At 50.2% G+C, this 140768-nt stretch overlaps 5 protein-coding genes, 1 long non-coding RNA gene and 1 pseudogene across 19 annotated transcripts in view; 2 read left to right on the top strand and 5 right to left on the bottom strand.

The window, feature by feature from the left end:
- The window catches only part of TNFRSF13B (TNF receptor superfamily member 13B), a gene marked incomplete at its 3' end in the record, with an annotated part of 17428 nt that extends 1831 nt beyond the window's left edge, over positions 1-15597 (top strand). Inside the window, exons 2-5 of the mRNA XM_055579631.1 lie at positions 5862-5999; positions 8352-8597; positions 14914-15099; positions 15482-15597. Coding sequence (XP_055435606.1) covers positions 5862-5999; positions 8352-8597; positions 14914-15099; positions 15482-15597 — 686 coding nt within the window. The remainder of the gene's footprint in view (positions 1-5861; positions 6000-8351; positions 8598-14913; positions 15100-15481) is intronic.
- A 6329-nt stretch (positions 15598-21926) lies between these two features.
- On the bottom strand, positions 21927-42149 carry USP22 (ubiquitin specific peptidase 22). The gene is made up of 13 exons (XM_055576279.1): positions 41861-42149; positions 33562-33694; positions 31369-31482; positions 30790-30891; positions 30249-30418; positions 28556-28703; positions 27923-28028; positions 27670-27828; positions 26905-27031; positions 26055-26146; positions 25319-25381; positions 24684-24833; positions 21927-24366 (listed from the first exon to the last, which is right to left on the bottom strand). Exons 1-13 carry the CDS (start codon positions 41996-41998, stop codon positions 24324-24326), a joined length of 1545 nt encoding a protein of 514 aa, XP_055432254.1. The 5' UTR covers positions 41999-42149; the 3' UTR covers positions 21927-24323.
- An 11336-nt stretch (positions 42150-53485) lies between these two features.
- Positions 53486-64497, bottom strand: LOC129649171 (uncharacterized). Its single transcript, XR_008713005.1, has 3 exons — positions 64374-64497; positions 59575-59677; positions 53486-54495 (listed from the first exon to the last, which is right to left on the bottom strand). It is a non-coding gene; the product is annotated as an uncharacterized LOC129649171 (long non-coding RNA).
- DHRS7B (dehydrogenase/reductase 7B) lies at positions 64482-109032 on the top strand. Of its 6 annotated transcripts, none has more exons than XM_055576263.1 (7): positions 64482-64592; positions 95329-95507; positions 99742-99851; positions 104386-104602; positions 104930-105022; positions 107078-107230; positions 108581-109032. In XM_055576263.1, exons 1-7 carry the CDS (start codon positions 64573-64575, stop codon positions 108784-108786), a joined length of 978 nt encoding a protein of 325 aa, XP_055432238.1. In that variant the 5' UTR covers positions 64482-64572; the 3' UTR covers positions 108787-109032. The 6 variants fall into 6 exon arrangements, with proteins under 6 accessions (XP_055432238.1, XP_055432241.1, XP_055432240.1 ...); XM_055576266.1 differs by lacking the exon at positions 64482-64592 and adding an exon at positions 68254-68274; XM_055576265.1 differs by lacking the exon at positions 64482-64592 and adding an exon at positions 84139-84382.
- LOC129649169 (60S ribosomal protein L17-like) lies at positions 87885-88616 on the bottom strand (annotated as a pseudogene).
- Positions 109033-110054: 1022 nt separating the features above from the next.
- Positions 110055-121945, bottom strand: TMEM11 (transmembrane protein 11). Of its 8 annotated transcripts, none has more exons than XM_055576268.1 (4): positions 119310-121943; positions 112835-112870; positions 110969-111141; positions 110728-110866 (listed from the first exon to the last, which is right to left on the bottom strand). In XM_055576268.1, the coding sequence occupies exons 1-4, from the start codon at positions 120052-120054 to the stop codon at positions 110792-110794; spliced, it is 1029 nt and encodes a 342-aa protein (XP_055432243.1). In that variant the 5' UTR covers positions 120055-121943; the 3' UTR covers positions 110728-110791. The 8 variants fall into 8 exon arrangements, with proteins under 8 accessions (XP_055432251.1, XP_055432243.1, XP_055432245.1 ...); XM_055576270.1 differs by having other exon boundaries at positions 110969-111081; positions 119310-121942; XM_055576269.1 differs by lacking the exon at positions 112835-112870 and having other exon boundaries at positions 119310-121937.
- Positions 121946-122726: 781 nt separating this feature from the next.
- NATD1 (N-acetyltransferase domain containing 1) lies at positions 122727-132691 on the bottom strand. 2 transcript variants are annotated; one of them, XM_055576277.1, is made up of 3 exons: positions 132259-132691; positions 128377-128495; positions 122727-124632 (listed from the first exon to the last, which is right to left on the bottom strand). In XM_055576277.1, exons 1-3 carry the CDS (start codon positions 132362-132364, stop codon positions 124504-124506), a joined length of 354 nt encoding a protein of 117 aa, XP_055432252.1. In that variant the 5' UTR covers positions 132365-132691; the 3' UTR covers positions 122727-124503. The 2 variants fall into 2 exon arrangements, with proteins under 2 accessions (XP_055432252.1, XP_055432253.1); XM_055576278.1 differs by lacking the exon at positions 122727-124632 and adding an exon at positions 124802-127478 and having other exon boundaries at positions 132259-132640.
- Between the last annotated feature and the right edge of the window lie 8077 nt (positions 132692-140768).

Below are 140768 nucleotides of genomic sequence, written 5' to 3'. Positions count from 1 at the left end.
TTAGGGATTATATTGCATCTGTGATCACTTTGGGTGGTACTGACATTTTGACATTAACTCTCCTAACCCATGAACATGGGATGTCTTTTTTTGGATCGTCTGTAATTTCAGCAGTGTTTTCTGGTTCTCAGGGTATACTTCTTTCGTCACCTTGGTTAAATTCACTCCTAAGTATGTTTTACCTGTTTATTTATATATGTATTTGGCTGTGCCAGGTCTTAGTTGCAGCATCTGGGATCTAGTTCCCTGACCAAGGATCAAACCTGGGTCCCCTGCATTGGGAACACGGAGTCTTAGCCACTGGACCACTAGGGAAGTCCTTCCTACTCCTAAGTATTTAACTCATTCTCAGGCTTCTGTATATAGATTTGTTTTCTTAATTTCCTTTTAGGATCATTCACTGCAAATATATGTATATGCAACTGATTTTTGTGTGTTGATTTGTATTTGCAACCTTGCTGAGCTTTCATCTTTAACAGTTTTCAGTGTTTGAAATTATTAGAGATTTTATATATAAGATCATGTCATCTATGAACAGATAATTTTACTTTCTCCTCTCCAATTTGAATACATTTATTTCTTTTTCTTGCCTAATTGCTCTAGCTGAAACTTCCAGTACTATGTTGAATTGATGTAATAAGAGTAGGCATTCTTATTTTGTTAACAGTCATAGGAGAGAAGCTTTCCATCTTTCATCATTGAGTGTGATGTCAACTATGGGTCTGTCATATATGGCTGTTATCATGTAGAGGAGGTTCTCATCTATTCACACTTTAATGAATGCTTTCATCGTGAAAAGGTGCTGAATTTTGTTAAATGGTTTTTCTGCATCGAGATGTCCCTGTAGTTTTTTCCTTCATTCTTGTAAATGTAGTAATGTACATCAATTGATTTTCATATGTTGAACATAGCACTGCATTCTGGGAAGGAATAAGTCCTACTTGGTAATAATGTATAATTTTTTTTAACATGCTGTTGGATTTGACTGGCTAATATTTTGTTGAGAATTTTTACATCTATATTCATAAGGCATATTGGTCTGCAATTTTCTTTTCTGACAATGTCTTTATTAGACTTTGTCATCAGTATAATGCTGGCCTATTCACTGGTCCCTCATTCTCGGGAAGTGCTCTCTCTTCAACTTTTTTGCAAGAGTACAGGAAGGATTAGTTTTAACTCTTCTTTAAGTGTTTGGTAGAATTCTCCAGCGAAGCCGTCTAGTCCTGCGCTTTTTGCCGGAAGGTTTCTGATCACTGATTCACCCTGCTTACTTGTTATAGGTCTATTCAGATCTATACATCTATACATTCAGATCTAAACATGCATGTTTCTAGGAATTGTCTACTTACTTAGATTACCCAATCAGTTGGTGCACAACGGTTCATGGTACTCTCTTAAAATCTAGAAAATGTATACCAATGTCCCACTTTCATTTCTGATTTTGGTAATTTGGGTTTCCTCTATTTCTTTCTTAGTCAATCCAGCTAAGGTTTCCTTAAATGTCTGACTCCTTGAATAAGGGAGGAGGAATTGGTTTCTTTGCTGTTGTTTTCATAGTTCACAATTCTCTCCTTGTCTTTGGATCTCCACGATTTCATTACAGTGTGTCTCAATGTGGGTCTCTAAGTTTATCCTGTTTGGAGTCCACTGAGATTCTCAAACATGTATATACGTGTCTTTCCTAAGTTTTGGGAAGTCTCAAGCCATTATTTCTTCCCTCTGGGGTTTGGAATTCCAAATGATTCCATACAGTGGTATATTTGATGGACCCCACTGGCGACCTACTCCAGTACTCTTGCCTGGAAACTCGCATGGATGGAGGAGCCTGGTAGGCTGCAGTCCATGGGGTCACTAAGAGTCGGACACGACTGAGCGACTTCTCTTTCACTTTCCACTTTCAGGCATTGGAGAAGGACATGGCAACCCACTCCAGTGTTCTTGCCTGGAGAATCCCAGGGACGGGGGAGCCTGGTGGGCTGCCGTCTCTGGGGTCGCACAGAGTCAGACACGACTGAAGTGACTTAGCAGCAGCATCATGAGTCCCTCAGGTTCTGTTTACTTTTCATCATTCTTTGTTTCTGCTTCTCATTCTAAATAGTTCAATAGTCTTATCTCTAGGCTCACTGATCCTTTCTTCTGGCTGATCTGCTACTGAACCTCTCTGGGGAGTCTTTACATTTCAGGTATTGGACTTCCCAATTCCAGAATTCATTTCCATCTTTTAATGGAATGTTGAGAATGGTTTGGGGTTCACAGGAAAGTTGAGTGGAAATTACAGAGAAGTCCCATATACTCCTTACCCCCACACAAGCACAGCCTCCCTCACTACCAGCATCCTGCACTACAGTGGCACATGGCTACATTAACACATCGTTTTCACCCAAACTCCACAGTTTACATCAGAGTTCACTCTCGGTGCTGCTGACCAATGTATAAGGAAGGACTTGCACCCACCATGACAGTATCACCCAGAAGAGTCTCACGGCTCTGTATAGACCCTCTGCTCCAACTTTCTCTCTCCCTCCCTCAACCCCTGACAATCACTGATTTGTCTTCTGTTTCCAGGATGTAATATGGCTGAATCACAGTGTGTAGACTTTTTAGCTTGGCTTTTCTCACTTAGTCATATTCATTTAAGGTTCCTCCATGTCTTTTCATAGCTTGAGAGCTCACTTCTTACTAGTGCTGAATAAATTCCATTGTTTGGATGAGCCACAGTTTATCTATCAGGTCATCTACTGAAGGGCATTTTGGTTCCTTTTTTACAATTGCTATGTTTATTCATATCCTCATTTTGTTCATACATCCTTTTGCTGATTTCCTTAAGTTCTCTGTCCATAGTTTCCTTTAGCTCATGGAACACGTTTAAGACAGTGGATCTAAGATCTTTGAATAGTATTTACAATGTCTAGGTTTTCCCAGGGATGGTTTCTGTCAAATCCTTTTTTTTTTTTTCTCCTCTGTGAATGTGCTATATTTTCCGGTTTCTTTGCATGTTCTGTACTTTTTTGGAGAACTGAATATGTTGAGCATTATGTTGTGGTAACTCTGGAAATTTAATTCCCTCATTCCTCAGGGATTGCTGATTTTGCTGTTGTTGTTGAGAGCTGGAGTCTGTGACTTTTCCAAACTATTTTTGTAAAGTATGTATTCCTTGTGTGTGGTCACCAAAGTTTCTGTTCATCTCTGCAGTCAGCCAGTGACCCGACAAAGATTTTCCCCAAGTCTCTGTTGCTCCTGAATTTCATGATGATGGGTCTCGGTTTGAGAGAACTTATTGTGCAGGAGACCTGATTGGTTCTTTGAATCTGGAGGCTAATGTCTTTCAAACATGTCTCTGAAACTGCCATTGGTCAACATTTATATCTCCTGAAATAATTCCATATTTTCATATCTTTTCTCTATTTTCTGGGATGTTTCTTTAATTACATCTTATAACACTTCTATAGATGTTTTGATTTTAGCTATTATATTTTTAAACTTCTAGTCATTCTTATTTGTTCTATGCATATTATTCTTTAAAAGTAGCACATTATTGAGAACTCCTTGGCATCCATGGTTAGGAGTCCGTGTTTTCACTCCCAAGGGCCTGGGTTTGATTCCTGGTCAGGGAACTAAGATCCTAACTAAAATAAAAGTAGCACATTATCTTTTTCATGGATGCATAAGTTCTCTTTCTGAGGATGTCTGCTGATCGTCTCTTAGTTTTCCTCTGTTCCCTGCATTGTCTCTATTGGCTTGGGGTGGGTTTCTTGTGCTTGCTTTGTCCCAGGTCTCTTTCATGTAGAGTTGGTTTTCCAGTATTGGCTGACTCCTGGCTGTGGTTTACAATTCAGACTGTGGTACTGACAGCTGATTGGAAGTTGTAGGTAAACAGACGGGGTTTTTATGTAGACGTTTTGCTCCAAATGGTCAGGCAGCAGCATGGTCATTTTCTTGAGAGAATCTCGAGGCAGTGCCTCCAGGCCTTTTCCTTTGGGTCAGTTTTTCCAGAGCCAAGTCTGCTGGTTTCCTGCCACTTGCAGAATGGGGAAGGATGCATTTTTACAGGCCTAGCCATGACACTTCTAAGGTATGGCTAGGGGAAGAGTGGACCTCAAATCTACCCTCAGTTGTGTCTGAGGTGACCCCCAACCTCCTGCTTGGGTGGGTGAGGGGCCATCACCTGCCTGGGGTCAAGCCCTCTTTGTGTAAATTTCCCCCAACCCTATTCCATGGTTCTGCACTCCATCCCCGCTGTCAGAGGCACCAGAGCCTCCAGCTCTAAGAGCTTCCTAAGGTTCGGTGACCCAGTTCTGCTTCCTCCCCTGTGAACTTCAAAAGAGAGAGACATCACCTGAAGCCAGTCACCCCAGGCCACCTGCTTTCCGTCTTCCAAGATGTTGCTGTCATTTGTCCCCTGCTGCAGCTACTTCTTCATTCTACTCTTGAGGATGACTATATTAAAAAAAATTATTTATTTATTTTTTTATTTGGCTGTGCTGGGTCTTCATTGCTGTATAGCCTTTTCTCTAGTTGCGTTGAGCGGGGGCTACTTCCTAGTTGTGGTGCTTGGGCTTCTCATCATGGAGAATGAGCTCAAGTGGAGCACAGGCTCAAAGACACTCGGGCTTCGGCAGTTGTGGCTCCCGGACTCTACAGCGCAGGCTCAATAGTTGTGGTGCATGGGCTTAGCTACTCCGCAGCATGTAGGACCCTCCTGGATCAGGGATCGAACCTCTATTGCGTTGGCAAGTGGATTCTTTACCACAGTCACCAGGGAAGAGCCCGAGGACAACTCTCTTTCCCTGTCCTTTCAGTTTGGTTTCAGGAGGGAAGGAAGATAAGCCCACGTGCTTAAGCTGCAAAGTCAAGTGGGAGCCATTGGTCTTTTCTTGGCGGTTTTTCATTAAAGAATAAGCAAAAACCTCACGACATGTTTAAGAGAAGTTGTTGGCGATGCAAATGCCATGAAATCAGACAGAAATTTAGAAAAGACTCAGCAACACAGGACCAGCTGGGATAAGTCCCAGGCGCCTTGTGGAGCCAAAGAACCAGACACAGAAGTTCAAGACTGGGCAGTGCCAGCATCCTGCGGGCCTGTAGTTCTCAAGCTCAGACCAGGAGTCACCACTGGGAGCAGGTGTTGGGTGGGGGGGCCCACGAGAGTCACCAGGGGGCAAGAAACATTCACCACCTTGACACGGTGGCTGTGGCATAGGTGTGCACACATGGATAGGTTTGTCAGGCTGTGCTTTTCAGATGTGTCACCGTGTGTCTCAGCAGAAGGGACACAAAAGGACATTTATTGAGTGCCTGCTGTTTGCTAGGCACTGGCTCGGTCTGCTTTTCTTTCTAATTCATTCATTTAATGAGCACCTAGTGATGTACGAGGCACCACTGAGATCCTGGGGACCCAGCAGCAAACAAGTAGCGCCTGTGCCTGCCAGGCACTGCTGGTTACCCGGAAGACATCAGGGAGGTGAGGTCAGTGACGGGAGTACATGCAGAGGGGGGGCGAGGACAGGGTGTCAGAAAGGCTTCCCCGTGGGAACGAAGTTGAAACAGATCCGACGGGTCAGGAGGAAGTGAGCAGCCGCGGAGCAGGAAGAGCATCGCGGAGGGACCAGCGCACGCAAGGACCCCGTGAAGGCGCGCGCCCGCAAGCGCACTGAACAGGGCCTAGCAGGGCGCACTGTCTCGGGAGGGGCCTCCGAACCAGCGAGTCCCGGCTGGGAAACCGAGGCTCAGTGTGGCGGGTCCCGGCTGCCCAGCGAGCGTTGCTGGGGAGGAGGCCAGCTTTGTCTGTTCCCCCTCCACTCACAGAGTGGGAGGCCGCCTGGGCTCTGGCCTCCAGCTGCCCTCACGCTTCCGCCTCTCAGCCCCACAGGGCCCGCGGCGGGGGGTGGCCATGGAGCCCTGCCCAGAAGAGCAGTACTGGGACTCGCTGCTGAACACCTGCGTCTCCTGCAAACCCATCTGCAGCAGCCAGATTCCGCGCACCTGTGCGGCCTTCTGCAGTGAGTTCTGGGGCCCAGGCCCTCGCTGCAGGCGAGCAGCCTCTACTCCTCACACATGGGGCCTGGGGGGGTGGAGGAGGACAGACAGTGTGGGACCCTCTGCCTCTCGACCCTCCTGCCAGCTTGCAGCTTCCCCGGGATGCCCTGTTCCTTCCTGCCTCAGGGCCTTTGCACAGGGATATTTAACCAGGGCTTCCTCCTGCCTGACCTTGAGGTCTCAGCACCAAGTCAGAGCTCTTCTCTGACTGCCAGATGGAGAGTGGGCCCTCCTTTTCCGTTCTCTGCTTGCACTTCTTTCTGAGTCTTTTTACTATAGAAGTTATCAAACTGAGAGAGAACAGTGTAACAAACCCGTCTACCCATCAGCAGCTTTAGAAATACTGCTTTTTCGGTCCTCAATCATTGTTTTAACTTGTGTATTTTAAAGTAAATCCAAGAACTTGTATTGTTTTACCTGTGAATAGTGAATCATGAATCCTTAATACATAGGCCTTCAAAATACAAACTCAACATTTTATCACTCCCAGAAGTAATTCTTTAACATCGTCTATACTCATGCCATATTCTGATTGTCTTGACAAGTGTATTTTGCTTGCCTGATGGAACTCATCATGACTTGTATCATGTTCTTTCCTGTGGGTTTGTTTTACATGTGTCTCAAGCACTAGACTGTGGGCTCAATTCCTTTCTTAAGCCTAGCACAGTGCCTGACACACAGGGCTTCATATAAATACTGGCAGAGTGGGGATCAGAGAGGCTAAGTGACTTGCCCAAGAACACACAGCGTAACAGTGGAAGAGATAGGATTTGGAAAATGACTCTCTGACACCAACACCATGACTCTGGGCCACTATCCTTTAGTGAGGTGGTCATTCATTATGTCGACCGACAAACCGTGGAAAGAGAAATGGAAATGACTACATTTCATGGGTAAAAGATGAACCATAAAGCACCGTGGCTGATGGGCTGAGGAGCGTGGAGGTTTCCTTGCAGGACGCACCACCTGAGATTGATCACTGAAGGCTGAGGATGTGGAGGCCGGATGAGGGGCAAGGGCGCCCCCTGAGAAGGGACCAGTGTGGACAAAAGCACGAGACCTGGAAAATACAGCAGAAGCGCTGAGGCCCAGTGGGGAGTCTGTGAGGTCTGGCAGTGAGGGTGGTAGCCTGCGGAGCTGTCATCTACACAGGCATATGGGGGACCCGAGGAGGCTAGGAGGTCATGGCAACCCTGAGCCAAGGCCACCACTAGGCTAACTCCCCCTGTGCTGGGGTTGGGGGGCCAGGGCCAGGACAGGGGAACGGGAGGTCCCAGATCTATGCCTCCCTGGTCTTGTTCTCTACTTTGAAAAGGACACAAGGGCTGGCATGTCTGCATTGCAAAGAGGCGTGTTGAATATTCTACTTAAACCTTGAGCATTATTCACTATGTGTCAGGCACTGTGTTGGGGACTTCAAATCCTCATAGCAACTGTAAGAAATGACCATATTATATTGTGATTATCCCTCTCCTGGAAAACAGGAGACTGAGTCACAGAGAGGCCCAGGTGCCACGTGAAGTGGGGATGAGGGTGCCCCAAGCCTGAGTAGCTTCAAAGTCTGGCTTCTGGGCCTCTGTCGTGTGCTGCCTGCAAACCTGCGTCCAGGTCACAGTTCCATAGGAACAGAATCCTCCTTAGAGACAAAGGAGACCCGCCCTGCAAAAAGGCAGGTCTGTAATGCACTCAGAACCGCTCTCTGAGCAAGTGTGGATGGCCTTCGTTTTGCTTCGCTTCTGCCCCTGATAGTGAGCCATGTTTGAGCTCCTGTGACTCTCATTTATTATTAGGACAGGAAGAACACTGTCGTTCAAGCTTTCCCACCTCCTGTCCAGGCCCCTCCCCAACTCACCAAAGGGTATGCTGGCTTCCTTCTCCATTCCTAGTATTTATAAGAGATATGCTTCTCTTTTATGAGATTTGAAAAATCCAACCAAGAACTCCTGTGACAATGTAATAACGTAGATATCAATGGTAAAATATAACCAGAAAATCCTTATATGGTTAGTACTAGGAAATGCACTTTTAAATAATATGTAGAGCAAAGAACAAATACTAATGAAAAATAAGAACATTTTAAACTAGATATAGAAAAAAATACTACACATCAAAACACATGCAGTGCAGCTTAACAGTACACAGTGGACAAGGTACCATCTAGTGTTTGCATCATGGAAAAGGACTGGGATTACTCTGGAATTGCTTTTGGGGAACTGGACTAGGAGTTTTTTTTCACTGGGATGCCCTTTGAGGCCAGACCTTCAGGTCCTGTGTGTGTCTGTCCCCCAGTAACATCATTGATCTCTGTCTCCCAGAGTCACTCAGTTGCCGCCAAGAGCAAGGCAGGTACTATGACCTGCTCCTGAGGGACTGCGTCAGCTGTGCCTCCATCTGTGGGCGTCACCCCAAGCAGTGCACACACTACTGTGAGAAGACGCTGAGGAGCCAAGTGAGCCTCCTACCAGAGGTCAGGAGACAGCGGGCCGGAGAGGCCCCGACCCGAGCAGACACCCTGGGGAGGCACCAGGTGCCAGAGCACAGAGGCTTGGATGCAGGTCCAGGTAAGCCACCTGCTGTGTTTGGCCTGTGCTTTGTTTAAGGTCCAAGTGGGTGGAAGGCAGGCACCAGGCCTCAGTAAGGAGGGGCTGCGAAGCAGGAGTCCAGTCCATGCAAATAATTAGAAGCCAGACTGTGGGGTGGTCATCACAGGAAGAAAAACTAGGCAAAGTTTACAGAAGGCTGTGGGCAAGAAGAAAGAAGCAGAAGAAAAAAAGACCAGACAGTTGGGAGTCTCCTGACAGCCCTGAATGAGCTCTCAGAACACAGGGCCACGAGTGACCAGCATAGCCAACTTGTGAGCAAGACCCCCAGTCCCATTCAGAGAAACGAAGACTCATCAGGGCCTACAGGCCATGTCTGCCCTACACCATGTCTCTCCGGAGGTCTGGGACTTACACGTGTCCCACTGTGTCACGACACGTGTGTGTGTAGGTGAGGCCAGAGCTGGGCGTGGCAAGGACTGTAAACAGAAGGTGCTGAGTCCAGGCCCCGGGTCCTGAGGGTGGGGGTGGGGCGTGGAGGATGGTCACACAGCGGAGCTGACCTCTTTCCATCCCCTCCTGCTCCCCACATCCTGCCCCCCAACTCACTCCGCACCCTGCCAACCGCCACCTCAGCCCATTCCACATCTCTGGGAAAAGCCTTTCCTTTGTTTGATGGGAACAGTACAAGCTTAGCTGGGCTGGGTCTCCAGGCGTCCACACCTTTGGCCACTTCCCTCCTGTCTCTGTCTTCACGGGGCTTCTCTGTGGGTCTGTCTTCCTCTTTCTAAGGACACTTGTCATTGAATTCAGGACCACCCTCATCCAAGGTGGCCTCACCTCCAGATCCTTACATTTTTTAAAAAAAAGTTTTGTTTTGGCTGCATCGGGTCTCACTTGTGGCACACGGGATCTTCCCTGCCTCATGCAGGCTCTTTCAGGGCTCAGTAGCTGCAGCTCTCAGGCTTAACAGCTCTGTGGCACGTGGGATCTTAGTTCCTCAAACAGGGACTGAACCCCCGCCCCCTGCATTATAAGATGGATTCTTTTTTCCCCGACTTTATTTATTTATTTTCAGCTGCACTAGGTCTCTGCTGCTGCCAGCAGGTTTTCTCTCGTGGTGACTTGTGGGTGGCTCTCTAGCTGTGGTGCACGGGCTTCAGTAGTTGTGGCACATGGGCTTAGGCGCTCCATGGCATGTGAGAACTTCCCGGCCCAGGGATCGAACCCCTGTCCCCTGCACTGCAAAGCAGATTCTTAACCACTGGACCAGCAGGGAAGTTCCCCAGACCCTTAACTTGGTCACATCCACAAAGGCTCCTTTCTCACAAATCAGGTCACATGTGTGTGGGGGGTGCCCGCCTAGGGGGCTCCTTGGGGGCACACTGGCATGGTAGCCTGGTGGTCGGTCTTGTCCCTGGCTTTTTGCTTATCTTGGGGCATGGAGTTTTCTCTTCCTATCCCCGCCACTGCCACATGCGATGTCACCACTGTGAGGGCTGCCCCCAGGCCTGAGCCAGGGAAGAGGTGCAGACAGCCTTGTGCACCTACCTCACTCCTCCCCAGCCTGCCTGCTTGCTGGGCCAGGGCCGCAGGGATGCTGGCCAAACATTCCACTGGGTCCGGCGGCAGCCAATAGCATGGAGGCGAAGTGTCTGCTCCATTCCCCCAGAAGGCAGACCTGATCATGAGCACCAGTGGCCGTGGGCCCAGGCTCAAATCCTGTCCTCCCTTGGCCACCAGCCGGCGAGCCAAAGCCACTAGGGCCCTCAGGATGGCCACAGCGCTGCCAGTCTAGCCGGCCAGAGTTCCAGCCCAGCAGCAGCAGTTTCCAGGCGAGACTGGATCTGAAAACAGTGTAAAGGGTTGAACAAATCAAATGGAAAGTTCAGTTCAGTTGCGTTCGACTCTTGGCAATCCCATGGACTGCAGCACGCCAGGCTTCCCTGTCCATCACCAACTCCTGGAACCTACAGAAACTCATGTCCATTGCGTCAGTGATGCCATCCAACCGTCTCATCCTCTGTTGTCCCCTTCTCCTCCCGCCTTCAATCTTTCTCAGCATCAGGGTCTTTTCCAGTGAGTCGGTTCTTTGCATCAGGTGGCCAAAGTATTGGAGTTTCAGCTTTAGCATCAGTCCTTCCAATGAATATCCAGGACTGATTTCCTTTAGGACTGACTGGTTTGATCTCCTTGCAGTCCAAGGGACTCTCAAGAGTCTTCTCCAATACCACAGTTCAAAAGCATCAATTCTGCGCTCAGCTTTCCTTATAGTCCAACTCTCACATCCATACATGACTACTGGAAAAACCAGAGCTTTGACTATGGACCTTTGTTGGTAAAGTAATGTCTCTGCTTTTTAATATGCTGTTTAGGTTGGTCATAGCTTTTCTTCCAAGGAGCAAGCATCTTTTAATTCCATGGCTGCAGTCACCATCTGCAGTGATTTTGGAGCCCCAAAAATAAAGTCTCTCACTGTTTCCATTGTTTCCCCATCTATTTGCCATGAAGTGATGGGACCGGATGCCATGATCTTAGTTTTCTGAATGTTGAGTTTTAAGCCAACTTTTTCACCTCTTTCACTTTCATCAAGAGGTTCTTTAGTTCTGCTTTGCTTTCTGCCACAAGGGTGGTGTCACCCGCATATCTGAGGTTATTGATATTTCTCCCAACAATCTTGATTCCAACCTGGCAATTCACATGAGGTACTCTGCATATAAGTTAAATAAGCAGGGTGACAATATGCAACCTTAATGTACTCCTTTCCCTATTTGGAACCAGTCTGTTGTTCCATGTCCATTTCTAACTGTTGCTTCTTGACTTGCATACAGATTTCTCAGGAGATAGGTCAAGTGGTCTGGTATTCCCACCTCTTTAAGAATTTTCCACAGTTTGTTGTAATCCATACAGTCAAAGGCTTTGGCGTAGTCAATAAAGCAGATGTTTTTCTAGAATTCTCTTGCCTTTTCGATGATCTAACGGATGTTGGCAATTTTATCTCTGGTTCCTCTGCCTTTTCTAAATCCAGATTGAACATCTGAAATTTCTTGGTTCACGTGCTGTTGAAGCCTAGCCTGGAGCATTTTGAGCATTACTTTGCTAGCGTGTGAGATGAGTGCAATTGTGTGGTAGTTTGAACATTCTTTGGCATTGCTTTTCTTTGGGACTGGAATGAAAACTGACCTTTTCCAGTCCTGTGGCCACTGCTGAGTTTTCCAAGTTTGCTGAGTTTTCCAAATTTGCATATTGAGTGCAGCACTTTCACAGCATCATATTTTAAGATCTGAAATTGCTCAGCTGGAATTTCATCACCTCCACTAACTTTGTTCATAGTGATGCTTCCTAAGGCCCACTTGACTTCACACTCCAGGATGTCTGGCTCTAGGTGAGTGATCACACCATCATGGTTGTCTGGGTCATTAAGATTTTTTTGTATAGTTCTGTGTATTCTTGCCACCTCTTATTATCTTTTGCTTCTGTTACATCTATACTGTTTCTGTCTTTTATTGTGCCCATCTTTGCATGAAATATTCCCGTGGTATCTCTAATTTTCTTGAAGAGATCTCTAGTCTTTCCCATTCTATTGTTTTCCTCTATTTCTTTGCATTGATTCCTGGAAAACCTGCTTGGAAATGAACCCAGCACTGCCCCTGGTGGCAGTGCTCAGAACTGCGCCTGCCGGCCTGGTTCTCAGGCAAGCACGGAGGTCACGTCCTTTCCAGACAGAAGTCCCTGGGCCTGGCGTCAGCAGACAGCCAGGCACCGGGCCAGACCGCTCCATCCCAGGGCCAGGTCACTAGGGCCGAGACAGGGCAGCAACCAAGCTGCAGACCTGAATGGTTTGGTGACTGAGCACAGGAAGCAGAGCAGAGGCAGGGACCCTGTCCTCCTATCTGGCAGCCAGCAGGCTCCCCCCTCTTTCCTGTCTGGAAGGGGTGACATGCATGAGTTGTAATGGGAGAGAAAAGGCATTAAGACTGAGGTTTAGGGCACTCTCCCCAGAAGCAACGCCTGCTGGAGGCGGGGTTGTCAATTCCCACGTGTTCCCATCCAAGCACATGTCGTCCCAGGCTGTACCCCAAGTGCCCGCATTCCCCTCCCTCCTCACTCCCTGCCCCTGAGGTCCGGCCCTTCTCCGTATCCATCATGCAGCTGGTCCTCAGTCAAGGACTGCATCCACGTCACCGGAAGTGATAGTGCAGAGTCTGGGAGACTCTGAAAGCATGCCCGCGCCTCCAGCCTGGGTGCAGCTGGAAGGTGACATGTTCTGCGGTTTTAACTGCACTTCTTCTTCGGGCCAGGGCCTCTGAGAGGCATGTGCAGGGGCCAGGGGGGCCAGGCAGGAACTAGTTCCATTTCCCTGGGAAGCCCCAGATCTCGGTCTGGGCCAAGGGACAGAGAGAAGGCCGAACCTGCCTTTCAGAAGCAGAGTCCCTGCTCAGGTTGTCTAGTGTGGCACCTGAAAGGAGCTGAACTCTCAGATAGCAGGAGACCACCCCTGTTCTCACTTCTGGTTCTGGGGGTGTGGGCAGGGAGAGGAAGGGGCTCGGGGAGCTCGGGGGGCAGGTCCCTGCTGATGGCGCTGAGGGTCACATGGCAAGTGGACGGTGCTGTGGATGGAGTCAGTCACCTAGAGGCTTGGCCCTGATGCTGCGGTGACTGAACCACACTCCTCGTTCTAGTTCAAGGGGGACACTCTCTATGGGGCTTCTTCAGCTGGCTTCTCACGTGGAGGCTCAGGGCACACAAGAAAGCAGAGCAGCAGATGACAGGCCTCCTCGGGGCACAAGCCAGGCCCTGTGTCACCCTGGCTATGTTCTGCTGGGTGCAACGGGGGGCCCAGCCCAGCCTGACCTGAGGGCGGAAATCAGGAACCATCTCTGAATGCCAGCAGCCAGTCTCCAGTCAGTCTGAGTGTTGGAATTCACGCTGAAAACACCTGAAATATGCAGACGTGTGGTTGTGAATTGACCTGGCGGTCCTGTGTACTGAGCAGCGTCAGAGAATAGACGCTGGTGGCTGGTAATTCTGCCTCTGACGGGAAGGCTTGTCCAGCTGGCCTGATGGTTTCCCTTTATCCTGGGGTGCGTAGGAGCAGACGGGGAGACCTGGGAGCTGGGAAACATGGTGTCACCTGGTTCTGCACACCCTGTGACCTCTCCCTGGATCCTCTCACCTCTCAGGATCTCGGCCTCCAGATCTGTAGCCTCACTCAGGGTCTTTGCTTTCCCTTCCCCACCCACGGCCTCTCTGAGCTCTGGTCAGCACCGCTGGCCTGAGGTGGCGACACCAGCCCGCTCAGAGCTCTGTAAACATCAAGGCAGCACAGGCCAGCAGTCACTTTATACAGCTCTCGGGAGTGTGTGTAAGGAAGAGGACCAGTGTCCACGCTCATCATGTATGTGTGTGGCTGGCCCGGCCCTGGCCTGGCATCCATCAGGCCTGTCACTGACTGCAGCTCTGCAATTGGGATTCTGAGGCTCAGTTTTGTTTCCTGCAAGATGGACCGTAAGACGGTGCAACCACTGTTGAAAACCGTTAGGCTCCTCAAACAGCTCAACACAGAGCTGCCATCTGCCCCACACTCCACCCCCGGGATGCGTCCATGAGAGTGAACACAAGGTCCACATGGAAACCTGCAAGCCTGACACCATGTCAGTGTTCCCTGTGGACAGACAAATGACACAGGTGACCACAGGCCTGAGCTTTGGAAACACACTGAGGGGCTGACACAAAGGCCCCATGCTGCAACGGTCTGTCGGTGGCCAGAACTGGTGCAGAGACAGCCTAGTGGAGCCTGGGAGAGGGGGGTCACCACGATGGGTGCGGTGCTGGGCCCACCCCCAGGCACACAGGCAGCGGCTGCACAACCCTGCGAACACACTGAACCTCTGCCTCCTCCACTTTACAGCTATGTAGCCATGGACTACCCCTGAGTCTCCCAGCTCAGGGAGGGCCCCTGGCTTTACCCCTGCCCCCCAAACTCAGAAGCAATTGCACTGTCTCTCTCTCGAAGCTTGTGCCCCCAGATCAGACAGACACACACCCTCCCTGGATAGCTATCTCCCTGTTCACCCAGCCACCTCTGGTACTGCTGCAAGTCACACGCCAAAGGAGACGAGACAACAAAAACGGTGTCCAGCTCCACCATCTCAGAGGCTGCTCCAGGCCGGGGTGGGAGCAGGCTGAGCCTGACCCTCCAAGGGGGTGAAGGGTAACCACAGAGCTTGCGTTGGGCAGACAGGGCAAGAGCGAGCATGGAGGAGGAGGGGCTGCTCCCTGAGGAGAGCTGCCTCAGGGAGGCCCTTCTCATTCTCACCCTGGCCTTGTCCGGCAGCGCCTGCAGGGCTGAAGCTGAGCGCTGACCAGCTGGCCCTGGTCTACAGCACGCTGGGCCTATGTCTCTGTGCCATCGTCTGTTGCTTCCTGCTGGCCGTGGCCTGCTTCCTCAAGAGGAGGGGGGTCCAGGTCTCCTTCCCGACCCGCCCAGGGCCGTGTCCCACGCAGGCCAAGACTTCCAAGGGTGAGTGTTCACTGGGGTCCCAGGCATCTCTCTGTCCTGGCCCTGCCCCGTTTCTAAGTGGACAGCGCCAGGCAGCTCCTCCTGGGGAGGCCTGGGGCTGGTCGGTGCAGCACCCACTCAGACTAGATGAACCAGGTCAAACATCAAGGTGAGAAGAGCAGGGGCTTGAGGAAGGGTGGGTGGACGCATGGGGTGGGGTTGGGGGTGCGGGGCCCACAGCGCTAAAACTGGAGGTGGTGGGTCCCCTGGCGCTTTGGGACTGTAAGGCCCGCACCTGCACATCCGCCCCTGCGGAAGGGGAGGGAGTGGCCGGGCTGTCTGTGGGAGAGGGTGGAGGAGGAGGGGTCCGCGCCGAGGCCAACGCCCTCTCCTCCCTGCACAGATCATTGGATGGAAGCCGGCTGCGTGGCAGGGACGCCGCCCGAGCCGGTGGAGACATGTAGCTTCTGCTTCCCGGAGTGCAGGGCGCCCACCCAGGAGAGCGCAGGCGCGCCCCCGACACCTGGGTCCGAGTGCACAGGGAGGAGGGCGCCCCAGGGCCAGAGCGTAACCGGGCAACCCTGCGTGCGCGCTGTGAACGGCGGGATCGAGGTGGTGTACACGCCCGCGCAGGAAGGAGGCCTGGCCACGTGAACCTGGGGGAATGGTGAGGGGGGAGAGGGAGAGAAGTGGGGGACGGGGGTGGGCAGAAGGGGAAGAAGAGGTGATGGGGGCGGAGGGGAGAAGAGCTGGGGAAAAGGGCCAGGGACCCCGTTCTTGACCCCAGGTCTCCACTGTAGGTCACCGTCACCTCAACGCACCTGCGGTAAAGGCACCGCCCCTGCTGGACTCAGCCCCGGGGCCCCTTCGCGGAAATAAAACCTCCCACACTGCCCGTTCCTCACTGTCCTGGTTTGGGTCGTGTCTCCCTGTGGTGACCACCCAGTTTCACGGCTCCTGCTGCCCCAGGGTTCCAAGCCTGGTCTCCGCGGATCTGAGATCACATGTGGACAGAGGTGGCGGGCTCTGCACGTGGCCGACACATGGGGCACTAGGGCTGTGCCAGCTTGCATCAGTCTCACAAAACCCATTTCCTTCCGTGTCTCCTCGGGAAGGCATGAAGCAGCGTGCCTGTGTGTGCCCTGTACGTGTGTATGTGCAGCGCTGCTCCCACCAGTCAGGGCCGTGGGGTGGACAGAAGCTTCAGCCCAGGCATCAAGCCGCTTGGAAAGCCTGGGACCATGCCATGGGTTCACAGGCAGGAGTGTGCTCATTTAGACACCAACCTGCACTACTGTTTAATATTTTTCTTTACATCAACTTTTCTTTCAGACCTACTTGGTAAATTTTATGGATTTTGACTGGTAACACTGTATCTGAGCATTCACAAATTTTTGATGTTACATGTATTTTATGTGTGTGCGTAGTCGCTCAGTCATGTCCGACTCTTTGTGAGTCCATGGACTGTAGCCCACCAGGCTCCTCTGTTCATGGGGATTCTCCAGGCAAGAATACTGGGGTGGGTAGCCTTTCCCTTCTCCAGGAGATCATTCCAACCCAGGGATCGAACCCAGGTCTCCTGCACTGCAGGCTGATTCTTTACCCTCTGAACCACCGGGGAAGCCCATATATTTATACCAATATCTATATGATATATATATTCTTTGTATATTTATATATATTATACATGTATTTTATATCCATATCTATATGAGCAACAAAACCTATATTTTAGTAGCATTTAAACCTGAAAATACAAAACTATTCCAAGCAGCTACATAGATAAACACAAGATTATGCAAACCATTCATCCTGTATCTCCCCAAACTGCCTGGCACACCTACATGCACCAAAGGTTCACACACCCATTCCTGGAGGTGCAGACAGGCAAGACATTCCCTCTTTCCCCATCCCTTTAACAGGCCTTGTCTGCTTCCCAGACTGGGCGGTTTCAGCTCTGGACCCTCCTGCCTCCCCACCTAGGTATTGCAGGGCTGTTCCTGCCACAGCAGTGATGGGAGGGGCTGCCCCGCCCTCATCCTGGGGTACAAACAGCCAATGTGTGTCTCTGTCCAAATTTCCCTTTATAAGGCCACCAGTCACCCTCATGACCTCACTTGAACTTGATCATGTCTGTCAACCTGCAAATAGTGTCGCGCTTAGAGGTTCTCAGGGTTGGACCTCAACCCTTGAGAGTGGGGGATCAATACATCCTGCCCAAAACATGGTTCTTCCAGAGCCCGGCTCTGCTTCAGCTGTCTGAAGGCAGAGCTCTGACCTGCTGTTCAGGGGGCCCCCTGTGGCAATGGGGACGGCCTGGTGCAGCATCTCTGGGCAGCCCTGCTGGATGCCGGCAGAGTCCTGGCACAGCTCTGAGCTGCACCAATGTGCTCGTGACATGAAGGTAGGCTTGTTCCAAAGATATGCAGACTCTCCTTCCCTCTGCAGCTCTCTGAACCCCGTCTGAAGCAGGGGGTAGGGGAGGAGTGGGAGCTGCTGAAAACACAGGGACATGCATGCCTCACCTGACTATATAGCTTTCCACAGACAAAAATAATCTTTTGGTCATTTTTTCTACTGGTCTTTTGTATAAGTTTACGTGGGGTTTTTTGGCATCCTCTCCCCCTCGCCTTTTTAAGACTGAGTTTCCTTGCTGGAAAGAAAATCTGAAACTTTAAGTACCATTTTATCCATGTTTTCTGTTGGATGGATCTGATTCCTGCTGCTTGCTGCAGCTCCAGCCCAGTTCCCGGGATACCAGTCCCCACTGGCCTCCCTGAGGCCACCCTGCCTCCCAGGCCCAGAGGTCAGCAAGCGCTTCTGAGAAGGTAGGGATGACAGAGTCTGCAGCGACTACTCAGCACTCACCCACTGTGGCTATACCCAGCAGGCCAGGATGAGGCAGTGGGTCAGCCTGGGCTCCAGGGATCCAGCTCTGCCTGCCTGCCCCATTTCACTGTCTTTAGGTCCACCATCTTTTTACTGAGATGTAACTAACAGGTAACACTGTGCAAGTTGATACATGACACATTTATACATTGGGATATGCTCTACATGGCGTCAGGAACACCTGGACCCCCGACCACAACCCTCCCAACCCCTGAGATGATCTCTCGTGATACAGCGTCACAGCGTGTCAGTCTCACCTGAGAGTTCATGCCTTTAGCCAGCATCACCCCCTTCCCCAATTCCAGCCCCAGGTGACCACCACTCTGTACTTTCTCTAAACACTGGTCTCTATGCTTACCCCTCTCTACATTTTTGCAAGAGCTATTTGCAACACACACCTTTACTTGATGTCAGTTAACCCACAGACTCACTTCATTTGGCTGCCCCATCTTCGTGTCGCTGTCCTGAAGCCCATGATCCATCAGTATTATTTTTGCTTTAGAAACTCAGTACCTTAACAGTGATTAAAAATAAGAAAAACGACACCATGTATATTTACCTTCAAGTCTAGAAATCATTTTCTGTGTGCAGACCCAGGTCTGTCAGAAGAGCTTCCTTCAGCACTTCTTGTGCGAGTCTGTAGGTGATGAATTTATTCAGTTTGAAAGTCTCTTTCATTTCTGAGATTTCTTCTGGGTAGATTCTGGGAAGCCAGTTTCTTCCTTTGAGCACCTCAGAGACATTGCTCCACTCTCTCTGGTTCCCAGTTTCTGATGAGACAGCTGCTAGAATTCCCACTTTTGTTTCTTTGCAATGTGTGCCTATAAATTCTTTTGTTTTTTAGCAGTTTGAAAATGTGTTCTGGAGTTTTCTGCTGTGGGCAGGTTTGTTACTTACCCTGCTTGGGGTTCTCTGAGAAAGCTTGCATCTGCAGTTTTTTTGTTTTTCATTATACTGTCATCCCTTCAAACTGCTGGGTGCTGCCCCACACCGCAGGTACCCTGTTCTTTGGGTTTTTGCCCCATCCCTCTCTCTGGGTGGTCCCAGCGCCGCCTCCCTCGGCTGAGGCCCTTGTCACGCAGTGCCGTCACGTTTGTCAAGGGTGTCCTTGTCACCATGATCGGGTCTCCTAGACGGTCCTTCCAAGCAGCTCGCCCCACTCCACTGAGGGCCCATCTGTTCCACACAGTTTCCGAGGGCCTTCAACACATAAACCCTAATGACTCAGAATCTCCGCCTGACAGTTTCAACATTCAGGTCATCGGACTCTGGCTCTGCTGCTCTGTCTCTTGGCAGGAAGCTGTTTTTACTTGCTCTTTTGTGAGTCCTGTGCTTTTCTTACCAAACACCAGGTCTATATACAACGCCAGAGACTGAGATATGAAGTTTCCATGCCTGGAACTGGCCAGCCTTTCTCTGCCCGGCCCTCGGGGAGGGGCCGAGTCGCTGAGTCACTGGCTGAGCTGGCCGGGTGGTTGCTGCTGTGATCACCCTGGGGCCCCTGGCTTCACCCGCCCTCGGGGTCACGCCCTCGGGGGGAGCGGCTCCCCAGGTGCTGTGCCCCTTCCGGCCTCCCTCAACAGCACACACTGTCACTCAGCGCTTCCCCCTGTGGGGTCCTGTCTCGGCTGCTCGCCACCCCACACCCCCAGAGCAGGAGCCCTCAGCGTCCCGCCTGCTGGAGCCTCAGGGCCACACTGACCCCCAAGCTGACAACGTTCTGCAGACTGGTTTTGACTAGTTGCTACTTGAGTAACAATGAACTAAATAAAGCACGATGTTGGAAAAAATGTACAAGTGAACTTATTTACAAAACAGAAATGAGAGTCACAGATGTAGAAAACAAGGATAAACTAGGAGACTGGGACTGACATACACACTCCTAGACAACTGATAAGGACCTACTGTGAATACAGCACAGGGAACTCTACTCAATACTCTGCAATGGCCTACATGGAAAGGTAATCTAAGAAGAGTGGGTATATGTGTATGTATAACTGATTCATTTTGCTGTACAGGAGAAACCAGCATGACCCTGTAAATCAGCCATATTCCAATAAAACAGCAAATAAGAATTTAAGCAATTATAAACACATGAGAAACCCCCAGACTCACAGGCCCCCCAATTTGGTGGCATTTCTGGGGCTTCCACAGTCTGAAGCAGGAAGACAAGGTGCCGCACCCCCACACCTCCCGTGTGAACCGGCAGCCCTACTGACACGTTCGGGCGTTAAGTCCACCTGTCTACACTGGCAGCACATGGCTCCCAGTGAAAGCAGGACCTGCAGGAGCACAAGCGTGCTGCACCACCACTGAGCCTGAGGACGCATCAGGAGTCCAGCAGGGACCCTGGGGCACCAGCACGGGCGCCGTGAGCACACTGACCTCATCCCACTGAGGGTCCATCCTCCGCCACAGGAAGACCGCTGCTCGGGCCAAGCGCCTGACACGGACACAGAACCACATGGCCCGAGCGCCCTGCACACACGAGGGTGTGTGCACGGCAGTGGACACGCACGGGCAGCGGGCGTGGTGGCTCCAGCATCCACACACACCCTGTGACCAGGGACTGAGGGGCATCCCGAAAGACAGCAACAAAGGGAAGTCCTCGCTCCAAGCAGAACTCTGAGTACTGTACCTGGTTACCCACCTTGTCAGGAACGAGACTGGCCACAAGTACTGACCTATGTGGACTCCTGGGGCAGCGCCAACAGCTCGCTGGACAGTTAAAGACTCAGAAGGAACAGGATTAGAAGGCCAGTGACAGAAGATGTGGGTGGGGACAGACCTCTCAGGTCAGGAACAGGTTGTGCTCACCAAGAAGCCTGACCGAGGACGCTCACCAGGTGGATGAAGCCGCCTGTTCTGGGTGCCAATGGTTCACTGCCCCCACGCCATTGCTCCAAGGGCCCACAGACAAAGGGGCCATCAAAATGGGGTAGCGGGGAGATACTGCAACAGGGTCCACGTCAGGCCCCGGGCCCAGCTCACCAGTCACTCCTGTGGGATGCCTGCCCAGCCCAGCTCCCAAACCAGCTCTGAAGCCTGGAGGTCACTTCCCATATCACAGCAGCAGGTGGCCACCTGCTGGCTGGCTGACTACATGGGGGGTCAGCATCTATCTTCGTGGGATGGACCCATCTTCTGGACTCGGCTCCACCTGCCCTGCCTGTCCACACTCCCCAGGTCACGATGCTCCACGAGTCCGACCGCTGAAGGCACAACTTCCAGGACAACTTAACACTTTTAACCAGACCATGGTCAGAGCGCACAGGTCCTGGGACGGAGAGCGAAAGCTGGGGCAGGACTGGGACACTACAGCTTTGTACCAACCACCCCATTGTAGGTCTTCATTCCCGGCCTGGACAACGCTGGATTGAAGGTCTAAGACCCTGGGGGCAGTTTGGGGTGGGGGGTGCCTTTCTGCAGGGATACAGCAGTGGTCCTGGTTAACGTGGAAAGATTGTGGGTAAGGCCAGACGGCTACTCTGGAGCCCCGCGGACTTGCTGGCACTTCCTGCTATTTCTGCGTGAGGGAACTCAAGAAGACTGCACCTCAGGCATCTTGAAAGGGACGCTTCAGAAATGAAGGGTGGACGGGCTGGAGGGGCCAGAGCCCATGACAAGCGCAGAGTCAAACAGCGCTGACCAGGCTAGGGCCCTTCTCTGCTGACTCACACCTGCCCCCTGCTCAACAGCAGGGCGGCCTTCCCCACATCCCAGGTCCTGTGCTCAAAGTCTCCAAGGATTCCTGCATTTAAAGCCCCTCAGGTGACATTAAATTCAAAATCTGACAGACCACACGGCCCTGAGCCCCAGGCTCCTCAAGTCATCATCATGGCCAGGATGAGGAGATGCAAACGACACGGGCTTCCTGGCCCAAAGCAGGTTGGGGCTGGAGCAAAGGGGCTCAGGAGGGGCTCAGGAGGGCCTCGGCTGCAGAAACGGGAGACCACCAGTTTTCAGAATAAAATGTAGCTTTATTACGACACAGGAAAGACTACAAGCCATTAGGGAGGAGAGGAGCCTAACAGTCCCTCAGAACGGCAAGGAAAGGGACATGGAGACATCCCCATGATAAAATCCACAGCACAATCACTGGCATCTTATGATTTTGTTGTCAAAGTTATAGTAAATCAGTTACCTGAACTGTCAAAAGAACGGCAATTTGATACGATGGGAGCATCTACACCGAGCAAGCTACGACAGCATGAGTGTACACACTGCAGAAGGGCGAGTCCCAGGCGCTCTGGTGCAGGCAGGAGGGCCCCCACTCCCCAACTCAGGACACCCCAGAGAGCGAGCCACCGCCTCCCCGCAACGTGTTGACACAGCAGCCGATGTCTCAGAGACACAGTCACTTTGATACACGAGTGCAGGGGGAGGGGTCGCCCAGGAGTCCTCCGTGGTCAGGACATCGACACGAGTGGTTTTAAGAAACGGGAAACTGTTTCCAGCAGCTGCATCGGGAGCTGAGAGAAAGGACTCCCAAACGCAGCCTCTGTTCCTGACATCCCGGCAGGACCTCGGCACAGCCGAAGCGCCACACCCACCCTGCCTCCACCCCACGTGGCTCTAACAGTCAGAGGGCGATCTCATCAGCAGACACAGAGCTAAGTGCTCAGAACAGCAGGCCAGAGGGAGTAAAGAGCATTAATCCGGATATAAAAATTCAAAAATAACATTTAGAAAAGAGAAACCTGGCTTCACTGTCTCCCCATCCAGGAGCTATGGATGTGAGTGCAGGGCCCAGAAAGGGTGCAGGGAGGGACAGAGTGACCCAACAGAAACCCAAAGCCAGAACATCCACTCTGCCCCCACTTAACACAGAGGCCCTGGGCCCAGAGCTCCACAGTCACCTCCAGCCCAGGGCCCGGCCCGCGAGGCCTCTGCCCAGAGCCCTCAGAGGAGGCACAGTGCACGGGCCATGCAGGGTAGTTTCTGAGAGCGGGCGCCCACCTGCATGTCTGATGATGCTCACGGCTGTTTCAAAATAAGCTTAACAACTTGTGTTCCTGAAACACAGAAACACAACTGAGTGCCCCTGGCAGGCGCTTGGGCTGTATCCACCAGGTATGATGACCCGGCCTAGGAACCCCAGCCATCACCTTCCACCTTGCACAGCAACCACGCCGCTCCTGGACCTAAGCAGCTGATGAGCTGGACCCAGTCCACTGCCCGTTGGCTGAGAACTATGCGCACACCTTTACAGAGTGAAAAAAGTTAACACCCTGTAACATGGGAAAAGTATGTGATACTCATATTTCCATGCTCCTATAAAGTTCTCCAGAACACAGCTACATCCGTCTATGTGTCAGCTGTGAAAGAAACCACAGGGCCTACAAGCTGGGAGCACCGACCACCTGGCCCTCTGCGGAAAGTCCGTGGACCTAGCTGCAGGGGGATGTGTTCCTCTCCAGGAAGTAGCCCTCACAGTTCAGGACAGATGGGCTTGTCCCCGTCTCCAGGTTGGACTCTCTCAGAATGGACAATCTAAGTCAGGGTGTGGATAGACGGGTGCATCTGCTCCTTCAGCCCGTCCCACTGGCTCTGTCCCGGCAGTCTTTCCTGCTGCAACAGAAACAAGCAGAATGGAAAGCAGAGACCCCCAGCGTAGAACGCAGCAACACCCCCCAAACCCTGCAAGGCCCCCCCAACGCCATCCAACACGTCCACTGCCCAGCAGCGACTGGGAGAGCTCGTGGGCCAGATGGCCAGGAAGGAGACACAGGAGAGAAGCAGTGAAACCACTAGACACACTTGAGTTACTTAAAGACAGAGACCGTACCCTGCCCAGCCCGCTCATCACCCGCGGCTCTGACACAGACACGGAGGTCCCTGGGGACGAGGGGTGGGGGCAACAAGAGCAGCACCAGTGAAGAAGCAAGACCCACTCTCCAGAATCAAGGGAAAACGATCTAAGGTTCAGTCTGAACTCGGTAATTCATTCACATTACTATCACTGCATTCATGAAATTCACGATCATGGAGAAGAGAGAAAGAGAGAGAATAAGAAAACACCTATTTCTAGAAAACGGGGAGGTCCTTCCGCATGCAGGACAACGCTGGCGTCTGCAGGACAGACAAGCTGGAGGCCGCGCAGGGCTGTCAGCTCCGCAGGCTCCGGGCCCTGGATCCACGCTACGCGCACTCAAGACCCCAAATTCACCAAGAAAGAGATCGCGAGGCCCGCGTCTCCTCTCGGCCCGCTCTGGAGCCTCCAGCCTGGAGCCGCTGGCACTCCAAGGGGCATGGGAGACACGCGGGCACTGTCTCCTTTGCCCCCAAGCCCTGGGCCCACCTCCTGCCAAGCGTCTGCACAGCGTGGCCCCGGGCGTGCGGGGGCTCCCGCGGGGCTACTCGTACTCCAGGAACTGCTTGTGGTAGAACAGCAAGTACCTGTGGAGGAGAAGGCAAGCTCACCTCCCACCCAGGGTGGCTGTGGGGCACCTGTCCCCGCAGAGCCGAGGCCCCCAGCCCATGCCCCAGCCTGAGACCGCCCTCCCTTAGCTGGGGGTCCCTCTCTGAAGGATGCCTGCCCCAGGTTCCACCCACCCAGCCCTCTCAGGGCCACCACAGAATCTCAAGGCTGCCCCGCTGCCTGGAACTCCAAGCCCAAACGCTGTCAGGGTCACAGCAGGTCATCTGGGGCAGGAGCCTCCCAGATGCGCACAGGGGGAGCTGCAGTCAGGGGACCTTGGCCCTGCGGGACGCACCCCTCGCTGTCCAGCACGTCCGCGATGCTGGCCTTGGTGATGATGGCGTCATCACATTTGAACCACTGGTCCTTGTGCTGTCGGATGAAGCTGGTGTAGTGGCCGCTCTCCAGGGTCCCCTGGTGGTTGACCACCGCAAACAACGAGTACCTGATGGGATGGCAGCAGGGACACGGAGATCACTCAACCCTGTCACCACCTGGGACCACATCCCCACAGCAGCAGCCCAAGAATGAACGCTGACAGGGAAGGGTAAGGGGACAGGCCGCCTGGGAGACACTGGAGCAGCTGCAGCCTCCCCTCGGCCACCAGTAGGAAGGACGGGAAAGGAGGACAGGGCCTAGTCAAGGTGCCGGGAAGGTCAGGCTCCTGCAAAAGGAGGCCAGGTTAGATGCAGGTGGGGGGAGGCCTGGCCCTGACAGAGGAGTGGTCGGAGCACCATAGGAAGCCAGCCAGAGACCAGAAGACACACAGCCTGGCCACCCCCTCCCCATGGCCACACACACACACACACCCTCCCCATGGACAGACAGACACACACACACACTCCCGGGCAATGCAGGTGGGGCCTCCCTAAGGCCCAGGGCCCACTCTCACTCAAGACGCTGGCCCGCCCGCCAGGTGGAGCCACTCACTTGTTGTCATTGTTGAGACTGTCTGTCGGCTGCTGGTACTGTCCATTCATCCTGCTCTCTTTGCTGTAAGGACAGCGGGACACTCAGCCTTGATCAAAATGTTAACTGATCACCCTCACCAGGGACTTGCGAGCCATGACTATGTGGCTTCCACGCGTCTGGTTCTCCCAAAAACTCTGCCTCAGGCAGAGACAGCCTCCGGATTACAGTGAGGAAACTGAGGCCCAGGCTGGCCAAGGGGACCATCCACACCAAGGCACAGAGCTGGAGTCAGCCAGGACCCACGGTTCCCCCAACCCATCCTGTCTCCCCACTCCACCCCTGGCCAGGGGTCAGCCTCACTGGACCCTCCTGCGGCCTACACGGGCTCAGGTCTCTGCTGCTTCGACACCCCCCGCAGTCGTCCACCACAGCAGCCCTCGTCTGACATACTAGTAAGTGTCCGGGTGTTTTGTGAAGGTAAATTTTAAGTGATCCAGAAAACAAAGGCTTGAAAACAAAGCAAGTGACATCTGCAGCTGCAGAAGCACCCTGCTGATCTGTATCCACCCAGTGCCTGCGGCTGAAGTGCTGCCGCGGGCACACAGCCCAAGTCTGAGCCAGCGCTACAACAGCTAGCTGGGGGCCAGCCTCCCTCACACGGGGAGGGGTCAGGGGCTTCTATGACACCAGGGCTCACTGGGACCGCATCAGGGACCTGGCACCACCCCCGCCCGCCCGTGGACAGAGAACAAACCTGGAGGCCATGAAGGGGGTCATGTCCAGCTCCAGGGGGAAGGACACGTAGGTGGTGATCTTACGCCGGAGTTTGGCTGAGTGTTCAAACCGCTGCAGGAACAGAGGGATGGGGGAGACGGGTTAGGGCTCCTCCCACTGTGTCTCTGGGGCTTCTAACATGCCTTCCTGTGTTTTCTTAAGTGCCCTGCTTTTGCCCAGAGCCAAAGCTCAGAATCCACAGCACAAACCCCATGGGGCTTAGGCCCCCACCCCTGAAACAATGGGCCTGATGGCAGGTGTGGACATGACATAGTGTCTGGCAGGAAAAACAGGGCCCACGCTTCATGCCCTGTGCCCCCTGCTAGATAGGACGCTTCCCCATAAAACGGAACACTGGACCAGTACCAAGGCAGGGCTGGGGTTCTGGGTTGTCTTACACCTTTAAAGGGTCACAAAGCAGAAGAGTAAGCAACAGAGACCATAAAGGAATGCCCAAGAAGAGCAAACACAGCAGCCCTGCTGCTATTCTTTCTCAGCTCGTCACTCAGGACTCGCGCTTATTACTAGCCCTTCACAGAAGGCATCCTGACCCCAGGATTAGACCTCAGTGCAAAGGGTCCTTGCTTTTAAGTAAATCAAAAAACTTGGGGTGAGGATGGAAGAATTTGGAGGGGAGGAGTAAACCCCTAGCCACCCCTACCCAGAGTAACGTGCCCTGTTTCAGTTAAAGTAACTCCTTTTTGATTCACAGCAAACCTCCCGACAACAGACAGAACAGTCACTTACAGGAGGCGCTGGCCTATGTGCTCCAGAGGCAAGGTGGGCACTGCACAGCCACCTCAGGCCCGGGGCGTGCTCAGGGAACTCACTTTGAGGTGGAAGCAGGCCACAATGGGCAGCTTCTTCATGGTGAGCTGCTTGGTGGACTCCTGGTAGCTATGGCAACCGCTGCATTTGATCTTGGCACTGCTTCCTAAGTGCTCCGGTCTGGTAAATCTGCAACACGTCAAAAACGTGCACTTTTAGTTAAAAAAGAAAATGAGAACACTACGAAAAGAAAGAGAGAAAAGTTTTTTTTATCACTTTCAGTGGGTTCATTTTGTTCCTAAACACATGCACAATTACGGACGCTTATGATGTTACAATGAAAAAAGAAAAACGCTACTTCTTCCTCTTCTCTATCATAAAGAATTCTCATCCTAAGTAATGATTTTCTAACTGTAAGACACAGCAGTCAAATTACTCCCTGAAAAGTGAAAACCAGCATTCACACAAAACTGTATGTGAGTAGTTACTAACTGCAGCTTTATTTGTAAGGGCCAAGAAAAACCTGGAAACAACACAGATGTCCTTCAGCAAAAGAGTGGTTAATGCATGCACACTGCAGTATACTACTGAGCAATTAAAAGGAAGCAATTGGTGATACACGCAACCTGGATAAGCCTCCAGAGAATTAGGGTTGAGTGGAAAAGTCAACCCTGAGAGATTACAATTCCACTGATACAACATTCTTAAAATGTGCCCCCTTAGCTCCTATGTGGGAACGTGGGGCCCAGGGAGGTCTGGCTTTCTCAGGACGCTCCCCAAGCAGCCACAAGGAGGGCCCCCCTGCCCATGAGGCGTGGCCACCTCACCTCCGCAGGCAGTCGGTGAGGGTCGTGGTTCCTGACACGTGGCTCTCCCCATTTACCACACTGCTCTCGCTTCCAGGGCTCAGTGGCCAGAAGGGCGTGGAAGAGCCAGGGAGGTCCAGGCTGATGTCCCAGAAGGGGTCGATGGTAGTGGAAACCCCACTAGGAGCAAGCAGGGGCACATGTGAGCAAGGACGGCTCTGTGGGCAGCAGAGCGACAAGGCCCCGGAATCCTTGGGCAGGGGGAAGCACTTACTGGCACACCTGGCAAGTGACGTCAGACTGCAGCCCTCCTGTGAAAATCTGGTCTATGATACAGTTGCAGTGGTTGGGGTTGTTGGCCTTCTTTCCGTTATCATCACCTGGGGAGACCACGGCTCTGTGACCCTGGGCCCCAAGGCAGCTTGCGATCAAGCCGCTGAGCCTAGGGACAAGGCTGGTCCCCTAGGGCAGGCTGCAGCAGGAGGGCCTCGGTGGACCCGCCGTATGTTCCGTTTTCTCCCCTTGTTTCTCCCTAAGACCTTCCTGCCGTCTATCCGACACTAAATGTATCTCATGTCCAGTAACTGGTCCAGGAGCAGCCCTGTCCTCACCCCTGCTGGGCCCTTACTTTTGCAGCCCACACCCCTGCAGAGCCCACCCTGGAAGGTGCCCCCCTGCAGAGCCCACCCTGGAAGGTGCACCCCCGCAGCCCCACCCTGGAAGGTCCACCCCTGCAGAGCCCACCCTGGAAGGTGCACCCCCGCAGCCCCACCCTGGAAGGTGCACCCCGCAGCCCCACCCTGGAAGGTGCACCCCGCAGCCCCACCCTGGAAGGTGCACCCCGCAGCCCCACCCTGGAAGGTGCACCCCGCAGCCCCACCCTAGAAGGTGCACCCCGCAGCCCCACCTTTGCAGTGCCGGTGCAGGACGTCCAGGGCCGCGATGAGGAACTCGTGTGCGTCCTGCTGCTCGTAGCCTGCCAGGTGCCGGGCGTGAGTCCACACGAGATGCAGCAGTTTGTACGGGATATGGGGGGAACGGTGCCCCGAGTAGAACTGTGCAGAGAGAAGGAGCGGCAGCCTCGTCAGGAGCAACACAGAGCCCCTACGTGCACACCCGACAATGAGTGGGCCGGTGGCCATCTCCTCTCCTTCTCGTGCAAACTGTGTTTTTACTTGGAGTCTACACGTAAGTTTTCTCCATTCCCACCATCCGTTTTCTAGAAATACATCAAAGTGATGAACTGTGGCAAACTTTCATCGAAACAGAGGAGGGCATGGCAACCCACTCCAATACTCTCGCCTGGGAATTCCACTGGCACAGGAGCCTGGTGGGCTACAGTCCATGGGTCCGCAAAAAGTTAGACACAATGAAGCCAATAACACTTTTACTTTGGTCAAATGTGAATAAAAAGCTTTTTTGAAACACACACTCACACATATACACTAAAAGGTGACTTTTGTTCTGTGTAAAGTGTACCCCCATAAAACGGAGCCTGAAGAGCAACCTGGGAGAAGGAAATGGCAACCCACTCCAGTATTCTTGCCTAGAGAATCCTGTGGACAGAGGAGCCTGGTGGGCTGCTGTCCATAGGGTCGCACAGAATCGGACACAACGGAAGCGACTTAGCATGCATGCCTTGGAGAAGGTAATAGCAACCCATTCCAGTGTTCTTGTCTGGAGAATCCCAGGGACAGAGGAGCCTGGTGGGCTGCCGTCTATGGGGTTGCACAGAGTCAGACACGACTGAAGCGGCTTAGCTGTAGCAGCAGCAGTGCCACAAAGTGAAAATATAGGTCACTAACTACAAACCACCAAACGATTCCATTTCCACTTAAACCAAGGTCATACACTTTATGTCTGAACTTTTTTTATTTTTTGTCCTCATTCATATCTTGGTAGTTTTCCCTGCTTTCCAATCAAGTTTTTCTATGAGGGCTAAAAAAAAAAAAAAAAAAAAGAGCAACCTGACAAGATGAACTGACCACCACCAGTGCCTGAATGAGACCCCCACCAGACTGTTCCGGCCCAACGATACCACTGAGCTTGTTCACTCCTGTAACGCCAGCCACTGCTGGCAGGCTGCAGGAACATGGGCACTGAATGGGCCAGGGATTGGGAGACTTCTGAAAAGGGCCAGACGGGGAATAACTCCAGCACCGCAGTCAGGCAGGCTCCAGGCAGCCGGGGTGCACCAAGGAAATGAGAGAATGCCATCAAAGGCCTGGGGCCATCACCTGAAGACACCTGGGTCCTTGCAGGACCCTGTCCTGCAGTCGGGCCCTGAGCCTGGAGGGTCAGCTTACGAGCCCATCAGGGACAGGGACCTCTGGTGACACAGTCAGCAAGGCTGGCAACGAGACCCACCACCCTGTGGACAAAGCGGCAGGTGACGGATGGGGGCTGGGGGGGGGGGAAAGGGGGCCAGCGTCCGCTGCTCAAACCCCATCTATGGCAGCAGTGAGCCTGAAAATGACGCCGAGTCTCTTGGCTGGAGACCCTCTTGGGAAGAACACATGGTTTCACAACAGGGGCGTATACTAGATGCCCACCGCAGGGGAGGTGACAGAACCCCCCTCCGCCCTTTCCCAGCCCCGCACCTCCTGGAACAGGGAGGACATCTCGCAGACCAGGCAGGAGCTGGGGCTCTGCATCTCACAGCGGTGCCGGTCGGACAGGAAGAAGTCGCGCAGCAGGGGCGTGTGCGTGAGTGCCTGCACGATGCAGTTCATGAAGCATGTGTTCCCCAGGTTGATGAGGCCGCGCAGACCTGGCGGCGGAGGGCTGGGTCAGCTAGCATTAGGACCCCGCCAGCCCACAGCCCCGCTCATGTGAGAAGAACGGAGCCTGTGTCCAAGGCTTGTGCTCCTCTTATAGGAAAAGGCCCCGAGGGGTGCTGACCCCCAGCATTTGGCCCCTAACTTCAGCATCAACCATCTGGCAGAATTGCCTGAAGGCCTCCGGTAACGAGGGAACAGGTTAGAGAGAAGTCTCCCCGACAAGCTGGCTGCCATGCTGCGTCCCCTGCAGTCTCGGCAGGGCCAGGGAGACTGCTCACACCCGCTTCCTGAAGAGTCCCACCCGCGGGCTCTGCCCTGCCGGGCACACCCCTAAGGCCCCACCGGGCACGCGCCCACCCACCGATAGTGCAGTTGGATGTGATCTTCCGCCGCTTGGGGTTGTGTTTCAGCAGCTCGAGCTCCCGTTTGGTCGGCTCCCACGTTGAAAACTTCTCCCCGACACCTAAGCGGTGGAGGGTGCGGTTAGCTACACTGTGTGTGTGAACCAGTGTGGTGGTGGCAGTTTATTAGGCTGTTTCAAAGACGGGGCAATGTGGGGTCCTTCTAAGACCCTGTTCCAGACACCTGAAGGAGCTTCCTTCAGGGAATGTGTCATGAGTAAGCCACGTTCCCGGAGGAGAGGAGAGCAGGACCTGTTCAGAGTGGTGTCAGCGGTCCAGAGACCAGCATCTCCTCGGCCTTAATCCCTGAGTAGAGGGATCAGGGCTGAACCCCTCGTGGCAGTCGCAGGCCTGTGAAGACCCAGGCAAAAGCACAGGTCCAGAAACTGTGGGCTCCGCACCTGCCTCCCTGGGCCCCCCAGAGCTTGCAGGAGGTAGCAGGCAGGTATGGGGGCTCCTCCCCCCTCCCCCTGACAGACAAGGGGCAGGGGATGCAGGTGAAGACACAACCAGGCTCACAGAGCTCCGGAAAACCAAACCTTGCATCTTCCAAGCTTTCCGCTGCTCCTCTTTGGCAATGATTTCTATGTCTTTGTCATAAATGTAGTCCTGACACAAAAAGCAGTAGATACCTCCGTACATGAGCTCGATGGCTGAAAAAGAGAGAAGAAACAAAACTTAAAGATAGAAAGGTAATGCTTCAAGACACAAACACACATGTAAGCTTTCTAGGTAGCATTTCTCTAACCAGAAAATCCCACTATTACCAAAGGCTGTGCCCCCGCTTCAGACGTGTGTCCAAAGCAGGTGAGGCACGTGAATTCTCCCTGGAAGCTCCCTCAAGGGTTGAGCAATCTGAAGGACAAAGAGGTGCCACGTCTGTACTCTACAAAGGACCCAACCCCTCGGTACCAGGACCCTCTGCCTTTCCTGTGAAACAAGGGAAACTTGCATTCCTATCAGCCCACAGAGACTCCCGGGACCAGAGCTCTGTGACCCGGGCGCCCAGCAGCCCTCACTGTGCCAGGATGCAGGCAGCACAGCCGCCAAGCAAACAACCTGGACCTGTGCCCAGGGCTTCCGAACACACACACACACACACACACACACACACACACACACTCTCTCTCTCTCTTCCGTAAAAACGTAAACCTGGCACACACACACACTCTCTCTCTCTCTCTCTCCCCTGTGAACACACAAACCTGGAGCACCTTAAGTGGACACGCACGCGCGCGCGCGCGCGCACACACACACACACACACACGCACTCTCTCTCTCTCTCTCTCCCCCCCATAAACATGTAAACCTGGAGCATCTGAGGTGCATGCACACACACACACACTCTCACTCTCTCCCTCTTCTGTAAACATGTAAACCTGAAGCACCCAAAGAGCACACACACACACACACACACACACACTCTTCCGTAAACCACGTTCTAACCCAGCAATGGCCAGGATCTTGCTCCTGTTCTGTGCTTTTGTCTCTTGAAGCAAACTTCCTAAAACTGGCTCATTCTGGCAAAAGTAGAGGCAGAGCTTATCAAGCAGGCTGATAACGCGAACAAATACCACGTTTCTAAAGTGACTTTTGTAGACGACACTGGGTTTCAGTAAGATTCTTCACAAAGTCTTTTAAGTGTAAAAGTGTTCCCACTTCTGCACAGCCCTCCTAACCACAGAGACTCCCAGCCCACATGTGAGAGCCCTACGTGGGTCTGGTCTGAGAGTCAGATTACACAACCCCTGTAACCACAGAGACTTGCAGCCCACATGTGAGACCCTACATGGTCTCGTCTGAGAGTCAGATGGAATGAAGCACCAAGTTTTCTACCACACACTGGAGGATCCCACCCCCACCGTGACCATCAGCCCTTCTCTCTGGTGCCTCCGGGTGAGATCCCACTGCTGACTGCTGGCCCCACTGGGCGGCCCCCCACAGCCTGTGAAGCACAATCAGTGTCATCCGCTCTCCTTCCGAAAAGGCCAGTTAACGCCTCGTCCTGGGCTGACCCCTCCCCTGCCTGGTTCAGGCTGTCAGCTAGAGATGAAGCATGACCTCTGGAAACGACTGAGTTCGGACGCCATCTCCACACAGGAAGACTGGGTCACAGGAAGCTGTGTTGCAGGAAAGGGCCTGTGGCCTGGACCTTGTGAAAGCGAGTTCCTTACAGGAATCCTCACCACCTCACCATCGTTTGACAGAAAACACAATCCTCAAGGAGAGAAAAACTTAGTGACAGCAGTCAGAAAGTAAAGACTAGAGCAAAACTCAGCTTCATGTAACCCCACCTTGATGCCAGCACCTCCAGCCTCTCCAAGAACAAACAACAAGCCAACCCCTAACAGACAGCACTGAACTCACCCGGTGCCCCCAACCCCATAATGACACCAATAACCTAAAGCTGCATGGAAGGCCTTTGCAGATTTCTGCCTAATGTAACACCTAACCATGCTTTTCAGAGGGAAAAACAAGTCTCCGATGTTCCATTGCAGGAAATGCACTCTTGAGAGAAAGTCGTCCTTTAGGGTCACACTCTATGTGACCTCAAGCAAGCGGGACAGTAACACCTGTGGCCTCAGTTTCTCTCCCCTCCCCACAGGAGTTCCAAGGAGAGCACAGACCACTTCAGATAAGGCCAGACTCTTGGGACAGCGGAAGGTCAAAGTCAGAGGCGAGTTGGGAAGATGACCTCAAAGCCCCGGAGGTGTGCATCAGGAGGGTCTTACCCAGGTTGTGCCTCTTGGACTTGGCGTGCTCGTGAATGTGCTTCTTCGTGAAACAGCCGAAGAAGACACAATGGAGGCAGGAGTGCAGCCGATTCAGGTGGAGGCCACACACATGACAGACGCACGACTTCGCCTACAAGTCAGAAAAGAGAATTGGGAACCTGGGATTCTCAGAGTCACCGGAGCAAGGTAATTCCAACAGGTACAGTAAGTGGAAGCCTGGGTTTTCTCTCAAGGTCTCCCCACCTAAAAGATCTTTTCCTTAATTTTGTCAATTGACCCAAAAGGCACGTAGGTCACTTAGCTCAGACTGGCTCCTCCAAAGAGGACTCAGGCCAGTCTCAACTACCAACCCGAAGCCACTCAGACCAAGTGTGTGAAGCTTCAGGAGCAGAAAAGGTCCTTCTGCATCCGAGGGCCCCTCCACCCCCAGGGCACCCGTAACCAGCACACCGTTTCAAGTTTGATATTCCAGGTTCCGAGACCACAGCAAATCTATAATCTATCAAGATGGATATGAATCAAAGCAATACACAGAAACAAGAATGGTTTGTGGGTGAGAACTATACCACAGAAACCTAAAGTTTTATAACCTCAGCAATCATGAGCACCATGGTAAACAATTCTCTTCCACCCAAACCTCCCAAGTACCTCGCCCCTCCCAGCAGGAAGCCCTGCTCCAGGGCAATTCCACAGGAGTAGGAGATTCAAGGGAAAGACTTCTGAAATGTGGCAATACAAGAAACAGTAATTGTATCACCTATTTATTCTGCCAATGATCAATCTAAGGAATTAACTAATTCTAATTGTTCTCAGTAACACAAGGGAAGTTTTAAGTTATATAATGGTTACTTGGATGTGTAACAGCGAATGGTTCCCAGTAACCTGTAAGTTTTCCTTTTATAAAAATACCCTTAGGAACAGACTCCTGGAATCTGTTTACTGCTCCCTATAGCTACAAATGTAAAGAAAAGATTAAAAGGTGTTCCTTGTTTTTATCACTCTGGATACATTAAATGCATGACCATGGTTTTATTAAAAAAAAAAAAAAAAAACCTCTTCTATGACCTTAATAAACAAAAAATCCAAGAAAAAACTCAAGACGAGACTCAAAAAATTCAAGAAAAAACTCAAGACCAGCATGACTCTTAAAATATAAACGTATCAGGTTAAGTACATAACTTTAACTCATTATCTCCCCTTAAAACACACAAAAGTTTTAAAAACAGATAAAAATTTAACTCCTGAATTTTAAATCCAAATCTGTGTCACCTGTTCTTTTGCAGCACCTCCCCAAAGAAAAATCTGCTGAAAGAAAAAAGGCATCAAGAATTTTAGCTACACAAACAGGGAACCACAAGAATTAAACACAGGCAGATGGGCTACAACTGGAAAGAAACTGGTCACATCCTTAAGGTATCAAGATCAGGGAAAGAAAGCCTGAGGTAACACAAATACAATTGACTAAGTCTTTCACGCAAAAAAAGCCCGTGCTCAGGACTCATTTTAAGGCCCTGATTCAGATTTTACAACTAGGGCTCCACTGGCAGGCAGCCCCAAGCACGAATCCATTTTCCGTAAACACCAAGGATTTGCCACATACCCCAGAGTAAACAACTCTTGGATTAATTGGTGCTCTGCAAATAAAAACAAACACAAACCGCACCTCTTACAAGCCACTGACTCCAGCCGACGCTGATGGGCCTGAGAAGGAATGGGAGCTGCTTTTGGAATTCCCTGAGGAAATTCTGGCCCGATTTGAGCATAAAAATGAGTAACAAAAGGAATGGATTATACACCCAACAACAAAAAACACCCAAGTCCACTCTGAAATTATACCACTACACACACTGCACAATCTTTTCATGGTGTTACATAAATGTAACAATGTTTCTAACACCAGGATCTGAACAGGACTGCAACAGCTGGGGGCCATCAACATTTCACAATGGTTCATTCTTTAGTGCACAGGCTAGGCTACTTGGCTACTGTAGGACAACCAATTGCTGCTTCTTTGTTACCAATACAGAACTGCTACACCAGTAAACAAGAACCTCTTCTGCTCGTTATCTTTTCATTTTTGATGTCCAGTTCCACCCCGCCATCAGCCTATAATTTAATCAGCCACACCTGTGTAATGATTTGATCACTGCCTGTTAATCGTGACTACATAATAAAGCCTCCATAAAACTTCCATAAAAAACCCCTAAATAATGGTGTTCGGAGCCCTTCTGGGGAGGTGAATGGATCGCTGTGCTGGGGGATGCACCCCAAACCCACTGGGACACAAGCTCCTCTGCTCTGGGTCCCCCAGATCTCCAAGTATCTCTTCATGCGGCTGCTCATCTGTGTTCTTCATAATCACCTTTACAATAAACAAGTAAAACTGAGTAAATGTTTCCCTGAGCTTTGTGAGCCACAGGAGGGGAGCAGAGTCTTATGACTGGAGACTCAAGTGGGGGTGTCCGCTGGAACCTGCAGAATCAGACACTAACTTCAGGTGGACACAGTCAGACTAGGCCAAGGTTTGTGTGACACCCAGTTGGTGCTGGTGCAGACTGGACAATTACTTGGTGGTGTTGGAAAGCAGCCCAAATAATTTAGTGGAATCACAAACTTAAGAGTCAGACTGACTTAATTTCAAGGCCCAAACTTGGCATTTAATCTGCAACCTTGAACAGGTCAGGAGACTTAACTGCCAAGGCCACCTAAAAAGTGTAACCCGAGTTCCAAAATCAAAATGTAATACTGTGAGAGATGTTTTATAAGATGAAAAACACTGTGTAAATACAAAGTAGTAGTATTATAAATAACAAATCTGTGAACCCAAGAGATGTGGGACCACATAAGGTCAAAGGCCACACATCTGGGCAGAAACAAGACTCAGGCAAACACCCACCCCCCCACCTCAGTACTGACCACCTCAATCAGTCCTTAATTCACATTTCAATCACCTTCCCCACTGTCAATTCGGAGAAGGCAATGGCACCCCACTCCAGTACTCCTGCCCGGAAAATCCCATGGATAAGAGGAGCCTGGTAGGCTGCAGTTCATGGGGTCTCGAAGAGTCGGACACGACTGAGCGACTTCACTTTCACTTTCATGCAGTGGAGAAGGAAATGGCAACCCACTCCAGTGTTCCTGCCTGGAGAATCCCAGGGATGGGGGAGCCTGGTGGGGTGCCGTCTATGGGGTCACACGGAGTCGGACACGACTGAAGCGACTTAGTAGCAGCAGCAGCTAGGGAGCCATCGGATTCTCCTAGGACCTCATGTAACCTGCCTGTCCCACTTCATTCCCTAGAACTTGAAACAGGTGATGAAAGTGACGGACAGGCCCACTGCCGCAGGAGCTGCCAAGGTTAAGATGAGGCAGGTCAGCTCAGTACCTAGAAACCAAGTTCCCTTATTTGTACCTCACCTCTCAACATCTGCTGGACACCTGCCCCCTTAAGTAGGGTGCTCAAGACAGTAGAACCTTCAGGAAAGACACAGCACCACTCCAGATCTTGCCAGAGGACCAAACTCAGGTCTGATGGAGCCTCTGATTTGGCTGCCAGCTTACAGGAAATAGAACAAAACATGAAACCTAAGCCTGCAGCCAGCAAATCCAGACCCAGGAATGATCCTGGCAAAGCCTGGAGCTCTTCAGCAGGTCCCTGTGGGAATGAGAGGGGCGAGGAGACCGAGACACAACAGCCACGCCGGGACAGCACCCAGGGAGGATGGGCTGGCGGGGGCGGCGCTCTGACCCTGCACCTGCTGCACAAAGCGCGGACCTTCACAAACAGGGCTCAGGATTCCCCCCAAACCTGGAACCACAGCTGTGAACCCTGAGAACACATCAGACAAATCCAAGTTGAGACACATCCTACAAAATACCTGATTAATACTCCAATACTCCTCAAAACCACTGTGGTCGTTAAAAGCAAACAAAAGGCAAACCTGAAAAACCATCACGATCCAGAGGAGCTGAGGGCGGAAAATACGGGAGAGGAAAGACAAAAGGACTTCCCTGGTGGCCCAGCAATTAGGACTCCACTGCAGGAGGTGCTTGTGGGAACTACGATCCCACAAGCAGAGGTGACAGAGGAGCCTGAGGAGACATGGACTAAATATCTCCTGAGACAGGACAAGAGAAAAACTAATCAGATCTGAATAAAGTACGATCTTTAGTTAATAATGATATATCAAGCTTGTGCATTAGTTATAACAAAATGTACCACAGAAATGTAAAAACTTCACCATCAGCAAGATGTTAGGGATTGTTACAGGACCTCTCTGTATTATCATTTTTTAAAAAATATTCGCCTACATTTTGGTTTTCCTAAATAGATAATCATATCTGTAAACAATAGGATGTCTGTTTCAGCCCCAACTCCCAATTCTTTGTTCTCATATATCGTCTAGAACTTCCATTGTCACTACTGTTATTTAGTTGCTAAGTCGTGTCCAACTCTGCAACCCCCTGGACTGGGGCCCACCAGGCTCCTCTGTCCATGGGATTTCCCAGGCAAGAATGAATACTGGAGTTGCCATTTCCTTCTCCATCTGTATTATTTCTGGTAACTTTTCTGTAAATCTAAAATCTGAATCTAAAACTACTGTTATTAATCTGCATAGAACTAAACACACACACACACACACAAATGAGCAAAAGTGGAAAACAGGAAAATCAGGAATAAAGCTGTGGTTGTATCCACATGGGCAAGTGATTTTAACAATGAGTTAGTCTTGCTAGATGTTACCATATGGATAAACCCCAAAGGTTCTCTATTTTTCACAACAGCAGGTTAATCTGCATTACTTCAAAAGGAACAATGTTTTCATTTTAGATCTTTTACTTGGAACCGCCTGTCTCCTCGGAGAAGGCACTGGCACCCCCCTCCAGTACTCTTGCCTAGAAACTCCCATGGCCGGAGGAGCCCGGTAGGCTGCATGCAGTCCATGGAGTCGCGAAGAGTCGGACACGACTGAGCGACTTCTTTCCCTTTTCACTTTCATGCATTGGAGAAGGAAATGGCAACCCACTCCAGTGTTCTTGCCTGGAGAAGCCCAGGGATGGGGCTACTCTTCACTGAGGTACGCAGGCTTCTCAATGCGGTGACTTCTCTTGTTGCTGAGCCCAGGCTCCAGGCACTTGGGCTTCAGTAGTTGTAGCACAAACCCACTCCAGTGTTCTTGCCTGGAGAATCCCAGGGACGGCGGAGCCTGGTGGGCTGCCGTCTATGGCGTTGCACAGAGTCGGACACGACTGAAGCGACTTAGCAGCAGCAGCCTGTCTCCTGCTCCCTGTGAGTGCTGCAATGCTCAGGTGTAATAACCTGAAAGAACTAATTCATCAATAAATAAAGCACAAGTTAATTCCTCAAAGCAAGAAGTTCTGAAAAAGAAAACCTTGTACCTAAAAGAATGGACATATCCAAAAAATGAACTAAAAAAACTGAAGGGACAGGAGACAGCTGTCTGCAGCATTCTCACCATCATCCAAGTGCCTGGTCAAAAAAGACTAGTCACTGCAGTCAGTAACACTGGATGTTTAACAGCTAAGTCTACCATCTATCTACCAGACACTGTAAGCTGTCACTCCAGGTATTCTGTCTAAGCCAGTGACAGCACAACTGTTATTTTCCAAAGATGATTTCTACTAAAAAGTTCAAACATAAGAGATTTATTCAGATCTCAGACTCTAGAATTGAAGCAACACTGATTAAAAGAGGTGACCAGTAAGAACCCTAGAGTAAACCTTTTCCTAAAATACACGGTAAAGTAACACTGACTCAAGATAAATAAGACCATTTTCCATCTGAAATGCCTCCCTCAACCAAAGGCTTGAACCATGCTTCTAAAATATTGACTACCCAGAAACAAAAAGACAACGTCTCCAGCCCCTTTTCTCAAAAAACCTCTCAGAGATTTCCAAGCCAAATGATTAGGAATCCTGTCAGCAAACGTTGTACTGAGAAGACTTCAAAAGTGGTTTGTCATCCTCCAGATTACTGCCCAACTACACCAGAATCAGTAATGGCCCAAGAGTGCTGATGCTTCCTCACCTGTGGTGAAGTATTTCAGTAAAAACACTTATTACGACTACAGAAAGGTCTGTGTTTTTTGAGGACAAGTTTCTGGAAAACTTCAGAATCGCAGAAACAGTTCAAAAAGAGAGAAATGATGGCTTAAAACACATTACCTGTCCCCCCCCCACCCCCAATGTCTATATGTTTAAATATAAAACAGACTGGACTAACTCATAACCACCAGGGGAACTGAAAATCCCTGCTGTCCTCATTGCTGGCTTCCGTCTTCACATACGATTCCTCAAGCAGCAAGAACCACGCCAGAAAAGCACAGCAGCACGGAGTCCTCAATTCTCAAACCTGATCGAGCCCACCAGGAGAAGCAGCAGAGTTTGGATACAGAAGTCATAACCCACCTCTACTTAAAGGAGGGTTTGAACTCCTGTAGTTACACTATAGCTGAGACTTCACTGTAGCTTCTTTGAGCAACTTCAATGAAGTTTAACTTAGATTGAAGTATTTTATAGGCAACTTTTCAATGTTAAAACCAAACTACTAAGCCTGCACCTCTTCTGAGAAACCTTTGCAAATTACCAAACGTACATTACTGTTTCTCAAACCAAACTCCGCCTTGGCAGGGCCACCAGGATTCTAGAAGTGCACGGAGTCCCCAACATTCAGGGAATAATGGATGGAGGACACAAGGATTCACTGGCAGGATATGACCATAATGCAAGGCAGCACAACAGACCCGAGTTCTGAAAGAGAATAACACTTCTTGTCTCTCTGCAGCTCAAGTTCTCACTATCGAGTAATACAGACGTGTGTCAACAATTTTCAAACTAAGCAATTAACATTAGAAGATTAATCCAAGTCACATGTAACAATAACAAAAAAAGTGAATCTTTCCTCAGGAAATTCGGCAAAGTTAACGAGGGGTTAAACTTGACTCCTTGAAGCGGTATTTAAAAATTACACATCTTAACCAACATGGAGCAGTAAGTAAGAAGATTATCGCCTTTAGAACAGAATCAACCAAGTGATTTATTTTAAGGGCACACAACTCCATAAGTAAGAACCTCCTAGCACTCCCATCCTAGTAAAAGCCTGTTTTATCTCTGATTTCGGTTCATCCCAAGAGCCAGTTCTTCCCAACACCCACACTGATAAAAATAAAGAAAACTGGTGCTTAACATTCCCTACGTGCTCAGCAGATGTTAGTTTTACCATTAAAAAATGGTATTCAAGGTGGACATTGCCTAACAGCGCCTGCCCTCGGGCTGCGAACTGCAAAATCGCCGTACACGAAACAACATCCTTTCTTCAGGTAGGAAGAGGGAATAACGCCATTTTCTAATTTCCAAATAGCTAACAAGCCCAAAGGCAGGACACTGAGTACAGCTCCCTCGGGGAGGCGCCCGCGTCAGATAGGAAGCACGTCGGCCCCCCGTGCCGTCGGACAGGCCCCCTTTACACCGCTCCTGCGCAGCGACAGGTGACCTGCAAATCCCTTCATGCCTAGAGCGACGCGACTCGAAGCGCAGAGCCGGCGGCGCTCCGCATCCGCGCTCGCGCACACCTGGAGAGAGGGGCCGCATCCTGGAACATCCCTGCGGACCTGGGCCGGGGGCGCCCCGCGCTGAAATGGGGGGGGGCGGGAGGGGGGCGTGTTGTGGACCCTGCGTCCCGAGGGCGCCCGGCGTTGAAATGGGAAGGGGGGCGGGCCCGGCGTCCTTGTGGACTCTGAGCCCCGCGCTGAAATGGGGGGGGGGGGGGGTGCGTGTGGTGGACCCTGCGTCCCGAGGGCGCCTGGCGTTGAAATGGGAGGGGGGCGCCGGGCGTCCTTGTGGACTCTCAGCCCCGCGCTGAAATGGGGGGAGGGCGTCCTTGTGGACTCTGCGCCCAGAGCTGAAATGAGTGGCGCGCGTCTCTGCACACGCCAGGCGCGTAGCGGCTGTACTCAAGTCCCCGGGACCCCGCCCGACCGCCAGTCCCCGGCCTAGCGACCCCCAAGTACCCGCCAGGACCGCTGAGAATTAGCACAGCGTGGGCGGCACAGGCCGCACCCTCCGCGGCTGCGTCCCCGCCCGCCCCCACCGGAGGGTCCCCAGGACACGCCCCGAGCGGCGACGTCTGAGACCCTCCCCCTCCCACCCGGCAGCCCCGGGAAAGACCGCCCCCGACGCCCGCCCGCGCCCACGCCGCCCCCGCCGGGCGCAGGCGGTGGGGGAGGGGACGGCGGAGGCGCGACCCCCGCCTCGGAGCCGCGCCGCCGGGGCGCACCTTCCGCTTGCGGGCCTCCGCCGAGCCGCTCCACACGAAGCACTGGTAGATGGCGCGCAGGTTCTGCTTCCAGTTGTCCACCTTGAAGCTGCCCAGGTGCGCGCAGCCCGGCGGCGTCACCACGAGCTCCGCGTCCATGGCCTCGCCGTCCGGCTCGGGCCGGGGCGCCGGCGGGGACGAGGACGACGCCAGCGCGGCGCGAGGCTGCAGGCGGCCCGGCTGACGGACGGGCCCGGGACAAAGCGGAGCAGAGAGACTGGCGGGCACCGCCCGCGAGGCGTTTGCGAGTCGCCGAGGCCGGGGCGGTGCTACGTCATCGCGGCCGGCGCGCGTGCGCTAGGCGCGCCCCTCCCCCACGGGCTGGCCCGGCGGGGGTGGGGCTGCGGAGGCCCCGCCCCGTCCCCCAGCCATTGGTCGGCGGAGGAGACTTCTGACGGCAATTGGTGACTTTCCGCCGTCCGAGGAGGGGTGCGGGCGCAGGGGAGACGGGGCTGGTTTGCGCCGGCTGGGCTGCCGCAGGGACTGGCGGGCAGGGGAGGGCGGTTGCTGGGCGGCGCCCGGTAGCGGTCCGCTGAGCCGGATCCGGTGAGTTCGGACTAGAGCGCCATATAGTCAGGGCTTCCGGGTAGGAAGCAGAGCATCACACACAAGCGGAGTCGGTCCGGTTCGGCCCACGCGTCGCCATCCCGCCGGGCAGCCCGGGGGATCGCGAGTCCCGCGACCTCCGAGCGATCCTGTCCACCTGCGGGCCGGCCCCGCTGGTACGGGAGTTCCGTGAGGGCAGGTGCGGGTTTCTTGGGGCCGGTCAAATGGCGCCCCGCGCCGGCCCGCATCCCGAGAGAAAAGACAGAAATAAAAGATGCTGTCTGGCAGCTGGAACTCGGGGCCCGGCGGCATGGGCCACCTGCCCGCCTCCTGCTCGGCGTCCTTTCTTCCAGCCTGTTGGACATTACGACACCCCCACCCCCACCCCCCGCCCCGACCTCCGACGCCGCAATCCTTCATCTCCTTTTACCCAAAGAACTTACTTTTTTAAAAAATTAACTATTTTCCTCAGTAGCACGAAAACTCCATGATGGTAATTATTTTATTGTTTTATTAAAGTCTGTATCCAGCAGTGCCCACTGGTTATATGCAGGTCTTCAAAAATAAATGTTTAATTAGCTAATTAACCCAAAGAAACTTTTATAGGAGAATCTAATGCAGTCATCCTCAGACTAAAACACGAGTGAAGGCATATTACGGATATGTTAAAGGAGTGTCAGTCTAAAAAAAGTGAACTCTGACATTTTAAGTTAAGAATTACAAATTCTATGGGATCCATCTCTATTGATGTTATGTATGATGAGTATTCCAGTATTGTTGTTCTTACAAATATGACTCGGTTTCAAGAATGTGCCCTTAGAATTCAGGCCCCCAGTATCAAGCACATTTTTTATGAATTTGTCATCCAAACATGGAAGAATTTCTATGCTCTCTACTTGAATTGTAAGTAATGATTTCAAATGCCCTGTAATCAGAACAGCCTTATACATAAATAAAAGTAAAGCACAATAAATATCCTTGGAAAGCAGTTCCCAACTGAGTCACGGTTGACATTGTTTTAACACTTGTTTTTTTTCTAATGGGAAAAAAGCTGAGAAGATGCTGCTACTACTGCTAAGTCGCTTCAGTCGTGTCCAATTCTGTGTGACACCATAGGCGGCAGCGCACCAGGTTCCGCCGTCCCTGGGATTCTCCAGGTAAGAACGCTGGAGTGGGTTGCCATTTCCTTCTCCAATGCAGGAAAGTGAAAAGTGAAAGTGAAGTCGCTCAGTCGTGCCCGACTCTCAGCGACCCCATGGACTGCAGCCCACCAGGCTCCTCCGTCCATGGGATTTTCCAGGCAAGGGTACTGGAGTGGGGTGCCATGCTAACTGACCATTAACAGGCAAATGAATGATTCAGTAAACTGTTGACTTTGTAGGGAACGCTTTGCAGCTGTTAAAATGGATGACGTAGGTCTCTAAGTGCCTAGTATCAAAGCTGTGCTGTGCTCGGTCCGTCAGACGCCTCTGGCCCTGCGACCCCAATGACTGCAGTGCGCCAGGCTTCTCTGGCCATGGGAGTTCCCAGGCAAGAATAGTGAAGGGGATTGCCATTTCCTTCTCCAGAGGATCTTCACCCCTTAGATGGAACCTGCGTCTGCTGCACTGGCAGGCAGGTTCTTTACCACTGAGCCGTCTGGGAAGCTGATAATAACACTAATACGGAAATTATATAAGATATATGAATAAAGCAAGCTGCAGAAAAATACAAGTAGTATGGTAATATTTATTGAAAAATAAGACTGTATGTAGGTGTATATTAAAGGGCTGGAAGAAACAAACAAACCCATCAGTCATAGTTAATATCTGGTGAGGGAGAACTTCACCTGTAATATTTGAGTTATTTTATAATAAGAATTGGAGAAGGCAATGGCACCCCACTCCAGTACTCTTGCCTGGAAAATCCCATGGATGGAGGAGCCTGGTAGGCTGCAGTCCATGGAGTCGCTAAGAGTCGGATACGAATGAGCGACTTCACTTTCACTTTTCACTTTCATGCATTGGAGAAGGAAATGGCAACCCACTCCAGTGTTCTTGCCTGGAGAATCCCAGGGATGGGGGAGCCTGATGGGCTGCCGTCTCTGGGGTCGCACAGAGTCGGACACGACTGAAGTGACTCAGCATAATTAGAATTAATTATATATTATTTCATACTTAAAAATCACTAATGGGGCTTCCCTGATGGTCCAGTGGCTGACTCTGCTTCCAATGCAGAGGACTGAGGTCCATGTGTTGTTAGGGAACTAGATCTCACATGCCTGCAACTGAAAGATCCTGCCAAATAAATATTTTTTAATAATTTAAGGCATTTATTTTTAAAATGTAAACTAATAAATATGCATTTTTTTATCACATTTGTGTATATTAAATCAATTTTGGTTTTCTTGGTTGCTCTTTTCCTCAGCTATTTTAGATAGAAAAAGTGGTGGTGATTAATATCTTGAAATGTTAAAATTTCTCCAAATTATGTTATGAGTTTCTAACCATAATTGTGTTAATAAAGTCATTCCAAAAGTATTATTTGGTTTTCAGTTTGAAATTAGTACTTCCCACTATATTCAAACACTAAAACTGTGGTGTCAGGGGAAAAGTTTTTCTAGATGCTTCTGTCAGCTTCTGTCCTGAGCAGTTTGAACGATCACAATTTCTTAATCAGCAGAGTTCATACTCTTCATCTAAACTCTCAAACCCATTGTTAAATAATAATCCTAGGAGAGCTGGACATTTTCTGTCATGCATGTGGGAAAAGGAAAGTGGCCAATAATCCTTGTGGTCAGATATAACAGGTAAATCCTATTAAGAATACACAGATTTCAATTACAAGACTCCCCCAGAGCCACAAACTAGCAACTAATATAACCCTGTAGAAATAACATCCTTTCTGTAGGTTTTTTTTTTTTTTTTTTGCTTTTGCAGAATGTGGCAACAATTTCTAAAGATTCTGTGTTCAAATAACACTTGCAAGAAAAATTTATTTTAATCACAAACAAGTCATAGTCACTCCAGTCCCAATTTTGCATCAGAGGATGGGATCTTATGACCACTCTCAACTCACCATCCTATCAAACTAATTATTTTAAATTGTGATTATAACAAACTGTTTAAAGACTACATTATTTAAGATCAGTTATTTTAAATAGATTGTTTTTTAAATATTTTATTATTTATTTGGCTGTGCCAGGTCTTGGTTGCAGCATGCAGGATCTTTGAACACCATTGTGGCTTGCAAGATCTTTAATTGCAGCATGAGAACACTTACAGGCAGCATGTGGGATCTAGTTCCCTGACCAAGGCCACCTGCACTGGAAGCATGGAGTTCTAGCCATAGGATCACCAGGGAAGTCCCTAAGTAGATTAATTTAAATACTTTATGGTGCAGAACATTCTCTTTAACACTTACATCTTCAATTCTTTCTGAAGCTCCCTTTGTTAATATGTAAGACTTCCAGTTTTTAAGGCCTGGCTCTGAAATAGTCTCCTACTCAACATCACATGCAAAGAACATATCTATAAAGTGCCTTTTTGCTGGCAGAAATGGAGCAAAGACTGAATATGGATCTTACTTAATACTGACATGAAACTGAGGAGTGTATTGCATTTTTCTTCTTTGAAATTAAGCTATCCTGCATTTACCTTTCTTTGGGAAAACATACACGATAGTAATAACCTCTTATATTTCTTGATACAACCACTTTACCATCCATACTTTCGTGTCATTGTCACAACAGCCCTGTGAAATAGGCATTAATTTCCCGTGAGGGGCCCTGTTTAGGCTCAGAGCTTTTGTGGCAGAACAAGGATTGGCAGTCTGGTTTTGTCAGCCTTTGAGGACGCAGTGATACAAACAGTAATGGCAACAACTAATGTTTATTGCATACTTACTCTGTACCTGGGCTTCCCAGGTGGGTCTAGTGGTAAAGAACCCGCCTGCCAATGCAGGAGACACAAGAGACACAGGTTCGATCCCTGGGTAGGGAAGATCCCCTGGAGTAGGGCATGGCAACCCACTCTGGTATTCTTGCCTGGAGAATCCCATGGACAGAGGAGCCTGCCGGGGTACAGTCCATAGGGTCGCAAAGAGTTGGACACAACTGAAGCAACTTAGCACACACTCTGTACCAAGCAGTGTTCCATTAATATAAACACCCTCCTGACAGATCAATGAAGTGGTTACGGAAACTAGCTCTATCTTAATACTGATGCACCACTCTTAAGCCTGCCGCACCAAAAGATGTTTATACTACAAAAAGTAAAAAGGTTTACATTTCTAAAAAGCTTGGATTCTGAGACAGGCCAAGATAAAGAAGCCTCCCCAAATCCTTGAAGCACAAACACCAAAAACCTGGCATCTCAGACAAACCATGTCCTGATTTTACTGAATAAGACAGGAATATCTGGTTTTCATAAAAAAGACTACACTACCCCATTAGATTTGATTGTATATAATAATCTGAACTCTATACAGTATCCCTGTTCATCTGCTAGTCAGTTTTTCTGGAAACCAGACTTTGTATGCATTACATGAAAGTAATATATGCATTACTTTCCCTCACTGCTCAAATTTGTACACAAGGAGACTTCCCCCGGTGATCCAGTGGTTGACTCCACACTTCCTTTGCAGGGGGCAGCGCAGGTTTGATTCCTGGTCAGGGAACTAAGATCTTGCATTTCCCACATCGGCCAAAAAAACTACCTCATACACAGGGTTTTTTCCTTCAACCATTATCATAGTCCCAGAAACTGAACACAGAACAGCTAGGTAACTTTCTGGGGTTGCCCAGCTGGAACAGGGAACTAGGCAATCTTTTCTCTAAGCCCACTCAGACCCTCTCTACCACATTCCAGCCATTGCTTGACTGGTAAGCCCCTGCTTTTATTTTTTGGTTGCTCCATGAGGCTTGGAGGATCTTAGTTCCCCAACGAGGGATGGAACCCATGCAGTGGAAGCGCAGAGTCCTAACCACTAGGAAGCCAGGGAAGTCCCTCGCTCCTACTTTTTTTTTTCTAGCTCTGTCCTAGCCACTGGGAACACAGAGAATAAAAAATGCAGTCACTGTCCATAGAAGTTTAGTTTTAAGTGGGGGCATCCAATAATTCGACAGGGGTTATCAGGTCTGGTGGAGATGTGACAGAGGGGTGCACAGAGGCCAAACAGGTCCAGGTGATGGGCAGCTCACCCAGTCACAGAGGTCAGGGTGGGTCCCTGGGACCAAGTCTTCAAAAACAAATAGGATTATCCAGATAGGGAAAGACAGGGTGGGAAGAGCACCCATGAAAGCCATTCCAGTTATCTATTTCTGTACGACAAATTCTCATGGTTAGCGGGGCTGGCCAGCATGTCCTCTCTCAGGATCTCTCATGGTTTCACAGAGGTGGCTGGCACTGGGATCATCCTTGAAACATCAGATAGTTGACACCAGCTGGAGCCACAAATAGGGTTACCAGGAACTTTCATGCAGCCTGGATGTCCTCAGCTGGATTCCAAGAGTAAGCATCCCGAATGAACCAGGACAAAGCTATCCCACCTTCACCTGGAAGTGAATGACCTCATTTTGCCAGTCACATGTCCTCCCAGGTTTGAGGGAAGAGTCTGCTTCTCTCTCTCTTTTTTTAATTGAAGGATAATTGCTTTACAGAATTTTGTTGTTTTCTGTCAAACATGAATCAACATGAACCTGCCAAGGTGAAGAGTCTGCTTCTCAGTGGTGGTTATATCGATGTCAGTTCATCAGAGGATGTAGGATGGGCAATATCTTTGTGGCTATTTTGGAAAATACAATCTGCTCAGAAGGTCTGTAAGAGGCCCAAGTACTGGAGAGACTATGCTGTGTCTCCTCCCACCACTGAAATGTAACCCAGATACAACTCTAGGCCACAATACAGGTGCATTGCGGTTCAGTAAAGTATTGGCTTTCCCATAATAACTCCTACTCCATCCTGGGGGTTGGGGGGATGGATATCAATCATCAAACACCTTATGTATTTTTTCCCCTCACTTTCTTTTTTTGGGGGGATCCCTGCTTTGCTGGTGCTCAAACTACATGTTAAGTGCTCCAGTGTGGGGGAACAGTATTCCAGGTAGAAGGAGGGGCACAGGAAAAGACAACAAGTAAAAGAGCATGGGTAAGCTCACTTGAGCGGGTGGAGACTGGAAGGTGAAGGGGGAGAGGTGATGGTGGGAGGCTGAGAAGGGGCAGATGATGAGGGCCTGGAGCACCAATGACAGCAGCATGCACTCCTCTATTCTTGACATCCTGAGCACTTTTCATACAGTAACTCATTTAAGTCAACATTCCTGTGAGGTATGTTATATGAATATTTCATCTTACAAATGAGGAAACTGGTTAAACAATTTCTTCAGGCCTATACCACTAGTTGGAGGCAGAAATATGATTTAAACCTAGGAAGTTGGGCCCCAGAACCTGCGCCTTTTAATACAATATATTTATTTATTTGGCTGCACCAGGTCTTACTTGTAGTTGGATCTTCGGTCTTCAGTGTGATGTACAGGATCTTTTAGCTGCAGCACGTAGGATCTTTGACTGTGTGGATCACAATAAACTGTGGAAAATTCTGAAAGAGATGGGAATACCAGACCACCTGACCTGCCTCCTGAGAAACCTGTATGCAGGTCAGGAAGCAACAGTTAGAACTGGACATGGAACAACAGACTGGTTCCAAATAGGAAAAGAAGTACGTCAAGGCTGTATATTGTCACCCTGCTTATTTAACTTATATGTAGAGTACATCATGAGAAACACTGGGCTGGAAGAAGCACAAGCTGGAATCAAGATTGCCAGGAGAAATATCAATAACCTCAGATATGCAGATGACACACCCTTATGGCAGAAAGTGAAGAGCTAAAGAGCCTCTTGATGAAAGTGAAAAAGGAGAGTGAAAAAATTGGCTTAAAGCTCAAGATTCAGAAAACTAAGATCATGGCATCCAGTCCCATCAATTCATGGCAAATAGATGGGGAAACAGTGGCTCACTTTATTTTTGGGGCTCCAAAATCACTGCAGATGGTGACTGCAGCCATGAAATTAAAAGACGCTTACTCCTTTGAAGGAAAGTTATAACCAACCTAGACAGCATACTAAAAAGCAGAGACATTATTCTGCCAACAAAGGTCCATCTAGTCAAAGCTATAGTTTTTCCAGTAGTCATATATGGATGTGAGAGCTAGACTATAAAGAAAGCTGAGCGCAGAAGAATTGAAGCTTTTGAACTGTGGTATTGGAGAAGACTCTTGAGAGTCCCTTGGACTGCAAGGAGATCCAACCAGTCCATCCTAAAGGAGATTAGTCCTGAGTGTTCATTGGAAGGACTGATGTTGAAGCTGAAACTCTAATACTTTGGCCACCTGATGTGAAGAGCTGACTCATTTGAAAAGACCCTGATGCTGGGAAAGATTGAAGGCAGGAGGAGAAGGGGACAACAGAGGATGAGATGGTTGGATGGCATCACTGACTCAATGGACATGAGTTTGGGTAAACTCTGGGAGTTTGTGATGGACAGGGAGGCCCGGCATGCTGTGGTTCATGGGGTTGAAAAGAGCCGGACACAACTGAGTGACTGAACTGAACTGAACTGTAGGATCTTTAGTTGTGGCATGTGGGATCTAGTTCCCTGACCAGGGATTCCCAGCCTCCTGCACTGGGAGCACAGAGTCTTAGCCACTAGACCACCAGGGAAGTCCCAGAACCTGCTCCTTTAACCACAATATTATATCACTAACCAACGGAATTTGCACTTCAGACTGAAAATGATACGGAATAATTTATTGAAAAATGAGACTTGATTATAACAAAAGCAGAAAATTTACACTGAAACCTCCTGGCCTAGTTTTGGAGGATATGGGAAGACTGACTCAAAGAAGAAACGTTCCATCTTTCACTTTTTTGGAGTGTAATGTACACAGTTGTAATACACAAACAATGAAGTGCACTAAACTTAAAGTACAGCTGGAAGGACTTTTCCATATGCGTTCACTTGTACAACCAGCCCCCCATCAAGCTGGAAAGGAACTCCTACTCACAAGGCTCTCTCAAGACCCTCCCCACTTCTGTGGCCCTTGTCGCCTCCATCACATGCTCCTGGACTTCATGAAGTGACGCCCTGTGTGTCTGTGAAAGACCCCTGTCACCAAGTCGGCTGTTCACCCATGACCTGTGTTGTGCCCATCACTGAACCCTGAGTAGGTAAGGAGTGAGCTGGGGAGCTTGAAGATTTCTGATGTGCTTTATTTGTGGGTGGCTGGGGCAGCAGCCAGGGACTTCCGCACGACCTTATACAGCTCTGCAAACAAAAGTGGCAGCTCTTTGAAGAGTTATATGATGGTGCGCAGGTGCCATACTCTCTACAAGTTCATTTGATACAATAGCATGCTAAGTCATTCTCTACAGGAAATGAGGTGGGAACCTGCCACCTACCGCCGCAATCTTGGTGTAGTGACACTTCTCTACATTCCACCCCTTCAGGGTCTCTCGCCTCACAATCCACCTGCAGTCCGTCTTCCATGATACCCCCTTGGTGAGTCACACCAGCCCCTGGGCCTGCACCCCACAACAACAGGAGAGGCTGCAGCAGCCCACTACTGGGATGCCGGCTCTTCCACCAACGCATACTAAAGTCAACGCCAGGTGCTGGATGATCCGGTGCACAGCTCCTGCAGGGCACCTCCAGGGAGCTGCTGTACTCTCTCCATTTCCTGCGTCATTCCTTGCGGGCCCATTTGCACGTTCTTACAGTTACCTGGCACATACACACAACACTCAGCACCAACAGTGCACATCCTCTGCCTTGAGCGACTCCCAAAAAATTTAGGGCCATTTAGTTCTGTAAAACCATTTTCCTCATTTGATATACTTCTTCATCTGACAGTGTTAGTGCTTGATGCATGTAATTCAAAGCACAGGCAATGTGCAATATACTATGGCCACTCCTTGGTGTACAAATAAGGCCAGTGGGTAATACCACCATGGTGTCCATTTCACCCTAAATCGTGTACAGACCGTGTCCCAGTTGGTGGTGTGGTGTGGAAAGGTTGTATACACCAAGGCAGGCAGGTACAGTTGGCCTCATGTACATCACCCTGTTTAGTTCCTAGGCAAGTATGGTCATCCATATGGCTCACATATCCACAAGGTCCCATGGGGAACAGGAACAACACTATTACCCGAATGATGCCCTTGGACGACGCTGATGTTAACACAGAGGGTTAGGGGAGGTCCAACCTGCTGGGCCAACCTGTCTCTCCTTTCCACACAAAGGAGACTACGGTCTGTACTTCAACACTTACAGCAGGTAGCCAGGAGAACCCGTCCCACGTCACATGATCCCCCCGGGGTGGGATATATTCTGCCACTTCTTCACATCCTGCACGAAAGAGCACCTTGTGTCATTCCATTCCATTCAGTCATTGAGTCTGGTTGAAAGAAGGTTAACTTCCAAGCCCAATTTGTGAGTGTCATGGGTTGGATCTGCCTGGAAAATCCCATGGTGGCCCCAAAAAGCTGACAGATTTTGTACTTCTGCCTAAGTGTGGATCCAATCTATGACTGGATTGCCATGACACACCTTTGGACAAGGGACAAAGACATTAAGAGTACCAACACAGGTAACTCGATTATTTAGTCAGACACACGCAAGTTTCTTATCCTGGGAGAGAACAGTTCCTGGCATCAGGGACATATACACAGTATATACCCTTGCAGGAATTTTCCCAATTTCCAAAGGTAAGGACACAGCCTTAACCTCAACTGTCTGGTTGCCATATCCATTAGTTCCTGCACTAGGGCCTGGAAACTGTTCAGATTTACCATAGATGAGGCTACATTCAGCACTGGTTTCAACCAAGGCCATTACTCTCTCTGTATGTTGGTCTAAGACCAGTGAATTGCAAGTTCTACATGGCGCCTCCAGTCCCTGCTTACTCCTTTTGGGCAAGAACCTTGGCCTAAGCCCTATTCAAATTGGTAACGGGCATCCAAAGAGGCGTCCTTGGGTGCCATGTAATCTAACTGTACTGCCCATGTCTCTTGCATGGCCATGTCCCACACTTGGTGAACTGCTGTTCTGGTCTCAGTTGCCTCCATAATTCTAGGAGCACAGCATTGGGCTGCTTATCAATTTTATTTCTGTCAACTCCCACTGCAAACAAATCAGCCCACATGTGCATCCGTATGACCCAGATGGGGCCGCTTTAGGGGTCTTCACATCACTGGTACCTTTTGCCTGACACTCTCCCTCTCCCCTCCACCTTTCCTAGACTTGCTACAATTGAGGCCACTTCACAGAGGGGGCACCCCACAGAGGGCACAAGAACTGAAGTCAGGGATCCAAAAGAGGTGGACAGGGCATTGTTCAAAATGGCATTTTGCATGCCGCTTGTAAATTGTTCACCATCCGAGCTCTTTGTGTTCAGGTTAAACACGCAGGTTCAGGTTAGACTGTTTCATGCCTAATTCCATTATGACCTGAGTCAATTTGGCAAATGTATGCCATTTACTTAACCAGTATCTGGGAATTCCCACATTAGTCCGAACTGTTTGGATGGTTGATCCATTCCATCAGGGAGTGTGTTTGGTTGAGAGGCCCCTGCATATGCTGCCTCATGTTATTCAATCTCTGCTGCAATAAGGGGTGAGTAGTCATAGATGCCAAACACTCTATTTCATCCCCTGTGCAGATAATACTGTCTACCCCAGTGTCCCAGAATTATAGGAGCCATGACACTAGATGCCCCCCCTGCGTCTGTCGAATGCTTCACCCAAATAGAACAACTCTGCTTGAGTAATGGCTGATAGGTCATAAATTCAGTCATATTAGGGCCCCCCTGGGATGATTCCCCTTGAGCCAAAGGTTGTTTATGTTTCATCTTCTGCTGTACCTTGCTGTCTGAGGTGCTGGGTTCATCAAGGCCACACATCTTTTGCTCCAGCAAAACTTCGTATACACTGTTCTAGCTCTTCCGCCTGTCTCTGCAACTCAAAACCTGTGCAGCATCACGTAGGGCATTATCCATATTCACCTTCAAGGCAGTCAAGAATATCCAGCCCAAGGTGCCAGCGGCAGTACCTGCCGCTGTATCAAGTAGATGGGAACTCACGGCCTGCAACACTTTTTCAAGGGTAGTAGGCGCCCCATCCTCTGCCTCCCAGCCTTCTAATAGGGCCCATGCCAGGAGGACCATGGCCACCTGGTACCACATGCTGAGTGGTGGCCACTGGCTTCCTCCATCCATTGAAGCCTCTGGCTCCCCTACCTGCTGGGAATCCTGCCAACTATACCAATTGTCATGCTGATCACTGAACCTCAGGTAGGTAAAGTGTGAGTTGGGAGGCTGGAAGAAGACTTCAGATATGCTTTATTTGTGGATGGCTGGTACAGCAGCCAGGGATTTCCTGTATACAAGAAGATAATGGCACCCCACTCCAGTACTCTTGCCTGGAAAATCCCATGGACGGAGGAGCCTGGTCTTATATAGCTCTGAGAACAAAAGTGGCGGCTCTCCAAAGGGTGATATAATGGTGTGCATGAGTCGTAATCTGCACGAGCTCATTTGTTACTTAAGTGTGTTGAGTCATTGCCTACAGGAAATGAATTTTGCAATAAGGAGTTCATGATCTGAGCCACAGTCAGCTCCCAGTCTTGTTTTTGCTGATTGTATAGACCTTCTCCATCTTGGGCTGCAAAGAATATAATCAATCTGATTTCGGTATTGACTATCTGGTAATGTCCATGTGTAGAGTTGTCTCTTGTGTTATCGGAAGAGGGTGTTTGCTATGACCCATGCATTCTGTTGGCAAAAATCTGTTAGCCTTTGTCCTGCTTCATTTTGTACTCCAAGAACAAACTTGCCTGTTACTCCAGATATCTCTTGACTTCCTACTTTTGTGTTCCAGTCCCTTATGATGAAAAGGACATCTTTTTTTGGTGTTATCTCTAGAAGGTCTTGTAGGTCATCATAGAACCGTCCAACATCAGCTTCTTCAGCATTAGTGGTTGGGGCATAGGCTTGGATTACTGTGATGTTGAATGGTTTGCCTTGGAAATGAACAGAGATCATTGTGTCATTTTTGAGACTGCACACAAGTACTGCATTTCAGACTTTTTGTTAACTATGAGGGATTTCTTCTAAGGGGTTTTTGCCAACAGTAGTAAATATGATGGTCATCTGAATTTAATTTGCCCATTCCGGTCCACTTTAGTTCACTAATTTCTAAAATGTTGATGTTCACTCTTACCATCTCCTGTTTGACCACTTCCAATTTACCTTGATTCATGGACCTAACATTCCAGGTTCCTATGCAATATTGTTCTTTACAGCACTGGACTTTACTTTCACCACCAGACACATCCACAACTGGGCATTATTTCCACTTTGGCTCAGCTTCTTCATTCCTTCTGAAGCTATTTCTCCACTCTTTTCCAGTAGCATATTGGAAACCTACCAACTGGGGAGGTCATCTTTCAGTGTCAGATATTTTTGCCTTTTCATACTGTTCACAGGGTTCTCTCGGAGAAGATAATGGCACCCCACTCCAGTACTCTTGCCTGGAAAATCCCATGGACAGAGGAGCCTGGTAGGCTGCAGTCCATGAGGTCGCTAGGAGTCGGACGCGACTGAGCGACTTCACTTTCACTCTTCACTTTCATGCATTGGAGAAGGAAATGGCAAGCCACTCCAGTGTTCTTGCCTGGAGAATCCCAGGGACGGGGGCCCTGGTGGGCTGCTGTCTCTAGGGTCGCACAGAGTCAGACACGACTGAAGCGACTTAGCAGCAGCAGCACAGGATTCTCAAGGCAAGGATGCTAAAGTGGTTTGTCATTCCCTTCTCCAGTGGACCACATTTTGTCAGAGGCATGGCTTATAGTTTCATTGAGTTAGACAAGGTTATGTTCCATGTGATTAGTTTGTTTAGTTTTCTGTGATTGTGGTTTTCATTCTGTCTGCCTTCTGATGGAAGAGGATAAGCTTATGGAAACTTCCTGATGGGAAGGACTGGCTGTGGGGAAAACTGAGTCTTGCTCTGGTGGGCAGGGCCATGCTCAGTAAATCTTTAATCCAATTACTCCTTTAATCCAGAACAAGACCAGGAGCTGACTGTGGCTCAGATCATGAACTCCTTATAGCAAAATTCAGATTTAAATTTAGAAAAGTATGGAAAACCACTAGGCCATTCAAGTATGACCTAAATCAAATCCCTTATGATTATACAGTGAAATTGACAAATAGATTCAAGGGACTAGACCTGATAGACAGAGTGACTGAAGAACTATGGACAGAGGTTTGTAACATTGTACGGGAGGTGGTGATCAAAGCCATGCCCAAGAAAAAGAAATGCAAAAAGGCAAAATGGTTATCTGAGGAGGCCTTACAAATAGCTGAGAAAAGAAGAGAAATGAAAGGCAAAGGAGAAAAAGAAAGATATACTCATCTGAATGCAGATTTCCAAATAGCAAGGAGAAATAAGAAAGCCTCCCTCAGTGATCAATGCAAATAAATAGAAGAAAACAACAGAATGGGAAAGACTAGAGATCTCTTCAAGAAAATTAGAGATACCACGTGAATATTTCATACAAAGATGGGCACAATAAAGGACAGAAACAGTATCGACCTAACAGAAGCAGAAGATATTAAGAACAGGTGGCAAGAATACACAGAACTATACAAAAAAGATCTTAAAGACCTAGATAACTATGATGGTATGATCATCCACCTAGAGCCAGACATCCTGGAGTGTAAAGTCAAGTGGGCCTTAGGAAGCATCACTATGAACAAAGTTAGTGGAGGTGATGGAATTCCAGGTGAGCTTTTTTCAGATCCTAAAAATGATGCTGTGAAAGTGCTGCACTCAATATGCAAGCAAATTTGGAAAACTCAGCACTGGCCAGGACTGGAAAAGGTCAGTTTTCATTCCAGTCCCAAAGAAAAGCCATGCCAAGGAATTTTCAAACTACCATACAATTGCACTCTCACATGCTAACAAAGTAATGCTCAGAATTCTCCAAGATAGGCTTCAACAGTATGTGAACTGAGAACTTTCAGATATTCAAGCTGGATTTACAAAGCAGAGGAACCAGAAATCAAATTGTCAATATCTGTTGGATCATAGAAAAAACAAGAAAATTCCAGAAAAAAATCTACTTCTGCTTTATTGACTATGCCAAAGCCTTGATTGTGTGGATCACAACAAACTGTGGAAAATTCTGAAAGAGATGGGAATACCAGACCACCTTACCTGCCTGAGAAATCTGTATGCAAGTCAAGAAATAACAGAACTGGACATGGAATGATGGAATGGTTCCAAATTGGGAAAGGAGTAGGTCAAGGCTGCATATTGTCACCCTGCTTATTTAACTTATATTCAGAGTACATCATGTGAAATGTTGGGCTGGATGAAGCACAAGCTGGAATCAAGACTGCGGGGAGAAATATCAATAACCTCAGATATACAGATGACACCACCCTTATGGCAGAAAGTGAAGAGGAACTAAGGAGCCTCTTGATGAAGATGAAAGAGGAGAGTGAAAAAGCTGGCTTCAAACTCAACATTCAAAAAACTAAGATCATGGCATCCAGTCCCATCACTTCATGGCAAATAGATGGGGGAACAATGGAAACAGTGACAAACTTTATTTTCTTTGGCTCTAAAATCACAGATGATGACTGCAGCCATGAAATTAAGAGATGCTTGCTCCTTGGAAGAAAAGCTATGACAAACCTAGACAGCATATTAAAAAGCAGAAACATTACTTTGCCAAGAAATGTCCATATTGTCAAAGCTATGGTTTTTCTAGTAGTCATGTATGGATGTGAGTTAGACCATAAAGAAGGCTGAGCACTGAAGGATAGATGCTTTTGAACAGTGGTTTAGAGAAGACACTTAAAAATTCCTTGGACTGCAAGGAGGTCAAACTGTAACCGGAGGGAGAGAAACAGGGCACAACTTTTGAAAGAATGACATAGCCGAAGGACACAATTAGAATTAGAACCAATAAAATAAAATTAGAACCAATAAACCAATTAGAATCAAATGGGACCAAGATGGCAGACAAGATTAGACCTTGATCTTCAATCAGCAAGTGAAATGACACACCCAGAGGTGCCCTGACAGTTCCAAAGCACTGTCAAAAGACCAAGGAGTGGCCCAAATCCTGGAAATCCCCACATCTTCCTAAAAATAGTTGGAATAATCCTCCCACTCATTAGCATATGAAGTTACCCAGCCTATAAGAACTAACCATGCTATATTTGGTGGCTGCACTAGTCCTCTGTGATGGCCCACAGTGTCTGTTGAGTGTGCTTCTCTGTGAATCTGAATAAATCCACTTCTTACCTTTGTCTCTCACTATATTCTTTCTGTGATGAGACATCAAGAACCTGAGCATTCAGTTCAGTTCAGTTGCTCAGTCGTGTCTGACTCCTTGCGACCCCATGAGCCACAGCATGCCAGGCCTCCCTGTCCATCACAAACTCCCAGAGTCCACCCAAACCCATGTCCATCGAGTCAGTGATGCCATCCAACCATCTCATACTCTGTTGTCCCCTTCTCCTGTCCTCAATCTTTCCCAGAATCTTCACATCAGGTGGCCAAAGTATTGGAGTTTCAGCTTCAACATCAGTCCTTCCAATGAACACCCAGGACTGATCTCCTTTAGGATGGACTGGTTGGATCTCCTTGCAGTCCAAGGGACTCTCAAGAGTCTTCTGCAACACCGTAGTTCAAAAGCATCAATTCTTTAGTGCTTAGCTTTCTTTATAGGCCAACTCTCACTTCCATACATGACCACTGGAAAAACCATGGCCTTGACTATTATTAGGCCCTGAAACCAGGTACTGTGGGTTTGGGCTGGGTTCAAGTCCTAGCCATGGGTGCAAGTCCCAAGCAGACTTTGGCTGGGTTCGGGGTCCCAAACTAGATTTTGGATAGGTTTGAGTCCCAGCACATGGGTTCAAGTCCCACTCTGAGATAAACGGTTTCAAAACCAGTCAATCCTAAAGGAAGTCAGTTCTGAATATTCATTGGGAAGACTGGTGGTGAAACTGAAGCTCCGATACTTTGGCCACCTGATGTGAAGAGGCCAGTCATTAGAAAAGACCCTGATGCTGGGAAAGATTGAAGACAGGAGGAGAAGGGCAGGACAGAGGATGAGATGGTTGGTGTTGTTGTCTGCGTGCAGGTTGGAAAAGAATTTCCAGACATGAGACAGAATGAGAGGGAAATAAAGTTTATTAGACTGGGAGAGGCTGTTAGAACAGTGGGCCAGCTCAAGGGAGAACAACGTTGAACAGGGGTCCTTAGCCCACCTTTATACCCAGGGTACAAGGAGTGGGATAGGGGTCTTGTGGGTCATTTGCTGATTGGATGAGGCATGTATACTGGGTTGGGGAAGAGTAGGGCAAATACTTTCTCCCTATGGGGTCGGAGGAGAGACAAATTATACAGTTCCATTAATTGTTACAACATGGGGGAGGGTCTGGTTTTTCTGTTCCTACATTCCAAGACCCTACTTGGTTTTATCTGCTCTTTCGTCCTTGGGTCACAGCAGTTGGATGGCATCAGAGACTCAATGGACGTGAGTTTGAGCACACTCTGGGAGATGGTGAAAGATAAGCCTGGCGTGCTGCAGTCCACGGGGTCGCAAAGAGTCGGACATAATTGTGCGACTGAACAACAACAACAGGAAATGAGGTGGCGCCTGACTGCCGCCATCTTGGTCCGGTAACAGTTCCTTATAAACCGCCAACGGAGCCATCCGCCCTTTCCGTCGATTTCCTGACAGCCCATTGAAAGATTATACCTCAGCTGCCTATTGGTGAATGATTTGGGCCGTTCCTGGGTTTGGGCGATTATGAGTGGGGTGTGCAGGCACGTAGCGGCACTTCTGTTGGTGGGTTACAGGGCAGGATACCCCTTTAGCACCAAATCCTGAGACTTGCCCATAGAAAACGGGCGCGAGACACCGACCCCCCAAAAGCCGGGCCCTTCCCTGGTTTCAGGGACCCATTGTCCCACCTCGTGGGTCGGGACCTCCTGTCTGTCACAGCCCCCAGCCGACGTGCCAGCAGGGGACGCCGGAAGTGGTCGCAGGCTGCTTACGTCCTACTGGCCCGCCTACCTGCGAAGCATTCTGGAAGTGCAGTCTCCTGTTGGGCAGAGTGACCTAGAGGGACGGGTGGTCTCTCGGCGATGCCGGCTGAGAAGGGCGATGTTTCTTTCCCCTACAGTGAGGGAAGGGGGTTTTGTGGGGATGAAGCAGCAGGAAGAAAGCAGCATCATCATGGCACCCAGTGCTGGGAGGGTCAGCCAACTGCCCTCCTTAGCGCTTTCGGAGCCCTGGCCTCGGAGCCTGATTGACCCGGTCGCAAGGAGACTTCTTGATTGACAGTTGAGAGCCCTGACAGAAGGGCCATTCCTGAGGGCCATCGGTGGATCCGGGCCTTTGCCCAGTCCTACGGTGCTTCCCCAACCTCCCACTCTAGTTTAGGTCTCTGGTGCTAGAACCCTTGCGAGTGCCCGCCCGGAGGGCCTCCCTCTTTAGTTGGGGGGCAGGCTTTGAATCTCCCGGCTTTCAATGTCAGTTGAAAAAGAAAAGTGAGTAACTTGTGGGAATAAAAAATGCGACATCTGAGCAACAATAGCAGAAAACTGTATTGCATAGGGAGCTATATTCAGTATCCTGGGACTAATCATATTGGAACAGAATGTTAAAAAATGTGTATGTGTATCACTGAGTCACTTTGCAGTGCAGCAGTAATTAACACAACATTTTAAATAGTCTATATCCTGGTGGCTCAGACCATAAGGAATCTGCCTGCAATGTGGGAAATGGGGGTTCGATCCCTGGGTTGGGAAGATCCTCTGGAGGAGGAAATGGCAACCCACTCCAGTGTTCGTGCCTGGACAAAACCATGGACAGAGGAGCCTGGTGGGCTACAGTCCATGGGGTTGCAAAAAATCAGACATGATTGAGCAACTAACACTTTCACTTTATACAACTTAAAAAATTAAGAACAAAACAAAAAAGAAAAATAACAGTGACATCCCATTCCCCAACAATTACCAGGAGGACGGAATCCATTTCACACAGAATCAGAAACCCAGAGGGAGGAAAGGAAATCAGAATTTAAGAGGATTCCAGGCTGCAAGCATTTTCTGGTCCCTCAGTTATGAGGCTTGCCACCCTCACTCTGCATTCAGTAATACACCAGTTAACATTTGGACCCCAGAGTGCCTTACAACCTCAAAATAACTAACTACTGTCCATATTCCCTTTGTAGATTAGTAGTCCTGAGGCAGGAGGCAGATGAACTCCCAGGGTAAAGCAACTGGAGATTCATTCCCTCTGGACTGAAACTCTAAGACAGGAATAGCAGGACAATTAAGGGAGGAGGCTGGGCCATGCCCAGAACTTGTATCTCTCATTACTGAAATCCAGAGACCTCCCCAACTACAAGTGGACAGAAAGCCTCCGGACTACAGGCCAAAGGGGGAGCAATATCAGGGAATACCGAGATATGTTTGTGGTAGGATCCATTTTGGCTAAGAGATATGTGTGCTCACATGGAAGGATCCTGAGATATATCAAATACAGACTGTGAACCAGGCAAATCAAAATTATTGGCCAAAGGAAAACTGGAAGAAATGTCCCATATAAGTGACGCAAACTGCCAAGAGGGCACAACTCAGGGATTCTCCTTCTGAGTCTTCCCCTTGCCTATGCACATGTACTGTACTTTTTTTCCTCTTAGTAAACACTTTACTTGCTTCACTACTTTCTGTCTTTGTGGAAATTCTTTTCTGCAAAACCAAAGGGCCAGGGCACTTGTCCCTGATCACTGGTCTAGTGGCTAGGATCTGGGGCTTTCACCGACATTACCCAGCCCAATTTCTGGTTGGGAACTCAATCTTCACTCCAAGCCCTTGCAGGCTGAGGCCACCCAAGATCAGTCTTGCTGCTAAGTCACTTCAGTTGTGTCTGACTCTGTGTGACCCCATAGACGGCAGCCCACCAGGCTCCCCCGTCCCTGGAATTCTCCAGGCAAGAACACTGGAGTGGGTTGCCATTTCCTTCTCCAATGCATGAAAGTGAAAAGTGAAAGTGAAGTCGCTCAGTCGTGTCCGACCTTTAGCATGGACTGCAGCCTACCCACTCCAGTACTCTTGCCTGGAAAATCCCATGGACGGAGGAGCCTGATAGGCTGCAGTCCATGGGGTCGCTAAGAGTCGTCATTGCCTTCTCCGAGATCAGTCTTATGATTTCATAAATCAGAACCTGAATTACAAGGGGGGAAATTAAGTATTCATAACCACAAATTTATGATGATGCTTTCAGGTTTCATGTCTTAGGACTTCACTGGTGTTTCAGTGGCTAAGACTCCATGCTCCCAATGCAGGGTGCCTGGGTTCCATCCCTGCTCAGGGAACTAGATCCCACATGCTACAACTAAAGAATCCACATGTTGCAGTGAAGATCTTGTGTGCCACAAGACCCAGTGCAGCCAAATAAATATATTAAAAAATAAAGCTTTATATCATAAACTTTCCTCAATAAAAGGTTATTAATAGGAGGGGGAGAAAGGATAAATAGGCAGAGCACAGAGAAATTTTAAGGCAGTAAAAATACACTATAATCATGGATATACATCATTATACATTTGTCCAAACACTCAGAATATAGAACAAGAGTGGACCCTCAAGTAAAGTGAGCTCTTGGGGTGATTATGATGTGTCAGTGTTGTTTCATCCTTGGTAGAAAGTGTACCATCTGATAAGTGATGTTGATAATGGGGGAGGAAATGAATGTGTGGGTTCCCAGGTGGCTTAGTGGTAAAGAATCCACCTGCCAATGCAGGAGATGGAGGAGATGCGGGTTCGATCCCTGGGTTGGGAAGATCCCCTGGAAGAGGAAATGGCAACCCACTCCATTATTCTTGCCTGGGAAATCCCATGGTCAGAGAAGCCTTGTGGGCTACAGTCCACGGGGTCACAAAGAGTTGACCATGACTGAGCCACTGAGCACGCAATGCATGTGTAGGGGCAGGAAGCGTATGGGAAATCTACCTTCCCAAACTGCAATTTTTAAAAGTCATTAAAAAGGTTTTTAACACTTAATTTGTGCCCAAAAGGGTAAGGTAGAGAAACACAGTTCCTGTCCTCAAGAACCTGCCAGTTGGACTTCCCTGCTGGTCCAATGGTTAAGAATCCACCCACCAACGTGGGAAGGGAAATGGGTTTGATCACTGATCCAGGAAAATTCCACATGCCATGGAGCAACTAAGCCTGTGAGTCACAACTATTGAGCCCAAGGTCTAAAGCCCATGAGCTGCAACTACAGAGCCCATGTGCCTCGACTACTGAAGACCATGTGCCTAAGGCCCGTGCTCCTTATATTCTGCAGTTAGCTGTTACTATCCATAGTTGTATCTTTCACATCTAGGTCTACAATCTGTGGTGCCCTGTACCACGTGCGAGGTCTTGTACCAAGGCCACAGATGCAGAGCTCCATGCCGAGGTCATCTCCGGAACTGACTAAGTCCCACTGTAACTGTTGCCCAGAACCCCCCTAGGCTTTACTGGCCACCTTCCTGACCCCATATTTGGTAAAAATACCCACCCAGGTACTCACTCTATAGTGCCTTATCCAATCACCTAATGCCACCCTTCCAGCAGGAATTTTTCTCTTGAGACTATAAAAATTGGCTACAAACCCATAAAAGGGGTTTCCCAAGCTCAGTGGTAAAGAATCTGTCTACCAATGTAGGAGACGCAGGAGATGCAGGTTCATTCCCTGGGTTGGGAAGATACCTTGGAGGAGGAAAGGGCACCCCACTTCAGTATTCTAGCCTGGAAAATTCCATGGACAGAGAAGGCTGGTGGGCTACAGTCCTTGGGGCCCCCTAGAGTTGGACGCGACTAAGCACTACTAACCCATGAAAAGGGTCTTCTCTCCCAGATCTGTCAGGATGTTGGCCCACTGTTCTAACAGGTCTCCTGCTCTAATAAACTCTATTCTACTCTCATTCTGTCTCATGTCTGGAAATTATTTTCCAACCCTTGCACAGACCATGACACAACCCATTTTGGATTTATTTTCTTGCATGAAGTAGGGGTTACGGTTCATCCCCCAACCCTGACAACCACATTCAACAGATCAAGCTCTTTTTCTTGCTAAGAACTTTCCTATTGCATTACTGTGACTCTTTTGTGAGAAAACACGTGACTACATACCCCAGGGTCTGTTTCTGGCCTCTCTCTTCTTTCCCATTGATCTTTTTATTTATCTTTCAGCCAATATGACACGGCTTTAATCACTAAGGGTTTATACTACTTAGCATACATTCTCCGGAGAAGGCAATGGCAACCCACTCCAGTACTCTTGCCTGGGAAATCCCATGGACGGAGGAGCCTGGTAGGCTACAGTCCATGGGGTCACGAAGAATTGGACAGGACTGAGCAACTTCACTTTCACTTTTCATTTTCATGCACTGGAGAAGGAAATGGTAACCCACTCCAGTATGCTTGCCTGGAGAATCCCAGGGACGGGAGCCTGGTGGGCTGCCGTCTATGGGGTCGCATAGAGTCGAACACGACTGACGACTTAGCAGCTTAGCAGCAGCATACATTCTCAAAACTTCCCAGGTGGCGCTAGTGGTAAAGAATACACCTGCCAATGCGGGAGACGCAAGAGAGACGACTCCATCCCTGGGTCGGGAAGATCCCCTGGAGAAGGAACTGGCAACCCGCTGCAGTATTCTTGCCTGGAGAATCCCAAGGACAGAGGAGCCTGGGCGCTCTAGAGTCCATAGGGTCGCAAAGAGTCGGACACGAGTAAGCCGACTGAGCACACACATTCCCCAACTCTGTGTTCCCTGCCCTCCCTTCCCCCCACACCAGCAGAGTGCACGAAACTCACACCGTGACTTTCTTAATTTCCCTCCGGAATATGGAAGTAGGGCCTGTACACCAGAGGACAATGTTCAGACCGCCCCCATCCCGCAGCGCCTCCCTGTGGCTTGAGGGGCGCACGCGCAGTCTCACGGCCGTGATTGGACGGAGCCGTACCACCAGGCGAGGGAAAAATACGTCACTGGCGGGCTGTTGGCGTTGATGCGTCATGGTCTCCGCAGCAACCAGGTAGGGCTGCAAGTGGGGGAACTTCGGTGGCTACTGGGGTCCCGCTCTAAACTGAGGCGCGCGGCAGATCCCCGTTCGGGCGCGTCCCGCCCTCTTGAGGGGAACGAAGCGATGTGGAGGCTGAGCGGACCCGAGGGGCGCCCGCGCCGGAGTTCGGGCTCGGCGGTTTTTTGGTGCAGAGCCTCGCCTTCGCTACTCTCTGAGCCTCGGTTTGAAAGTGAAAGTCACTCAGTCAGAGTCTTTGCGACCCCATGGACTATACAGTCCACGGAATTCTCCAGGCCTGAATACTGGGGTGGGTAGCCTTTCCCTTCTCCAAGGGATCTTCCCAACCCAGGGATCGAACCTCGGTCTCCCGCATTGCAGGCGGCTTCTTTACCACTGAGCCGCAAAGGAGCCTCGATTGGCTTGGCCACAAGTGGGTGTAGGCGGGCGGCTGATCCGGTTACCCAGGTTTCCCCGATTCCGCGCCAGGCATGGCCGGGGCTTGAGGCACATGGCCCGTGCAGAGTTAGGGCAGCAGGTACCCTTGTTCGGAGGCGGAGCGGGGTGGTGCCTGCTGCGCGCCCGCGGGATGGCCACGGCGTCTCTGGCTCTTGCGGCCCTTTCTCTGCAGTCCCCAAGTTGTGCGGCTTGGACTTGTGTTCTGATGTGCAGAATGCCCACCTATGAGTTTGTCGAGAAGCGTGATGAAATTGCACGTGGATGGTACACGATCCAGGAAGTGCTTTTGATATCACCAACCCTTGTGTGTGGAAAACAGAGAAAGTTAGTTTTTAGATTTGAGGAAGGACGGAAACAAAGTTAAATGGGGTGTACTGAGGAAAGTGGAATGCCACAGGAAGGGTGAAGCTGGTGACCCTGGGCTCTAGAACTGGAGGACACCAGACCAAAGGGACATTTTGTCATTAAGGCATGGAGTTTCCTACTAGGAAGGAACGGCAGTTGTCCTAAAGGTGAAAGCCAGTTGTTCCAACTACATGTGGCACAGAACAGGCTCAACAAATGGTACCCATAGAACCCTATTTTTAGTTTGCTTTGCTATAGTGGTTTGAGTTGACAAGTTACTTTTGAAATAACTTTTGACCTTCATATACGCGTGTGTTTAGTGAAAATAATACTTGGTTCTCTTAATGGAATTACCAGGAAGTGCTTTTCACATCTTCCAACCTGTGTGTGGGGAAAACAGAGAAAGTCAGTTGTTAGAAAAGTGGCAGATAGAAAAAAGGATCCTCAACATGGTGATACAGGGATTGCTAAGTCGTGTCCAACTCTTTGTGACCCCATGAAGTGCAACTGGCCAGGCTCCTCTGTCCATGGAATTGCCCAGGCAAGAATACTGGAATGGGTTTCCATTTCCTTCTCCAGGGGTTCTTATGGACACAGGAATAGAACACATTTTGCCTCCTGCATGGCAGGTGGATTCTTTGCCACTGACCACCAGGGAAGCCATGATTTAGGGATAGAATCAGCAAAAATGATCTAATTCTTAAGAAGGATAGGCAGGGAACTAACTTTTTTGAGAGCCCACCAGAATGACTGTGTGGATATCTCTTACTCCTAATGCAGAAGAGTGTAGTGAGTGGCATAACTGTACTCCAGACCGTTTTGGGTGCTTAGAGCACCCACAGCCAATAAATGAGGCTTTTAAAGCTAGGCTTCTGGACTTACCTGGTGGTCCAGTGGTTAAGAATCCACCTGCCAATGTAGGAGACTCGGGTTCAATCCCTGGTCCAGGAAGACTGCACATGCTGCAGAGCATCTAAGTCTGTGAGCCACAATTAAGCCCCTTCGCCACAGCTGCTGAGCCCGAATTCTAGAGCCCATGCACCCCAACTGGAGAAGCCAGCAAAATGAGAAACCCACATACCACAACTAGAGAGTGGCCCCTGCTTGCGGCAACTAGAGAAAGTCTGCACACAGCAACAAAGACCCAGCACAGCCAAAAATAAATAAATAATTAAAAAATAAGACTAGGCTTTTATATAAAACATAATCATTCCAGTATAGGCATTGCTTTTGAAGAGGTCTTTGCTCAAGAATTTGTATTTAAAGGTAATCTGAATTGTTGCCATAATACATCTTACCAGCCAGATGGAGGTTCCCAACTTTTTCCTAAGGTAATGAGGCTTCCATTTTCTCCTCTGGCTTATGTTGGGCGGGAGTGAGATGGAAGGAAGGGGTAGGGTTGTGATTAGGCCTTGGTAAAGGTGACCAGCGACACTGAGTGCTGCTTCTTGCTGGGATTCTCTTGGTGGCATTTTGCTATGCCCTGAAGCAACATGGTGAGATTTCCAGATTAACTGAAGTATATGTCATTCCTAATAGGGCTGCTTTAAAGGAAGGCATCCTAAAAATGGGTATACATGGAATTAGAGGACCATTTAGTTTAATCATTTTTCTTTGCAACATTTGGAGATTCTTTGGGATCATATATTTTATTCTAGTTCAGTTCAGTTGCTCAGTTATGTCCAATTCTTTGCAACCCCATGGACTGCAGCATGCCCGGCTTCTCTGTCTATCACCAACTCTTGGAGCTTACTCAAACTCATGTCCATTGAGTGGGTGATGCCATCCAACCATCTCATCCTCTGTTGTCCCCTTCTCCTCCTGCTATCAATCTCTCCCAGCATCAGGGTCTTTTCCAATAAGTCAGTTCTTCGCATCAGGTGGCCAGAGTTTCAGCTTCAGCATCAGTCCTTCCAATGAATATTCAGGACCGATCTCCTTTAGGGTGGACTGGTTGGATCTCCTTGCAGTCCAAGGGACTCTCAAGAGTTTTCAACACCACAGTTCAAAAGCATCAATTCTTTGGTGCTCAGCTTTCTTTATGGTTCAACTCTTACATCCATACATGACTACTGGAAAAACCATAGTTTGACTAGATGGACCTTTGTTGGCAGAATAATGTTTCTGCTTTTTAATATGCTGTCAGGTTGGTCATAGCTTCTCTTCAGGGAGTAAGCGTCTTTTAATTTCAAGGCTGCAATCACCATCTGCAGTGATTTTGGAGCCCCCCAAAATAAAGTATCACTGTTTCCATTGTTTCCCCATCTATTTCCCATGAAGCAATGGGACCAGATGCCCTATCTTAGTTTCCTGAATGTTGAGTTTTAAGCCAGCTTTTTCACTCTCGTCTTTCACTTTCATCAAGAGGCTCTTTAGTTCTTTGCTTTCTGCTATAAGGGTTGTGTCATCTGCGTATCTGAGGTTATTGATATTTCTCCCGGCAATCTTGATTCCAGCTTGTGCTTCATCCAGCCCAGCATTTTGCATGATGTACTCTGCATATAAGTTAAATAAGCAGGGTGACAGTATACAGCCTTGACGTACTCCTTTTCCTATTTGGAACCAGTCTGTTGTTCCATGTTCAGTTCTAACTGTTGCTTCTTGACCTGTATATAGATTTCTCAGGAGGCAGGTCAGGTGGTCTGGTATTCCCATCTCTTGAAGAATTTTCCACAGTTTGTTGTGATCCACACAGTCAGAGGCTTTGGGGTAGTCAATAAAGCAGAAGTAGATGTTTTACTGGAATTTTCTTGCTTTTTTTGAGGATCCAGTGGATGCTAGCAATTTGATTTCTGGTTCCTCTGCCTTTTCTAAATCCAGCTTGAACATCTGGAAGTTCACGGTTCATGTACTGTTGAAGCCTGGCTTGGAGAATTTTAGCATTACTTTGCTGGTGTGTGAGTACAATTGTGCAGTACTTTGAACATTCTTTGGCATTGCCTTTCTTGAGGATTGGAATGAAATCACCTTTTCTAGTTCTGTGGCCACTGCTGAGTTTTCCAAATTTGCTGGCATATTGAGTGCAGCACTTTAACAGCATCATCTTTATTCCAGTACATTAATTAATAGGGTGGGTGGGGGTTTTTTATTGTAAAAAACACAGACTCTGGGGAAAAAAAAAAAAACATTTAAACCATTGGCAAGGATCTTTGTTGTGATTTTTTTCTAGGTTGTAGATAGATTAGGGATCTAAGATCATGGCATCTGGTCCCATCACTTCATGGGAAATAGATGGGGAAACAGTGGAAGCAGTGTCAGACTTTATTTTTGGGGGCTCCAAAATCACTGCAGATGGTGATTGCAGCCATGAAATTAAAAGACGCTTACTTCTTGGAAGGAAAGTTATGACCAACCTAGATAGCATATTAAAAAGCAGAGACATTACTTTGCTAACAAAGGTCCGTCTAGTCAAGGCTATGGTTTTTCCAGTGGTCATGTATGGATGTGAGAGTTGGACTGTGAAGAAAGCTGAGTGCTGAAGAATTGATGCTTTTGAACTGTGGTGTTGGAGAAGACTCTTGAGAGTCCCTTGGACTGCAAGGAGATCCAACCAGTCCATTCTGAAGGAGATCAGCCCTGGGATTTCTTTGGAAGGAATGATGCTGAAGCTGAAACTCCAGTACCTTGGCCACCTCATGCGAAGAGTTGACTCATTGGAAAAGACTCTGATGCTGGGAGGGATCGGGGGCAAGAGGAGAAGGGGACGACAAAGGATGAGATGGCTGGATGGCATCACCGACTCTATGGACGTGAGTTTGAGTAAACTCCGGGAGTTGGTGATGGACAGGGAGGCCTGGCGTGCTTCGATTCATGGGGCCGCAAAGAGTCAGACACGATTGAGCGACTGAACTGAGCTGAACTGAACTGAATATGTGGCATATACCATGCCATGTAGTCAAAAAGAAAGTACGTTTTTAGTTCCGTTTTTACAGATGAAGAAATTGAGACTTGGGGAAGTTAAATGGTGTGTCTAAAAAAGGAAGATCTAAGCGAAGATGGAAACAAAGTTAAATGGGGAGTTCTGGGGGATGTGGAATGCCACAGGAAGGGGGAAGCAGGTGACCCCGGGATGCTGGAGGACACTAGAGCAAAGGGCCATTTTGTCATTAAGGTATGGAGTTTCCTACTAGAAAGGAAGAGCAGTTGTCCTAAAGGCGAAAACCTGTTGTTCTAACTACATGTCCTGGACTGAGGTCAGCACTGCTGGACCAAGGTCCTTTAGGTTTTGAAGCCCAGGTTTGGAATTTCCTTCCCTGAAATAATGGATTCCTCACGTGCTTTGCTTTGAGAGAACCTGATGCTGTGCACAGAGTCCAGGAAGTAAATATGTGATCACCTCACATCCTCCAAGAGGCTTGGTTCTATGCTGTTGCCGTTTAGTTGCTAAGTTGTGTCGGACTCTTTGAGACCCCATGGCCTGTAGTTCATCAGATAGATCTATTTCATGATTCTTTTAGATGATACATTCCTGTAGTATCATCTAAAAATATTTTTTTATTCTGTAACTTCCCTGGTGGTCCAGTGGCTGACTCTGCACTTCCAGTGCAGGGGGCCCAGGTTCAACCCCTAGTCAGGGAACTAGATCCCACATGCTGCAACTAAGTTCTCACACTGCAACTAAGAATTCTGCTTGCAGCAATGGAAGATCGAAGGTCCTGCGAGCTGCAACTAAGACCTGGTGCAGCCAAATAAATAAAAATAAATAAATATTTTTTAAAGTATTTTTTACTCAGATTTGCAACTATATATTTGCATTAGGGAGCTATAGTTGTGCCTGAGTCTAGAGCATGGAATGTGTCTTCCCTACCACATACACTCCTCTTTTTCTCCATTTTCTAAGAAAATAATATTTACTAGTCACCGAGAGTCTTAGCACTATGTTAAGCGGTTATTGGATTATTGGATTATTCAGTCCCTACAATAATCCTGTAAAGTAGGAATATTTATCTTTATTTATAGTGGAAGAAGTGAACTCAGGGATGGGAAGAAATTCATCTCTGAGGTAGTAAGGGCAGAGTCAGTTTCATGTCACTCCAAAAGCTAGTGCTTATCTGTATATTTCATTCATCCCTTCACTCACAGATATTTAAGGAACAGCTGGTTTGTACCAGCAGTTGCTGTATATTGGGGATACAATGATGTCCAAAGCAAATACACCCCTGTCCTCAAACAGCAACTTGGGTTGAAGTAGCAACTCATCAGCAATGAGTCTAGCGTGGGAGACAGAACGGAAATAGAAAATGATCAACTAAATATTGACGGTGGTGGTGGTACCCACCGTGGGGACAGTAGAGGGGGCTGTGAGGATGTATAATGGGGCCACTAGCAGCAGCTGAGGTGAGGAAGGACAGGGTCAGCTTTCCTGAGCAGGTAGTGTTCAGCTGAGACCTTAAGGACAGACTTGGAGTTCAGTTGAGCAAAGAGTGAAGAGAAGGAGGTCCCACGTGAGACCCTAAGGGTCGGAGGGGCCATGTCTGGTCCTTATGGGCCAGCAGTAGAGAGTGCTTCCAAGGCAGACGCGGATGCAGCTTGGAGCTCATTTGAGCAATGCTGCGCCCCAGGGTGTATTTGTTTCCCTGGTAGCTCAGTTGGTAAAGAATCTGCCTGCAATGCAGGAGACCCTGGTTCGATTCCTGGGTTGGGAAGATCCACTGGAGAAGGGATAGGCTACCCCCTCCAGTATTCTTGGGCTTCCCTTGTGGCTCAGCTGGTAAAGAATCCACCTGCAATGTGGGAGACCTGGGTTTGATTCCTGGGTTGGAAAGATCTGTTGGAGAAGGGAAAGGCTACCCACTCCAGTATTCTGGCCTGGAGTAAACTGTATAGTCCATGGGGTCGCAAAGATTTGGACACAACTGAGCAACTTTCACTTTCATATAATCAACTCCACAGACCGTGTCGGTATTCCAGCTCCTGGTCTCCTTCTTCAGACATGGTTAGGCCTCTGGTTGCCTTGGCTGGGGACGGGTGTCTGGAGGAGCAGAGACCTCAGTGTCGGTAACTTGTGTGGCAGAACCGATAAACAGGTGTTGCCAGTGTTGTATTTCATCCTGTTTGTCTCTGGTTTGCAAAATTATTTAACATTTTTTAGTCTCATGATGGTCCAAGTCCTATGTAAGCTACCTAGGGTACAAACATACATTTATTTGCCTTCCATTTAAGAGGCTACAGTTGTTCTATCAATATTACTCTTCAGATGTGTTTATTTACCACCTGCTGTGTGCTGGGCATTGTGCTAGGGACATAGCATGAGCGAACAGACATGGTCTCTGTCCTCCTGGAGTTTAAGGCCCCACTTGGGGCTGGAGGACAGAGAGGCAGGGGGAGTGAGTCAGGGAGATGGGGCTGGACAGGTAGGCAGGGGTCAGGCCTTGCAGGCCTCACAGGTCGTGACAGTTGTCCAGGGCTTCTGCTCAGAATGGTGGGAGGCCACTGAAGAATCTCAGTCAGGAGAATAGAACCAGCAGGTGTATTTATGAAAGATCACTCTAGCTCCTCCTTTGGTGGAGGTGGAAGTCATGGGTATGAGAGCTATTTAAAAGGTAGGATCAGTGGTAATACGTTCATTCTGGGCTGAGACAGAAGAGGGAAGTTCAGGGCTGATTTGTTTTCTGACCTGTGTGCCTGAGATCAGAACCCAGAGGAAGGACTTAAGTTCAGTGTTGAGTAAGATGTCTTTGCAGTAATCTAGGTGGGGTGTCACACAGCATGTGGAATCTTAGCTCCCCAGCCAGGGATGGAACCTCTACCCACTGCAGTGGAAACGTGAAGTCCTAACCCCTGGGCTGCCAGGGAAGTAAGTCCCCACCTTTTCCTTATTGAGAGAGCTGTCAAAGTGGGACCAATGAAGTGGTCTAATGAGAGTACAGTTTTGCTACATTTATGTTGAGGAAAGATAAAAATAAGATCTCCTGCCACCCTGGAAAATACTGTCCACAAATGTGGAGAAGGAAGTGTTCTATTATTGAACAGGCACTAACCGAAAGTGGGATGCAATATAGGTAGTCTGCTAATGAGACTACGAAACAGAAAACAAACTCTTACCATTTATGGACCATTGCATACATAGTCTCAAGGTTAATGATGGTTTGTCTTCTTGTAAAAAGGTGAGACAGCACCATTTCCTGTCTGTGCTTTCATCCTAAATTCACCTGGTGATTGGGGTGGCCGTCTGTGCTATGTTTCGGAAGGAAAAATAAAGCATCCTTAGTTTCTTATTTATTTATTTGGCTGCACTGGGTCTCCATTGCTGTGCATGCGCTTTCTCCAGTTGTGCTGGGCGAGAGCGACTCTCTAGCTGTGGTACGCTGGCTGCAGTAGTTGGGCTCGTGGGCTCTAGAGCACAGGCTTAGCAGTCGTGGCCCATGGGCTCAGTTGCTCCATGGCATGTGGAATCGTCCCAGACCAGGGATCAAACCTGTGTCCCCTACACAGGCAGGCGGACTCTTAGCCACTGAACCATGAGGGAAGTTCATTTCTGGAAGAGGCTGAAACTAATTAGGTGAAGTTTGGTCACATGGGCCTCAGTATCAATGACTCCATTTTGAGCATACTTTCTTGTTTTAACACCAGTTCTTCTTTAACACCAGTCTCAAAGCATGAGACCTTTGGTAGGTAATGTTATGATTTTATGCGGAAATAAACCCTCCATTTGTCTGCTCCGCAAGCTTGTAAATATGGGGATGGAAAGTGATACTGAATGGCATTGTAAATTCTGCTCGGAAGCTAAGGAAATTCAGTGGCCTCTCTTTTAGATTCTACCTGAGCTGTCCCTCCCGTCTTCTGAAGTTCAGGGTAACCTGAGACTTGGCTCCTAAACTGCTTACTGGAGGTTCAGATCTGTTGATGGCAGCTGAAGTGATTGAGTATTGCTTACCAGTAGTTTGAATTCATTTGCTGTAATCAGCTCTTTTTTTTTTTTGGCTGAGTCATATTCCAGTTCTCTCATCAGGGACTGAACCTGCACCCCTGCAGTGGAAGTGCAGAGCCCCAACCACGGGACCGCCAGGAAAGTCCTCAATGAATAATTTTTAAATTATGGTAATTTTTTTTCAGACAGTGTTTCTCAAATGGTTACTCTTCAAAAAGTTTGTTTAGAATTTTTTTTTTTAATATAACTTTGTAGGAAAATGTCTGTTATATTCATTGGTGTGTTGCATGTTGTAGAAGGGTCTCAGTTAATGAAAAAAGAGAAGGTTGATTCATTGTTCATTGGTGAATGAAAAGAGATAAGGAAATTTTAACTACAGTTGACCCTTGAATAACATGGGTTTGAACTACAAAATCCATAGGTTTAGAATAGGCAGGTTATTAAACAAACAATCAAAAAAAAAAAAAAACCACCAGTAACTATACCAGTCTCCAAAAGGGAAAATCAGTATCTAGAGTTGCTGCAACGTAGTATCAGAATGACACTGATGTAGTAGTATCAGTTGTAGTATCAATGTAGTATCAGTTGTTCAAAAAAAAGTTATAAGATTGAAAAAAACCAGAAAGTGTGACTTGAACTCAGGGGGTAAAAGCATTCCATGGAAGCTGACCCTGAGTTGGCCCAAATGTTGGACTTAGAGGACAGAGACTCCAAAACAGCTCTTATAAATATGTTCAGATAACTAAAGGAAACCATGTTTAAAGAGTTAAATGGAAATATGATGACATTGATCCTACAAATACATAATCTGAATAAAGAGAGCATATAAAAGAGAGCCAGGTACCAACTCTGGAGCTGAAAGGCACAATAACTGAAATGAAGAATGCTTTAGAGGGACTCAGATGCTTTTGAACTGTGGTGTTGGAGAAGACTCTTGAGAGTCCCTTGGACTGCAAGGAGATCCAACCAGTCCATTCTGAAGGAGATCAGCCCTGGGATTTCTTTGGAAGGAATGATGCTGAAGCTGAAACTCCAGTACCTTGGCCACCTCATGCGAAGAGTTGACTCATTGGAAAAGACTCTGATGCTGGGAGGGATTGGGGGCAGGAGGAGAAGGGGACGACAGAGGATGAGATGGCTGGATGGCATCACTGACTCTATGGACGTGCGTCTCAGTGAACTCCGGGAGTTGGTGATGGACAGGGAGGCCTGGCGTGCTGCGATTCATGGGGTCTCAAAGAGTCGGACACAACTGAGCGACTGATCTGATCTGATCTGAGTAGCAGATTTGAGATGGCAGTCAAACTTGAGAAAGATCAGTAGAAATCATTCAATCTAAAGAGCAGAACAAAGGTGGAAGGCAAATTAAGAGAGCTGCAGATGCCCACAGGATATCAAGGATATCCACAGGATATGTCCACAGGATGTCCACAGGATATCAGGCTTTGGGAGTGCCAGAAGAACAGGAGAGAGAGAATGGGGTAGGAAAAAAGTATTTGAAGAAATAATCTCCTAATATCTCCAAATCTGATGAAAAATGTTGTATTAGTTTCCTATTGTTGCTGTAATAAGTTACCACAAACACAGTAGCTTAAAACCCCACAAAGCTATTCTATTATGGTCTTGGTGGTCAGAAGCCCTAAAATCAAGGTGTCAGCAGGCCATGTTCCTTGTGTAGGCTCTGGAAGACGGTCTGTCCACTGGCCTCCCCCCGTCTCCAGGCCACCGGCATCCGTTGGCCCAGGGCCTCCTCACATCACTTCAACCTCTTGTTGCTCAGCATTTGTCGTATCTACTCTATGACTCAATCGTCCCCCCTCCCTGTGTGAGGACTCCTGTAATTATACTGGGCCAGATATATTCAGGATAATCTCCCCATCTCAAGGTCCTTAATTTCACTACATCTGAAAGTCCCTTTTACCGCATCAGTTGGGTAACATACTCACTGGTTATGGAGGCCCGCATATGGAATCCACCCATCTTTGGGGTGTATTATTCAGGTTACTATACACATTAATATACACATCCAAGAAGCCCACGTTAAATATAAAGACACATATGGATGGAGAGTGAAGGGATTGAGAGAGCCATGCCAGCACTAATGAAATAGGAGTAGCTATATTAATTTTAGAGAAGACTCCTGAGTAAGGACAGTGATCAGGAATAAAGAAGGACGTGGCATAATGATAAAGGGGTCAGTACTCTAAGGTGACATGACATTCATGAATATGTGTGTACCTAACATCAAAGCGTCAAGCTACACGAGGCAAAAACCGATAGGACTCCAAAGAGACATAGATGAATTAGCGTCACTGGAGACCTCAATATACCACTTATTGGAAACGGAAAGATCCAGCAGGCAGAAAAGCAGTAAGGATGTCTTCGAACTCAATAGTACCATCAGTCACCTGAGTATCACTGACATCTGAGTCTGCTTCATCCCACAACAGTACATCATATATTCTTCTGAAGCTGGACCGTGTTCTGGGCCATAAAAACACACCTTAACAGATTTAAAAGAATAGAAAACAGACTGTCTGCTCTGAGACCACAATGGGACTAAAGTAGAAATCAGTAACAGAAAGCTGGAAAATCCCCAAATACTTGCAGATTAAACAGTACATGTCTAAATAACACATGTCAACAAAGAAATCTTTAGAGAAACTTAATATTTTGAACTCAGGGAGCTCCCTGGCAGTCCAGTGGTTAGGCCTCGGTGCTTTTACTGCCGTGCCCCAGTTTCGGTCCCTGGTTGGGGAACTAAGATCTCACAGGGCTGCACAGAGTGGTGAAAAAAATTTGGGAGGGGGGAACTAAATAGAGATGAAAACACAGCTTATACACAACGTGGAGGAAGTAGTGAAAGCAGTGCTTAGAACTGTATAGCATTGAATACACGGATTAAACAAGAAGATCTGAATCAGCACTTTAAACTTCCACTTTAGGAAACTAGCAAAAGAGCAAATTAAATCCAAAGTATGCAAAAAAAAAATTATAGAAACTCGAGTGGGCCTGGGACAGTCAGGTGACTCGCTCTGCAGTAACCTGGTCTCCGGTACCATCAAAGGTCCAAATCAAGGCCCACCCACCTTGCTGCCCATGAAGATGCCACTGCCACTTGACATTGGCCAGTTTGTTCCTCTTGATGTTCTATTTGGTGGTATTTTTTAGCTGGCTTTACTTTACCAGGTTGATACTTAGAGTGTAGCTAATTATTCATTCATTAATTTCTAACCTAATTTTAGCAAAGTGGAGCATGAAGGAGAAATTATAGAAACGCTTGAAGAGAAACACACAGCAAACTCCCATATACCCACCGGGTGTCAATCCCGGTGTCAAAGGCATCGGCATTTTGTTACACTGGGAGCAAAGAAACTTAGATCTTGCATTTCCTGGTTCATTAGTTTGATTTTAAAATGGTTTTGTTTTCACCTTATTCTGTGGCTAAGCTTATTAATGCTAACATGACCAGAAAAAATTTGTTATTTAACAGTATATATTGACTTTCTGGTTTAAATGCAGTTTAAAAAGATAGCCTTTTTGTTGTTACATACTCTAACAATAAATGTGGTGAAAGCATAAAAGACATTTTTGATTTAAGGTTTTGTTTTTTCTTTTAATATAAGCTCTGGACTTTGCCAAGTAATTTTTTCCAAGCCTGAAAAGGCTCTGAGTGAGAAATATGGGGGGAAATCGGCGTGGGGAAAAGTAAAGCTGCCAACAGTGTTTGTTCAGATAAACAGCTTGACTGATGGCCGCTGCGGCCCTGACCTTTGGCGACAGGGCTGTGTCCTTGGGGGGTGATTGGTGGGGTGCTGGAAATAGTGACAGGGCCCAGCAAGGCTATTTTTAAGTGAAAGCTTAGCGCCTGGCTCTGGAAAACCCTCTCTGGTTACTCTGCTTCTTTAGTCCTTCCAGGATGGAGGGTCCTTTCCACATATTTTCTGGCATTAAAGTGAGGATGCTTCAAGTGGAAGCATTATAAAAACTGCCTCAGAGTAAAGGGCCTTTCATAGTTACATTTCACAATTATGTTTTCAGTTCTAAAAATAACTTGGAGTTGGAAATCAGAGTGAACCATCATCCTAAGTAAATTGTCTAAGAGAAAACAGTGGAGCAAGGCAAATCTATCCAAATCCATGAGGAAATTAATGTTAGAATTTTTAAATTATCTGATTTCAGCCATGAACCTACTTGAAATTAGATAGCATTTAATGTTTTATCCTTTATGAGTGACATACTTAAATATGTTTTATTGTAGTAAAATACACATAATTTAAATTTACATCGTTAACCATTTTTAAAGGTATAGTTCAGAGGTGCTAAATATGTTTATAATGAACCGCTATCCCCACCATCTATCTCCAGAATTTTCATCTTGTAAAATGGAAACTTTGTACCCATTAAAACACAGCTCCCCATTTCCTTCCCTGCCCCCAGCACCCGGCAACCCCCAATTTTCTGCCCCTAAGGATTTGATGACTCTAAGTAGCTCATGTAAGTGGACTCATATAGTATTTGCTTTTGTGTCTGGCTTATTGTACTTAGCATAAACGTCTATAAGGTTCATCCGTGTTGTAGCATGTGTCAGAATTTGCTTCCTTTTCAAGCTGAATTGTGTGTATATATCCGGTTGTGTTCACCTATCATGTTGCTTGGGTGGTCTGTGTTTTCTCTGTTGTGCATAATGCTGCTGTGAACATGGGGGCACAGGTATTTTTTCAAGACCCTGCTTTCAGTTCTTTTGCACGTGTATCCAGCAGTAGAATTGCTGGATCATATGATAATTCTATTTTTAATTGTTTTGAGGACGCTCCATAGTGTTTTTTTTTTCAGTGGCAATACCATTTTACATTCTCACCCACGGTGCATAAGGTTCTAATTTCTCCATATCCTCCCACTTTGCACTTTTTGGTTTTCTGAAAGAAGTCATTCTAATGGGTGTGAGGTTGTATCTCATTGTATTCATAGTTATTATTTGCATTTTACTAATGACTAGTGATATTAAACATCTTTTCGTATACTTACTGGCTGTTTTTATATCTTCTTTAGAGAAATGTCTATTCAAGTCCTTTGCCCATTTTTGAATCAGGTTGTTTTGTTTCAAAGTTTAGGAGTTCCCCATATTAGATATTTGCTGTCTTATCAGATATATGGTTTGAAAATATTTTCTGCCACCCTGTGGGTTACCTTTTTACTCTGTGAATAGTGTCTTTTAATGCACAACACATACATTTTCATGAACCAGTGTATCTAGTTTTTCTTTTGTTACCTCTGCCTTTGGAGTCTTATCCAGGAAATCATTACCAAGTGCAATGTAAAATCAGCTTTTGCCTGTTTTCTTCTAAGAAATATGCTTTAGGTCTTACATTGAGGTCTCTGATCCATCTTGAGTTTATTTTTGTACAAGGGTCCAAATTTGAACTTTTGCATGTGGATATACAGGGTTTTTTTTTTTTTTAATTTAATTTTTTGTTTTTGGCTGTGCCACACAGCATGAAGAGGGCATGAGATTGAGCTTTGCTGCCTGCAGTAGAAGCATGAGGTCTTAAACCACTGGACCACCAGGGAAGTCCTTGGATATCCAGTTTTCTCAGCGTCATTTGCTTAAAAGACTGTCCTTTTCCCATTGAATTGTCATGACATCCCTATCAAAAATTATTTGCCCGTATATGCGAAGGTTTATTTCTGGGCTCTCTATTCCATTGGTCTATGTCTGTCTTTGTGCCAACACACTGCTTTGATTACTCTAGCTCTGTACTAAGTTTTGATACTAGAAAGTGGTTCTTCCAGCTTTTTTGCTCTTTTCCAAGATTCTTTTGACTGTTCGGTTCCTTTGAGACTCCATGTGAATTCTGGGATGAGTTCTTCTTTTTCTGCAAAAGACACAGTAGGGATTTTGATAGGGACTGAATTGAATCTGCAGATTGTTTTGATTAGGATTGACATTTTAATAGTAATAAGCGCTCCACTTCATGCACATGGGATATGTTTCCATTTACTTCTGTCTTGTCTAATTTCTTCCAGCAATATATTATAGTTTTCATTGTATAAGTCTTCACCTCCCTGATGTGTTCTTAAGTATTTCATTCTTTTAGTTGTTATAGTAAGTGAAATTGTTTTTGTGAATTTTTTCAGACTGTTCATTTTTCATGTATACAAATACAACTGATTTTTTGTGTGTGTGTTGGCTTTGTGTCCTGCTGCTGAATTGATTTATTCTAACACATTTTATTTTACTTAAAATTTTTATGGATTTATTTGGCTGCACCAGTTGTGGCATGCGGGATCTTTAGTTGTGGCAATGTTGTAGCCACGGGTTCTGGGAAACAAACTCACTCAGGAGGACAATGCAGATAGTGGAAGGCAGTTTATTACACTGGTGGGCCCAAGGCAGAGTCTTCTCTTAGCCAAGGACCCCAACCAGTTTTTGTGAAAACCTTATATACCCTAAGTGTACATGCTCAAACCCACCTCCCCAAATTCTCTGAAACTAGTCTGAACAAAGGAAAAGAAAGATAAAATCAAAGTTAACCCGTTATTCGTATGCCTTAAACCTGTGATTCATATGCCTTAAGCCTAGGTAGTTAACAGTGGACAATTATCAATAGGCCTGTGGTCATACCCCAATAAGCATAATAGAATCTATGATACTATTTGGTTACACAGATAATTAGGGTATTCTTTTAGGCGATGGAGAGTCTAGGTACAAGCCCTGGGGCTCTTCCATTGGGGAGGGGGGTCTGGTTTTCCAGTTGGTATGTCGTTTCCATAGATATCGGGCATGGAGCTCAAAGTCCACAGTCTGGCCCAAGATGGAGTCCTGCTTTCAAGATAGAGCCTGTTCTGTCTGTTTCCTCCTTCAGCAAGTGGGACTTTTTAGTTGCAACATGTAGGAAGATGACGCAGTAGAAGGACGTGCACTCCTCTTCTCCTGCGAAAACTCAAAATTACGACTCACTGCTGAACACCCATCGACAGGAAAATGTTGGATTCCACCAAAAAAAGATATTTCTCATCCACGGGCAAAGGAGAAGCCCCAACAAGGAGTAGGAGGAGTGAAATCACATTTAGAATCAAACCCCATACTCGCCAGAGGTGTTTGGAGGTCTCAAACAAAAAACCTTGTGTGCACCAGGACCCAGAGACCCCACAGAGACTGAGCCAGACCTGCCTCTGAGCGTCTTCTGAGGAGGCATGGGTCAGCAGTGGCCTGTCGCGGGGACAGGGGCTCTGGCTGCAGTAGACCTGGGAGGCACTGCATGTGACATAAATCCTTTTGGAGGAGGTGGCCATTAGCCGCACCATAGAGCCACTGAGCAGATGACCCACAAACTGGAGAACAATTATATGAAAGAAGTTCTTGCACTGTTGTGAAAGTTCTAGGACACACAACAGATTCCCCAGTCTATGGATCGGGCAAAGGGACTGAGTACCCCCAAGGAATTTGACTTTGGAGGCAGTGGGATTTGATGACAGAACTTTCACAGGACTGGGGAAACAGACTCTTGGAGGGCACAAACAAAACCTTGTGTGCACCAGGACCCAGGAGAAAGGAGCAGTGACCCACAAGAGACTGAGCCAGACTTGCCGTGAGCATCGAGGAGTCTCCAGCAGAGGCGTGGGTCAGCAGTGGCCTGCCACGGGGTCGGGGCACTGGCTACAACAGTGCTGGCAGAAGCCCTTTGACCCCTACCATGCTTGGCCTCAGGCCAAACCACAGGAAAGGCACACAGCCCTCCCAGCAACAGGAAATGGATTAAAGATTTACCGAGCATGGCCCCACCCATCACAACAAGACCCAGATTCCCCCACAGCTAGTCCCTCCCATCAGGAAGCTTCCACAAGCCTCTTATCCTTAACCGTCAGAGGGCAGACAGAATGAAAACCATAATCACAGAAAACTAACCAGACTCATCACATGGACCACAGCCTTGTCTAACTCGATGAAACTAGGAGCCGTGCCCTGTAGGGCCACCCAAGACAGATGGGTCATGGTGGAGAGTTCTGACAAAACGTGGTCCACTGGAGAAGGGAATGACAAACCACTTCAGCATTCTTGCCTTGAGAACCCCATGAACAGTATGAAAAGGCAAAAAGATGACACTGAAAGATGACCTCCCCAGGTTGGTAGGTGCCCAGTATGCTACTGGAAAAAAGTGGAGAAATAGCTCCAGAAGAAATGAAGAGGCTGAGCCAAAGTGTAAACAACGCCCAGTTGTGGATGTATCTGGTGGTGAAAGTAAAGTCTGATGCTGTAAAGAACAATATTGCATAGGAACCTGGAATGTTAGGTCCATGAATCAAGGTAAATTGGAAGTCACACGGGAGATGGCAAGAGTAAACATCAACATTTTAGGAATCAGTGAACTAGAATGGACTGGAATGGGTGAATTAAATTCAGATGACCATTATATCTACTACTGTGGGCAAGAATCCCTTAGAAGAAATGGAGTAGCCCTCATAGTCAACAAGAGAGTCTGAAATGCAGTACTTGGGTGCAGTCTCAAAAATGACAGAATGATCCCTGTTCATTTCCAAGACAAACCATTCAATATCACAGTAATCCAAGTCTATGCCCCAACCACTGATGCTGAAGAAGCTGAAGTTGAATGGTTCTATGATGACCTACAAGACCTTCTAGAACTCACACCAAAAGCAGGAAGTTAAGAGATACCTGGAGTAACAGGCAAGTTTGGCCTTGGAGTACAATATGAAGCAGGGCAAGTCTAACAGTTTTGCCAAGAGGATGCACTGATCATAGCAAACACCCTCTTCCAACAACACAAGAGATGACTCTACACGTGGACAATACTTTGGCCACCTGATGTGAAGAACTGACTCATTGGAAAAGATCCTGATGCTGGGAAAGATTGAAGGCAGGAGGAGAAGGGGACGACAGAGGATGAGATGGTTGGATGGCATCACCAACTCAATGGACATGAGTTTGAGTAAGCTCCGGGAGTTGGTGAGGGACAGGGAAGCCTGGCGTGCTACAGTCCATATGGTCACAGAGTCAGACACAACTGAGCGAGTGAACTGATGTAGGATCTAGCTCCCTGAACAGGAGTCCCTGTTCAGGAATCCGGGCTCCCTGCATTGGGAGCATGGAGTCTTAGCCACTGGACCACCAGGGAAGCCTAACACATTTTAAAACACATTTTGTGTGTGTGTGTGTGTGTTATAATCCTTAGGATTTTCCACAAACAAGATCATATCATCTGCAAACAAATAATTTTCTTCATCCTTTCCAGTTTAGATGTCTTTTCTTTCTTTCTCCTGGCTAATTGCTCTGGCTAGAATTTTCAGTCTGTGTTGAGTAGAGGTGGTGAAAGTCAGTATCCTTGCTTTGTTCCTGATCTTAGAAGAGAAGCTTTCATTCTTTTATCATTGTCTGATGTTTGATGGAGGTTTATTAGTATATGACTCTTAATTGTGTTGAGTAGTTTCCTTCTATTCCTATTTGTTGAGTGCTTGTATCATGAAACAGTGTTAAATTTTATCAGATGCTTATTTCTTAATCAGATGCTTTTTCTGCATCGATTGAGACAGTCATATGTTTTTATTTCCTTCAGTTGATGTGGTGTATTACATTGCTTACCTTCATATGTTGAGCCAATCTTGCATCCCAGGAACAAACCCCACATGGTTGGGATGTATAATCCTTTTACTATACTGCTAAATTCGGTTTGTTAGGTTTTTTTTGTTGAGGATTTTTGTGTCACTGTTCAAAAGGGATACTGGTCTGTAGTTTTCTTACAGTGTTTTTTCTTGCTGGTCTCATGGAATGAGTTAGAAAGTGTTCTCTCCTAAAACTCGGGAGTTGCAGCTGGCAGCTGCCCTGGGGTGGGCTGTGTGCTGTGTGGCCAGCATGCCTGTTTGGGTGGTTTTAACTTTGAATCAAAGCTTCAGGTGAGGCTTGTCCTCTAGACAAGCTACCTTATCACAAGTCTAGTCATTTAACTTTTGTTTCTTTTTTTATCATCAGTCTGTCTGTCTGGGCTGTGAGCGCCATGAAGTCAGAACCAGTGTCTCACGGGTCCATTGCCTTACAGCCCTGGCCCACCCAGCTCCTGGTGCAAATGGCAGCTGATGTGCCATTGATGAATGGGTGGGCCAGAGCCATCCTGGAGCTGAGCTGAGCTGAGAGGCTCTGCACGTGACATGTGGATGGAAAATAGAGAGCTTAGTCTTTTTGCTGAATGCCCTTCAAGATGGCTGCCTGTGTGAAGTTCCTGTCCGAAATCCTCCCTGGAAGTGCTTTTTTTCAGTCACTTTATGAATCAGCAGGACGTTAGTGTTTACAGAGTGCTGCCCATGTGGTTTCTCATTGGAGTAGTCAGCCCCATTTTGTAAGTTAGCACAAGTTAGTTGCAGAGAGTAAATCTGCTCGCGTGTCAGGGACACAACAGGTGAACTTGAACTTCCCTCCCCAGTGCCAACTTGGTACTTTTTCTGCTTTACCACTGCAGTGACTGCCTTGTGTGGTTTCTTTTGGGGTGATGGTACAGGTCTGGTGTGTGTTCTAGGAAGAGGGCAAGGTCACGTGGGCATCTTCTAGTAATACTAAATTCATTTTATAAAGCACATTGGAAACCAAAATTGTTTTTAGTGACATGGTGTCTGGGCAGTTATCGTTAAGTGTGGTTTTTAAAAACCGAAGGCAGACTTTGGCCCGTAATAAACAGTTAGCCTCCAGCATCCTGTGCTTGTGTCGGCCGTCCCCCCTGCAGGGTCTGGAGCTGTGTCTGGCACCCCTCTTGCCACCTTCCCTGCCGGACTGTGGGCAGTCGGTGCTCAGCGTCTTACTGCAGAGCAGTGCCTGCTTCAGCATGGTTGCTTTTCTAGGACGGGACGCCCCAGAGCTGGTCTGAAATACACTCAGGCCTTCCTCTTGGTTCTGTCTTCACTAATGCTGGCCTGCATTCCTTTAAACTGGGGGCCCTAAGGCTGGCATCTTAAAATACACCCCACAAGCCACCCGTCCGTGGCTCGTTCCAGCATTCCGGGGAGGGCTTGCTGACCTGAAGGTTTCCTCTGGCCTCCGGTCTGAGTCACTCAGCTTCAGGTCAAAAGACCAGAGAAGATTCGGTGTCGGGACCTGCCACTGGTGAAGTGTCTGCCGCCTGAGGTAGGTTCTGTTTTGTCTTTCCTGTCGAAGATGGCCTTCACTGCTGCTTCTTGTACGCTTAGGACCACAAAAGAGTGGCTTCACTCTGTTCTTACTTTCTGAAATTAGATATGTATTTTCAGATATGGGTCACAAGCATGACCTGTAGCTTAGGTCACCTTTAGCAGAACAGCTGTGTGGAACTAAATGTGGGCTGTGGGAACGGGAGCCTGACTCCTGTCGCTGCCAGGCCCCTCCTTGCCGTGTGGCCTCCGTGTCCTGCCGCCCAGTTGGAACTCCTCTCTACCCTTTCGCCCCATTTTCTTGTGCTTAACATGGCACATTATTTCATGACTGACCCTGACAGACCTGAACTCATCATTATCTTTGACTTTGGAGGGTTCTTTGATTTTCAGATGTGGCTGTTAACGGTTCAATTTCTGTGTGTGGTTTTTGAGTGTATTCTAACAACCTGTTTTTATTGAAGTTTCCGTTTATTTTAGTTTTGTGATTGTTTGAGAGAAGAAGGGGATCTTAGGAGCAGATTCCATCTGTGAAATGCAGTGTAGGATTTTGACTGAAGGATAGAAAATGGAACAGATGGCATAAGCGGTGACAAGCCTACTTCAAGTTGATTCCTCGGCGCTCCAGATTGAGGTTCTGAAGGCCTGTCTGAAGAGCCTCATAGAGAGCAGGAGAGCAGTGCACACCCACGACCTTCCTGCCACCCGCAGGGGCTCTTCCACTTTCATACGCTTGACTTGGGCCTGAAAACACCGGCCGATCCTGGGCTCCTGCCTCGTCCTGGAGAGCGTGGGCGTGGCTCCCAGTGTGTGGTCCTGCTTCCATTGCTTCCAGTCCAGGGGACACCTGGCTGGTGTGTCCCCGCCTCCCTCTCTCCACGTGCTTCCCATCCTGTCTGACTGCACCTCGTGCTATAAGCTCATCTCCAAATGCTGGGAATCGTGAACAAGATTTTTTTCCCCACTCCCCCCTTTTTTTTTTAACCTCCAGTCTTATATTCCATTTATATCTACAACTAGCAGTTAAGCATTTGGATATAAAATGCAAAACATATAAACACATGTGCCATGTTAAACTGCCCCCCTCCCCGCCAATACACACCCTTTGGTTTATATAGGAGATTTCTTTCCTGATCAGGAAATATGGCCAGCAGAAACTCAGTTCTTTTCTGCCCTTTTGCTCAGAAAAGGCCCAGACACCGCACCAAGGCAGCGGGGCTGAGTTACTTCTGTGTCTTGCTCTCTTGGCCGCCCGCACCGGTGGGAGTGAGACAGAAAGGAGTCGGCACAGCTGCCTCTGAGAGTCTGGGAGACCCAGGGGCCCATTCGTGTGGCCGTGTGCATGGCAGAGCAGAATGAAAGTTGGGAGATCTTTAAGAATTTGAGAAACTCCCAGAAAGAGGTGTGATTGTCAATGTTTGCAGCTTCACCTGTTCAGGGAAGTGATGCTGAAATTGAACCTGACTCTAAAATAAGTGGCTTGCTCTGGGGTGTCCCTTTTCCCACCATCGTCCTGAGCTGCTGGGCGGAGTGGGTGCTGGTTTCTAGTTTACTTTACGTTCTGATTTTGAGACCTTGCCAGACTGAATGCAGGTGCACTCTCCTTACAGAAAGCGGGCCGAGAATGGACCCCCTTGTCCTGGTGCCGTATTTGCCTCGGGCAGAGTGGTCCCCGGGGCCGGAAGACCTGGGCTGGCGGGCGATGTGTCAGGTGCTCCAGGAACACCAGATGTGTCCGAGACGGTGTGTGGCTCCTCTTCTCTTTATGTCCGAGGTGCTGCCTTGGGCTTGAGCAGGTGCATGGAGCTGCGTTTGTGTCGGTGGTGTGCTTTGCTGGGTGGGTTTATCTTCATCCTGCTCCTCCCGGGCCGTGAGAAGCAGGTGGACGGGACACTGCAGTCCCCGTCTGCTCTCTCCTTGCTGTGTCAGCCTCCGTGACTGTTGTGGCAGCCACATTTTCTTTTTTTTGTTTTTAAACTTTGATTTGGTGTTGTGTTAACTTCTGCTGTACAACAGAGTGACTCAGTTGTATATATACTTCTTCATATGCTTTTCCATCATGGTTTATCACAGGATATTGAACATAGTTTCCTGTGCCATACAAGTAGGACCTTGTTGCTCATTCATTCTATATATAGTGGTTTGCATCTGCTCTTTCCAAACTCCCAACCCTCCCCTCCTCCACCCTCTCTCCCCTTCAGCAACCAAGAGTCTGTTCTCTATGTCTCAGTCGTTTCTGTTTTACGGATGTGTTTGCTTGTGTCGTGTTTTAGATTCTACATGAGTGATATCATATGGTATTTGTCTTTCTCTTTCTGACTTACTTCACTCAGTATGATAATCTCTAAGTCCATCCATGTTGTTGCAAATGGCATTATTTCATTCTTTATGTGGCTGAATAGTATTCCATTGCATGTGTGTTTGTGTGTGTATGTATATACACCACATCTTCTGTATCCATTCATCTGTTGATGGACATCGAGGCTATTTCCAGGTCTTGTAAACAGTGCTGCTCTGAACCTAACGATGCACGTATCTTTCCAAATTATAGTTTTGTCTGGGTGTATGCCCAGGACTGGGATTGCTGGATCACATGGCAACTCTAGTTTTAGTTTTTTGAGGAACCTCCATACCGTTTTCCATACAGGCTGTACTAACTTACATTCCCACCAACAGTATAAGAGGGCTCCCTATTCGCCAGACCCTCTCCAACATTTACTGTTAGTCGTCTGACTGGAGAGAGTTGGCCCCTCACTGTGGTTTTCATTGGCATTTCTCTCATGATTAATGGTAATGACCATCTTTCCATGGGCCTGTTACCCTTGAACGTCTTCTTCAGAGAAATGTCTATTTAGGTCTTCTCCCCATTTTTCGGTTGGGTTGTTTGTTTGTTTTATTATTTACTTCTGTGAGCTGTTTATATATTTTGGAAATTAAGCCTTGTTGGTCACATCATTTGCAAATATTTTCTCCCAGTCTTTTCACTTTTTTTTTTTCAGTCTTTTCATTTCCTTTGCTGTGCAAAAGCTTGTAAGTTTGATTAGGTCCCATTTGTTTATTTTTGCTTTTATTTTTATTTCTGTGGGAGACTAACCTAAGAAAACATTGGTACCATTTATGTCAGAGAATGTTTTGCCTGTGTTTTCTTCAAGGTGTTTTATGGTGTCCTGTCTTATATTTGGGCTTCCCTGATAGCTCAATTGGTAAAGAACCCACCTGCAATGCAGGAGACTCCAGTTCTATTCCTGGGTAAGGAAGATCCGCTGGAGAAGGGATAGGCTACCCAGTCCGTATTCTTGGGCTTCCCTGTAGCTCAGCTGGTAAAGAATCCACCTGCAATGCAGGAGACCTGGTACAGTCCCTGGGTTGGGAAGATCCCCTGGAGAAAGGAAAAGCTACCCACTCCAGTATTCTGGCCTGGAGAATTCCATGGACAGTCCATGGGGTCACAAAGAGTCAGACACATCTATAAGTCATTTTGAGTTTATTTTTGTGTATGGTGTGAGGGATGTGTTCTAACTTCATTGATTTACATGTGGCTGTTCAGGTTTTCCAGCACCACTTGCTGAACATACTTTTTTCCCCCATATTGTATGTTCTTGCCTCCTGTGTTGAAGATTAATTGTCCATAGGTCTTTTTTTTTTTACTTTTATTTGCATTTATTTTTTGTGGCATTAATTCCCAAGCCATATGTTTTTGTTTCTTCAGTTTCTTCTGGGATATCTTTTTCTTCTGTGCAACCTCCTCTTCTGGTTTAGGAACAATCTGTTCTTTTTCAGGAAGGATCATCTCAATGTGGCAGGGAGAGCTCATGTAGGGGTTGATCCGACCGTGAGCTCTGTAAGTCCTGTGCCGCATCGTGGGGGCTTTGTTCACCTGGATGTGCTCAATGACCAGAGAATCTACATCTAAGCCCTTAAGTTCAGCATTACTCTCTGCATTTCTGAGCATGTGCAGTAAAAATTCAGCACTCTTTTTGGGCCACCGACCCTGCGTCCAGCCCCACTGTTTGGCCTGTGCACACCTAGCAGCTCCACCGTTGTAGCGACGCAACGGCACACACTGCTTCTTAAAAGTGACATCCTTCAGATACTTAGTGGCTTTTCGGATATGCATACCCTTTATGGCCTGGGCAGTTTTCACAAATGCTCTTAAAGTGAACACGAAGATTTGAGCCTCTTGATTTGGATGATTTTGTGGAGTTTTCTGGGTCGAGTGAATAGTGCACCATTTTTAGGGGTCACCTCAGGCTGCTTACTCGAAAAGGGTCTGTAGGTCTTTGAATTTATTTCTGAGCTCTGTGCTCTTTTCCTGTGATCCACGTGTCTATTTCTGTGCCAGTACCATGCTGTTTCGATGACTGTAGCTTTGTAGTATTATCCGAAGGCTGGAAGTATTATCTTATGTGTCCTGCTGTGTTCTTTTTCTTCAGGATTGCTTTGGCAATTCTGGGTCTTTAATGGTTCCATATAAGATTTAGGATTATTTGTTATAGTTCTGTGAAAAATGTCATAGGTAAATTGATAGGAGTCACATTCAGTTCAGTGCAGTTGCTCAGTCCTGTCCGACTCTTTGCGACCCCATGAATCGCAGCACGCCAGGCCTCCCTGTCCATCATCAACTCCTGGAGTTCACTCAGACTCACGTCCATCGAGTCAGTGATGCCATCCAGCCATTTCATCCTCTGTCGTCCCCTTCTCCTCCTGCCCCCATCCCTCCCAGCATCACAGTCTTTTCCAATGAGTCAACTATTCGCATGAGGTGGCCAAAGTACTGGAGTTTCAGCTTTAGCATCATTCCTTCCAAAGAAATCCCAGGGCTGATCTCCTTCAGAATGGACTGGTTGGATCTTCTTGCAGTCCAAGGGACTCTCAAGAGTCTTCTCCAACACCACAGTTCAAAAGCATCAATTCTTCAGTGCTCAGCCTTCTTCACAGTCCAACTCTCACATCCATACATGACCACAGGAAAAACCATAGCCTTGACTAGACGGACCTTTGTTGGCAAAGTAATGTCTCTGCTTTTGAATATGCTATCTATGTTGGTCATAACTTTCCTTCCAAGGAGTAAGTGTCTTTTAATTTCATGGCTGCAGTCACCATCTGCAGTGATTTTCGAGCCCCCAAAAATAAAGTCTGACACTGTTTCCACTGTTTCCCCATCTATTTCCCATGAAGTGATGGAACCAGATGCCATGATCTTCGTTTTCTGAATCTTGAGCTTTAAGCCAACTTTTTCACTCTCCACTTTCACTTTCATCAAGAGGCTTTTTAGTTCCTCTCCACTTTCTGCCATAAGGGTTGTGTCATCTGCATATCTGAGGTTATTGATATTTCTCCCAGCAATCTTGATTCCAGCTTGTGCTTCTTCCAGTCCAGCGTTTCTCATGATGTACTCTGCATAGAAGTTAAATAAGCAGGGTGACAATATACAGCCTTGACGAACTCCTTTTCCTATTTGGAACCAGTCTGTTGTTCCATGTCCAGTTCTAACTGTTGCTTCCTGACCTGCATACAGATTTCTCAAGAGGCAGGTCAGGTGGTCTGGTATTCCCATCTCTTTCAGAATTTTCCACAGTTTATTGTGATCCACACAGTCAAAGGCTTTGGCATAGTCAATACAGCAGAAATAGATGTTTTTCTGGAACTCTCTTGCTTTTTCCATGATCCAGCGGATGTTGGCAATTTGATCTCTGGTTCCTCTGCCTTTTCTAAAACCAGCTTGAATATCAGGAAGTTCATGGTTCACATATTGCTGAAGCCTGGCTTGGAGAATTTTGAGCATTACTTTACTAGCGTGTGAGATGAGTGCAATTGTGAAGTAGTTTGAGCATTCTTTGGCATTGCCTTTCTTTGGGATTGGAATGAAAACTGACCTTTTCCAGTCCTGTGGCCACTGCTGAGTTTTCCAAATTTGCTGGCATATTGAGTGCAGCACTTTCACAGCATCATCTTTCAGGATTTGAAATAGCTCTACTGGAATTCCATCACCTCCACTAGCTTTGTTCGTAGTGATGCTTTCTAAGGCCCACTTGACTTCACATTCCAGGATGTCTGGCTGTAGGTCAGTGATCACACCATCGTGATTATCTGGGTCGTGAAAATCTTTTTTGTACAGTTCTGTGTATTCTTGCCATCTCTTCTTAATATCTTTTGCTTCTGTTAGGTCCATACCATTTCTGTCCTTTATCAAGCCCATCTTTGCATGAAATGTTCCCTTGGTATCTCTAATTTTCTTGAAGGGATCCCTAGTCTTTCCCATTCTGTTGTTTTCCTCTATTTCTTTGCATTGATCACTGAGGAAGGCTTTCTTATCTCTTTTTGCTATTCTTTGGAACTCTGCATTCAGATGCTTATATCTTTCCTTTTCTCCTTTGCTTTTCGCTTCTCTTCTTTTCACAGCTGTTTGTAAGGCCTCCCCAGACAGCCATTTTGCTTTTTTGCATTTCTTTTCCATGGGGATGGTCTTGATCCCTGTCTCCTGTACAATGTCACAAACCTCATTCCATAGTTCATCAGGCACCCTATCTATCAGATCTAGGCCCTTAAATCTATTTCTCACTTCCACTGTATAATCATACGGATTTGATTTAGGTCATATCTGTATGGTCTAGTGGTTTTCCCTACTTTCTTCAATTTAAGTCTGAATTTGGCAATAAGGAGTTCATGATCTGAGCCACAGTCAGCTCCTGGTCTTGTTTTTGCTGACTGTGTAGAGCTTTGGCTCTACATCTTTGGCTGCAAAGAATATAATCAATCTGATTTCGGTGTTGACCATCTGGTGATGTCCATGTGTAGAGTCTTCTCTTGTGTTGTTGGAAGAGGGTGTTTGTTATGATCAGTGCATTTCCTTGGCAAAACTCTATTAGTCTTTGCCCTGCTTCATTCTGTATTCCAAGGCCAAATTTGCCTTTTACTCTAGGTGTTTCTTGACTTCCTACTTTTGCATTCCAGTCCCCTATAATGAAAAGAACATCTTTTTTGGGTGTTAGTTCTAAAAGGTCTTGTAGGTCTTTATAGAACCGTTCAACTTCAGCTGCTTCAGCGTTACTGGTTGGGGCATAGACTTGGATTACTGTGATATTGAATGGTTTGCCTTGGAAACGGACAGAGATCATTTTGTCGTTTTTGAGATTACATCCAAGTACTGCATTTCGCACTCTTTTGTTGACCATGATGGCTGCTCCATTTCTTCTGAGGGATTCCTGCCCACAGTAGTAGATATAATGGTCATCTGAGTTAAATTCACCCATTCCAGTCCATTTCAGTTCGCTGATTCCTAGAATGTCGACATTCACTCTTGCCATCTCTTGTTTGACCACTTCCAATTTGCCTTGATTCATGGACCTGACATTCCAGGTTCCTATGCAATATTGCTCTTTACAGCATCGGACCTTGTTTCTATCACCAGTCACATCCACAGCTGGGTATTGTTTTTGCTTTGGCTCCATCCCTTCATTCTTTCTGGAGTTATTTTTCCACTGATCTCCAGTAGCATATTGGGCACCTACTGACCTGGGGAGTTCCTCTTTCAGTATCCTATCATTTTGCCTTTTCATACTGTTCATGGGGTTCTCAAGGCAAGAATACTGAAGTGGTTTGCCATTCCCTTCTCCATTGGACCACATTCTGTCAGATCTCTCCCATTAAGTCTGTATATTAGTTTGGGTAGCATGGCCATTTTAACAATATTCTTCCAATTGAAGAACATAGGATATCTTTCCATTTCTATGAATTACCTTCTATTTCCTTTATTAATGTTTTATGGTTCTCAGCATATGTCTTCTACCTCCTTGGTCAGGTTTGTTCCTGAGTATTTTAATTGTTTCATGCTATTTTTAAAGGGATTGCTTGTTCATTTCTGATATTTCATTGTTAGTGTAAAGTGATGCAACCAATTTCTGTATGTTAATATTTAGTAGTATTTGTTTATTTCTAAATTTTTGGCTGTGCTGGGTCTTCATTGTGGTGCAGGCTTTTGTCTAGTTGCGGTGAGCTGGGGCTGCGGTCTAGTTGCAGTATGTGAGCTTCTCATTGCAGTGGCTTCTCTCTTGTGGAGCACAGGCTCCGGGGAGCTTGGGGTTCAGTAGTTAGGGCACGTGGGCTCAGGAGGTGCAGCTCCCAGGCTCTAGAGCACAGGCTCAGCAGTTGTGGTGCGTGGACTGAGTTGCTCCATGGCATGTGGAATCTTCCTGGACCAGGGATTGAACCTGTGTCCCTGTATTGGCAGGCAGATTCCTATCCACTGTACCACTAGCGAAGTCTGGGATATGGGATTCTGTCTCTTTCTTCCTGTTTGTTACTTGAATTAAACCAGGAGGTTTATGAGTCATAAACATTAAATTATAGCAGTATTTGATGAGTCTCCTTTATTTCATAAACCAGAGAGCCCTTCAGACAACCTTGGAGATCTGATTGCTGTGAAACCGATTCCTGGGCTTTAGTTAGTGATGGGTGATGATGCTGCTGCTGGTGCCAGCCGTGTTCACTGAGCTCTTACCCTTGGCCAGGGACCGTACTCATACTTCTATGTGTTCATTCATCCTTCGCAACAAACCTGTTTTACAGACCTCGCATTACAAACTCGGGTGCCAAGACCCCAGCGGAGTGGCCCCCACTCAGGCTGGTAAGAGGCCAAAGCCGGTTGTGCCAGCAGGGCGAGGGCTCGTCTTTGAGCCCCTGTGCTGCCACTGCCGTGTGTTCGTGTCCTCCAGATGGTCTCGGAAACTCTGAATTTGGGAGGCAACAGGGCTGCGTGTTGGTGCTTGGTGCCTTACTTTTAGCCTTCAGTAAAGCCTGAGATGGGCAGACTCCACAGGGCTGTGGTCTCTGGAAAGCTGAGCCTGTTATCCTTCCATAAGCAGTGTCCCCACCTCCTGGGCTTCCTGGGCAGTGGCTGGGCCTGGGTTATTTGAGCCAAGCAGCGTGCTCCTTCTTGGGACCTACCTGGTATGAGGATCTTGGGTTGCCATGGGGATAAAGCTCTTCCCGCACAGCCGACCTGCTGGGTTGAAGTGTACCCACAGTCTTCGGGGTTGGGCCCTGTGACGGCCCCCAGGCAGCACCCACAGATCCACGGGTGCCAGAGGCGCTCCTGCCTGCTCTGAACCTCTCTGAGAACTTCCTGGGTGCCAAACAAAGGACCTGTAGGTCCTCGCCTTGCTTCTGGGGCTCAGCCCCACCTGAACGTTCAGTTGAGGGCAGGCATTGGTGCCAGTCGTACCCAGGTAAAGAGCTAGGTGCTTTGGAAGCCACTTGGATTGCCAGGACATCCATGTGTGGGCTTGGCACAGTGTCAGGTAAGATGGGAATGTGCCCACTTAGCAGACAGTAGCTGGGGTGTTTCAGAAGTAGATTAAGTAGATTAAGTGGAGGTTGATAGGAAAGAGTCATTTTTGCAGATGTTTGTCCATGGATGTTAATTTTTTATGCTGATTAAGAATTTTAGGTGTATGGGAAAGGCAGGTGAAAAGTTAATCTGAACACTGAAATAGCTTTGTTGACAGTTCCGATTGGAACAGAGCCTGTAGCTTAGATCGGGATGGCCCTCGCAAACCTGGATGTCAGGGTCAGCGCAGCGCAGGCATACAGGTGGCCTGTGAGGGCTCCATGTGTTCCCGCCTTGGAGGCACCAGAGTGGGTGTGTCATGGGAAGGGGGGAAGCACATCCTTATATATGTGGGGCTGAGTGCTGAAGAATTGATGCTTTTCAACTGTGGTGTTGGAGAAAACTCTTGAGAGTCCTTTGGACTGCAAGGAGATCAACCCAGTCAATCCTAAAGGAAATCAGTCCTGAATATTCATTGGAAGGACTGATGCTGAAGCTGAAACTCCAATACTTTGGTCACCTGATGTGAAGAACTGACTCATTGGAAAAGACCCTGATGCTGGGAAAGATTGAAGGCAGGAGGAGAAGGGGACAACAGAGGATGAGATGGTTGGATGGTATCACTGACTTGATGGACATGAGTTTAAGCAAGCTCCAGGAGTTTGTGATGGACAGGGAAGCCTGGTATGTTGCAGTCCTTGGGGTTGCAAAGAATCGGACACGACTGAGCGCCTGAACTGAACTGAAGGCTTGGGATTGGGCAAGGACACTGAAGTCATTCAGTCTGACGAATGATTGAAGTCCCTTCTGATTTGCAGCCCTTCTTCCCCGAGCCCCTAATCTCATGGTCCTGGAGGGCCTGGGGCCACCTTCTCTGGGCAGCATGCACGGTACTGCTCCCCTCAACGTGCCTTTAGCCCCGTGTCTCCCCTCTGGGCATGGGGGCGTGGGGAGTGGGGGGGGTAAGTCCTGGAAGGAGTGGACATTTCTGAAGTGTGGACCATGCACAGCTGTGTGCCCACTGCCAGGGCTTCCTGATTTTTGGGGGGACGTGGCTCACCAGTGACACTGGGCGGGCACAGGCCACAGTGTGCGGGGCCTCCGCTCCAGGCCTGAGTCTGCGCCCGCATCTCAGAGGGTTCTCACCATGCTGTGAGTCCCTTGGGGCATCCTGAGGCCCATGGCCACTGAGGACACCATCCAGGGGATGTCTCTTCTGAGAGGAGTGTAAGGATTGTATGGCTTCCTTTTTCCTTTTTTACAGAAAAACTTTTCTCATTTCACAAATACCAGGAATGGGAAATAATATTGGGTGGTATCAATTTCCCCGAAACAGGTTTCTGAGGGAGACTCTGGTAGGTGCTGATGCGCTCCAGGAGCGGGTCCTCCGCCACCCAGCTCAGTCTGTGATGCCAGCTTGTGTCCCTACAGAGAGGAAACTGGTTCTACCACGCTGAACAGTCCACACAGGGCGCGGGGCCTGGGGAGATCCTGCTGGGCTCAGAACTGAGACCCTGACGTGGGACCTGGGGTCTGTGTCAGATTCAGGGGCAGAGGGTGGCCAAGTCCTGGTGTCCCCCCAGCTCGTCACTAATTTATGTGCTTTGTCCTTCCAGGAAGAGTCTGCTGAGGGCGCGGGTCATGGACTTCATCACCTCCACGGCCATTCTGCCCCTGCTCCTGGGCTGCGTGGGCCTCTTCAGCCTCTTCAAGGTGCTTCAGTGGCTGCGCATGAGGGCCTACGTCCGGAACGCCGTGGTGGTCATCACTGGCGCCACGTCGGGCCTGGGCCGAGGTGGGTCGTGGGGCAGTGCTGTTGGGGAGGGGCTGGGGACGTGGGTGCAGTCACATGAGGTCCGTTGGTGACTGGGCAGCAAGGGTCTCCCTGTCCCTGGTCCAGGAGGAAAAGGCCGTGGGAGCATCAGGGCTGGAGGTGGCAGCCAGGGAGAAGGCCACACACGTGTCTGGGGCAGCCTCAGTGCCGGTCAGCGTGGAGACGGGCGTCTGTATGTGGTGGCACCCAGCTTCCCAGTTGTTGTTCAGTCACTCCATTGTGTCCAACTCTTTGCAACCCCAAAGAGGTCCCCAGAGATGGACTGCAGCACACCAGGCTTCCCTGTCCTTCACCGTCTTCCAGTTTGCTCAAACTCATGTCTGTTGAATTGAAGAATGTTTTTGCTTCTCTGAGGGTCTTTACTGGATTCATCCACATCCCTGGTTTAAGGCTCTGGGGTCACCTCCTCGCTGCTCTTTACGGGGCCTCCAGCTGTATCCGGGCAGATCAGGACAGCATCAATGAGGCATCAGCTGTTCCTCAGCCGGTCTCCAGTTAAGCTTGGTTCTAGTCTGGTTCTAGGTCCACATGGAGCTTCTGGGTCCCAGGCTGCCCTCAGGACAGTGTACCAGTGCAGGTGTGTCGGAATCCGCATGTGTGCCATGCCACCCTACATATTCCCCATGCTGGTGCTCAGTTCCATGGAACGAGGCCGAGAGGCGTCCTGCAGTGGGGTACACCCGGCACCTTTGTGTCTCCTGCCACGTGCTGGGACAGATGATGGGAGGCACGGTCCTCCCCTCGGGGAGCCCGGGTCCTTCAGAGATGAGGGACTTCTGCCCGTGTGTACCCCTTGTGTTCCCCGCAACCGGCAGGCACGGCGCCCCGGTGTGTGCTGGATCGGGCTCATCTCCCGAGTCCTCCACACGCTCAGAGAAGGCGTGACTCCTCCTGGGATCTGTAGGCAGAAACCCGAAGCCAAATGGAAGCCCACGTCTCCTCTCCCTGGGGAGGCGGTGAGGTGGGCAGGACAGGCCCAGAGTAGCAGGGCTGTGCGGGGGCTGCAGGAACATGGGGGAGCAGATGAGGACTGGACTGCTGGTGGCCAGGGTGCCAGCAGGCTTTGGGGAGCGTGCGCCAGCATGGTGTTCAGGTGAGGTCTTGGGGGTGACCTGAGGTCTGTCATCAGATCTCCCGGCCCCAAGCCACAGCCAAGCCTCTGACCTTACTCAGCTCTAAATATAGATTCTTAGTGGCCTCTGCTTCGCAGCAGAGAGAAGCGTTTTTTAACGTCCTTGAAGAGCGCCTGAGGGTTGGCTGTGCGGGAGAGGCTGACTGCGGGGCCAGCATGCGGATGCACAGGGGAGAGGCCGTCCTCTCTTCACCCCGTTTCCTCCTGCAGCACTGGGGCCTGTGTGTCCTTGTGTGACTGCTCTTCCTGCTATTTCCTGGGTCCCATCAGAGGGCCAGGAGGCCGTGTGTCTCCTCCCCTCTGGCCTCAGTACAGACCCCCCTTGGCCACTGCCCATGGGTTGTGGGGAGGAGACCTCACCCACCCTCGTGGCTATGCCGTCGGCCACCTGGAGGCCTGGCAGACATGCCAGGTGTTCCAGACGGCCCTCCGTGTTCCTCCTGCTGTGTCTCCTGGCTTGTTCTGTGGATCACAGGACGCTGGGTGAAGGGACACATCCTGGTTCTGCAGCTGTGAGCAGCTGGGGGGCTATAAGCCAGGAGGGCTAGAGGTCTGGGGACGGGCTAGCAGCCGAGATAAGTGTGCTCCTTCTCCCTCCACCCTTCTGCCTCACTGTATCAGCTTTTCTCCCCAGTCTATTGTTTGCATCCCCGTCACTCCTGTACAAGCTCTAATTTCCTCCCTTTGTTTCGCTGCAAAGTGGATGACAGTCTCCAGAGCCGTGTGGACCCCTGTGTCCCCCACCTTACGTCTTGGAGGCAGCTCAAAGAATGTCCACTATGGCGGTCAGGTCAGGATGAAACGGGATGAGGAAGCCAGCAGGGCTTTGGGAATGGTAGGAAACTGGCCTCAGGAACGCTGAGGGTCTCTGTGAGAGCACCCCCCACCCCTACCCAACTCCACCCAAGGAGACTCAGCTGGGCTGTGACCCAAGCAGCCCACCCAGGGCCAGAGCAGGGGCTTGACTCAGTCTGGGTTTGAGCCCTTGGTCAGGATGGGGTTCAGGGAAGATGACACCACACGACCTGAACCTCCTTCCAGAAAGGTCCACCTGGATCAGGGGAGCGAGTGAGACTGCATGAGAAGCTGTGTCTGGAAAGAGGGCATTGTCACCCGGAACCTCCTCCATCCTTTCCTGAGGGACGCTGGCATTACGCCCTCACTTTGGCCGGGGAAGGATGTCGCCTGGACCCCAGAGCCTCTTCCATCCCTGGATCCGTGCCCCTCCTGTGAGCTCATAGCACCAAGACTCCACTTGACCGCTGGGCCCGAGACTCAGTCTGATACCTAGGGTGGCTGCATGGTCAGCTGAGGCTGTGGGGGCTGCACAGACCTGCTCGTGGGCACCTGAGTGAGGCCAGGCCTCCAGTGAGGAAAGGCTGTGGCCCTTTAAACCCCACGTTTCCATTTTTGCCAACATCCAGTTTTTAAATTTATTTTTTGGCCTTGCAGCATGGCATGGGGGATCTTAATTCCCCACCCAGGGATTGAACGGTCGCCCCCTGCAGTAGAAGTGGGGAGTCCTAATCAATGGACCACCCGAGATGTCCCTTGAGCAGTCTAAAAAGGCGGCTTAGAGACACACTTAGCCCTGGCTGGCACTGTCTGTCTGCCTGAGGCTGCTGTGACACGCTCAGTCCTCACAAGAGGGACGTGGGGATGAGGCGGCCTCCCAAGGAGACGGAGTCCATCACAGGAAGTCTTGTCACGTCCGTCCTCTTGACCTAGGGGCTTTGAGCTTGGCGGCAGTCACCCCTCAGCCGTGTTTGGGAAATCACTCCTTGCTCCCGCCGCCCTTCCCGTTGTGGTCTTAGGGTTCCCAGGTGACCCTGACCGGCCCAGTCCTGGTGATTCTGCCCCCCAGCATGGCCAATCTGGCCCTTCCCTTGAATTCTGACACCAGAGCTTGGAGGGAACAGGTCAGAGGCCCCCTTGTGTGGCTGGGGAGTGGTGTCTGTGGGAACCCAGAGTTGTTTGCAGCCCCATCCCCTCTGTGGAGAGGCTGGGGGATGAAGTGGGGAAGGGACCTGCCAGCATTCAGAGAGCTGGGCTCCTGCTGCCTGGGACCCTGTGCAGCCTCCTGTAACCCCGTCTGGACCGCTCAGCTCCTTGTCTGAATTCCTGAGCTGCCTGGAACCCTCCTGACAAGCCCGCTTTTTGCTTTGCCTCCAAAGAATGCTGACGAAGACAGGTGCCCAGGCAGTTTTGGACTCTGTCCTGCCATGGTCTTAGTTGTCACCTGGATGCTCTAGTGACTCAGAGGAGCCTGGTCTCACCCCCCTGCCCCCGATCATTTTAAAATGATGTCCCCCTTATTGTCCCCCTGCTGTTCTTTAACCTCCTTACAAGGCTGCCAGCCTCCGCACTTTGTCCTCACTGTGTGGAGAGGAAATGGCAACCCACTGTGGTATTCTTACCTGGAGAATCCCATGGACAGAGGAGCCTGGCAGGCTACGGTTCGTGGGGTCGCAGAGAGTTAGACACAACTGAGCAACGTAGTGTGCAGAGGGCATGTGTGTCTACGAGCCCTTGGGCCTGGGCAATCTCAGGAGGAACAGCCCTACAGGCTTCAGGTCTGGGGGGGGTCTCCCCACCCCCTCTCACCAGAGTCCTATGTGTCCACACAAGTGCCCCTGGCAGATACGTGCCTGTTGTACTGAGGTGACAGCAACCACAGGCCTCGGTGCAGGGGTGCGGGGGAGGTGTTCTGGCGCTGCTGACTGTTGGGCACGTCCCTTGCCTCACGGAGCTTCTCTGCAGTGACAGTGGGGATCCTGCTTACAGCGGGGGTCAGAGCTGAAGACTGTGTTGGAAAATCCTGAGCCTGGTACCCAACAGTCTGTCCCCCGGCTTGAGCCTCCCTCCTGCCCATGGATGTGTCACAGCCCTGAACACGGCTCTGCGAGGGCCCTGACTCCAGCCCCATACCCCTCCACGGTGGGGCTAGTACCGATGCCTGGGGAAGAAATGGCCTGCGGTTTGAGGCTAGGGAGCTGGGAGCTGAGCTGACGGGGCCAAAGGCCTGGGTCTCTCCAGACAATAGGCTGCTTTCTTGTCCCCTAGAATGTGCCAGAGTTTTTCACGCTGCTGGTGCTAGGCTGGTGCTCTGTGGCCGGAATGCTGAGGCCCTGGAGGAGCTCAGCCAAGAACTTGCTGCTTCCCGGGCTCCGGAGGTGAGTGAGCCTGGGGGACTTGCCTGGGGAAGAGGCGCAGTCTGTCCTCTGCGGGTCTTCACAGTGCTTAGAGAGGGTCTCTCTGCAAGTTCTCCCCGTCACCCCCAGTACCTATTCATCTCTTTTTGGTGGTGGGAGGTTGGCAATAACTTTTAACATTTTATTTGTGGGGGAATACACATATTTATCATTTTAACCTCTTACAAGCTTGTAGTTCAGTGATAGTAAGTGCATTCACCATGTTTGTAATGATCACCTGTCTGTCCCAACAAAAATTGTGTTCCCACTTAAACAATCCACTTTTTCCTCCGCTTTCCAGTCCCTGGAAATGTCTTTCTGTGAATTTGCCTGTTCTAGATGCCTCATAAAATTAAACTATTTGTCTATGAGTAGCTGTTTCTCTAAACATAATGTCTTAAGGGTTCATCTACGTTACAGATGTGTCCGAACTTCTTTCCTCTTTCTGATGGACTGGTATTCCATTGTGTATACAGATGTTCCTCACTTGGTCTGTCCATTTTCTTGACATACTGCAAGGCATCTCCACCTGTGGGCTATTGTGAATGATGCCGACGTGGACACAGGTGGACATGTGTCCGCTCCAGTCCCTGCTTTCAGCTGTTTTGGACACCCCGGGAGTGGAATGGCAGGGTTTGTGGCAGGTTTAGTTTGACCTTTTGAGGAACTGCAAACTGTTTTCCACTGCAGCTGCACCAAGTTACAGTCCCAGCAGCACTGCACAAGGGCTCTGACTTCACATCCAGCCAGCACGTGTTGTTTTCTGTTTCTTAATTGTACTGTCCTAGGAGATCTAAGTGCAATCTCACTGTGGTTTGGACTTGCATTTCCCTAACTACAGGTGATGCTGAGCATCTTTTCATGTGCTTATTTATATATCTCAATTGGGGAAATGTCAATTCAAGTCCTTTTCCTGATTTTTAATCAGGTTGTTTGTTGTGGAGGAGTTCTGTGTATATTCTAGATACTGAAGTGTATGTGCTCAGTCATGTCTGACTCTGTGATGCCATGGACTGTAGCCCGCCAGGCTCCTCTATCCATGGAATTTTCCAGGCAAGAATACTGGAGTGGGTTGCTATTTCCTTCACGGGATCTTCCTGACTTAGGAATCAAAACTGAATCTCCTGTCTCCTGCATTGGCAGGCGGGTTCTTAACCCTTGGACCACCAGAGAAGCCCTTGAGGCCATGTTTGTACATGGTGATAGATAAGATTCCAGCTTCATTCTTTTGCATGTGGATATCTAGTTTGCCCAGAGTTCCTTTCCCTCTTGAATGGCCTTGGCAACCTTGTCAAAAATCTAAATCTGAGGGTTTCTTTCTGGACACTTTATTTTGTTCCACTGATCTATATGCCTGTCCTTATGTCAGTACCAACTGTTTTAATCCGCATAGTTCAGTAGTAAGTTTCAAAGACTGAAAGTGCGAATCTTCCAACTTTGCTCTTGTCTCCAAAATTGTTCTGCTATTCCTGAATAGCCACTGCACTTCTATATGGATTTTAGGATTTTTTTTTTCCCTGACAAAAATGGCATTGAGATTTTGATAGGAATTGTGTTGAGTCCAGATCACTTTGGATAGTATTGTCACCTTAACAGTGTTAAGTCTTCCAATCCATGAACATGGGATGTCTTTCCATGTGTTTAAATTTTCATTTTTATCATGTGTCTTACTGCCTTCTATGTACAAACCTTTCACCTCTTTAGATTTATTCCTAAGGATTTAATTCTCTTAGCTGCTATTATAAATGGTCTTGCTCGCCTAATATCCTGTTCAGATTATTCATTGTTGGTATGTAGAAACACAGCTGGGTGTTTTGTATTTATCTTGTATCCTGTAGCCAGGACAAGACGACGCAGGTCGGCCATCAGAACAGCATCCACTATTGGAACACAGCCCCAGTGCTTGGAAGACAGGGTCTTCCTTGGCTCCTGAAGCTGCATGAGAAATGTAGGTTGCCTTTCTCACAGCTTCTCATCACAGGGGCGTGGTCACCACGAAGCTAATGGTTGAAATCAAGCAACATTTTCTATACTTTGGTGGCTGAGCAGGCCCCCTAGAAACTGCAAGTGTTCAGAGAGTTTGACCTCAGAGCTGAGTCGCTGCCATTGAGCTGTCCAGGCAGAGGGCAACTCCTGCACAACCTCTCTGACTCCACACCCCTCCCTCATCTGCTTAGGCTCAGGGCATCCTGAGTCAGAATGTCCACCAGTTGTTTTCTTCTCGCGACGTTCTTTACAGCCATAGTGTGTCAGTCTTCCCCATGAGACCATATGCTCTAGGACAGAAACGTGTCTGCCTTGCTTTTACCATCTCCAGCATCGGGCATATCAGTTCAGTTCAGTCACTCAGTCGTGTCCGACTCTTTGCAACCCCATGAATCGCAGCACACCAGGCCTCCCTGTCCATCACCAACTCCCAGAGTTCACTCAAACTCATGACCATCGAGTCGGTGATGCCATCCAGCCATCTCATCTTCTGTCGTCCCCTTCAGTCCCTCCCAGCATCAGGGTCTTTTCCAATGAGTCAACTCTTTGCATGAGGTGGCCAAAGTATTGGAGTTTCAGCTTCAGCATAAGTCCTTCCAATGAACACCCAGGACTGATCTCCTTTAGGATGGACTGGTTGGATCTTCTTGCAGTCCAAGGGACTCTCAAGAGCCTTCTCCAACACCACAGTTCAAAAGCATCAATTCTTCAGCGCTCAGCTTTCTTCACAGTCCAACTCTCACATCCATACATGACCACTGGAAAAACCATAGCCTTCACTAGACGGACCTTTGTTTGCAAAGTAATATCTCTGCTTTTGAATATGCTATCTAGGTTGGTCATAACTTTCCTTCCAAGGAGTAAGTGTCTTTTAATTTCATGGCTGCAATCACCATCTGCAGTGATTTTGGAGCCCAAAAAAATTAAGTCTGAGACTGTTGCCACTGTTTCCCCATCTATCTGCCATGAAGTGATGGGACCAGATGCCATGATCTTCGTTTTCTGAATCTTGAGCTTTAAGACTTTTTCACTCTCCTCTTTCACTTTCATCAAGAGGCTTTTGAGTTCCTCTTCACTTTCTGCCATAAGGGTGGTGTCATCTGCATATCTGAGGTTATTGATATTTCTCCCGGCAATGCAATCTTGATTCCAGCTTGTGCTTCTTCCAGCCCAGCGTTTCGCATGGTGTACTCTGCATATAAGTTAAATAAGCAGGGTGATGATACACAGCCTTGACGAACTCCTTTTCCTATTTGGAACCAGTCTGTTGTTCCATGTCCAGTTCTAACTGTTGCTTCCTGACCTGCGTATAGGTTTCTCAAGAGGCAGGTCAGGTGGTCTGGTATTCCCATCTCTTTCAGAATTTTCCAGTTTATTGTGATCCACATAGTCAAAGGCTTTGACATAGTCAATAAAGCAGAAATAGATGTTTTTTGGGGACTCTCTTGCTTTTTCGATGATCCAGCCGATGTTGGCAATTTGATCTCTGGTTCCTCTGCCTTTTCTAAAACCAACTTGAACATCAGGAAGTTCAGGGTTCACGTACTGCTGAAGCCTGGCTTGGAGAATTTTGAGCATTACTTTACTAGCATGTGAGATGCGTGCAATTGTGCAGTAGTTTGAGCATTCTTTGGCATTGCCTTTCTTTGGGACTGGAATGAAAACTGACCTTTTCCAGTCCTGTGGCCACTGCTGAGTTTTCCAAATTTGCTGGCATATTGAGTGCAGCACTTTCACAGCATCACCTTTCAGGATTTGAAATAGCTCTACTGAAATTCCATCACCTCCACTAGCTTTGTTCGTACTGATGCTTTCTAAGGCCCACTTGACTTCACATTTCAGGATGTCTGGCTCTAGGTGAGTGGTCATACCATCGTGATTATCTGGGTCATGAAGCTCTTTTTTGTACAGTTCTTCTGTGTATTCTTGCCACCTCTTAATATTTTCTGCTTCTGTTAGGTCCATACCATTTCTGTCCTTTATTGAGCCCATCTTTGCATGAAATGTTCCTTTGGTATCTCTGATTTTCTTGAAGAGATCCCTAGTCTTTCCCATTCTGTTGTTTTCCTCTATTTCTTTGCATTGATCGCAAGGAAGGCTTTCTTATCTCTCCTTGCTATTCTTTGGCACTCTGCATTCAGATGCTTATATCCTTCCTTTTCACCTTTGCTTTTCGCTTCTTTTCACAGCTATTTGTAAGGCCTCCTCAGACAGCTATTTTGCTTTTTTGGACACATAGGAATGCATAAAAATGTTTTGTGAATAAACTGACTTGGCCTGAGAGGCATAGCAGCTCTGTAGCATGGGACAGTGTACAGCGTCCTGCTGGCCCAGGGCGGAGGGGGCACTGCTCACCTCGTCTGTGACCCCTGCCCACAGTGCTGCCCAGGTCAGGTGTGAGCATGACGGGCAGGCCACATTCTTCAGGGAAGCGCTGCAGCCTGTCCTTCACGCTAGGCTGCCCCCACGATGAGGAGCAGGCCAGACCATCACTCTGAAGGTGCGTTTGGCTTCTGTCGCACTTGACCAGGTGCAGACACACAAGCCTTACACGGTGACCTTCGACCTCGCAGACCCTGGGGCCATAGCAGGGGCTGCCTCCGAGATCCTGCAGTGCTTTGGCCATGTGGACGTGCTCATCAATAATGCCGGGATCAGCTACCGAGGCGCCATTGTGGACACCAGCCCAGACGTGGACAAGAGAGTGATGGAGACAAACTACTTTGGCCCAGTAGCTCTGACAAAGGGTAAGGCCTTGGGTCAGAAAGGAGAAGTGCCGGGCAGGTTGGCATGGTTTTCATTTCCTGTGGACGTGCTGTCTTATCCACTCCACCCTGGCGTCAGTGCTGCCCTTGCGACTCGGGGTTGGCTTTTCTGGGCCTGGGCCTGCGCTGTGTCGTTGCCTCCATGTCCCACTGTGTTTGGCGACCTACCAGGTGCAGGCAGGGCACAGCAGAGGCAGTGACATCCTGCCACGGTTCTCACAGCAGGGCACAGGGGGCCGAGCACTCTCAGACGTGGCCCTCCCCGGGTTCTCCACGTGAGCGACGGTGACCTCTGCCCTCTCCCCACAGCGCTCCTGCCTGCCATGATCAGAAGGCGCCAGGGCCACGTGGTTGCAATCAGCAGCATCCAGGGCAAGATCAGCCTGCCTTTCCGATCCGCGTGTGAGTGCTCCCTCACCCCGGTCAGGCGCTTCTGCCTAGACTCCTCCTGCCCGCATGCCCATTGTTTACTCTTGTTGTGAAGACAGCAGGCTCCCGGTCCTGAATTCAGACATGAGAGGGGCGCTCAGCACAGAGTGTGTGGGGACCTGAGAGGCGTGTGCCTGAGCAGAAGCCTGGGCTCAGTCCCAGCCACGCTCCTCACGCCACGTGTGACCGCGTACCAGGCCCCTCCCAGTGCCGCCACCACCATCAGCCCACAGGTGCTGCCCCTCCGTCCGGTTACTGCACACGCCTCCAGAGTTCTCCTGCATGTGATGAGACGTGCAGCGCTGGGGCCCTTATATGCAGCTGTGCTTCCATCATCCCGCTTGACAGTATCTTTCCACTCGGCTCCCTGCTTGCTGAATGGATGGGCGTCACGTAACTCAGGGGTTGACTTGATGCCTGAGGGAACTGCCTTCCTCAGTGGCCAGCAGCAGGGATGTGCTGCGTGCCGCGTCCTTCAGTGTTTTTCTCTCTGGGCACTCACTCGCTGTGAGGGTTTCAGTAAGATTAGTTCCAGAAAGTGGAAATGCTGCCAGCTCAACCTCAGTTTAGACTCACCTCCAGTGTGCACAGCTGTGCCAGGATGGTGGGACTGCACCATCACAGGGCACCAGCCGGCAGATTCTACTTTTGTTTAAAAATGTTAGAAGTAATGTCACAATTACCTCTAAACTGTCCTGGTAACTGCGTTCTTTGGTTCACCATCTGCAAGGAAACACTCTGTTGTAATCCAGCCCCCCACCCCCAGATGCCTGAGGCAGCTGCAAGGAGGGGGTATGTGGAGGAGAGGAGGCATGGAGGGGAGAGGGCATGTGGAGGGGAGGGACAAAGCCTGGCAAGGACAGCCACATGGCACCCTCAGCTGGATGGGGAGCCCGTCAGAACTGGATGCAGCCCAGCGCTCCTTCCGGTGCAAGCGTGTGTCCAGGTCAGCTGTGGGGCTCATGAGTCCACACCAGCTCCCTCACCCCTGCGGCCACACTCAGGACGCCCTGACACGCCCAGGGATGCCGTGCCCACACTTGTCCTGGGCTGGTGGGTGGCTTCCTCAGGAAACGTTTGAGCGTCACAGCTGACAGCAGGGGCCACACCAGGCATTCGGGGGCGGGGGGCGGTGCACAGTGCTCTTTGTACTGAGTTGCTTCTAGACATCACTGGATTTGATCTTTCTGAATTTTATCCTCCTCTTAGCTGTGACTGCGTAGGTCACACTTGGTCTGGAAGTTTCATAACCCCCAGGCTGGACAAGGTGGTGCCTCCTGGGCGCACTGGCCAACCCACAGGCAACGGGCTCCCCAGTCGTGAAGTGGGGGGTGGGTGGGGCTTTGTCCCCTCGGGGCTGTTGTGAGGCCACGTGGGAGGATCCAGGAGCTGAGCACGTGAAGCTCTAGCACATGGAGCTCTGGGGACTCTTCCACACTAGAGACTGCCCCGTGGGAACTGACAGACAGACGTGAGGCCTGGAGTGGGTTTGCACACATGCTGCCGTGCAGCCAGGGAGCATCCCTGGACATTTTTAGTGATGAAAGTTGAAACAATGCTGAGCCCATTCTGTGGCTCTGACCCCGAGTCACACGGCAGGCACCCAGCTAGCCTTCCACACAGAGAGAAGCCTGAGCATGAGTAACACGGACCATAGGAGCAACCTGTGGCCATGTCCTCATCTGTGCAGGGACGTGGCCGACGTGAGACACCAGTGGCCTGTCCCCTCTGAGGAACTGCGCTGGAAGGTGTGAGGAGGACTTTCACTTTCTTAGTTTCTTCTGAACTGTCTGAATGTTTTACACAGTAGACTTTTTTAACTTTATAAATTAAATTCACACTTAGAACTTGCAGGAGCAAGAATGCCCATGAACCTTTGACCATACGTGCTGTGTTGTGTTCTGTGTGAGTGAGTGCATGTACATAAGACGCACAGAGTATTCCCTGAACTGGAGTGGGAGACCTGATGCCCCCGTTCAGGGTCCTGACCGGCATCATCCTACCCTCCCTGGTCACCAACCTTTGCAGACGCGGCCTCCAAGCACGCAACCCAGGCCTTCTTCGACTGTCTGCGGGCTGAGGTGGAGCAGCATGACATCGAGGTGACGGTCATCAGTCCTGGCTACATCCACACCAATCTCTCCCTTAATGCAGTCACAGCCGACGGGTCCAAGTATGGAGGTGAGGCCCCAGCGTGCGTTCCTCTGTGAAAGCTCCCTGGTGATCTTGCAGTTTTCATTCAGAGTATCAGTTTAAACCACCTGACGTTGTGAGGTCGGTCATATATACTGATGACTGACCTCAGCACCAACCATCTCTACCCTGAACCCTGCAGGCTGGAGGAAGTTGTGGGAACAGGCCCACAAAAGGGCTGGGGGGAGCCCTCTGCCGAGATGCTGACAGGACTCCTGCTAGCCCGTTGTTAGTGCTAAAGTGACCAGGCCGGGTCTCTTCCCGTGAGGTTCCCCTGCTGTTGGGGGGACAAGACTTCAGGGGTAGGCAGAGGCCAAAGACAACACAGAGCTGACCTGCAGTCACTAGTGGCCCGATCAGCAAGGCCCAGCGAGCAGGTGGGGCCAACAGGACCAGCTGGCTTTTGCCTCCCCAGCTGGTGGACCCACATGAGCTGCCTTCCTGCACTTGCTTGGGGCCTGCCTCCTGGGACATGCTCCTGGGAGTATGCTGGGTGTTCAGCAGGGGCCTCCTGGCCAAGCCTGAACCAAGACCACCCATGCCCAGGACAGCAGCCCTCTCACTCAGCAAGGCAGCAGAAGCCGTACAGAGGCACGGGGCTGGGTGGGTTCATAGGCATTTATTCCCAGGATGGCGGCCACACCCCATGACTTGTGGCATCTAGTTCCCTGACCAGGGATTGCACCCATGCCTTCAGCACTGGAAATACAGTCTTAACCACTGCACCACCAGGGAAGTCCCAAGCATCTTTTTTAAAAATTCCCTCTGTGGCATTTAAAAACGAGCAGCCACCAGAAACCTACTGTTCTGTTGATGGTGGAGAGGAAGCCGGGCACCACTGTGGCTGCGGGTGGCCTCCCCTCTGCCTGCTGTTCCTGCTTTGTGGGCACAGTTTGCCAGTGACAAGGGAAAAAGTAACATCCTGTGCCCCTGCATTGACCTCTGGTCCACAAAACAAACCAAGGCTTCCTTCCTGCCTGTCACCCTGATACACCCAAGACAGGGGCCCTGCCACCTGCCTCGCTCCTCTCCAGCCAGCGTGCTCTGCAGCCTCCCACCCACCTGGCCCCCTGCATGGACCACTGCCCTGGCACAGCACCCTTAGTCACTGGTTGCCCCAACTGGCTGAAATGCCCAGGTCAGGGAGTGAGGGCGCATCTGCTGGGCACCCCCTGGCTATGGACCGTAGTTCTGAGCTGCCCGCCTCCTCCTTGGACTGCAAGGACAGTCACTACACCTGCTGGCCAAGCCCCTGGGAGAGCTCCCTGGGGGACCAAGTGTCCAGAGCTGGCTCAGGCTTCTGCCCCCAAACTCAGTGAGTTTCCTGTTCCATTTCAGTGATGGATGAGACCACGGCCCAGGGCCGAAGTCCTGTGCAGGTGGCCCAAGACATCCTGGCTGCTCTGGGGAGGAAGAAGAAGGATGTGGTGCTGGCCGACCCGATGCCTTCCCTGGCTGTTTACCTTCGAACTCTGGCTCCTGGGCTCTTCTTCAGACTCATGGCCTCCCGGGCCAGGAAGGAGCGGAAGTCCAAGCACAGCTAGTGCCTGTCCTGGTGGGCAGGTGGGGCAGTCGCTGCTCCATGGGGACTGTGTTGGACTTCTGCCTCATGGGTAGGGAAGGAGGGAGACACGCTTCCCCTGCAGATCCCTGGCCAGGCCTGCTGGTAGGGGACGGGAACTAGGAGGACGTCTGGGAACCAGGAAGGGTGAAGGACAGCTTCCTCCAGGTGGAGGGACATGAAATAAAGGAAGGAGCCTGGGATCTGTGGTCCCTGAGGGCAGGCAGAACCACGCCTCTTTCGTACCTCAGCCCCTGCATCTTAGGGTCAAAAGACACCCTCACGTCACCTGAACCTGGTTCTCAAGGAGGAGGCAGAGGCCTTCACACTGTTTACGGGATCCCCACTGTCTTGGTCAACGCAGCAAATGGTCAGCATGTGACTGGCCTCCCCGTTATTCAGTGCATGGGAGCTGCCCTCCTGCACCAGGCTTGTTTCAGTGACAGCTTCTGCTCAGCTGCCCTGGGTGGCTACTGTTTGTCTGCCTCTGGCCACCTCCCCCCAGTCTGGTCTGCAGGCAGAGCCAGGCTCCCTTTCCAGATCTGGCCCCCACCCCGTTCCAACCCCACAGGCTCAGGAGGGTGGTGGGCACTGCATGGTGGACACGAGGTCCAGATCACTGCCAGGTTACCTGTGGACCATATGCCACCCAGCTCTCCGAGGCCTCTTGGAATTAAGTCAGAGTTTCTCTAACTGTTCTAAAATCTTTGGCTCTCCCCCAGTAAACAAATGGCCCCGTCGCTCCACGCACCCCTTCTCACTCTGGTATCTGACCTTCCCGAGGGACCCTCTGAAACTTCAGGTGTCACTCACACATGTGCCCTCAATGGGGCCTGAGCAGAGTCTTGGGCTGGCAGGGCCCCCTCTGGTGGAAGACGAGGGGAGTCTTCCCTCAGCCTGGGGCAGCAGGTTGAACTCAGGGTCCACAGCAGGACAGCCTTGATGCTTAAAAAAAAACATAGGCATTAGTTTGTTCTCCTAAATCAGAACCTGGACAAGAGACCCCAGGCCCCAGCTCTCTGGGCAAACTCAGCAGAGACTCAGAGACTGGCAGGCCTGGCCTTGCCCCGCCCCACCCGAGCAGCCCCGGGCAGTGCTCCTTGAACCAAGGCCCAGGTGAGACATGAGGCTCTCCGGGAGGGGCTGGGCCTGCCGGGTGAGAGGCTTATTCCTGCTGCAAGTGGTGCCCACTCCTTGCTGCTGCCTGCATGCTCCCACCAGGTCCATCACGAGAGAGCAGACACCCGGAGCTGAAATTCTCATCATTTTAATGGTCACTAGCCTCTGGCTGGCTCTGGATGGTACAGTTAAAGGACACACTTAACGACCCCCAAGCGCATCCACACCCCCTCCGGAGCCTCGCTTCCATCACATCCTGCTGCCCAGTGGGACTTCCACAGCCGCAGGCCCCTTGGTGGTGGAAATCCACGTCTTAGTGTGACGAGCTGAGAAAACCCTTGGTGCGCTTGTCACCTGTTATTTCTTTAAAATAACAGCCGTGACGCCAGATGCCTCCCCAGCCTGGCTGCCGCGCAGCGCGGCGCGGTCATACCGCGCAGAGCTCGTAGATCTTCTTGACACAGTACACCAGGGCCGCCAGCGCTATCGTGTTGTGCAGTCTCTTTCTGTGCAAGTCGTCCTTCCGGACCAGCACCACCGGGGTGGACGAGGTGAGTGTGTGCAGGGGCAGGCGGGACAGTCTGTAGGCGTCGTACTCCACCTGGTACTTGCAGCAGGGGTCGAACTGCCAGGAGATGCCGTAGAGGGTGCAGCAGGCCAGGCTCAGCACGCCTGCGGGCAGGGAGATGTAGTGGGAGTAATCCAGGGGCAGCGCCAGCGGGGTGAAGAGGCAGGCGGTGCCCGCCAGCACGGTGGTCTTGTGCAGGCAGTTGCCCACGGTGATCCAGCGGGCCGTCTCGTCGCCGATGCGGGTGGGCTCGATCACGATGTACTTGTACTGGGCTTCCAGGGCCTGCTCCAGCTCATACTCAAACTGGTCTTGGGCGTTCTCCCCGTTGTAGATCTCGTGCACGATGTAACAGTCTGTGGCCGACAGGCTCACCCTTAGGAAGGAGAGATGAGGAGAAAAAGGGGACAGTTAGGCACTGGTGGCTGCTCTGTGGCCCAGAGATACAGAGGCAAGCCTCCCACCACCCCACACATACCCAAAGGCCACTGGGAGCAGGGCTCAGAGCTTCCCAGTCAGCGACCGTGCACATCGGGACCAGGGAAGGCGTGTGGAGTGAGGTCACCCCAGAATCTCCATGGTCAGTGTTTCCTTTGAAGCGGGAAATAGTTGTGTGTTCAGGGCAGCAGAGGCCGACTGTCGGACAGAGCTCTGGGAGGATGGAGGGGCAATGGGGAGCTGACTGCTGGTGCCCTTCTGGTCATGCTCCCCAGGGACTTGGTGGGAAAAGCTACCCAAGCAAACAAGTGCGCACACTCAGGAGGCAGAGCTTCCTTCCAGGTGGATGGACAGTGGGCCTGATGCTCTCCTGAGGCTGCAGGGGGAGGGTGAGGAGGCACCACCAGGCTCCGGGAGTTAGGCAGGGGGGCTCTTTATCCTGGAATAGTTAACTGTAACTAAGCTGGGCTCGAGGAAGCCCCTCAATTAAGTCACAGGCCCCCATTAAACTGTGTGTGTGGGAAGAAGCTGTCCCCTGGGGATGGCGCACTCCCAGGCACTGGCTACAGGGTCCAGTTAGCAGGGCAGCCTTTCTAGGCAGTTAATGAGCTGAACCACCGAAATCAATGAACCTGGAAGAGACGGTCTTCCTCTGGGGCATTGCTGGAGTCTCCCCATTTGGTTTTTTAACTCAGAAAGGAGACAGGCTCCAGGTGGGACTCAGCTCCTTAGCAGACAAGCAAACCTATGAGGCAAGACCTCAATCTCAGAGGAGCCATCCTGGCTTGGGATCTCCTTTGTGCTCTCAAGTTCATAATCGAGCCAGTCAGCCAAGCAGTGGGAGAGGAGCTCGTGGAGGGCAGGGCGGGGTCTGTACACCCTGGTGACCCACAGAGGGGGTTCTGGGGGTAAGGCCTTGCTGTCAGAATCCAAGTGGAGCTTTCTGGCCACTGAGTCCCTCTGGAGCACTGAGAGTAAGACGCAGGGACAAGGTCGGGATTACAGAGCATTCTTGCCCAAACCCTGATCTACCTGAGTGCAGTGCTTTGCTTGCCTGGCAGACTGTGACCACCCCAAGTGCAGTGACAAGACAGGCCCAACAGGAAAGCATCAGTTGAACAGATTGTTCCATCTCGGGGGCATGTCAGTGGGCAGGCCCCACCCTCACCTGATTGCTCACCCAGCCCTTCCCAGCTCCCTGGCCTTCACCTCTCTGGCTGAGCTAGCACCCACCCTGGAGGAAGGCTTCCCTGGCTCCTCCCACAGACATGCTGGGCAAGGCCATCCCCACTGACTGGTGCGTGTGCCACAGGTCCCTCCAGGCTCCTGGCTCAGCCCAGACAGGACAGAGAGCAACAGTCAGTGGACAGGGGCAGTCAGGACCGCCTGGTTGAGGGGGTGTGGACCAGGCGATCACCCGCTGTGGCCGCCTGGAGCCCCTAGGTCTTCCTGTGGACTCCTGTCCATCATCACGAACCAACCCTCCCAGGGGCCCTCTCACACAGCAGGCTGGGAGCCAGCCCTGCAGGCATGCCATCCTGGGCTCACCACTACTTCTGCTTCAGAAGCCAAACCTCTTTACCCTCAGGAGAGGACAGACTGCAACACCCAGAGAAACAGGTCCAGTGCAGGGATGGGGACAAGTGCAAGATCCACACAGACCCACAGGAGCCGCTCGCTCAGAGGACCCACCCTGTGGTCAGCACCCACACCCTCAGCTGGGGTGCCCTCCACCCTGCCTAGACCCCCAGATCCAGCTAGTCCCCCAGCTGACAGAGACTACTGCTTCAGAAGCCAGGGGCCATGGCCACCAAGCCTGGTTACCCCAGTGCCCATTGCAGGCAGCCTGCTGTGTTTCTGGGTCAAAAGTAACCCAACTAAGGAAAGAACCCACTTAGAGGGTTACCTTGAATCATCTCAGCATCACCAGCCAACTTGAACCCTGTACACAAAGGCAGATTAAAAACGACAACAATAGCTAACTGGGGTCCTTTGAGCCTTACTAAGGGACTATATTTTTTCATTTTGTTGAAGGTGAGAAATGAACAGTAAGAGAACACAGTAAAAGGAGTCCATATTAAAAAACAAAACTGAGAGCAGGCTGATAATGGAAAAGCCTTCAAAGTAAAGTGAAAAAGTCAAGCATAGAACAGTGTTTGCAGCTGGCCATCTTCAGTGCATTTCTGTAAGAGTTAAACACTTGCTTCTACATGCACAGAACGCTTCTGAGCAGATGCAAGACCTGAGACTTAAGACTGTCCCTGGGGAGGGAGCAGAGTGGCTCCAGGAAGAAAAGGAGCCAATTTTACTACCTGATTCGGAACCCTCTGAATCCAGTAGGTTTTGTGGAACTAATGGGATTGGCCAGTGCACAGCACGGCCTGCCCGGCGCCTGCTGCTGCGGGGTCAGGGGCTGATCATCTTGCTTCCAGCCAGTCGGTCTCCCCTCTCCTCATCTGAATCAGCCCCGGCAGCACCCAGAAAACAGTCATCAAAGGCATCCTGGGGCCCCCACGAAGAACCCATAGGACAGACCCCACACCATCACAAAGCCAGTTTCAAAGGAACCTGGGATTACAGGAACCTCAGGCATGGAACCCCCAAAGTCTGGAGACTCCTCCCAAAGTCAGGGTTGTACAACAATGTTCAAAGCAGTACTGTCTGGTGAGAGCAGAAGACCCCTTACAAGAGCAGAGAAAGAGACACACACACACACACAATCAGAAACACACAGAGCCAAGCAAATGTCTTACACACACACACACACGTCGTCATGGAGATGATGGAGGGTTTAGGAGTGAGGTGGTTGCTGTCTGCAGGGAGGGACGTGTGGCCAGGGAAATGCTAGCATTTGGTTTATTGATCTTTTCTAAATTATGGTAAAATACATTAACAGGAAATTTAGTATCTTACCCAGTTTAAGTATATAGTTCACTAAGGTTAAGTACACTCACACTGTTGGGCAACCAATCTCCAGAACTTTTTTGTCCTGCAAAACTAAAACTCTGTCCCCATTAAACCACAACTCCCATGCTGCCCTTCTGCTGTCTCTCCATGAATCTGACTGCTCCAGGGCCTCGTATAGGTGGAACCATGTCATACTTCTTTTAGCAGCTGGCTTATTCCACTTGGCATATCCTTGCGGCTCATCCACATCGCAGCATGTGTCAGGATTTCCTTCATTTTCCCTTGTATGTAGAGACCGCATTCTGTTACCGATCCGTGGTTGACCACATTCTGTTACCGATCCATGGTTGACGGGTAGGTTTCACCTTCTAGCTGCCGTGAACATAGGTGTAAAAATATGTCTGAGTCCCTGCTTTTAATTATTGTGGATATATACTTAGAAATGGAATTGCTGGATCATATGGTAGCTCTATTTTTAATTTTCTGAGAAACTTCCACACTGCCATAGTGGCCGCACCAATTTACACGCCCATCAACATTGCACAAGAGTTCTCTTTTCTCTGCATCCCTGCCAACACTTTTGTTTTCTGTTTTTTTCAATAACAGCCCTACAGTGGGTGTGAAGTGGCATCTCATGGTAGTTCTGATTTGTGCTTCCTACATGACAGCTTTTACTGAAATAGGTTCACCAACTTCCACCGCACAAGTCAGTGCCTCGACACTGTCCCTGAGTTAACACACAGTTTTAGAGCCTCTTCCTCATCTCAGAGAGTAACCCCACTGCTCCCCATCCCCCACGATCCCCGTTCCTGGCAATTACCAACCAATCCTGGCAATCACCAGCCGACTTCCCAACTCCATAACTGCCTCTTCTGGGCGTTTGGTAGGAAGGCATAGCAGGGCACATGTGCTGGGGCTGCTTTCTTCCTTCAGCCTCATGCCTCCAGGGCCCCACAAATTTGTAACTTTTCACATGTTAGAGAGGTACTTTTGATGGATTTAACATACAATTTTTATAACTCCAAGACAAGATACCTGCTGGAAAGCACTAAGGATGATGTATGAAAAAGGCCAATCATGGCCTTTCTTTGGATGGTGGCACAACAGGTATTTTTAAAAATTTTATTTTAAGTCATAGTTTTCTGTACTTTTCAAAAACAAAAAATAAATACACATTTCTTTTATAATGAGAAAGTTTTATAAAGTTTTTCTTAAACCAGTAGCTTTGTATCTCTTGGGGTAGAGGAGACCAGATAGGCCGAGGCCTCCAGCTGAGGGGAAGGAACCCCTCCTGCTCCAGCAACTTCCTGGGCCCCACAAAAAGGCCTCCACTCCCAGGGCCAAGGTGGTCTCACAGTCTTGTGGTCTGTGTCCCTGTTCCACTAAAGTGGGCACTGGCCCTGAAACCCATCTTTTCTGGTCATGCTGGAGCCAGGTGAACCGAACCAGGACAGGGAACTGCATTAGGGACCTTTTCTGGAGTGACCCTGGGCTCCTGTACTCAGCTCAAACACAGAAGGAGGTGACACAAAGCTCCTCGAGGGCTGTGACTATCTTCATCACAGTCACCCTCTGCCCCCGCCCCAGGGCCTGAAAGTGCCAGGTTCCCAACAGACTTAGGGAAAGTACTTTGGAAGGGAGTGACGAGGACTTCCTGGGTGGTCAGTGATTAGGAATCTACCTCTTAATGCAAGGTCCTGGTCTGGGAGGATCCCACATGCGTGGGGCAACTAAGCTGGTGCACCAACTACTGAGCCTGCGCTGGAACCTATGCTCCCCAGCAAGAGATGCCACCACAATGAGAAGACCACGAGAAGCAACTAGAGAAAGCCAGCGTGCAGCAATGAAGACCCAGCACAGCAAAAAAAAAGAGTGACAAGGGGAAAAATTACAGTAATTAGCGCACCTGTGGCTGAAAAACTTAAAATTATTGTAAAAATTAAACTAATATATTGTTAAAAACTATTAAGGAAGTTGCTTCCCACCCAGGAAGTATGGGGTCATGTGACCACACCAGGCGGTGGCCTTTACCAACCCTCCCCTCCCCCACCTCCCTGGGGTCTAGGAAAACCCACTTTTGGCAAATCCCAAATCACTGCCTCAGGAGCCAAGGAAATCAGTAAAATCCTATGCTGTGGACTCAAAGGCCAGTTAGGGACTTCCCAGGTGGTCCAGTGGTTAAGTATCCACCTCCCAATACAGGCCACACAGGTTTAGGTCCTGGTTTGGGAAGATCCCACATATGCATTGTTGATGGGAATGTAAATTGGAGCAGCCACTGTGGCAAATGTGTGGAAGTTCCTCAAAAAACAGAGCTACCATATGATCCAGCAATCCTGCTTCTAGGTATAGATCCAAAATAATTAAAAGCAGGACTCAAACTCAAACATATTTTTGCACCCATGTTCACAGCAGAATCAATCACAACAGTTAGAAGGGCCAAGGAGGCCAATGAACTGCAGCGACTGAGCCCATGTGCCTCAACTAGAGAGAGGCAACCCACATAACTCAAGGAAAGAGTCTGTGTTTCACAACCAAGGCCTGATGCGATCAAAAATAAATACTAAAAAAAAAAAGAAAAAAAGGGAGGGGGGGCTTCTCTGGTAGTCCAGTGGTTAAGACTTTGCCTTCCAATGCAGGCAATCTGGGTTTGATCCCTGGTAGGGGAACTAAGATCCCGCATGCCTCATGGCCAAGAAAACAAAACATAAAACAGAAGCAATTTTGTAATAAATTCAATAAAGACTTTAAAATGGTCCAGATCAACAGCTTCTACTGGAAGCCTAGGGATTCTCTTTAAAAAAAAAAAAAAAAAAAATTAACACAACATTGTAAATCAACTATACTTCAATAAAACAAACTGTTAAAACACGGAAGTGGCTCTCATTCTTTATTTCCATCCCTCTTATCCTGGTCTAGACCATTGCTGACTTTTCTGTTCTCTATCTTCACCATCCAGTATATGAGCCACAAGCCTTGGTTGGCTACTGAGCATTTGCAATGTGAGTACTGTGGCTGAGGAGCTGAAGTTTTCACTTTAATTTAGATCTAATTGCTGCAAATGACAAGTGGGCACTGAATTAACACAGCTCTAGACTCAAGAACCAGGTAAAGCGAGAACCCAAACACTGTGCCTTCTAAACTGGACAGCCACTAACACACAGATGACAGCAGCAACTCCTGCCAACCGTCGGGCACCAAGCAGGGCCTTCAAGCACAAGGCAGGCTTTGGAGTTTGCAGCCACAGGCAAATCTGGAACGCCTGCCCAAAGCATTGCTCTGCTCCAGCCAATGCCCCAAACCAGACCATGTTTCCTAGAGTGTCAGCATAAACCAGATTCCAACGAAGGGTGTGAGACAGCTTGGGAAAGTGGTCTTACAGTGTGGAGCTGAAATGTGAGTCAACACGAATGTGACATGGAACGAAGTCATTTAAGAGCGCCATGAACAGCCTACTGTAGCCACAGAGCCTCCAGTCTGCCTGGGCTTCAGTCTATGCTGTGGGCAGTTAATCCACCTGCCCCACCCCAAAGTCCTCCCACCCACTGAGCAGGAATGGAGGTGTGCCTGGGCGGGTTAGGTTTCCACCCCTGCTCAGTGTGCAGCTCAGGGAAACCAGGCCCAGGCAAATGCTCCTCCAGCAGAGCAAACAGAGGGGTCCCACAGCCACACCACGTTATCTAGGAGGAGGGCAGATGGTGCCACCCAAACCACAAAACTAGACGCCCCATTCTTGGCTGACACACAACATATGCACGTACAAGCAGAGCCTGCCGTTCAGGCCGAAGGGTGTAGTGGGAACACTTAAGGAGACCAGGCATGTAACTGCGATGAGTCAAGCTGTCAGGTAGGAATGATGAGCACCTGCTCTGACCAGAGAGAGCCAATGAGAGCTTTCCAAGGGAACTTTAATGTAAAGTCTTTCCATTTACAAGCACTGATAACTTAAATTCTCTTAAAAACTGAGGGTCACAGTCAAGGACTAGATTCAGCCTTTGGGATCCTGGTTTGCAAACTCAATTTTGAATTAACACTTGTCTTAAACCAAAGAGAACCCCCCCCCCCCGCCCCCCGCCCCATATCTAATTTCTTCGATCAGTAAAGGCTTCTATTTTGCTGGCACGGCCCTGTATGAAGTCTAGGTCTCCCCATTTGGTCCTTTCTGTTGTTTCCATCCAGTAAGGCGATCACCTCCTTACCTTTTTATGGTACGATCTAAGAAACGCCGGGTGGGAGTTGGAAAAACAAAAGTACCTGCTGGCCATTTACTGCTGCTTCAAGGAAGAGGAAGTGCAGAAGAGACAAGGCTGGATAACTCTGGGCTCAAGAATAAAATGCAAGCTAGAGGGTTCTATCAACACAACTAACCTCAGCTGGTAAAGAATCTGCCTGCAATGCAGGAGACCCGGGTTCGATCCCTGGATCGGGGAAGGAAATGGCAACCTACTCCAGTATTCTTGCCTGGAAAAATCCCATGGACAAAGGAGCCTGGCAGGCTACAGTCCATGGGGTCGCAACAGTGGGACACGACTTAGCGAACTAAACCACAACCAAAGAGAAGGTGACCGCAAAGAGTAGGTGGTGCAAACGATCAAAGAAAAAGAATAACGCAGAGTAGTTGGGAGAAAAGGCGCGGGGTGGGGGGGTGGGAAATACAACTTTTCTGTTTAACAATCCTCATTGGGGGGAAAAACAAAACACCACGGAAATCCTGCCGATTTCTGCCGCACCAGCCCACTAGTAACAGAAGGGTCAGGACAGTACAAAGCGTGTGACTCCACCAGTACCTCTCCTTTCCCAAACTTCTGGTGCCTCAACAGCTTCTTCTAAGCGGAAACTGTTTTCCAGAAGCAAAAACTGTAAATTCAACACGAAACGAGAACTACTCCAATCTCATCTAGAAATGAGTCCTTTTACATCCAGATCCACCTCGGAAGAATCAAGCCCCCGGTTTCCTACTCACGCACATTTGTTAGGGAAGGTCACTGCAAAGGACTTCCACAGCAGGGGCGCTCACGGAGACGCCTCCAAAGTCCCAAAGATCACCCCTGGGGGAAAGCGGTCAGCTCCCCGCCCAGAGCAACAGCGCGGAAAGCTGAGGCCCCTCGGTACCCGTGCAGTCCGTCCCGTCCGCCCCGCACCGGCTCCCTGAGAAAGCTTCCCCTTCTCCGTCCCGAGAACCACTCCTCGCTGCGGCTTGGAGAAGACCACGCGCGCGGCCAGGCGGGCGGGGTCTCCAGCGCCGCTCGGCTCGCTGCATACAGGCGGGTCCCGCCGCGGCCCGGCAGTGCCCAGCCAGCCATCACCCCTCCCCGAGCGGCCCGCTGAGACCGCGTCGACCGGAACTGAGACCCCACGCGCCAGGGGGCGGACCGGGGCGAACCCCGGGGCGGAGGCGGGGACTGCGCTGCAGTCCAAAGAGCCCAGCCGGTTTCCCGCCCTAAACCGCTCGCGGGGAGCAGCCCGCGCCTCACCTCTCTCGAGCGCCGCCACCGCCGCTGCCCGGGCCGAGACGCCTCCTTCCCCACGCGGCCATCTTGGAGACTCTCCGCTCGCGAACGCCTCGCGCCGGGCGGCCTCGCGACACCGCACGGGCGGGAGGGAGATGTAGTCCAGCTGCCTTCCCGGACGGCGCTCAAGGCGAAGGCCCGGCCCCGCGAGACTACAAAGTCCACAATGCACAGCGCTCCGGAAAGCCCGCCCCGCGGCCGCCTGGGAACGAGGGCTCAGACAGGCGGCGCTGAGGGCCCACTTCCGGACTAGACTTCGCCCGGCCGCCTGTGCTTCGAGATCTTCGACCGCTGAGGTCACCGAAGGGCCACTGCCACTCATCCCCCAAATACTCGGGAGGCAAAAGAGACGAGGTCCCCGCCGCCGCGGAGTCCCTGCTGCCAGACTGTTGGCCGAGTGGGTCTGGAAGCGGAGAAGGAGGGGAACGTAAAGTGCGATGGCTGCAGAGACGGCCGCGCGCATGTCCCAGCCGCGTCTGGCCGCGGTAGCGGGGACACAGCCCCACTCTAGGGCGTCTTCGAAGGCGGTTGCTGGCTCCTCACCCCCACGGCGGGAGCCCTGCCTGGACGCTGCCGAGTCGGGAGTGCAGACGGAGCCCAGCGACTCCTGCCTGCTGTCCCTTCCGAGTGGGGGCTGATCTGGGGGCCCCTCGCAGCTCTGGAACGTATAGTCCCTCTCTTGCTTCCGACCGACAGCCTTGCTAGACATATTAATTAGACCTATGAGAATTTGAGCAACTCTCCTGTCGAAATTTGCTACGAGTTCAGAGACGGAAGAACCACGGCGCCTGCTCTCAGCCTTCAGGCCGGAGGGCTCTTTAGTGTAGGTGCAGCTCCTGTCGTTGAGGAGTCCCCAGGATTTCCTTCCGGTTCACAATCTACAATAGTCTTAAATGTCAAATCCTCTTACAAGCTCTCAGTACCTACAAGATGCAACTCAGGCTCCTTAGGGCAACCCAGAAGCCCCGCCAAAATATAGAGATCGCACCCCACTCCAGCTTCAGCTACCTCCCTTTCCTGCCTAAAGCTGGCCAGGTTAGCAGATACAGAGAGTGCGAGTTGAACCACAGACGGTCCGTGCTGTGCCTAAAATGCCTCTCTCTCCCCACCAACCGCCCCTCAGCAATACCTGCTCTTCAGTTGGGTCACAGCTCCACCTCCAGATGCCAGCACTACTAGAGACAGATGAACGATGACCACATTGTCTTGTGGTTAGTCTGTTTTCTCTAGTTTGCTGATTCAGAGGGTTTCCTGGGGTTCTAGAACAGCTGGGTTTGAAGTGTGGATCTCCATCTGGGACTACGTATTTAACCGCTGTTTGCTTGCCTCCTGGTTTGTAACCTTGGAGTGACACTAGCTAGCACCTCTCCTAAGACCAATATGAGTATTACATAAGGTGACACCTGAGGAACTCAGCACACAAATAACAATCAACTGACTTAAGTCAGGACAAGCCCTGTTCTAAAAAATTGAGTGACTTATCTTCACATCAGCCCGATCAAAGTGATACTGTTATTATCAACATTCTCATTTTGAAAATGAGGAAAACCTACCTGATTCACTCTCTGACCTCATGTGCCAGGATTTGAGCCCAAGCTGTCTGGTTGCCGAGATGTTGCTCCTTATGGTACCACTCGGGAAGAGTCAAGCTGGGGTCTAGTGCACAGAGGAAAGTGCTCAGAAGCTGTGGACCTGGGATCCTCTCCCTGCACTTGCACTTAACTTCTAACAGGCCATTTGCCCCAGCCTGCTAACTTGAGCAGAGACCCCTCAGAATGTCACCTCTGGTTCACTGCTAACGCACAGCTACCCGGAAGCATCACAGTCAGGTTTCCCTCAGTCACAGCTCCCACTGAGGGCGCAATCTGAATGGCTGAAGTTGGAATTCCTGTAGGCCCCCAGGGACCACTGACTGGTGGCAAAGAGGTAGCCTACAGGGCAGATGGGTTCTAGATGGTCTGGCACTCAGAAATCATGTGCCACTTCCCTTACCACCCTTTTCTTCATTTTTTTTTTCATTCTTCATTTTTTAAAGGATGTATTTCTTTATATATAACTGGAAAAGGTAAGTTTTCATTCCAGTCCCAAAGAAATGCCACAGAATGTTCAAACTACCGCACAAGTGCATTCATCTCACACACTAGCAAAGTAATGCTCAAAATTCTGCAAGCTAGGCTTCAATAGTACATGAACAGAGAAATTCCATATGTTCAAGGTGGATTTTAAAAAGGCAGAGGAACCACAGATCAAATTGCCAACATCCCTATGATCACATAAAAAGCAAGAGAATTCCAGAAAAATATTTGCTTAATGGACTACGGCTGAAGCCTTTGACTGTGTGGATCACAACAAACTGGAGAATTCTTTGAGAGATGGGAATACCAGACCACCTTACCGGCCCCCTGAGAAATCTGTATGCAGGTCAAGAAGCAATAGTTAGAACTGTACATGGAACAACGGACTGATGGACTGATTCCAAATTGGGAAAGGAGTACATCAAGGCTATATATTGTCACCTTGCTTATTTAACTTCTATGTAGAGTACATCATGAGAAATGCTGGGCTGGATGAAGCACAAGCTGGAATCAGGATTGCTGGGAGAAATATCAGTAACCTCAGATATGCAGGTGATACCACACTTATGGAAGAAAGTGAAGAGGAACTAAAGAGCCAGTTGATGAAGGTTAAAGAGTAAAAAACTGGCTTAAAGCTCAACATTGAGAAAATGAAGATCATGGCATCCGGTCCCATCACTTCATGGCAAATAGATGAGGAAACAATGGAAACAGTGAGAGACTATTTTCTTGGGCTCCAAAATCACTGCAGATGGTGAGTGAAATTAAAAGATGTTTGCTCTTTGGTGACAAACCTAGACAACGTTTTAAAAAGAAGAGACATTACTTTGCCAACAAAGGTCTGTCTATTCAAAGCTATGGCTTTTCCAGTAGTCATGTATGGATGTGAGAGTTGGACCACAAAGAAGCCTGAGCGCCAAAGAAGTGATGCTTTTAAACTGTGGTGTTGGAAAATACTTGAGAGTCCCTTAGACTGCAAAGAGATTGAACCAGTCTATCATAAAGGAAATCAGTCCTGAATATTCATTGGAAGGACTGATGCTGAAGCTGAAGCTCCAATACTTTGACCACCTGATGTGACTCATTGGAAACGACCCTGATGCTGGGAAAGATTGAAGTCAGGAGGAGAAGGGGATGACACAGGATGAGATGGTTGGATGGCATCACCAACTTGATGGACATAAGATTGAGCAAGCTCCAGGAGATGGTGAAGGACAGGGAAGCCTGGCGTGCTGCAGTTCATGGGGTTGCAGAGTCAGACATGACTGAGCAACTGAGTAACAACAACAATATATACATACATATATATAATTTTGTTTATTTTTGGCTGTGCTGGGTCTTCATTGCTGTGAGGACTTTTTCTAGTTGTGGCGAGTGGCAGCTACTCTCTAGTTGCAGTGCGAGCTTCTCATTGTGATGGCTTCTCGCTGCAGAGCACAGGCTATAGGGCACATGGGCTTAAGTAGTTATGGTTCTTGGGCTCTAGCTGTGGCACATGGACTTCGCTGCTCCACAGCATGTGGGATCTTCCTGGATCAGGGATCGAACCTGTATCTCCTGCATTGGTGGCAGATTCTTTACCAGTGAGCCATTCATTCTTATAGCAAGTAATCACCATGTGCACGCTCAGTGCCAGGTACTCTTAGGCACTAGAGTCACATTAGTAAGACAAACACTTCCTGGTCTGGGACTTCCCTGGTGGGCCAGTGGTTAATACTCTGCAATTCTAATGCAGGGTTTTGATCCCTGGTCAGGGAACTAAGATTCCTCATGCCCTGTAGTTGGTCTCAAGAGTTTCCAGTCCAATGGGATTAACAACTATTTCCAGAGTGATAATAAATTAAGCAGAATGATGTAATAGATGACTTGGAGGTTACAGGTAGTTAGGGGTCTTTTCAAGAGATGGCATTTGCATGGGCCTGGAGGAGGAGTGTGCAAGGAAGAGCTGGGGACAAAGCGTTGTGACCCAGTAACGTGACTAGGGTGACAGGAGAGATACTGGGTTTGCCTTTGGTTAGTCATTTCCTCTCTGAATATCACCTTTCTCAACTGTAAATGGAACAGTCAGTGTCTAATTAGGGGGAAAAAACCCACCCTTGGTATTTTAAACAGAATGGATTTAATACAGGGCATTGTTTGTGGAAGTGTTGGGCAGGCCAACTGAATCACTATCTTGAACACCTGAAACTTATTTAATTGTATAGTAACTATACCTCAGTTTAAAAAAACAAAATTGCTTTCTTTTACCCAGAGACCAAGAGCTGTGTATGCTGGTCTTTCCTGCCATCTAACTCCGGGCTTTGAACCACCCAGGTTCACCTTGCCAGCCAGGCTGCCTTGAGGGGACCCTGCCTCATGCTGTGAGCAAAGAGCCCTCCCCAAGTCCAGATCGCAGCGGGCTTGTGCTGTCTTCTTCCCATCCAGGCCTCAGCACGCAGGCTCCTTGTTTGTATGCCTAGAACCTGTCCCCAGCCTCCTCCACAGCAGGTCCCATCCCACCTGTGCCACAGATAGACACAGTCAGCTGTGGGGATGGCAGCTCTGCAGGCTAGAGGGGCCTCAGGCCCCTGAGCTGCTGCTTGGAGGAAATCCTGCTGACACGTATGTGGGCAGGAAAGTGAGCAGACTCCCAAGAGGTGGCTGTGGGGACACCAGAGGGGGAGGACCAGTCAAGCGGGGGCATGCAGCACCCAACACCCACCCATCCCAGAGCCACCTGGCTGCTGGCTCCTGCCCTCCCTTCTCCCACTGGGACTTTGCTGAACCTGTCCTGTCCCTGCCCCTCCGTTTTCATTCAGGTTCGGGGTGGAAAGTAACATGGGTTTTACTTCTAGACCCCAGGCTGCTGTAGGGCAGTTGCTGGGCATGTCCCTAGGTATCACCCTGCAAGGTCCCCACCACAGGACATGGACATGGGGAGGCAGGAACCGGGTATGGATCCTGTTGGCCTCACCTTTCTGTAGCCTCCTGACCCCCCACCCCCAGCCTCTAGTTCCCAATACCTGGTTTCTCACGGAGCTGCTATGGAAGCCAAGCTGGTCATGACCACAGAGGGCCCCCCAGGGGACCTAGAGGAACATGCTTCACCCTGGAGTCCTCGGGCTCCAGGCTCCATGCAGGCAGCTCTCCATCCTGTGTGTCCTAAGTGCTGCTGGCCCTGGCCTGCCTGAGTGCTCTGCCTCCCCCGCTGGACAGAAGCCCGGAGAGGGTTCCTGGGGGAAGAGGGGCAGATGACATGACATGACATTCTCCTCCTGGCCCCCCTGTCCAGCTGCTCCCAGCGAGGGGAGCCTGGTGCTGGAGGCCTGACCGTAACCTCAGTCAGAGGGGCCCGAGCCTGGGAGGAGGCACAGGCGCAGCCAGCAGACCTCTGGATCCTGATGCCACCTGCACCTCTCAGGGCCTCGCTTCCCTGCCAGTGAGGATGCATGAGTCCAGACACCTGCTAAGTCTGCCCTTCTTGCTCCTCCCACTCCCGAGGGCTTCCCACCCCGGGAGCCTGGCTGCCCTGGGAGTGGAGCAGAGGTGAGGGAGGCGAGCTCCCCTGCCCTTCCAGAAGCAGTCCTAGAGCCACACTGGGTCACACCTTTTATTGAAATGTCATGCACTCCGTCTGGAGACCAGCCCTGGCCCAGACGCCACCTGCAGCAGGTCCTGAGTGGGAAAGGCACATGGGTGGCCGCCTGTCTCAACTGGGTGAGACCTACCAAACGGCCCTGGCAGGAGAGCATGTGACCATGGGGCCATCTGCTGGGGGCCTGATAGGTCTCTGAGCTTTCCTGTTCCCTGCTGGCGGCACACAAACTGGCCCACATGACCTGCCTCCTGAGTGAGGGTTCCCCAAGTTTCCTGGGATGGGTGGGGTGGGAGGGCGAGGCTGAGACGTCACACCATCGGGCTAGCACCGGCAGTGTCAGGATTGGGAGTGCTGGTGGAGGGGACTGGGCTTCTGGGGTTGGGTCTGCAGCACACCCACCCAACTGGGGGAGTTGGCCGTTGCTGCTGTCAAGGGCCGTAGTGAGAGCAGCGGCATTTTGTAAGGCAGCCTGAGGCAAGGGGGCCCAGGTTGCACCTGCAGAAACTGGGGATGAGCTGTCCCTGGCCCAGTGCCGCAGGGCCCTGGGGACCCTGTACATCCCTGGTTCAAGTACTAAGTGCTGTGTGTGCCAGCCGGGTAGCCAGAGTCACCCGCTGGGAGAACACAGGTGCAGGCTGGGGCATGGTGGGACCCCTTGTGCCACCCAGCCCTCCGGTCCCTCCACATGCAACTTGCCCTGGGGTCCCCTGTGCCACTGTTGCAGGACACCCTCCCACCGACAGTGCCTCCTGGAACCAGGTCGCCTCGCCCAGAAGGCCGCAAAGGCATCAGCACCAGCTCTTTGAGCTACTGGAGAGTTTTCATGATGGAGTCTGTGCTTGAACATGGGGAGTGTGGATGGGGAGGGGGTGATGCTGGAGAGGGAAATGGCCCAGAGCCTGGGCTGCCCAACAGTCCACCCTCATGCCTACTACCTACTCTGTCTTATGCTGCACCAGGAGGGCACATGTGTGGCCTCGGAGGGGCTTCCCCCAAAGCTCTTTGCAAACACTGCCAGGGGCACAGAGGGAAGGGGAGGGTGTCCTGCAACCTCTAAGGAATTCCTGGAGGCCAGAGGGAGGCTGGGTGCTGGGAGGGATGTGGGGGCCGAGGACAGTGACTCAGGGCTGCCAGGCCTTTGGACACACGTAGATGGAGCTGTCCCCACTGCTGGGTGAGACGTATATAGGTGGGAGCACCCTGGAGAGGACTGCCGAGGTCAGACAGGGAGGGCTCACTGGGGCAAGCAGTCCACCCCAGCCAGTGGCCTGGAGGGGCCGTGTCAGCCCAGGGGTTCACTGTTAACTCACATCTCAGCCCAAGGAACGGGACTCCTGAGCTGCCCTCTGGCCCCACAGGGGAGCAGGCATGAATTCGGCCCTTGTGGGGAGCAGGACACAGGAGGCTGTACTCTGAGCCTCAACCAGCCCCCAAAAGGAAGTCCCCAAAAAGGCAGGCCCCACAGAACAAAGGTGCTGGGGTGCTCCCCAAGCTGTTCCCAGGAAGGCAGTCTGGGAGGGGCCTCAGACTCCTGATGGGCCACGGCTTGCAGGAAGGGAAGGATGCTCTGACGTGTGGCATTTGCACAGAAAATCCCTCCGAACTGCTTCTTCCTCTGGGTGGTGGTCTGTGAAGGACAGCTTCCCCACCCCAGCTCAAGGGTCCTCTTTGAGAAAGCTCACCCACAATGAGGGGCAGGGATCCCCAAGACACTCAGATGCAAAGGGGAGGGCGGGCATGGGGGTGGGGTGGAGGGAGAGGACCACTATCCTGCAGGGTGGGTTGCCAAGGAGACACCAGCCACGCGCGCGTGCATGTGCGTATGTAAAGGAGACACCAGCCGTGTGTGTGTGAGCCTGAGCCTGGACTGGCGCCCAGCCCACTCCTGGCCCTGTTCATCAGGGAGGGCTCCCGTGGTTGCAGCCATCTCCTGCACCAGGCACACAGTCAAGAGTAGGGGCAGCATGGGGGCCACCTCGCTTGGCCCAATGGCCCTGGAAGTTGGCACACATAGTTCCTTATTGCTCCTCATCTGGGGAGCAGACCCCCTGCTGCCCCTCACAGAGCACGGAGCAGCAGGGGGGGACCCGGCATGGCCAGAGGGACGCCCCCATCCACATGTTCTGATCTCGACTGCAGGCCCTCACGCCGTCTGCAGAGCGGCAACAGCTGGGCCCCGCTTCGCCATGGCAGCTGGACCACGGCCCATCCTTGGCCAGCCGCCTTCCAGGGCCACAGACGAGTGTCCTTACAAAAATAACTCTGAGTCTGTCCCCCGTGGGGACCAGGATTCCTGAGAGCACACGGAGGCCAGGGCAAAGCCTGGGGGTCCAATAGGCGGGCTGGAGCCCTGTGGAGCCAGGGCTATGGCTGCAGGCGCTCCAGGTACTGCGGTAGAGGGTTCTCCTTGACGAACTTCTGGATGTACCAGCACGTGACATGGGCTTTCAGGTCCTCCTCCACCACAAAGTCCAGAGCGGCCTGGCAGCCAGGCAGAGAGAAGAGTGGTCAGAGCCCCAGTCCCTCACACTCCAGGCTTTCCCTTGGGTCTGCGATGGAGGCAGAGGTGCCGTCACCACTCCCGTTACAGCTGGCAAACCCGGACAGACTGATAAACTGCCTGAGGGACATGGCAGGGAAGCGAGGGGGCCAGGGTCAGACCGGCCCCAGGAGAACCCTCTTCTCCACTCATTCTTCACCGGATGCCTCCTCCAGGAAGCCACCCCTGTGGGCTGGATCAGGGCACCTGGGGCTCCCTCTGCTCCCAGCAGAGGTCGCCCAGTGTTCACAGGGATCCCAAGGCCAGCAGTAGGAGCGGTCAGCCTGCAGTTGTCGACCCAGTGGGTCTGGAACCGCCTGATCACTCAGTACCCTACACACCTGACCCCCGGTTTCAGCCTGAGACCCTCTGGTGACAGGATTCCAATCTCTTCTCCCATTCTGCGGATGAACTGGGGGCTGCAGGTTAAGCGCCCTCATGCCCAACAGATTCCCACCCCGCTCCTGTTACCCAGGGCTCCTTATTGGTAACAGGATGGCCCCACAGACCAGCACAGAGCTGCTCCTGAAAAGGGGAGAGGGGCAGTGGAGACTGCAGGGCGGGGCCCCGAACAGCTTTTAGGGGACTCACGGCCACCCTCACCCTTGGTGCCAGGCTCGGCCCCCTGCAGAGTTCACTGGGCACCTATCATCCATGCACACTGGGTCCCAGCAGTGAGCTCCCCACATAAAGCAGGCATCCAGGTCCCTGGGGGCCCGGCCTGGGAGGTGGGGCGTAGAGGTGAAAGGGGAAAGGTGGCAGCTGCAGCCCATGGGAGGGCGGGGCCTGGCCACCACTGGGCCTGGTCTCCTCTGAGCGGGGCCGGCCTCCGTGCCCTACCTTGGCCAGATGCTTGGCGATGCCGCGCCCGCGGTAGGCGTCAGGGACCTCTGTGTGCTGTAGGTCCACGATCCGCTTGCCCACATATTCATAGAGCAGGACTGCCCGGTCGTGACATCCTGTGGGGAGGGGGTGGGCGGGTGAGGCCCTGAACCAGCAGGGAGGCCGTGGGGAGGGTCAGGGGTTCGGTGCTGGGCTGCAGTGCTGGGTCTAGAATCACCTCTCCGTGCCTCAGTTCCTCATCCACAAAGCATGGATATAACAGAGCACTCCTCAGGACAGTGTCTGGAGGGTTAGCGTGCTTAGAACAGCGTCCAGAACACACTGAGCCCCATGTGGGCCTTTTCTGCTACCATCAAGCTTAGCATCCCAGGGCTCCCAGTGCCCTCCAAGGCCCAGCTCTCTGCACCCCCACTGGAGCACCTGCCCAGTGTTATGGGAGCCCCAGGCCCAATATTGGATGTAGAGCAGGACTCAGCAAGTTGCCAACTAGACCAGAGCCTGAACAGACCAGAGAGCTGGACCACCCGCTAGACCCTGGGGAAGGTCAGAAGCAGCAGAACAGCATCCGCAGGAAAGTGACCAGGCCCAGGAGGCACAGGCAACTGACCTTCACACCCTCTCAGGCCTGGTGCACCAGTCTGCCCCAGTCCCCTGCTGGAGAAACACTCCAGCCTCTCAGCCAGTGTGTCTGTCCATCCAACCACGTGTTCACCCACCCTTCTGCCCCCTTTACAAAAGTTCACTGAGCCCATCCGTGGCACTTCTCAGGAGCTGGGGACATGGCCACGAACAAGCCAGGCCAAGGTGCTTGGGGTCCTTCTCGCACGTCTCTCGGATGCCAGTCTGAGCCTTTGGCAGGCCCGTGGGCAGAACTTTCAATATCTTCCTGGAATCTGACCACTGTTCACACATCCACCAGCCCCTGCACCCGCCGTGGAAGCAGAGTCAGACCCCGCCCATCCTCAGCTCAGCGGCCTCCCTGCGGCCCCTCAGGTCCACCTGCCTCAGCCAGCTGCTCCCTCTTCCTGGCACCTCCCCCAGAGTCCCCAGGGCTGGGTCCTCACTATTTGAGGTTAGCCCACGTGTCACCCCAGCATTTCAGGCCCTGGATCTGGGGGTCAGGCAAAAGCCTGAGCACCCATGTCCTCTCATACCCCACGTCAGCAAGACCCGTCCACGCTTCCTTCAGCAAGCACCGAGGAACTGGGCTTTCGGCCCCATCTGCTTATACTGCCTGCCCCCAGGCAGCCTGAGGGAGCCCATGACATCTGATCCACCCTCTGCTCCGGACCCTCCCAGGCACCCACCTCACCCAGAATCAAGGCCAAGTTCTCATAATGCCTTCCACAGCCCCACATCACCTGCCTCCATGCCTCTTGATGTCCCCTGTCCTGTGGCCTGGCTCTGTTTCTCCCCTCTCTGCTGCTCCCGGTACACACCAGGCACCCCAGGGCCTTTGCATTTGCCGCCACTTCCACAAGGAGCATTCTTGCCACTGTAGCTCCCTTCTTGGCCTCCTTCTTGGGTAGCCCTCCTGGACACCTGACTCTAAACAACAGCCCTTGGGACTTCCCTGGTGGTCCAGTGGTTAAGACTCTATGCTTCCACTGCAGGGGGCAGGGTTTGATCCCTGGTTGGGGAACTGAGATCCCACATGCCATGCAGTATGGCCAAAAAAACAAAAACAAAAAGCACCGGCATTTTCCCAACACCCCAACCTTACTTCTCACAGGTCTTGTTCTTCAGGACAGTCTATGCTTTATTGTCCACTGACCCTCAGATGGTTGAGCCCCCAGCACTTACAACAATGTGTGGCACACAGTAAGCACTTGAGAAGCACTTGTGGCATGAATCCTAGTTCTTCTACCTCCAAGGTGCAGGACTGCAGGCATGTTGGTAACTCGCCTTGCCTCAGTCTCCTCCTCTGTAAAATGGGCAGAGCAGCCCCTCCACCAACACTGCCAGCAGATAAAATAACTGACTCCAGTGCGAGGGGCATGCCGGGAACCCAAGGACTGAATGCACACAGCTGCTCTTTCCTCCCCAGACCTGGAACGTGCTGGGGACTCACCAGCCTAGCTCTGCCAGGGGATGGGTGGCACACACCTTCGCTAGGAGCCACAGGGCTGCTCCACCTTTCAGCCTCAGTGTCCACCTCTCTCAATGGGCACAGTGAGCTGGCTTCCAGGGCCTGGCTGCAAGTCACCATGGCAGGCCAGTCCCCTCCCCAGCTGAGGCAGCGTGGGGGCCTGGGCACAGAGGAGCCCTCGGCCCACCCCTATACACACCCAGACCATTTTGGGCCTGGATGCACAGCCCGGTCTTGCAGACTGGTGAGAAATTGCCCAGGGATCCTGGTCCACTTTAGAGTCAGCCATCTGAGCAGGAGGCGACAGACGGGGCAAGTTTACAAAGGCAGCTGGGCTCATCCAGTCCTGACCCCAGCCACCTCAAGAGGGTGTCCCTAATGGCTGTACTCATTAGGAAAAGAAAGAAGGAACACCCCAAGGGTCCCCTTTTTCTTCTTTCTCTGAGTGTTGAGGGTCTCCTGAGCACCCACAAGGAAATCAGAGGCCTCTCAGGAGCCTTGAAAAGCCAGGGGGCCTCTTGGAATGAGAGTAGCGGGGGAGCCCTGAGAGTCAAGGCCAGGTGCGCCAGGGTGGGCACCATAACAGAGAAGAGGAAGGAAAAGGTGTTTGAGTTCTGGCCTGGCCTCAGCTTACTCTTCTAAACACAGGGTGGTGATGGCCACGTCATGAGACTGTTGTAACAGACGTGTGTTGGGGCCGGGTTCAAAGACGAACACAGCCAAATGGGATCTGAGAAGGTCCCAGCCAGACCCTCCAAGCGCAGGTGGGAGGAGTCAGCCCAGACAAGACCCTATTCGAGTTCTGCCCCTCCCCCCACTGCCTGACCTCAGGAAGCCTCGCCCTTCCCTCCTCAGACAAGGGCACAGTGGCCCATACGGGCCCATCCAGCTTGGGCACTACCACAAAAGGCCCAGCTGGGAGGGAGGAAAAAGTTATTAACAGAGATGGGTGGGATGCAAGGAATTCAACCCTCCATTTCACAATCAGGCGGAGGGGGCGTGGACTAGTAAGCGGTGGAGCTTGTCTTCGCTCTGGTTTAAAAAGTAATGCCCAATGATTTCCCTGGTGTTCCAGTGCGATCCCAATGCAAGGCTCCCGGTTGGTCAAGGAACTAGATCCCACAGGCCACAACTAAAAAATCAAAAATGCCGCGACTAAGAGTTCGCATGCTGCAACTAAGATCCTGCCAGCAAAAAAAAAGAAAAAGAAAAAATCAGTAATGCCCAGTCCGTGTCCTCCAGTACTGACTACCTGCCGCAGGCGCTGTTCTGAATCTCACACTTACTGGGCATCCAGTTCTTCCCACCAGCCAGGAGTTAATCCCACTGTAGAGGCGAGAAACGGGCGCACAGAGATGAGGCAAGTTGGCCAAGCCCCGAAGCCGCCGGGGTCTGAAGGAGACACCGTCCCTCCCCGTCCCCGCCCCGCCCCGCCCCTGACGGGCCGAAGCCCCTCAGTCCGTCAGCCCCCGGTCGGTCTAGCAGGGTCTTCCAGCCCCCTCTGCGCTAAAAAGCGAAGGTTCTCAGGGGCAGCCAGAAGCCACTCAACACCGGGAATGGGGAAATGGCGGGACACCCGCTCCCCGGGACCTCGGCAGGATCCCGGAAAACAGCCGGGCCAAGCAGGTGCGGGTTCCCCCAGGCCGAGGCGGGACAGGAGCCGCCCGTGCCTGCCTCCGCCGCCCCCGGGCTCGCGCCGCCCCGGGCGCCCGCCCCCACCTGGCCCGCGAGTGCGCCCCCGGCCCCGCGGCGCGCAGACAAAAGGCGGGGGCGGGCGGGCCCGGCGTTACCGTTGAGCCGGACGGTGAACTGGCGGCGCCGACGGTCGTGCTCCACGCGGATGGGGCAGCCCTGCTCCGGCGCGCCCGGCGACGCTGCTGCCGGCGACTGCGCCATGGGCGCTCGGACCCGGGCCAGGGGCGCGCGGCGGGCTCGGTGGGCGGCGCGCGGAGCCGCACTGGGGTCGACCGCAGGCGGCGGCGCGGAAATTGACACTCGGCGGCGGCCGCAGCAACAAAAAGGGGGGAGCAGGAAATCAGCTGTGCGGTCACGTGCGGCGCGCGACCAGTGGGCGCGCAGCCGCTCTGTTTTGATACATTCCGTTCGCCTCTTAAAGGCGCAGCGTCGCGCACAGCTCCGTGCCAGGGCCCTTGGGCCTCTGGCCCCGACCTGCAGGAGACTCTGAGGCACCCCCACGGACCCCGTCTCAAACACACGTTTCGACCTGTAGGGCAGTTCTAACCGTCCCCTCGCAGCCACCACTTACTCAGCGCTTGCTGTGTGCCTGCGCGCAGCAAAGCCCCGGAAGCTGCAGGAAGCGCTCATGAAGCCGGGAAATGGGTGCGCTTGACCCAGGCGCCTGGGGGAGACCTGCGAGGGTCACACACCGCTGGAACCATTGTCCCGAGAAGCCTGGCTTGGGATCTAGTGAAATGCCACCTCTAACTCCAGAAACAAATGCGGGAAGCGCCTTGGAGGTCCCTGGACCCACTCACTGGGAGGGGGGAAACTGAGTCCCAAGAGGGCCAGGGACTTGCTTGAGGACGCACAGGACTCTGGGTGGGTGAGTGGGGAACAGACTACATTTTTGAAAGGGACGGGACAACACCTCCCCCCCACCCCCGCACCAAGTGCTCGGACCCACCGAGTCACGTGACTACAGGTTTTATTAGTTTGCTGGTGAAGGCGTGAGTATGACGTAATTCCCACGTTACCACCGCCCAATGTAAGATGCCCATCATTTGTGTTTCCCCCTCCAGCCATTGCCCTACCCCGTGACTAATTTGCTTTTCCTAAAACTTCATATAAACAATATCATATAGTATGCCCTTTCAGAATTCAGTGTTGTTTTTTTTTTTATAAAACATTTTGTGTGAGATTAATCCACGTTGTTGAGTGTATCTTTTTCATGACCGAGTAGTAGTCCACCGGATGCATATTCCACAATGTACTTATCTGCCTACCGTTGATGGGCGTTTGGGTTGATTTTGGATTTTGACTGTTATGATTACACATGCGGTGAGCATTCCTGAACATGGCACTTTTCAAAGGTGGCTGAGTCTTAGGACCGTGAGTTTTATGAGGACTAGCCAGACCTTTTCCAAAGTGGCTACCTCATTTTACACTCCTGCCAACAATTCTGAGTGTTCCTTTGGTGTCACCAGTCTCTAGTTCTAGCCGTTCTGGTGCACGTGAAGTGGTGGCTCACAGGCATCAGTATACCTTTCCCTGATGACCCGTGATGCTGAACCTTCTTTATCTACTTCTTGGCCCTTTTGGGGCCAAGTGCATTTTTTTGTTTTAAAGAAAAACATGTGTATTGTATCACAGAGTTTGGAAACAAAACAGGGTTGAAGAATGAGTCATCATTTACAAGGAAATAGAAAAGGATCTTGAGATCAGAGAGGGCTTTGACTTGAGCTGAATCAGGGCTGACTGCAATGCTGAAGGAGATGTAACCTTGTATATATCTCAGGCGACTTCTTTGTCTCCAAAGAACTTGAGTGGTGTGTGGAAGCCATACAGGCTTCTGGAAATCCCATCACCCGGCTGTGCCATTTTCCACTCTGGGCCTTTGCATGTGCACTTCCCTTGGAAAGTCCTCGGCGAAGCTCCCCTGCCAGCCCGGGTCCAGGGGAAATTCCAGGCAGGGCCAAGTGCACACCAGGTCCACCGTGAGAGCCCAAGATCCTCCCTGTTTTTGATTCCTTTCTTTCTTCTGTGATTTTAAATGTCTGTTATCTTGTTGGAGTCTTTATGCTATGCTAAGTCACTTCAGTCACATCCGACTCTGTGCGACCCCATAGACGGCAGCCCACCAGGCTCCGCCGTCCCTGGGATTCTCCAGGCAAGAACACTGGAGTGGCTTGCCATTTCCTTCTCCAATGCATGAAAGTGAAAGTGAAGTCACTCAGTCATGTCCGAGTCTTAACGACCCCATGGACTGCAGCCCACCAGGCTCCTCCATCCATGGGAGTTTCCAGGCAAGAGTACTGGAGTGGGGTGCCATGGCCTCCTCATTGCAGAAATCCTTTGTGGAACAAGGCAGTGGATCAATAAAAGAATGAGGCAAGAAATTGGTGTTTACAGAGTTGAAAAGGCTTGTCTATCTTTCGACCTCAAAGCATACTGGTCGTGGAGGAGCGTCTGGGAGGAGTGTCTGGGAGGGGCTACTGAATGAATCTGTGACCCCAGCCCAAAGTTAGAAAGCAGAATTGGGTCCCAGAAGTCTTGGGTGGATGGGCTCCGGGTCCTGAAAGCCCTAACGACCAAGGCTGAGCAGGGCCACGCTGAGACTGGGTTCCAAGTATGTGAACAGCCACTGTGTGTGGGTCACTGTCCTGGGGTACCCAGTGAACAAACAGATCGAACTCCTTGCTCTTCAGGAGGGACATTCTAGGGGAGGGAGACACCAAGCCAAGAAGGAAACAGAGACTAAGGGTTTGGAGCCTCAGTGTGGGGAGGGGTGAGTAGGTACCTTGGGAAGCTTCAGACGGAATTGAGGACCTCAAGCAATTGTGGCTCATTCAGTGAAAGACTTGAAGGAGGTGAGGGAGCCCAGTCCAGGCGGAGAGGACAGCCAGTGCAAAGACCCTGTGGTGGGTTTAAACCCCTGAGGCCACATGGGGTCTTCAGCTTTCATTCTGAGTCAGAAGGGGCTATTGGAGGATTTTAAGCAGATCAAGGATCTTAGGTTTTTGTTTGTTTGTTTCTTAATATTTGAAAATGTCAAACCTGTGTGTAAATAGAATTATAAAATGAAGCCCAGCACACCCATCATGGCTGAAGTTTTTGTTTCTGTGTTTTTTCTTTCTTTTATTAAAAAAAATTAACATAGTGTTTTGTTGTGGTGGTTGTTGTTTAGTCAAGTTGTGTCTGACTCTTTCGACCCCCATGGACTATAGCACTCCAGGCTCCTCTTCCATGTACTCCTCTTGCCAGTATTCCCAGGCAAGAATACTGAAGTGGGTTGCCATTCCCTTCTCCAGGAGATCTTCCCATGTTTCCTGCATTGGCAGGTGGATTCTTTACCGCTGAGCCACCAGGGAAGCCCAAGGTATTGTTTACATACAGTAAAAATGATGCCTTGCAGTATGTAGTGTTTTTTGTTTTAATCATTTATTTATTTTTGGCTGCACTTAGTTTTCATTGCTTTGCGCGGGCTTTCTCTAGTTGCAGCGAGCAGGGGCTACTCTTCACTGAGGTACGCAGGCTTCTCAATGCGGTGACTTCTCTTGTTGCTGAGCCCAGGCTCCAGGCACTTGGGCTTCAGTAGTTGTAGCACAAACCCAGTCCAGTGTTCTTGCCTGGAGAATCCCAGGGACGGCGGAGCCTGGTGGGCTGCCGTCTATGGGGTCGCACAGAGTCGGACACGACTGAAGCGACTTAGCAGCAGCAGCAGTCGTGGCACATGGGCTCCATAGCTGTGGCTTGAGTGCCCTAGAGTGCGCGGTAGTTGTGGCGCATGGGCTTAGTTGCTCCAAGGTATTAGCATATGGTTTTGACAAAAGCGTACTCCCTGCAGCTGCCATCACAACCCATTTATAAAGCAGTTTTATGACCCCCTCAAGCCCCCAGCCCTCCCCTTCCAACTCTCCCCTACTCAACCTGTTTTCTATCCCCAGATAGAACTGCATGGTGATCCTTCCAAAGGGGGCTGCAGGAGGTCTGTTCCATTGTTTCGAGGCTCCTGCCCACCACGTGGGTGTGGACTGTGCAAGGGAAGCAGGAGGCTGAGGACCAGCCTGAGTTGCCAGTTCTCACAGAAACCCAACAAGAATGGTTCCACAGATGAGTTGTAGCAGCTGGCTGTGGGTCCCACCATTGGTTCGTGGCAGAGTCCATTTCAAACCCAACTATTCTCTGCTCCATCCCAAATGTGAATGGCTCTCCATGGGCCCCCAGTGGGCTCTGTGGACACTGGAAGGTGCTCTGAGCCCACTGTAGGGCCGGGGGCCACCAGCACCAGGGAGGCAGCCAAGCTTGACCTCAGAATCCTAGAGGCCAGCCCCAGCGGCTTCAGGTGCCTGGGGGCCCCGCTGCATGCAGTGCAGGTGGCGGGAGGGTTCGGCGCCCACACCACCCTGCATCCTGGGCTCCAGTGACAAGAGGGGACTGAGGCTGCATGGCGAGTCGGAGAAGAAACACATTTAGAATTTGCACTGGTGGATCCAGAGCCTCGCTCTTAAGGGGTCAGAATAATGTCATCAAGTGTCTGATGTCCTGTGGCAGCTCTGCTGTGGACCTCAGGGGCCCTCCACCCCCTCCCTCTGGCAGCCCCAGGCCTGTGTGGAAGGTGCGGGTGGTGAAGTTGGATGCCCGTGCTGACCCTCAGGCCCACATCCTCCCCAGGGAGTCCCACCGTGCTTCTCTGGCCCGGCACCACCACCCAGGGATGGCTCCTCTCCCATTCTTCCTGCCTGAGTGGACGCACGAGGGGGCTGATTTACAGTCTTCAGAATAAGCAGGGAAACATCCAGGAAACCGAGCCCCTCGCAACCCACCAGGTCCTGCCGGGTGGCCCTGATTCTACACCCAGAACTTGGCAAACAAGGCACTGAACCTGTTGGCATGAGTTCTTTACACAGGAAGAGTGTTCTCTTTCAACACAGATGGGCTCATGTTCACGGTTTTGTACTCGTTCTACCAATTTAATAAAATACTATGAGCAAGTTCCTTAGGAAACCACAGAATCATTCTTTTTTTATGCTTTGAGTTTTTTTTTCCCCGTCTTTAATTTTATTTATTTATTTATTTTGGCTGCGCAGTGTCTTCGATGCTTCGAGGGGGCTACTCTCTAGCTACTGGGCGCGGGCTTCTCATTGCAGTGCCTTCTCTTGTTGTGGAGCACAGCTGGCTCTGCAGCGGGGGGCCTTCAGCTCCTGGTCTCCAGAGCACAGACTTCATAGTTGTGGCGCCCGTGCTTAGTTGCACAGAGACATGTGGGATCTTCTCGGACAGGGATCAGACGCGTGTTCCCTGCATTGTGGATTCCCACCCACTGGACCACCAGGGAAGTCCCACAGAATCATTCTTTAAGGATATTCCTATGGTTAAGTTTTGATTATGTAATATTTGATGTTTCCAAAAGTAAAATAAGCCCCAGGGCCCACTCCACCTCCTTCTCCCACTTTCCCGGTCCTTTCCCATCTCCCAGAGGAAAACATTCTCACTTTGTGGATTTTCCTGGTTTTCCATACATAAACCCACTAAATGCAAATGTATATTCTTTCTTCCCCTTGCCATTTAACCCCAAAGTGAAGCCTGTCACTGAGCCACGGGGACCCAGTGACAGTCAGTGCCCGGTGCACGGTAGGTGGACACCATGACAACATTAGCAGATGACGAGGCCCTGGCAGTGCCCCCGCCCTCCCCACCCCCACAACCCCGGGCTCCTGAGTCATCTCTAAATACAGCCTCTGTCGCGGCTGAGACTTCCTTAAGGAGACAATGACCCTCTGACGCCCCGCGCTGGGCCGTCGCAGTGGGTGCCAAGGCTCTCACTGCACTGAGTGCCCCTGGGCAGGGTCTCAGTTCCTCTCCCTCCTGCCTGAGGAGCCGGGGTCCCTCGGGGGAGGACACTAGGCTGCCTGAGCTTCTCCTGGGTGGGAGGTGGCAGAGCCAGGACTCAAACAGGGTGAGGCTGAGTCCAAAGCTGAACTTGCAGGTGAAGGAAGAACCGAGACCACTCAAGGCCCTGAGGTCCTCTGTGGAAGATGGGGGTGGAGAGTGCAGTGGGCACAGGGAGGTGGGCCAGGTGCCAGGTAGGAGGGGGCAGTGTGGATTGAGGCGGAGTGGGGTGTCCTGTCCTGCCCCCTCCATCTGACGGGTCATGTAGGAAACCTGTCCCAGATCTGATTTTCCAGTAGGAGCTGGAAACAAAAATAAAGTGAGGTCTCCTGTGGCTTAAATGATGGCAAGTGATTAAATACACAGTTACACGTAGCTGCTGCTACTCTTACTGGGGAGAGAGACAGAGGATCTAGCAGATAAAGTCCATCAGCATGTTCATTGCAGGATTCTAGACATTTTTCTGGAGATATAAATTTTTCAAAAATAAAAAATTGCGGGAGGACTTCCCTGGTGGTCCAGCCATTAAGACTGTGTGCTTCTGAGGCAGAGGTGTGGGTTTGACCTTCATCAGGGGGCGCAGACCCCACATGCTGTGTGGCAAAAAAAAATGCAAAAAAAAAACGTGGGGCAGAAGAGATAAAATCAAATAGAATATGGGAATATTGGTCAGATCCTGGTTTGAAAAAAATCAGCTGTAAAAGGCACGTGGGGCTAATGGGGTATTTGAATTTGGCCTGAGTGTCAGCTGCCTGTGGAATGATGGCTTTTGTCCCAGATGGGATAATTGTCTTGTGCTTGCGAGGAGAAGGTTTCTGTTCTCTGGGGACACATGCTGATGGGTAGGAGAAGAAGGTTATGCCAGTGACCCTCAGGAAACAGTGGGATCCTACGGAGTCACCTTTTAGGTCCTGTGCCTTGGACTCAACCACCTTGGGGTACATCGTCTTGTTCCTGCTCCTTGGTCTCTGAGCAGCCTCCCATTGACAGATCGACCGCCTTTGTCTGTCCATTTGCAAGTCCACGGGCATTTGGGGCCTTTCCAGGATTTAGTTGAATAAAGCTGCTCTTAGTACTTGCACACAGGTTTCTCATGTGTGTCAATGTAGGTTTTCACATGTCTTGGGAGTAGAATAGCTGGGTCGTAGGCAGGTATAGGTTTGATTTTATAGGAGACTGCCAACCTGTTTGTAGCAGATGTAAGCTTTTATATACAGGATAGGTAAGCAACTAGGCTCTACTGTAGAGCACAGGGAACTATATTCAATATTCTATGATATGGGACTGCTCTGAGGGGCCGTTGGTTAAGAATTTGCCTTGCTATGCAGGGGACTTGGGTTTGATCCCTGGTCAGAGAACTAAGATCCCACATGCCACAGAGCAACTAAGCCCGTGAGCAGCGACTAGAGAATCCATGTGCCGCAAAGAAAGATCTCACGCAAAGGAAGATCTTAGCTGCAACTAAGACTCAAGGCAGCCAAGTAAACAAATAAATAAATATTAAAAAAAATTATTTTAAAAATCTGTGCTATACCATAGTCCATGGGGTCTCACAGAATTGGATACAACAGAGCATGTATGCACAATATGAGAAGAATATGAGAAAAATAATACATATACATGTACAACCGAATCACTTTGCTGTACAGCAGTAATGAACACAACACTGTAAATCAACTGCACTTCAATTCTTAAAAATCTATGTATAAGAAAACCCTTAGCCATCCTAACAGGTGCACAGTGGACACTCTCCATGGTCTCAGCTTGCAAGCCCTGGTGACTGGTGATGAGAGCGTCGCTCCATGGGCTTGTTTGCTGTCTGGATATCTTCCTTGTGAGGTGTCTGCTCAGGTCTTTTGCACACTTTTTATTGGGTTGTTTGTTTTCTTATGATTGAGTCGTAAGAATTCTTTGTATATTCTGGGTACAAGCCCTTTATCAGAGATGTGTTTTGAAAATATTTTCTCCCAGGGCTGTTTTGAGGATTAAATGACATCATAAACACTAAGTCAGTGGGTTGTTGTTTAGCTGCTGAGTTGCGTCCCACTCTTTGGCGACCCCATTGTAGCCCACCAGACTTCTCTGTCAGTGGGATTTCCTAGGAAAGAATACTGGAGTGGGTTGCCATTTCCTCCTCCAAGGGATCTTCCTGACCCAGGATCGACCCGCATCTCCTTCCGGGCAGGGAGATTCGTTACCATGGAGCTACCTGGGAAGCCCAAGTCAGTGGGTAGTCTTACCATTATGAGTCTTTTTACTACTGCTGCGTATCATTCTGTTTTGTCCCTCAACAGAACAAGACCTCACGTGTCTGCACCCGGAGCTCCCCATGGCACCTGCACTGAGGCTGCCCACACCCGCCCTCAGGTCCCCATTGCTGGAACTCCCCTGGGTGGGGGCAGCCTCTGCTGGAGCCCAGGACATCTGGGTTGTTTACATGTTCACTTATCAAAACCACCCAGCTGGCCCTGGCTGCCCAGCTGGGCCCAGAGGAGGCCCCAGAGGTGGCCTCACCCTCCTGGTCTGCCCGCAGGACACAGCCACGTCCCTGCCACCCCCAGTGCATGCTCCTAGTGCCAGGTGGGCCTGCACAGACATGTCCCCTCGTTCGTGCTTCATGGTGGCACCCAGAATCCAAGCCCTGTCTGCCAGACAGCTGAGGCTAGAGGCGGCGGTGTGGCCACCCAGAGCCCACCACCCACCACCCAGAAGATCCTGGCTCTAGTGCCCG

Source organism: Bubalus kerabau, chromosome 4 (genome assembly GCF_029407905.1).
Source record: "Bubalus kerabau isolate K-KA32 ecotype Philippines breed swamp buffalo chromosome 4, PCC_UOA_SB_1v2, whole genome shotgun sequence".
Lineage (NCBI taxonomy): Eukaryota > Metazoa > Chordata > Mammalia > Artiodactyla > Bovidae > Bubalus > Bubalus kerabau.
Note: the sequence above shows the minus strand (reverse complement) of the source record. Positions and strands in the feature narration are given on the sequence as shown.

Coding starts and splice junctions, on each gene's coding strand:
- USP22 (XM_055576279.1), bottom strand. CDS start 41,998: ATGGACGCGGAGCTCGTGGTGACGCCGCCGGGCTGCGCGCACCTGGGC. Junction 31,483..33,561: donor GTCCAAGAGGCACAACCTGG/GTAAGACCCTCC, acceptor TCTCTTTTTCAG/CCATCGAGCTCATGTACGGA. Junction 27,829..27,922: donor GTCACTTGCCAGGTGTGCCA/GTAAGTGCTTCC, acceptor GCTTGCTCCTAG/TGGGGTTTCCACTACCATCG.
- NATD1 (XM_055576277.1), bottom strand. CDS start 132,364: ATGGCGCAGTCGCCGGCAGCAGCGTCGCCGGGCGCGCCGGAGCAGGGC. Junction 128,496..132,258: donor GTTCACCGTCCGGCTCAACG/GTAACGCCGGGC, acceptor CCCTCCCCACAG/GATGTCACGACCGGGCAGTC. Junction 124,633..128,376: donor TCGCCAAGCATCTGGCCAAG/GTAGGGCACGGA, acceptor CTCTTCCCCCAG/GAACCCTCTCCGGGCTTCTG.
- TMEM11 (XM_055576268.1), bottom strand. CDS start 120,054: ATGTCTAGCAAGGCTGTCGGTCGGAAGCAAGAGAGGGACTATACGTTC. Junction 112,871..119,309: donor GGTGGCGGCGCTCGAGAGAG/GTGAGGCGCGGG, acceptor CTTTGTGTACAG/GGTTCAAGTTGGCTGGTGAT. Junction 111,142..112,834: donor TGATGCTGAGATGATTCAAG/GTAACCCTCTAA, acceptor CCATCCTCCCAG/AGCTCTGTCCGACAGTCGGC.
- DHRS7B (XM_055576261.1), top strand. CDS start 86,009: ATGGACCCCCTTGTCCTGGTGCCGTATTTGCCTCGGGCAGAGTGGTCC. Junction 86,128..95,328: donor CACCAGATGTGTCCGAGACG/GTGTGTGGCTCC, acceptor TTGTCCTTCCAG/GAAGAGTCTGCTGAGGGCGC. Junction 105,023..107,077: donor CCTGCCTTTCCGATCCGCGT/GTGAGTGCTCCC, acceptor CAACCTTTGCAG/ACGCGGCCTCCAAGCACGCA.